The sequence below is a fragment of the Neofelis nebulosa genome, chromosome 6, assembly GCF_028018385.1.
Source record: "Neofelis nebulosa isolate mNeoNeb1 chromosome 6, mNeoNeb1.pri, whole genome shotgun sequence".
Taxonomy (NCBI): domain Eukaryota; kingdom Metazoa; phylum Chordata; class Mammalia; order Carnivora; family Felidae; genus Neofelis; species Neofelis nebulosa.
Window position 1 is genome coordinate 108,650,895 of NC_080787.1, and position 144,179 is coordinate 108,795,073.

At 38.8% G+C, this 144,179-nt stretch overlaps 4 protein-coding genes across 10 annotated transcripts; all 4 read left to right on the forward strand.

Moving 5' to 3' along the window:
- Nucleotides 1-982: 982 nt before the first annotated feature.
- CALHM4 (calcium homeostasis modulator family member 4) lies at nucleotides 983-8,245 on the forward strand. The gene is made up of 2 exons (XM_058735040.1): nucleotides 983-1,621; nucleotides 5,030-8,245. Exons 1-2 carry the CDS (start codon nucleotides 1,064-1,066, stop codon nucleotides 5,414-5,416), a joined length of 945 nt encoding a protein of 314 aa, XP_058591023.1. The 5' UTR covers nucleotides 983-1,063; the 3' UTR covers nucleotides 5,417-8,245.
- Nucleotides 8,246-17,852: 9,607 nt separating this feature from the next.
- Nucleotides 17,853-44,492, forward strand: RWDD1 (RWD domain containing 1). 6 transcript variants are annotated; one of them, XM_058735055.1, is made up of 9 exons: nucleotides 17,865-18,551; nucleotides 19,757-19,884; nucleotides 20,926-21,039; nucleotides 26,685-26,750; nucleotides 29,894-30,024; nucleotides 35,049-35,192; nucleotides 35,556-35,688; nucleotides 36,223-36,285; nucleotides 44,200-44,492. In XM_058735055.1, exons 6-9 carry the CDS (start codon nucleotides 35,067-35,069, stop codon nucleotides 44,319-44,321), a joined length of 444 nt encoding a protein of 147 aa, XP_058591038.1. In that variant the 5' UTR covers nucleotides 17,865-18,551; nucleotides 19,757-19,884; nucleotides 20,926-21,039; nucleotides 26,685-26,750; nucleotides 29,894-30,024; nucleotides 35,049-35,066; the 3' UTR covers nucleotides 44,322-44,492. The 6 variants fall into 6 exon arrangements, with proteins under 6 accessions (XP_058591035.1, XP_058591037.1, XP_058591036.1 ...); XM_058735052.1 differs by lacking the exon at nucleotides 29,894-30,024 and having other exon boundaries at nucleotides 17,853-18,551; XM_058735056.1 differs by lacking the exon at nucleotides 20,926-21,039.
- Nucleotides 44,493-46,006: 1,514 nt separating this feature from the next.
- On the forward strand, nucleotides 46,007-100,347 carry LOC131514740 (amine sulfotransferase-like). The gene is made up of 8 exons (XM_058735050.1): nucleotides 46,007-48,305; nucleotides 57,128-57,308; nucleotides 61,130-61,282; nucleotides 82,774-82,982; nucleotides 93,864-93,987; nucleotides 94,972-95,066; nucleotides 97,510-97,693; nucleotides 99,476-100,347. The coding sequence occupies exons 3-8, from the start codon at nucleotides 61,141-61,143 to the stop codon at nucleotides 99,595-99,597; spliced, it is 876 nt and encodes a 291-aa protein (XP_058591033.1). The 5' UTR covers nucleotides 46,007-48,305; nucleotides 57,128-57,308; nucleotides 61,130-61,140; the 3' UTR covers nucleotides 99,598-100,347.
- An 11,872-nt stretch (nucleotides 100,348-112,219) lies between these two features.
- On the forward strand, nucleotides 112,220-134,664 carry LOC131514738 (amine sulfotransferase-like). 2 transcript variants are annotated; one of them, XM_058735042.1, is made up of 7 exons: nucleotides 112,220-112,350; nucleotides 117,566-117,718; nucleotides 123,668-123,876; nucleotides 127,828-127,951; nucleotides 128,926-129,020; nucleotides 131,765-131,948; nucleotides 133,795-134,664. In XM_058735042.1, the coding sequence occupies exons 1-7, from the start codon at nucleotides 112,311-112,313 to the stop codon at nucleotides 133,914-133,916; spliced, it is 927 nt and encodes a 308-aa protein (XP_058591025.1). In that variant the 5' UTR covers nucleotides 112,220-112,310; the 3' UTR covers nucleotides 133,917-134,664. The 2 variants fall into 2 exon arrangements, with proteins under 2 accessions (XP_058591025.1, XP_058591026.1); XM_058735043.1 differs by having other exon boundaries at nucleotides 131,765-131,930.
- The last annotated feature ends 9,515 nt before the right edge of the window (nucleotides 134,665-144,179 follow it).

A 144,179-nucleotide genomic window follows, 5' to 3' on the forward strand; every position in this document is an offset into this window, starting at 1 on the left:
CATTTTTCCCTGCTGGAACTCCTATTATGGAGTTGCTTAATCTGTCCTCTGTTTCCTTTTCCTTGAATTGGATTTTAAAATATATTATTTTATTTCTTTATCTTTTAATACTGTACTTTGGGTGAATTCCTCAGCATTATGTTCCAATTCACTAATTATGTAATTAACCATATCCAGTTGAGAGTTTGAAAAAAGAAATTTATTTCTTATTCATTTTTTATTAGCCCAACCAAGCCTAGTCCAATGCCTTTTACATAGAAGTTATACAATAAATATTTGCTGATGAAATAAATATAGAAAACACCTTACATATTTGATCATTTAATTTCTTTTTATAGGTATATAATTTTATTAATACCTATCACATTTTCATGTAACAAAAAGATACCTTATAAACAGATTTGCAACTTAGCTTATAAAGCAACACATTATTATATTAGATTCTGTGCATAAATACAAACACATTTTTTATGCAAAGTTAGAAAGTTAGTTTTGTTGCAGTTTGACTTTAGGGGTACCCAAGACTTGTTCTTCTTTTGGGAAAAGCTTTTGGGATGTTCTGGAAGAACTCATAGGTTATGGATGTTCCAGACAGCCCTAAATTTTGGGTGTCTCTATTATTTGGTAAGTTCTGTTATGCCTTTTGTCATAATTTTATGGTAACTAACTCCTGGGCTAGTACAGGGTAAGAATGTTCTCCGTTTTGCTGCCACTGCCCTATTTGCTGGTGCTGATCAAGGCAGCACGTGGAAAGATGGCAGCAGTTGCCGTGCAAGCAGGCCATTCTCTTTTTAGTGGGAAGATACACTGAAGTAGTTTTCCCTGTCACTCGTACCAGAAGAATCTCTCTAGTTTCTTCCGGCTGTAATCTGAAGTACATTTATTAGCTCAGGATTCACAAAGTACATAAGGAAAGATGCCTGAATCCTTTAAACATGTTTGAGGATATTGGGTTGCTTGACGCAGCCAGTTAAACCAGTAAGGTCCCATAAAACGGTTATAGCTGGTGGAGTCTAATGATCAGAAAGGGCCGGAAGCTGATTCGTGTAAGAGCTTCCCGACGATGAGCCCGACTCTCAACAGTATTGTGTCTTCCCTGCAGAGAAGTGGAACATTTATCAATTCTTTAATTGCTGCTTCGACTATTGGTGGGCAACAGCTGTTCTCTTCTTTCACATTCAAATGTCCTTGCCAGGTTGGGAAAAATTTCTACTATGGTTCTGCTTTTCTACTCATTCCAGCCTTGCTCCTTCTGGTTGCTGGCTATGCCCTGAGAAGCCAGATGTGGACAATGAGCCGTGAATACTGCTGCAGCTGTGCTCCTCCACGCCGGAGAATCAGCCTCTTGGAGCGCAAGCTGGCTTGTCTTAGGTTCTTCAGCATCACTGGGAGGGCACTTGTTGCTCCGTTAACATGGCTGGCGGCAACCCTGCTGACAGGCACCTACTATGAATGTGCAGCAAGTGAATTCGCATCTGTGGACCATTACGCAGTATTTGACAATGTCAGTGCCAGCAGACGGGAACAGATCCTAGCTGGGTTTCCATGTTGCAAATCAACTCCATCTGACATGATCCAAGTGAGAGATGAAGTAGCTCTTCTGCACAGATACCAGTCACAAGTAAGTTCCTGATGCTATGCTATCCCATCTTAACTAGTCACTGGACACACTTCACATTCCTACCGCTTCTGATATTGTCTGAATATAAAATGCAAACTAGACGTTATTCATCGAAGTGATTTCTACTGAGTGGCTATTTGATATAGTTAGGATGTTGGGCTTTGGAGTCAGCAGATCTGTTTTTGAGTCTTGCTTTGCCATTTATCAACCTGCAGAACCTTAAGCAAGTTATCTAACTTACCCATGCCTCACTTTTCTCAGCTGTAAAACGGGGATACTGGTAGGATCTACCACATAAAGTTGGATTGAGTAATAAATGAGTGCATACATGTAAAGCGCTCAGTATGGTGTCCAGAATCGATATTAAATATAATAAATTTTAGACATTGTTATTAAAATTATTACTATATAGTGTATTATTTGATGCTTTCTGCATATACACGTTCTTAAATATTCATTCTACATATTAACAGTTTGCCTAAAACTATAGGAAGCTTAATTATGACTAAAATAAATTCCAGTGATAGTTCTAAATGTAATGTCCTTAGACAAATTTATGCGAGGGGTGGAGTGAGGTAGGGAAAAGGCCTAAATCCACGGCACTTATGGCTTAAATTTAAGAAGTGTAAGAGTGCATTCTGTCCGTACAGAAAGAGTAATTGGCATACATTACTCTCTGCAAGGGATTTGGGGGGAAAAAACACATTTTCAAACCACTGAACTAAAATTGAAATGAATTATTTTTAAACTACTTATTGCAAAGGCATACACATTTTTTGACCCATCACTTTTTAGTTATTGAAATTTAGGAAGTGATAATGCTATTTTGTTGAAAAAAATTACTATCGACACACAGAATACTCAAGTGTTGCCTATGTCCTGATTTAAGCAAAGTTAGATATCCCATTAAGGTATCTCTGTCTCAACCTTTTATGCTAGCCCTAAAGGTCAGCCAGAGGAACTGTGTGAAGACAGGTGAGAGGTCAAATAATCAATGGGGGAATTCTAACTTTAAAAAATGTTCTCGCTCAAGAAAAACTAAGATGTAATATACACTGGTAAGATCTTCTTAAAGTGATAATATCTTATTTAATGCATGCAAGGACTTCTGTGATAAGACACAGTTGTATAGTTCTGAGTGCCATCAGCCAGTGGATTTCTTGGACCAGCAGCAACAAAACTGATATTTATTGAGGCACTTCTCATATACTGTATAAATATTTCCTATTTAATTATAACCCTCATAATCTTAAGAGAAAGGTTTAATCAACCCCATTTTACAGACGAGGAAACCAATGCTCAAAGAATTCATGTAACTTTTGTAGGTTCACAGAGCTAATAAATGACTGATAGAGATATTCAAAGGTCATACCGTTTCCATTTCACCAGGTTGCCTTTCACAACTACCTTGAACTTCAGTCTCATTTGCGGAATATACACCATAAGTTTCATTATTCTGAGATTACCGACAAGATCATATTAACTTCAAACCCCTTCTCTGCCCATACTTTATTCTAAAATAGCTTCCTGACATTAGTTTTACCGAATTTCAGTTGATCTTCTACAACCATGTCAAAATTATCTTTCTAAATGCAAACTGAATGATGAGCCCCACCCCATCTGCCGTATAAAATTCTTCAATGATTTTCTACAAGCCCAATCACAAATCCAAATTCTTGTCATGAATACAAGGTCCTTCAATGTCTGGCTCCTGACCACTTTTCCACATGACTCCTATGACCCCGTGAGGACAAACTTCCTGAGGTTCTCCCAACTCTTCATGCTTTTACTTTTCTTCCTCTCTTCTTAGAGCTCTCCTCAACTTCTTGCATCTGGTGAACTCCTCGTTAATGTTTAAGTCTGAGCATCATCTCCTCTGGGAAGTATTCCCTGGTACTCCTCTTCCTTAAGTGAATTCACTTCTGTCCCATCATGCTTACCGATATCAAAAATGATCACATTTTACCATATTTCTTGGCTTGCTATTTTGTCTCCCTCTTTAGACTTAAAGACTGTGGAAAGGATGAACGTAACTTAAATTATTCACATCTGAGTCCCTATAACCAAGCACCATGTATAGAGAACATGGTGTGAGGTCAACCTGGGACTCAATAAATGATAGCTAATGAATTAATGGGCATCTCAGATGCCCTTTCCTCCACCATGCTGGCCTCTATTAAATTAAATTGCCCTAAGTGTCACTTTGTAGGTTTTAGCCTCCACTGAGCACAGCTATCCCGCTGTGCTCACACTGGTAATTCCAGGACTACCGGTGAATCACAAGCTGTGGGAGAGAACTTCACCTCAGAGACTGTGGCTGGGAAGCTGCCTACTGCTGGCTTCCCTACACATATGGAACTTGCCTCTCTCACTTTATATAATAATCACTAACTATTGAAAAAAGAATACTTAAAAAAAAAAGGGTTCTAAGACTAGAAAACAGGGGCTCCTGGGTGGCTCAGTCGGTTGAGCGTCCGACTTTGGCTCACGTCATGATCTTGCGGTCTGTGAGTTTGAGCCCCACATCGGGCTCTGTGCTGACAGCTCAGAGCCTGGAGCCTGCTTCAGATTCTGTGTCTCCCTCTCTCTCTCTGTCCCTCCCCCACTTATGCTCTGTCTCTCTGTCTCAGAAATAAACATTTAAAAAAAAGAAAATTAAAAAAAAATAAGACTAGAAAACAGCCATTTATGTCAGTCATTAAAAGAGGAAACTAAATAATTGCAGATGAGAAATATTGTTAATTTTCCTTTCAAAGTATATTTCAAAAATGAATCATAAAACTGGTCAGCAAATAACTATTTAAAGGAGGAGGGATATGAAAAGGGAAATAATAAGATGCTTTACATTTAGGGACATGAGTCTTCCTTGGTCACAAAAAAGAAAAGAAAAGAACAACTCAGGAAGAAATGTCAATGAATACATGTTAGCACGTTATTACGAAGGCACGTAGGAAGCTACTATTATTATCTATCATATCATCATTTTCATCACCATCATTATCAAATAGTTATTAAGCACCCAAAGATGTCGAGCCTGTTCCTAATGGTTGGGGGGGAAAAGTTCAGCTAAAGCCAAAAGATGTAGTTTAGGTACCTTCCACAAGAGTAATTGGTGGGTTATAGCAGCTGTCACTTCAAGAACAGTCGTTATAATCCATTCCAAGCTAACTGGTCAATATCCTTTGTGATCCAAAAACCAAATTGAAATGGTTGGGCTTATTCTCTCCATCGCACCTGTATCCATACCAAGTGATCAGCACCTTGTTCATATTTCAAAGACTAGGAAAACAAGCTTCTTACCCACAGTTTACTTCTTACCCCCAGTTTTGTAGAAATCCCCATTGCTATGATTGTCCCTCGAATATTCCCTATATTGATGCTGTTTTTCTTTTAAACGATTATGTGAAGATGCTGGGCTGGATTTTGATCACCTTGGCAACCGTCGCTATCCTAGTGTCCCGCTGCTTGGCGACGTGCTGCTCCCCCCTCCCCTCTCGGCAGCACTGGTACTGGACCAACCACCTCCGCAACGAGAGGGAGCTCTTTGAACAAGCTGCAGAACAGCATTCGCGGCTCCTCATCACGAAGCGCATACAGAAACTCTTTGGCTTCATTCCTGGAAAGGAAGACGTCAAACGCATCCGCATTCCTTCGTGTCAGGACTGGAAAGAGATTTCAGCACCCAGTCTTCTCTGCATGGGGGACGATTTGCAAGGTCACTACAGCTTCCTTAGAGACAGGCTGGATGAGGAGAGTGAGGAAAGCAAATCTGAAGGCATCGAATTACGACCTTGATTATAGCACCTCTCACAGGTCAGGTTGCTTAACAGATACTTTGATGGAGTTTCAGTGTGATCTCTTTAACTTTCTCTGTGTCTTTTGGTATTTGTTTAAATAAGCCCATTCAAGATGCTAGTTCCAAAGTCACTTTATCTGATCATTGTGCCAATCTTTCTTTTTGGGATTTCCTTGGTGGAAGTGGTAATGGTATAATATAGGTCTGGTGATGCCTCTATTGGCGTAAGTAAAACAATATGGAATTTGAAGTCGTATCAAAATTAGAATGTTGATTCTATGACTCAGTATCTCTGTAGAAACTAATATTTCTGAGCCCCATCTTGTTACCTGCACACAGTGGCTACTTCGCAGAGCCGTGGTGAGGGTTAAATGTGATAACATAAGCACAGTGCCTTTCCTAAAATAAGTGCCAATAAATGTTCCTTTCCCCCTTTCTCTTTGCATCCCATGTCTTTTATCACTATTTCCCTGACTCTAATTTCTGGTTTTATTTCTACCCCTATATAATATCTAGGAACTTTTCACTTGCTTCTACCCCTTCCTTTGATCTTAAATATCTGATCTTTGGGAGCCAGGACAAAATGCCCTTTCTAAACTGGTAACATGTAAGAGAGAAGCTCATGCAGAAAGGTCTTGAGTCATTCTGCCATAACCAGGGGAAGATGATGCATTATTCTATCATCATTAGTATCCTATGTTCTTTTGTAGCATACACATGTTCTTTTGTAGCACCTCCGTACCAGGAGCATTTTTATAGTCACAACATATAAAGTTTATTCCAGAAAGTTTCCCTTCTGTGCTCCACTGCAGAGATGCCATCTGTGCCTTTTCATTATCACTTTGTGCCCTTGTTCAAAATCCATTTGGGGAAGTACGACTGCTATACGTATTTATGTATCCACTATCTACAACTCCAAAAGCGGAGACCTGCCTGACTCTTCTCTGTGACTTTACACCTCTAAAATTTGACAGTTTTGTAATTGATCCTGGTTATTTCTGATATATATAGTGTCTTATGCCTCATGTTTGTCACATTCACCTAAGCAACTGGTTCGTTGGCCAAAATAAGCAAAATGAAGGCATTTGTGTATTTTTTAAGCCAAAACAATGGCCGCTTACTGGGTAATAATGGACCAATTCCCAATAGTCAAGCTAACTTTCAAGACTCACTTTCAAGGAAACCAGTTACTTGAGTACCTAAAATGCAGTCAAATACTTACTATTCTGTTACACAATCATGGAAGAAAGAGTCTATTCTGTATGCAATTATGGGTTCCACACACTTAACGGAAAGAAATAGAAAAATAATTTTAAGGAGACCATTACATTTTTTTAACATTTATTCATTTTTGAGAGACAGAGTATGAATGGGGGAGAGGAAGAGAGGAGGACACAGAATCCGAAGCAGGCTCCAGGCTCTGAGCTGTCAGCACAGAGCCCAGCACAGAGCCCGACACAGGGCTCGAACTCATGAACTGCAAGATCATACCTGAGCTGGAGTCGGACACTTAACCAACTGGCTTAGCCACCCAAGCACCCCGAAGACCATTTTTTAAAAAATCTAGAAGTGATGCACTTTGCTAAGACAGGAGACCTGTCCCTCCCTCATCATTACTTACTGGGCAAGTCAGTTAGTGTCTCTGGGACTCAACTGTTTTCATCTATAAAACATAGATGATACCTTACCTGTTGTAGGGCAAAGGAACTGAAGGAAATGTATTCTTGAGATTCTGTTTAAACCTGATAAGATTTTTGTGTTTATGCTCATACGTATACAGGTCCAGATGTATACAATCTTCTGGAATAGTAGTAGGCCCAGGTTGTCTCCATTACAAGGAAAGTATTACTGAGTTCAATTCTTCCTCTAAAGACATTTGCTGGCATTCCACTTTCAAAAGAGTGTTAATGTACTGATATTTTTCAAATGGCCAAGGGAAGCCATTCCACTCTGTCACCTAAATCCATATACAAAACTGACATGAAATCACGAGAGGGATCGTTAACAAAAAAGAAGTTGTGGAAGGTAACTAGAGTCCTCCTTTGGCTCTGATATAAATGAGCTGTGTAAATACGGAAGATCATGTCCACTTTGTCTCCTCCAGCACTAAAATTCTATCCCTCTATCTGGTAATTTTTGAAATTTCTCCATTTGGAACATAATAGTTAAATCAACACTTTACACCATGCTCAGAATTGTTTTACTAGTGTTTGGGGGAATATTCCACCGTAAATAATCTTTAATAAGTTTTCAGTTAACAGAAAAATCAAAGAGTATATAAAGTTAAAGTATTACATCATCAGAAAGAAGATAATAGGAGCGCCTGGGTGGCTCAGTTGGTTAAGCGTCCGACTCCGGCTCAGGTCATGATCTCACAGTTTGTGGTTCGAGCCCCGCGTCGGGCTCTGTGCTGACAGCTCAGAGCTTGGAGCCTGCTTCGGATTCGGTGTTTCCCTCTCTCTCTATGCCTCCCCCATTCATGCTCTCTCTGTCCCTCAAGAATGAATAAATGTTAAAAAAATTTTAAAAAAAGAAAAGAAGATAATAGTTGTTTATACACATTAAACACCAGGAAACTTTCTTTTCACTAGACCCTGGAAGCGCTTTCTACATCAAACTTCTGTATGACATGCACAGTTAATATTCTAAATCATGTAATTATGATCTTCCACCGTAGCTTTCTAGCAAAGGATTTTAAATATTCTTTGGCTCCTCCACATGGCTTCAAAGGGCTTTATGGCATCTGTGAACATTTGAAGGTTAGTACACATCTGTGGCATTTCATTGTATACTATCCATTTCCAATTAAATAAATCAAATTCCCATTTCTCGGTGTGTGTGCGTGCATGTGCACGTGCGTATGTTTGTCTGGAATATTCTTTTGTTCCACAGCAAGTGAGACAAGACTTTTCCATCAGGAACATTGTACTTCCTCCTCTTTATGCCTAATGGATTTATGTAGTTTTAAGACATATAATTAAAGTTAATTATGTGCTAATACTACGTTATATTTTGTTACCAAATGCTTTTGGCTACTACATCAAATGCTGTGGCATATATACAGACTTGCTCATTTCTTAACTTCAACTCTGCCAGCTCTCCCATTCCCCCACCACAATCTAAGCTGCCTCCTTTCTAGGAGACAATCTTAGATGTGTTTTACTCAACTTTATGTTTTCCAAAGCCGAATTGTGGAATCATACTTATATTCATCTTCTTTGTCTCCCTTCTCTGTTCTCAATCTTCAACTTTAACAGTCAAATGCAGGGGCGCCTGGGTGGCTCAGTCGGTTAAGCATCTGACTTCGGCTCAGGTCATGATCTCATGGTCCGTGAGTTCGAGCCCCATGTTGGGCTCTGAACTGACAGCCTGGAGCCTGGAGCCTGTTTCAGATTCTGTGTCTGTTTCTCTGACCCTCCCCCATTCATGCTCTGTCTCTCTCTGTCTCAAAAATAAATAAACATTTAAGAAAAAAAAAGTCAAATGCAGGGGCACCTGGGTGCCTCAGTCAGTTGAGTGTCCAGCTCTTGGTTTTGGCCCAGATCATGATCCCAGGGTCATGGGATTGAGCTCTGCATCAGGCTCCATGCTGACTGAACGTGGAGCCGACTTAAGATTCTCTCTCTCCTTCTGTCCCCCTCACATGCTCTCTCCCTTAAAAAAAAAATTCAAATGCAAGACTGTAATAAGAAACAACAATGTGAATTTCCAAACTACTTTTCTGCATTTTGCTTAACACCAAGGAAAATCACATTAACCTTAAAACTTTGAAAGATCACAGCCAACCAAAGGCCTTCCAAATGCAAGACTAAGTAGTTATTTGCTACCTCAAAATATATGGTGTGGAGACACGATGTTGGCTTCTACATAAATCTATGCAAATTTAGCCCCAGTCACTAAAGAACAGATATTGGCAGGCTACACAGCTACACACCTAGCTCTTTGGGTTGGGGGGCACACATCTCTAAATGTGACCTGTGGACCAAAGAGCAATAAATGGTGTTTCCGGAGAGGTAAATTACATCATTCCTGAAATGGAATTATTTTTTCTGTGCTAACCACTAAGTATGATTAAACTTCTCTAATCTCAGTACATCAGAACCTTACAAAGAAATGGATTTCGATTGTTGTTTACTCTGCTGCCCCCCAGCGGCCAGACAAGTATCTGCACCCATCTGTAGTGGTGATAGTAGTCGTAACAACAAAATGTAGTGCTTCGTGTATGCCAGCTACTTCAAACGAATTATCCCAAGTCCTCCTTGCAACAAACTGGGAAACATAATCACATATTCTGATATGACTTGCTGACATGGAGTTAAGCAACCCAGAGAATGTGAAGAAATTTTGTGTAAAGTTCTACACAGATGAAATGCTTTCTCACTGATATTTTATGAGATAACTGGGGAACCATGGGTCGTAATGGGAACCCAAGCCTATATTACTCCCATAAAATAAGTTCCCCCATTTTACTGATGAGGTAACTGAGGTAAAGAGAAGTCAAGCAACTTGCCAAAGGACCCATACTTACAGTGATAGAGCCAGTATCCAGCCCTGGTGGTTTCACTTCTGATACTACACTTCATAGCACTGTGCTGGAATACAGCAATGGGAGACAGCTCACCAACCTGCCAAGGCCTTGTAGGTGTCAGGAGGATTCTCCTCCTACATCTGACGATGAATAATGAAAACACCCTGAGCTCCAAAAGTAGGGTGCTATATCACATCTGAGTCCCTCTGTTTCCACTTCCACTCTCCTGGCATGTATAAGGGCTCAGCTTCAAGGCATCATGCTTTCTTTTTTCTTTTTAGTTTATTTTTACTATTTTGAGGGAGAGAAAGAGAAAGAGCGAGCATGGGAGGGGCAGAGAGAGAGGGAGAGAGAGAAAGAATCCCAAGCAGATTCTGCACTGCCAGCGCAGAGCCCGACCTGGGGCCTGAACTCATGAACAGTGAGATCATCACCTGAGTAGAAATAAAGAGTCAGATGCTCAGCTGAGCCCAGGTGCCCCAAGGCACTGTGCTTCTTAACAAAGTGATTTGTGCACTCTCGCTGGGGCATAACTTTGGATCTGAGGTACTCAACAGCCAGTGGCACTGAATCTGTAGCCACAGACTACCTGCCAGTTTACCCCAGAGGTTCAGGTATTCAATGTATGCAAAGAATGGGCAGGAAGCCACTATAATTTGCCAATTTGTTTTCAGCAGCCCATAGTTATAAAAAAGTCGGTCAAAAACAGGGGTCAGGGAAACGTCTCTCATCATCATAGGGTTTTTGTATAAGTCAATCTCTCTGGAACTTTAATGTTCCCTTACATGAGATAGGGGAGGGTGATAAAATTATGGGAGTGATTAAAGTATTTTAAGTCACAGAGCTCTTTGAAATGCCATTTTTGGGGAAAGGAAAGCTGTTTTGAAGAAATAGCCAGGAAAACTGTGCATACTCACATACCTCAGAGTTTACATACTGTGGCAGACTAAATAATGGCCTCCCCAAGGATGTTCACATTATAATCCCTGGAATTTGCGAATGTTCCTTTATACTTTATATGACAAAAGAGACATTGCAGGGGTGATCAAGGTAAAGATTTTGAAACAGGGATATTAACCAGGATTATCCAGGTGGGCCCCATGCAATCACAAGGTTCCTTGTAAGAGGGGCACAGGAGGAATCAGAGTCAGAAAGAAGGCAAAGTGGCAACCCCAAAGGAGTGTCAAGGAGTATCAGAGTGATGCCTGAGAAATCAGTCATTGCTGGCTTTGAAGATGGAAGGGATCATGAGCCAAGGAATGCAGACAGCCTCTAGAAGCTGCAAAAGGCAAGTAAATGGATTTCCCCCCTAGAGCCTCCAGAAGGAAAAGAGCCCTGATAACACCTTGACGTTAACCCACTGAGACCTGTGTCTAACGTGTGTCAGAACAGAATTATATACGGTTTTTATAGTTAACAGAACTATAATAAATCTGCACTGAGTAAAGTCCCAAAGTTGGTGGTAATTTGTTTCGGGGGCAGACACATTTCAGGATTTATGAGCCCACAGCTGGTCATGAGTGACAGGTCCTGGATCAGGGCCTCTTCAAGGTAATTGCTAGCACAAGCACCCTGTGATCCTACATGCATTGAAGCTCTGTCCTAGCAAGCCAAAACTTGCTCCTGGAGAATAAATATATCTATAATGTGATACTTTATAAATATGTATAATACAATGTGTTCTTATACTTGAAACTGCTCTAACGTGCAGAAAGAACAGCTGAATACACCTTTTATATGTATTGATAGACGTTTTAGCCTACAAATAAAAAACATTTAAATCTATTTTTCTTCTCTAGTTGCCCGTTAGTGACATCAACAGAACTATATACTATAAACTCTTTCATAACATGGACATATTCCAGCATCTGAAATATGAGGAAAACAATGCCAAAGGAAAGAAAAACTAATCTGGATCTATGTGGTGTTTTTCGATTATATAAATTTTACAAATCAAGTATTCTCTAGTTTATGCTTGCCATTCTTTCACTTTGAAATAGCTTGAATTTGAGACAGCTGCCTAATATAAATCTTTACCCCAATAATGATTTTATAGATCCTATGAGGTCCTATCAGATCAGAGAAAGGTCTGTAACTTGTGGGGAAGAGAAAGCCAAAAGCAAAACCATCCAAGTGGCAGAGCTAGAATATACTAAAATTCAGTATGCAATTCAGTACTACCTGCCATCAGGGCATCAGGGGCTTTGAGCTCCTTCTCAGAAATTTTCTGGAACCTACTTGCGTGGGGCGCTCAGACCCGAACCTTATCACGTGGACCCCCGTCTTGCCTTCCCCGAGCGTGGTGAGCCCGGGGGTATTTCCACCCATGTCTAGGGCGCCCAAAGGGTGGGGCGGTGGCGGGTCCTTTGCTCAGTGTGCCACATCGCCAGCACCTAGCGTGGACACCCACACTGCGTGTCTCGGATCAGGCAGTCCACTGGAGTGGCGCGTCAAGTCCTCCGAGGCTTATGACCGTCCCCTCACACCGCTTTCCTTCCTGGCCCCTGATCACGTGGCGACTTTGGGCTCTCCCACCCTAGTGGAGCGCATCCTCAACTCAGGAATGCGACCACTGGACTGGATCCGCCCGTCTGGAAGGTGGGGTGCAGCTGACATTGACAGAGATCGCATTCTAGGAATGCAGTGATCAGGACCTAAAGAAATCAGGAAAAGACATAGTTGGAAGTTGTGTAGTGAGTGTAGCGTGACTAGAAAGCAAACGATCATTCACATTTTCCTGCATACTCTGGGTAAGACTTGCACTTGCCGACATCATGAAGAGAGTACATTCTTTGAGAAAATTACTGAAAGCCAGCATTGAGGAGCAGCACGATGGGTGATGGAACTTAATGAGCAATGATGTGACCTTAATTGTATTAGGATACTGTAGAGGCAAGGAGAACTATATTGTTCCGGTAGAAGTTACAAAGAGTCATGGCATTGTGAGTAGTAACAGCACTGCCACTTTGTTTTTCATGGTGGGAAACAGGAAGTTAGGAATAATACATTTGATGATAAAGAACACGAAGAGACGGTTCATGGACACTGCAGAGAATCTTCATGCTCACTGATTAAACAATAAACAAATGCATGAAGTGCCTCTATTAATCTTTATCAGTAATCCACCGTATCTTACTTGGGCCCCTGAAGTTCTAAAATATATCCTTTAATAAAATTTCTTTTATAGATAGGCACCCCACAAAACATGTTTGCCCGGGGAATCTACATACCCTTAGGGGTATATCTGACTCAACCCTTCACTATATTGGCTCTCATGAAGCCAAAAAAATAATTTGACTTCAATGTTAATTTTTTGTTTTAACTCACAAGTTCCTTTTCCTTCTACATTTTAAGTAACTTACATTGTATTTCACGAATCCTATCTTCTTCCATACTTTTTTGCTCCTTCATTTTCTTTCCTCCTTCTCCACCCAGTCCCTTTCAAATCCAAAGCAAAGGTGTGGTGTGTGTGTGTGTGTGTGTGTGTGTGTGTGTGTGTGAAAGCGGGGGGGGGGGGGGAGAGAGAGAGGAGGGAGGAGGAAGAAGAGAAGGAAAAGTCAAAGAGAAGATTGAAATGACCAAAATGGTATTGCTGGGTGGGAGAAAAAGAACATGTACAAATGCTATTTCTTGTTTGCCCATCTCATACTTCATCCTTACATGTAAGGTAATGTTGAAAGCGTAGCCCACTTAAAAGTAGTGTTGTCCCTGCTTTGCTGTTGCCCAGAACGAAGGCCCCCATCTGTTATGTGGTTCAATAACATTAGCCTCTAAGCTGTTAGGAGAGTAAACAACTCCACCAACAGACACGACTCTTTTGGCCATGATACCTTGGGTCAGAGATGTTAACTGCTAACTTTGAAGTCTGGTTCCATGTAAGCAGCTCTAATATATGCACGATCTTGAGGAGACTCTTATACCTGGAAGGTATCATGGAGATAATTTTCCTCAACTCCTTAATTGTACAGATGGGAAGCTGAGACCAAGAGAGGATGTGGCTTGTCCAAACACATATGGTAAATCAATTGTAGAGAAGGGTTATAAACTAGCCTTATAATCCCTTGGTCCAGGCTTTTAGAACTGAACCATTCCATTGAATTCATTCATTCATTCATGGAATATATATTTTCTGAGCATCTATTCAGTATCAGGCACTGACCTATGTGCTAGAATAAAATACAGATACCTGTCCTTATAGAACTCATGTGCACGTGTGTGTGTATGCGTGTGTGTGTGAGAGAGGAGAGGATAATATTAATAAGTAATTCTAGTGCAATCTTAACATGCCATGAGGAAAATAAAATTAGGTAAAGAGGATAGGGCGTACTGAGAAGAGTACTAACAATTGTAAGCAGGGTACTCAGGGTAACCTGAGAAAGCTACATTTGAGGAAAGACTTGATGGGAGGTGAGGGAATGAGCCTCATAAGTATGGGAGGAAAAGCATGCCAGGCAGAGGGAAAGCATGTGCAAAGGCTTTAGGAAGAGAACCTGTACTACACGTTTGAGGAATGGTAAGGAGGCTAGTATGGCTGGAACAGAGAGTAGATGTCAGAACAGTAGGAGATAGGGTCAGAGAAGGAACAAGACATGCAGCTAAGGGTTGGGGAGCCAGATGGGACTTTAATTTGAGGAGGGTGTTGTCAGTTATGAGTAGAGTGACACAACCTGATTTATACTGTAACAGGCTCACTCTGACTGCTGTGTGGAGTCAGAGTAGATTGTAGGAAATGAGGGTGGGAGCAGGGAGGCAAGTTAGGCAAGCTGTGATGCTGAGAGGCACCACCCTTCAGGGGAACTCTTCAGAGTATACAAAATTAGAATTTCATATGGCTATTTGTATTTGTGACTTATGATGAGTTTTGAGACACCTGGCTAAATGAAACAGTAGCCACATGAACTAAGAATTCTCAATTCTGTGTATCTGAGAGTAGTGAGATTGCCTAGGGAAATCATAGGCACAGCTAAGTTAAAAATAAACTCGCAAACAATTTTGAAAGGTTGGTAATATTAGGAAATAGCAAGTAGGAGTTTGCATTACTTGCAAAGAAACTTAGATGAATACAAATGAGTAAGACAAGTATCTTAGGGACATTTTTCTTTAGCAATGAAGATGAACAGAGAATGGCAATAGAGAACAGAAGAGCTTCAGAAGACATCATATACACTTAAAATTATAAACAACACTAATATCCTATTTTTGGATTTGCAATGTGTTTTATATCATTATTTCATAGTCTCTGAATCATCTCATAAGCTTATAAATAGCTAAAGCTGGGCTTCTCACCTCTGACTCCAAATCCCATAATGTTCTCACTATACCATTTTCCTAACTGCCCTGTCCTTTAACATCTTTATAAAGTAAAAACAAAACACTAAAAGAAAGCCAATTTGCCTCATAACAGTTCTCCCCTCTCAGGGAGTTAACGGCATTCCCATGTCTGTGAAGGGTCTGTGTCATTGTCAAAATGAAATTAGAGAGCAACCCAAAAATTCTTAATGATGTCCATGTAGGTGTGACAAAGATTTAGGGGTGTTTGTTCTCTTGATTATATTAGCACTGGAACTCTCTTAGGGAGTTATCTCCAGTATTTAGAAACTAAACCAAATCACTATATGAGCATTTGGAAATATAAAGGCTTTATAGTGAAGATGTAACAGGTTTGAAAAGGGTATTTTACCAAAAATTCTGTTAATAAAATAGTGAAGTAAATATAAAGGAGCACTTCATTTATTAAAACTTGCAATCGACATTAATCTTTTTCTAATATAAACCTTAAGTTGGTTGTTTTGCTGTCTTATCTATCTTGATAGGTTGTTTTTACTATCAGTTAGGAAAAGTTTTAAAGTTTTACTTGACTTTTTTTTGCTTTGATCCATTATTTAAAGGTGTTACCAACTTCTGTGCCAAACTCATTCTGTCTTCACTATCTGTCATTTTGGTTAGTAGAACTTCATCTTTCCTGTTGTTCTGGCCAAAAACCATTTTTTACTTCTTTTTCTTTTTTTTTTAATTTTTTAAATTTTTAAATTTTTTTTTAAACGTTTTATTTATTTTTGAGACAGAGAGAGACAGAGCATGGACAGGGGAGGGTCAGCGAGAGGGAGACACAGAATCTGAAACAGGCTCCAGGCTCTGAGCTGTCAGCACAGAGCCCGACGCGGGGCTCGAACTCATGGACCGCGAGATCATGACCTGAACCGAAGTCGTCCGCTTAACCGACTGAGCCACCCAGGCGCCCCTTTACTTCTTTTTCTTACAACCCACATCAAATCTTGATCTTACATGATCTGCAAATTCCTTCTCATCCTCCTCATTTGCTGGGCATCAGCCACATTGGCTTCCAAAATACCAAGTGGGCTCTTACCTTAGAACCTTTGCACTGATTGTTCTTTCTATCCAGCTCTTCCCCCGACAACAATTCATTGCTTTCTGTGAACTCAGGATATCCAGAAAAATAAGCACTTTATATTTGCAAATTACATCATATATTTTATTTGATTCTCACCATCGTCAGTAGAGTTTCCAATTTTATCCTTAAAGTTTAAAACACTGCTCCAAATGAACGTTTTAAAAAAATGTTTATTTATTTTGAGAGTGTGCACTTGTGGGGGGAGGGGCAGTGAGGGGGGGCTGGGAGAGAGAGAGAGAGAGAGAGAGAGGGAAAGAGAGAAGGAGAGAGAGAATGAGAGGGAAGAGAGAATCCCAAGCAGGGTCTGTGCTGTCGGACCATGACCTCATGAACCATGAGACCATGACCTGGGCCAAAATCAAGAGTCAGATAGATGCTTAACTCACTGAGCCACCCAGGCGCCCCAACCCCAAACTAACCCTTAAGAGGCAGAATCAGTACTAGAGTGTACCTGATTATGCTTGTTTTAAGCATTCCTCTGCTCTAAGTAATACTTCCCAATAGAAGATCAAGATGCGGGGCGCCTGGGTGGCTCAGTTGGTTGAGTGGCCGACTTCGGCTCAGGTCATGATCTCACGGTCTGTGAGTTCGAGCCCCGCGTCGGGCTCTGTGCTGACAGCTCAGAGCCTGGAGCCTGGTTCGGATTCTGTGTCTCCCTCTCTCTCTCCCCCTCCCCTGCTCATGCTTTGTCTCGCTCTGTCTCAAAAATAAATAAAAACATTAAAAAATTTAAAGAAGTTCAAGATGCTTTCTGGTCCATAGTACATCATCATTTTAACAAGAGAAAACCTTCAACGGGTGCCTGGGTGGCTCAGATGGTTAAACAAGAGATAAACTTCAGAGGCTTTATCATTGGGGAACTTATTTAAAAACTGTTTCCCCCACTACACAGGTGAAATCAGCTTTAATGAAAATGGAGGAAAATACAAGAGTATGAAAAATGTTTTTACCATGTTGGAGTATTATCTTACATCCCCCCGTTCCTTTTTGATTTAACATATTCATGTTCCTTTATTACAAACAGAAATATAAATAGTTCATTAATATTCTTCTCCAAAAAGTACCATGTTTATTTAGCCATTCTCTTAGCTTCTACTATTATGGCACTCTGAAATTTTTCTTTAACTACTGTGATTAAACTTTAAGATGGCAGATGCATATATTTTAACTATGAATTCCTCAGTTTTATTCCCCTAAATCAAAGGTTCTGCACATTTTCCGGAGTATTGATACTTATTTTTACATTGCTTATCAAAACTGTTATATAATCTACAGTCCCTTCATCAATTGGCAGAAATAAATCACAGACATTTCAAAACTGTGTCCAGCCGCGTTCATTCTACAAATTCAAAAGTGAAGCCCAGAGATTTGAATCTAGAACCCAGCTCTCTGGACTTCCAGTCAATTTCTCCCCCTGGATTCACTGCAACTGGCTATTCAGCAGCGAGGCCGACTCCTCCGGAATCTCTGCCCACTGCAGTCTACCCTCGTCTCGGGCTGTCGCCCAACTCCCGTGGGATGCCAAGGAACTGGGAGGTTCGAAGACGGCACAAATCACCAGGACCTATTAGCTAACGTAGGGAGTACACCTGTCTGCCCCTCCGCGGCCACAGGGTCGCAAACCGGAAACCGGAAATGGCGAAGTTCGTGGACGCGCCCAGCCGGCAGCCACCTCCTCCCGCTTGCAGCGACTTCGTCCCGCCTCGACACGCGTGGCCAGCTTTCAGTCTAGACTCATCGAGCGAGGATGTCGCGCTGAGTGGCTTCTCAGGCTCAGGCCCTGAAAAGCCCAGGAACGGGCCCCTACGTGTCCGTAGCGAATGCCAGAGCGGGTGCCTTCACCATCCCAGCAAATCCCAAGCGGCAGTGGGACGGGCGGCTACTCATCGCTCCGCTGGCCAGGCCTAACGAGTCGAACGCGGAACTAGCGAGCAGGCGGAAGCCTCGTTCAGGGCTGTTGCTCAGCAGGCCGGGCCTGGCTTTGGGCCCCGGGCCTCCCAGCCTGGGACTCTGCGCCTGCGCCCGTGCGGCCGCGGCCTGCTCTCCCGGCGCGGCCGCGGTCCCTGCTGCAGCGCGCCGCCTGGGTGGCTGGGCGGTCCATGGGCAGCAGCGAGGGCCACGATGACAGATTACGGCGAGGAGCAGCGCAACGAGCTGGAGGCTCTGGAGTCCATCTACCCCGACTCCTTTACAGGTGACTTCCGCGGCTGCGGGCCGGGAGCGGCCCGGGGGTGGAGTGGGATGGGCCGGAGCCCTCGGCCTCCCGGGCCAGGGATGGAGAAGGAGACAGCGAGGCCGCGTGGCCACTTCGCCCGCTACTCTTCATGTTCTTCTCCCGACGTGTTCAGGCACTTAGGGGTAACTGCACAGCTTTTCCCTTTCTCCGCTTACTCCCTGAAATCTGAAAGTCCAGAAGAGGCTGGCGAGGTCCCTGGAGAGTGTCAGGCCTGGAATTGAGTCGAGTGCACTTTGGTTTCTGTGTAACTTAAGCAACCCGAAATTTAGTGAGAAACACGAAAACAGATACTCCCAAGTGGGCGTAGTTTTTCCAGAGCCGCATTGGTGTCAGTTTTCACATTTTCACCTTTACTCGGGTAGAAGCTGTTTTTCATACGATGGTGTTTTAAAGTTTATGGGATTCAGAGTGCTGTTCTCAAAGTTACCCAGAATCAGTTCTGAGAGTAGTATTGTCCCTGGAGTTTTCTCGTTTTCTTTATATTCTGGTATTCTGCAAATGCCCAGTGAATGATGTGGCACAAATTTTAGCTCCACTGCAGATTCACAGGTTTTTAGGAAGGAATATTAGACATCTAGCCTAGATGTCTCTTGCTACAAGCAAGGCATCTAGGAGGCGCAGGAAAAGTGGCTTGCTTTGCGTCTGGCTAGCAAGTTAGCGGCAGAGCTGGTACTAAGAGTTAGGTCTGAACCCCCTTTCCTGTTCCTTCGCGTTGCAGACATGTGGAACTTGGGATCTAGCTCCAGCTGAGATAAGGGGGAGCAGAAGATTACTTGATAGGTTGGGCTAATGTGAAATACTGAGAGGCTCATTAGGTGCATTTTACAGGGAGAGAATTTGTCTGCATTAAGCCTTGCTTCAGATGATTTTGAAAGTGCAGCAAGACGACCATATCGATACGGCTTTTCTCCCTTTACACTTAGTGTTTGAGAAGCGATCAAGTAAAATTAACATGTGTGACCTAGGTTTGTGGGATTTACATTCCCCGTCCCTTCCTTTGACTGTTGTCCATCACTGATGGTCAGAATTCAGAATGTAAGGGATGTTTAACTCCAATCCCTCTCCCTTTCTTGTTTAGCTTAGTTTTTTTTGTTTTTTTTTTTTTTTTTTAGCTCCACCTACTGCTTGCAACGGTAGCAAATTTTGTTCTGCTTTGCCAACAGGCAGATGTCTCTCAACTACCCCTGTATAGCTCCAGTCCTGTTCATGTTCTCTCTCTCCAGCAGTACAGCTGTGCTGTGAGGATGTTAAGGGGATGAGTGAAGAGGGGTTTGAGAGTGTCATTAACTGGGTGAGTGTGTATGGAGTCTGGCTCCCTTCTCTATCCTTGCTTATATGTCAATGTCTAAATAAAATAGAATGTAGGGTCAGTTGTCAGATATATTCTTAACTGTGACATTTGGTCATTTCTAGTACATTTGGAAATGTGATAGGCACTGTGTAGGCAGAGTTAAGAAAGTATAAAGATGTGCTATTCTTCTATGGACATAAGGTATCCCTTATTAAATACCGTGCATAGAAGCATTTTAAAAAGTGATCCATTTTTAATCCTAAACCAATCTTACGGTTCTTTCAAATTGTACTAAGCTCTGATGCAGTTCAGTGTGTGACATTCTTGTCAGATGCAAAAGCGTTTGAGGAATCTGAGCCAGGGTAATGAAAGACAGTTTACAAATCTTTGATGCCTTTAAGTATTCTGCAGCATCAGCTGAGCCCATCTGTCTCTAATTCCTACCAGCATTCCTATAAACTTTGCAATAAGATGTTTTGATTTGTAGTTCTGCAGAAACTTTCCCTTATTCATGATTGTGTTGTTTATGAAACCTCTCAGGGAAAAGGCAGAGGAATTTGGAGTACAGTGCTTTCATGTTTGATCTTTTGAAATCATGAGGATTTGCAAGGTTCACTGTTTTATAACCTTCTTTTGTGTTGATGATTTCATATTTTCCTACCAGGTTTAAGAAAGAGCTGGCTTGTGTCAGTTTGCCAAGGAACACTAATTGGCAGCTTTCTAATTTCATTTTGAATCACATTTAATGCTAGATTTGGTAAATGCTCAATGCTGTTGATTAAGGAAGTAGATATGCTTTTTTTTTCCCCCACTAGATCGCTTAGTGCTTGACAGAGAAGCCCTTGTTAAGCATGTCATGACCTCCTTGTGGATGCTTAAGAGGCACAATCTCAGCCAGCCTACAATCCTAGCCACATAGACCTAGCCTGGCCCCAGAATTTATTTGCTTGAATATTTGCAAAGAACTTTTGGTCCAGTGTTGCATTTGTTGTGAATTATAACAAATCGTAATACAGTTTCTTCTTTTTGCCTGTTCTGTAGCTTGATTGCACATTGATCCAATCCTCCTAACAACTAGTCTTCCAAAATATAAATGGACTCTTCTGATACCACATTCTCCTTCAGTAGTGCTTCACTTGACAAGGCCCTGCTAAGGTAGTAGAATTTGGTTATTTCCATTTCTGTATCAAAATCTGACTATGGGGAATTTTGTTGAAACACATTGGTTGGCTTCAGGCTAACCAAAAGTCAAGTTCCCTTGAATCTGTTTGGTCTTCAAAAAGGGGTACATAATTCTGTATTTGCTTATGTCAGTACCTCTAATAGTATCCATGAGCACATAACAGTTATAATTGCATCTTAGAGATGGGGCAGTCATCTCTAAAAGTCATCTTTTAAGAGTAGTTTTTCTAAGACAGACGCTCCCTAAGAACCAAAGGGACTTATTTTAATATGGGCTGTCTGGTTCTTTGTGAAAACCTTGATGTCATTTGTGTATCCCTTTAGTGAACCTTTCAGCTACCATCTCCATTATTTCTGTCCTTAATTCTTTCCAGTTTACCATCATCTGTCCCACTGTCACTTAACATTTGTACTGCTCCTCCACTGGTTCCTTCTACTATGTGCAACAGTCTTACTCTTTTTCTCAAAAATATTTTGATCCACTTACAGTAGTGGAAGTTGGTATTCTAGTGAAGGCTAATTTATATCCCAACTTACAGGAATGCACTGAAGTGGAATTATTCCTTCATGAGATCCTAGGTGCTGATGAATCATTCATCTTTGCAATCCAATTAAGTAACTTTCCCATCCCTTCATTAGTCTCCAGACTTGGGAATATCCATCCATCCTTCCTTCCTTCCTTCCTCCCTCCCTCCCTCCTTCCTTCCTTCCATCCTTTGGATTAGGTTCAGCTGTGACAGAAAACCTCAAATAACAGTGGTTTTAAAAAGGTGGAAGTTTTATTGCTCTTGCACATAAAAGATAGTTGTATAGCTCCAGTCCAGGAATTCCTCCGGTACCCAGGCTGCTTCTTAGTTCCCTGTAATTTCTAAGATGTAGTCTCTGCCTCATGGTGAAGATGCTCACATTCCTTTCCAGGCAGTAGGATAGATAAAGGAATGAAGGGGGGGAAAAAAAAAGACCGCAGTTTCTTAAGGAAATTTCTTGGAAGCTGTCAAAGAACTTATTTGCTTCCATCTCATTAGCTGGAACTTTAGTCAGATAGTCACTTGGTGAGACCTAACTGGAAGGGAGGCTGGGAAATGTAGTCTTTATTCTGGGTGGTTAATATGCTCAGTTAAAAATGGTATAACTAGAAGATGAGGTGAGTAGATATTGGGGGATGTTAGTAGCGTTCTCCAATATGTTTTGTTGCTCCTGGATCACATTTTTTTTTTTTTTTTTTTTTTTTTTTTCTGTAATGGCAGCTTCGTGTAGTGGATATTATTAGCTCTGTGTCTTTGGACAAATCATATAACCTCTCCAAGCTTTGGTTTCTTATGTGTTTAATGAGGAGTAATGTATGTGCAAATATTCTATAACTGTTACAACAAATATAAGATGCTCTTTACTAGAAATTTACCATCTTAGTTGCTGATTTTTTTAATGACGTAGCTTCATAATTCCTGGTCTTTTTTCTTTTTTTTTAATGTTTATTTATTTTTGAGAGAGAGAGAGAGAGAGAGAGACAGAGCATCAGTTGGGGGAGGAGCAGAGTGAGAGGGAGACACAGAATCGGAAGCAGGCTCCAGGCTCTTGAGCTGTCAGCACAGAGCCCGACGCAGGGCTCGAACTCACAAACCATGAGATCACGACCGCAGCCAAAGCCAGACACTCAACCGACTGAGCCACCCAGGCGCCCGAACAGTTTTGATTTCCATTTCCTTCAACTGCAGGGGAGCATGTAAATACCATCTTTAGACTGGCCTCAGAAATTCCTCTTTCTGTCCATAAACTTTGTACCCCTGCAGTTCTTCATTCCGGTTCTTTTACTGAACATGCCTCTCATCGTGATTTCTCATGGATTGAGAATTTTTCAGCTTCTTGTCTGTCTTGCCACCTTATTCTATATTTGTCCCAAGGTCAGGCAGTTCAGTGATGTTCTTGCTAGCATGCCCAAGTCCTCATTTACCAAATATTTATTGTATACATTGTTAGAATCTCAGTCTAATGGGAAAAGACATCAGATAAGTAATTTACAACATAGTGTGATGATTCTTTCCTGGAGGAATATATGGCATGCAGCCAGAGCATTAAGAAAAGGGGAGATTCTTGATTGTTTTGGAGAACTGATGGGTGATGAGGAGCTAACAAGTGAATGGAACTGGGGGACGGGGCACAGCATGTGCAGAAGCAGGACTCTGTGAAAGCAAATGCATTCAAAGCAAGAGTGGCTTTGTATTACTAGAACATAAATAAGAAGTGAGAGTCATGGAAAGTGAGAGCTGTCGGGTAAGCAGAGGCCAGATTACAGAGGGCCTTGTTAGGGATTTAGATCTGATCTTGTAGGGCCAGTGGGGTCCATCACCCATTTCCTCCTGACAGAGCTACACAGACACATAGGGTACACTTTGTAGACACTGCCATGCTAGGCCTGGATCTCAATAGTTGGAGTGGCTTCACAAATAAAATAGACTTACCTTGAGTTTGTCTTGACCTCTCATGGTTGCTGCTTTTCTTTTTCTTTCTAGCACTTATTCCTCTTGTGTTTCTCAAATTTAGGATTCCTTACAAAGCTGGTGTTGGCCCTGTTTCTCTATTTTCTCTCTGGTGATCTCATTTAGTCTAATGGCTTTAGCTATCACCTCTGTGTGTTTGACCCCAAATTAAATTCAAACTCAACTCTCTAGCTCCATTTGCCAATTTCTGATTGCATATTGCATACTCACTGTCTCCAGTTGAAAGTTCCCTGTGTCATTTAAATATATCACCTCTGATTTTTCCTTTGTATTTTTTGTTTTTATTAGTGGCACTACCCTCCTCTGACTGCAAATTTGGAATGTCATTTATCACCGTCTTAGAGTCCTCCCTGTTTCCTGCTATTCCCATGGCTGCTGACCTAGTTCTGAACCTCATTAACCTTGCTGGGATGATTTTAATAGCTCTCTACTTTCATCCTGCCTCTAGTCTTGTTTCTGTCCTTCCAATTTATGCTCTGTTGCTAGACTTATCTTCCTACATTTAGAAGTACAATTCTTTTTTTTTTTTTTTTTGCATTGGCTCAAACAAGGTAGAAGTTTATTTCACACTCATGTGACAGACCTCCTAGGTTGGGTAGCATCTGCTGCAGGTTTTACTTCAGGGACCTTCACCAGTTGGGCAGCTCTCTCATCTACAACATGAACCTAGAAGTACAATTCTGACCATACTGCTGCTGCAAGAAAAATTGTTATTGTCCACAATGAAACTTTCAACTGTATTTTTTTTAGTATATGTGCTGCCGAAGCGAGCACATCAACTGTATTTTTAACTAGTTTTCACCACGTATACGTTCACCAAATGGAATAATTTCTTGTTCCATATGTATTCCTTAAGCTTTGCCTCATTATGCCCTTGCTGCTGTGTTACTGTTGCCTACATTTTTCTCCATCTTTACTTACCAGTATGCCTTAATTCACAGCCTAGCTCAAATGACTTCTTTGGAATTTCTCAGCTGAAAAAAATATTTTCTTTTTACATGACACTCACTATTGTCTATTCAATTCTTCCAGTTGCTAGCTGAATAACCTTGGGCAGATTATTTAAAGGCTCTTTTATCTCAGTTTCCACATCTATACAATTGGGATGATGCTATATTTAATTGGCTGTAAGACGTTTTTATGTTTTAACATCTCTGAAATATGAATTTTGTCTTATAATCAATTACATATTGTAGTTTAATTGGCAGATCTTTTTTTTTTAGTACATAAAGTAGGGTGCATCTCATACTTGGTAGCATCTTAAATTTGGTGAAATACGGTAACATTATAGAATCATGGTCTTGGTGTAAGAATTAAAGGATCTTTATGTAAATGCGTAGTATAACAGGCACAAAGTAATGCTTAATAAATGTTAGCTGTTGTTACTAGGAAACCCTTAAATTATAGCCTAATAGAGTCCTAAAAATGGTAATAAGTTGGGATATCATTGGGTTGAACCCTTATTTCTATAGTTGTTATGTTTACATTTTATGACATGTAAATGCTAAAGTTGGTCATGGGAAGAAATAGGAATGAAATATATCTAATATGTTTTGCACACATTTGTCAAAAAAAAAAGTAGGGTCAATCCTATTATTAAAGCTTTATATTATAATTAACTTTCAGGGACTTTTTAGCATGGCCTGGACTATTCGAGGCCTATTAAAATAAATTTGAGTCCAGAAGGGCGCCTGGGTGGCTCAGTCGGTTGAATGTCCGACTTCGGCTCTGGTCACGATCTCACAGATTGTGAGTTTGAGCCCCGCATCGGACTCTGTGCTGACAGCCCAGAGCCTGGAGCCTGCTTCGGATTCTGTGTCTCCCTCGCTCTCTGCCCCTAACCCACTCACATTCTGTCTCTGTCTCTCTCAAAAATAAGTAAACATTAAAAAAAAAAATTTGAGTCCAGAGAGGCTTATCTTCTTGACAAATGCTATTATAGTAATCTTAGGTGTTCATCAGTGCTTCAAGTACAGTACTTTTAAACTTCAATTAAAATGAAGGCATATGTCTTGAAAGCTTTATTGATCATGAATAATTAGGAAGGCTTCAGAAGTTCTTGAGTAGGAAAAGCTGAGTAGTTTCCTTGGTGACTTCTTCAGAGATCTCCTTGGCCTTTCATTTCAGAAAGAGTTTGTTGAGCTGCTACCAGCCTTGACAGGGGCCAGTGCTTCTCAGGGCTGGAGTGAGGCACAGGCTTTTCTCAGGGGCTCAGCAGCAATCACAGGTGGCCTGGATTTTTCTTGTTTACTCTTCTAATGTTTCTGAATATAAATTTAATTTGATTTTGCTTTTCAACTTTCATTCCATTGGTTTAGCGCTGTTGTTTAGCCGGAATTTATTGAATTTCTGGATCTGCCAGGCACTGATCTAGGAGCTCTCATAGTATAGTATTCTAGTGGGGGAAGAGATGTAAACAGATACTGTAGTATCAAGTAGGCATCAGGCTATAAAATGGTATATAACACTTCCTTATTTATATAAATGTTGATTTGCATGTCTTGACTTGCTTAACAAATTGTAAACAATTTGATGTTGGATTCATGGCTCATTTTGTAATTCGGTGAAAGATGGTAGAGACTCAATAATTGGTGAATGAATAAAGTTTGGTTCTAGGGATGATGGGGAAGAAAGAGGTAGAAAACACAAACTTTAACAAATTAATATTTACTGTTTGTCATGGAGATTCTGAATTATATCTTAGAGTATATAAGTTTAAAAATTAGTGATAATACTGAATATCAGTGGGTAGTTTCTGATGAAAACATCAAACTTTTTTTGTCATTCCATTTTGGAAGTTTTTAGAATACAATTTTCTATGTATAGATGGAAATTTTGAAGTAAAAGGTAAACTACTTACTTTAATTGGTTTGATAAAACTCCAAGAGTGTATCTACTATAGGTATTTTTTTTTTTTCCAAATTAAAGGTAACCCTAGGTTTAAATAGAAAATTTATGAGTGTTTTATCATTTGAATGTTCTGTTTAGTCTGTATTTGTGGAAGTGGAATTACAGACTGGGGTGTTTCCAGAACCTGGTAGTGATATTTTGCTAATAAATAAAAACATTTGCCTTAGGAAGCATCTTAATAACTTAATCTCTGTGTATATTTTCTTACAGTATTATCAGAAAATCCACCCAGTTTCACCATTACTGTGACATCTGAGGCTGGAGAAAATGATGAAAGTAAGTCCAACCAAAAATACTTGTGGTTTTCCTAAGTCACTCTCAGGAATGTAGTCCTGGATTATATGTAGTCAGGATTATAGCCCTAAACAAGACTTCGAATGCACACATATTTCAGTGATTATGTGGTATTCCATTGAGCGACTTATTTTTCTATGATTGTTTCTCCTCTTTGGGCATTTAGATTGCTTATTGGACATTTGCTGTTATAAAATAGACTGAATAAATATCTCTCTTCATGTTTTTCTCTCTCTTTTTAGGATGGGTGTTGTACTGATGTTTAAATGTGTATATACATTGTGCTCGCTTCGGCAGCACATATACTAAATGTGTATATACATAAAGCCAGATAAAAGCCAACTGTAGAACTAAGACAAAGCAGCTATAAAACCAATAAATTAAAATTAAATAGATTGATTTAAACGTGGCAGATGTTGGGGGAGCATCTGAAGTTCATTTCCACTTTTAGTGCAGTTCAGTTAATATTGGAATTTGGTAAAAACTTCATGTAAGTTGGTGTTAACCCCAAGGATTTTTTTTTTTAACATTAAGTTAGTCAGTTAAAATTCTACCACTTCCATGAACAGTCAGTAATTTTAATGGTATCATTTGATACAACTACAATGATACCACTCAAATAGTGGTATCATTTGATAACTCTAAATCTGTCTTGTACAATTGAAAATGAGATTAGCACCGAGATATTACTAAAGTCTGAATTAAAAGGATGTTGGATATAGTCATTTACTTATATATGTATTTATATATATGGGTTTTATGTATAGAATCTCAAATACGACATGAGTATCCTTTTATGTTTTGTTTGAAATGTAAATAAATACATAGAAGATACTTTAACCTATCTTTTTAAAAATGCTTCTAAGGTGGGGTGCCTGGGTGGCTGTCAGTTGGGTCTCCGACTCTTGATTTCGGCTCAGGTCATGATTTCGCGGATGTGGGATCAAGCCCCATGTCGGACTCTGCTCTGGGCATGGAGCCTGCTTGAGATTCTCTCTCTGTCTCTCTCTCTGCCTCTCCCCTACCTCTAAATAAATGAACATTAAAAAAATACTTCTATGATACTTTAAATATCCCCAAAAGGAAACAGTGATCTCTTTCTGATGGTGGGATTATTATTGATTTTATTTTTCCCTTAATGTATTTCTAAATTTTCTATAATGAATATCTATTACATCATATAGTAAAATCAATAAATATTTTAAAAAGTTCTTATTCTAACAATAAAATTAGAAATATGGTAATTAAAAAAAAGAGAAAATGCCAAAAGACACCGTATCCTTACTGACCTGATAACGGTGTTTCTTATATCCATTGACTCATAAAATTCTTTTTTGACATCATACACAAAAATTAAAAGAAAATCTCAAACCTGCATATTTTAAGGTTTTTCTTTTTCCCTTTCATGGAGAGGAATCTGGATTTGAGTTAAAATTATCAAAATTAGGTTTTAATAATCAAAATGTGAGTTGTGGCGTATCTGGGTGGCTCAGATGGTTGGGTGTCCGACTTCAGCTCCGGTCATGATCTCACGGTTCATGAGTTTGAGCCCCACGTTGGGCTGTGTGCTGACAGCTCAGAGCCTGGAGCCTGCTTCAGATTCTGTGTCTCCCTCTGTCTCTGCCCCTCTGCCACTTGTGCTCTGCCTCTCTCTCTCTCAAAAATAAATAAACTTAAAAAAAAAATTAAAATGTAAGTTATAAGAAAGGCAAAGTATAGACAAAGGATCATTGTGATTAATAAGTTTTAACACAGAATGTTAAGCACTGCTGCTTAGTTGCAAATTGCCTGGTGGAATTGAGAATTCACCAGACTGGGCTGTAGAGAGATACGTTGCACTGATGTGCCTGTGAGAATCTCACTCCTATACAAGTATCAGATGTATGCATGACACAGGTGAAAAGAAGTGACAATGTATAGATGAGTCAGGTTATAAGTGTCTCAGACAACCTGTCAAACCATCCAGTTCAAAACCATGTCATCTAGCAGCAACCACTTAACAATGCCCTGCTAACATTGTGCAGATAGAAATAAAGACTCCAGGGCTAACACCAGATCTTCTGCCCTGGGAACTGGCTCTGATAGGGCCTGACAATGAGCCCAAGTTAGTACTTCTTCTTTTTTTCTGTTTGTTTTCGTTTTGTTTTAGATTCAAGTTAGTTAACATACAGTGTAGTGTTGGTTTCAGGAGTAGAATTTAGTGATTCGTCACTTACATATAACACCCAGTGCTCATCCCAACAGGTGCCCTCCTTAATGCCTATCACCCATTTAGCCCATCCCCCCCACCCACCTCCTCTCTATCAACCCCCAGTTTGTTATCTATATTTAAGAGTCTCTGATTGTTTGTCTCCCTCTCTGTTTTTATCTTATTTTTCCTTCCCTTCCACTATGTTCATCTATTTTTCTTAAATTCTACATATGAGTGAAATCATATGAGATTTGTCTTTCTCTGACTTATTTTGCTTAGCATAATATACTCTCGTTCCATCCACGTTGTTAGGTAGTACTTTTTCTGTGTGTTATATTCTGTGCCTTTTGTTTGTCTTAAGGAGGATTTATTTATTTATTTATTTATTTATTTATTTATTTAATATTTATTTTTGAGAGAGGGAGAGAGAGACAGAGTGTGAGTTGGAGTTGGGTGCAGAGAGAAAGGGAAACAGAGAATCCAAAGCAGGCTTCAGGCTCTGAGCTGTCAGCACAAAGCCCAACGCGGGGCTTGAACTCACAAACCACACGATCATGATCTGAGCCGAAGTTAGATGCTCAGTCGACTGAACCACCCAGGAGCCCCAAGGAGGATTTCAAAAAGAGAGGCTTTTATTCATTCTCTTTCTTAGACATGCAATATGGTAAAATACTCGTAAGTAATAAATGTATTTCATGTGTTAGAGGTGATTTTTTTTTATTCCCATGATTTATTTTCACTTATCTTTGTGGTATATGTTATTTATCCTAGATTATCTGTCTGATTTCATAGTAGCCTTGTTTTTCTTTGCAGGAAAATCTATTGTGCTACTTTTCATTGACACATTGTAAATTAATGATTGATTCAACAAAGATGGTGACTTCTCTGCACTTTACATTGTAAGATATTCATTTTCAAACTCTTATGTCTTTAGCTGTCCAGACTACCCTCAAGTTTACATACAGTGAAAAATACCCAGATGAAGCCCCTCTTTATGAAATATTCTCCCAGGAAAATCTAGAAGATAATGATGTCTCAGACATTTTAAAACTATTAGCATTACAGGTAAGGAAATAAGTTTTGTAATAGCATTTTTTTTAACTGGCATTAAAGAGTATACATTAATTTTAAGAGTTAGAAAATGCTATTAAATATGTATAACCAGTACACTGAACAGGGAGAATTTGTGATGTATCTGTTTCTCTCTCTCTGTCTCTCTCTCTCTCTCTGTCTCTCTCTCTCTCTCTCTCTCTCTATATATATATATATACATATATATATATATTCATACATATATATATATTCACAAACATTTTTAGTTTTTGTGTCTCATTATACATTTAAAATTTGAGTAAGAAAAGTTGTGCCTATATCCTGGTTTGAAACCCAGTCAGCCTCATGACTTATAAAGTATATTTTTAAATGTTTCTTTATTTTTGAGGCAGAGAGCAAGTGAATGCATGTGGGGGGGAGGGGCAGAGAGAGAGGGGGACAGAGGATCTGAAAACTGGCTCTGCACTGACAGCAGTGAGCCTTATGTGGGCTCGAACTCACAAACCAAGAAACCATGACCTGAGCTGAAGTGGGACGTTTAACTGACTGAGCCACCCAGGTGTCCCCTCATGACTTTTAGTTAATAAAATATCTAATAGGTACTTTAAGTTTAAATGCAGTTTTGATGTGGTTCTCAGAATTTCCAGTCCCATGTGTGGTTAAAAATTCTGACTTTAAAAAAAACTAAAATTCCCAACGCCTCTGACCTGTTGCAGGCTAGTTGCTTGTAATCTGGGGTGAGGACTGGTGGTTGTTTTGTTTTGTTTTCTTCTTATCTTTCCTTCTCCCCAAGCTTACAAGCAGCAACAAGGATTTATGATCCCTCTGAGGTGGGGGGTGGGGGGCGCGGGTGTATGGAAGAAAAAATGGGTACTGGAAAGTTCTTGGCTAGTTCTATGGTGGGATAGGCTACCTGCAGTCTGGTTTTAACCAGTATTTAAAGCTCTCTCTTGCTTGGGTCAAGAGTTTTCATGGGTTCTTCAAAGTAGGAAGTAGGGAGGACACGTAAAATCTTAACTCCACCATGTTATAAACAGAAGTCCTAGTACTGTTTGTTTCTTCTAACAAGAGTTGACAGAAGCCCTGTCTATACCTTAAATGTGACTGCTATATTTCAAGGACTGTTTGCCCTCTGAATGCTGATATTTGAAAAATATCTGGAGCTATTAGAGAATGAAGAGTAAAAGAAGATATATTAAACATGAATTTATGCTTATCCTGGGCTGTGTTCACTCTGCCACTCAGTATGAAATTATACTAATTCTAATATTTGGCTTAAAATGCTTCATTTTAAGACATTGCAGAGAACCTGGGATATATGCTTGCTTATATTCAGTCATATACTAATGTAAGTTATTTGATCTGAGTGATTGCTTTCTGTGTGTTTTATATTTTTATACTCCAGCTCCTTCCTTTCAGAAAAGTTTTGATCTCTTTCTCCTACTTAGCTGAGATCAGATGTATTGAGGGAATATTTGTACTTTTTCTCTCAAAATAGTATTGATTTTTAGTTATCAAAATAATAAATTCATATTATTAAAGCTCCAGAAAATACAGAAACTCATGAAGAAGAAAATTAAAAATACTCTTCATCTTCCCAGTGAGGTAGAACTACCTATTAACATTTTGGTGTGATATAGTTCCAGACTTTTTTTCTTATGCTTCTATTCATAATACCCCTCTTCTACCCCAATTTAAATCATTCTATACATAATGTATCATAATATCCTTTTTTTCACATAACAATATATGTGGGTATCTTTCCATTTAAGTAAACATGTATATGAATCATTTTTGATAACCGCATAGAATTTCACTATATGTGTAATTACACACATCTTTTTTGAAACAACTTAATTACTTCTCATTTTTGCCTGATTTAATATTTAAGTCTTTGAACATTCTTTTTAAAAAATTTTTTGTTGTTGTTAATTTTTTTTAATGTTTATTTATCTTTGAGAGAGAGAGAGAGGAGAGCATGAGTGAGGGAGGGGAAGATAGAAAGGGAAACACAGAATTTGAAGCAGGCTCCAGGCTCCGAGCTGTTAGTAAAGTGCCTGACGTGGGGCTTGAACCCACGAGCTTTGAGATCATGACCTGACTTAAGTCGGATGCTTAACTGACTGAGCCACCCAGGCACCCCTTAAATTTTTTTTTTAACATTTATTCATTTTTTGAGAGACAGAGACAGAGCGTGAGTGGGGAGGGACAGAGAGAGAGGGAGCCACAGAATCCAAAGTAGACTCTAGGCTCTGAGCTGTCACCACAGAGCCCGACATGGGGCTTGAACTCACAAACCGTGAGATCATGACTTGAGCCAAAGTCGGACACTTAACCGACTGAGCCACCCAGGTGCTTAAATCCTTAGAGCAGAGTCTCCATTGAGTCCTTAGTGCCTGGCACATAGTAGACACTTAGATATTTTTTGAATAGATGAAAAGAGTATATTATTGATGAGTATACTAGCTCAGTGTTTTCTATAAGTAAGATTACTGGATTAAAGGTTATGCCTACTTAATTTTATACACACTGCCAAATTGACCTTCAAAATGATTGTACCATGTTATGATCTCATTGTAGCCCTTGAGGTATCTGCCTCCATCTGCTAACATTAGATTTTTTCATTTGGAAAGAAAAAATGATGACAAGATGGAAGATAGTGTAGAATCATAATTTGAAATTCTTTAGTTAGTAGTGATAGGGAAATCTGTTGTGTGACTTCTAGTTTTCTAGTTCCATGAATGATTCTTTTTTTGCTTTTCTTTTTTTTTTTTAATGTTTATTTTTGAGAGAGAGAGCATGAATGGGAGAGGGGCGGGGGTGGGGGGGGAACAGAGGGTCTGAAGTAGGCTCTGTGCTGACAGCTGTGAACCCCATGCAAGACTTGAACTCACGAACTGTGGCATCATGACCTGAGCTAAAGTCGGACGCTCAACCAACTGAGCCACCCACATGCCCCTTTTTTTTTGCTTTTCTATTGGAATACTTAGGTTGTTAAAAAAGAGATCCTACTGGGATTTGTTTTTGAAATGTATTAAGCATTAGATTAAGTGACTTAAGGCAAACACAGTCTTCCCTATAATAGATTTTATGTTCTGGTGAGGAATGTGGACTAGCACATTGGAAATTATTATTCTGTGTGAAAAGTGCTGTGATGGGTGAAGTATAAGATTGTAAGAGTGGACATAGGCTTGAGGCACTGGAGAAGCTTTCAAGAGGAAGAGTTTGCCAGGCAATAAAGAGTAGAGTTTTAAGGTAGAGGAGCAAGCTTGTTAAGTGTCATGTAAGTGAGAGAGAAGAGCTCATTATTTCCTTCCAGAACTTCAGTCATACTAAATTTCTTGAGCTTAGAAATTTGGGGTTATTGATACTATATGATGGAACTAAAGCGATTAATTCCCTAAGGGTCTTTTGAACTATTTTAAAACTATGGTCTTGCTGCCAGTGGGTTTGGGAAACTATTGAGGGGTTTTAACGAAGAGACTGACAAGATCACTTTTGGGTGTGTACTGAGTGGCCAGAGAAGTTGATGTCAGGGGTGACAAGACCACAGGTTTTAAGAAAACCTGTTAGGATTTTCTTGTAATATTCGAAGTTGAAGTTGATGGTGTCCTGGGTTAGGGTAATAACCGTGCTGATCGAGAACAGTAGGCAGGCTTAAATGATATTTAAGAATAGATTAGAGGTGGTGATAGAATTTATGATGTGACGTGAGTGTTCATGCCGGGTGGATGGTTGGTTCTCTGAGTTAGAGAACCCAAACAGGTTTTTTGGAGAAGATGATGGTTTCAGTGTTGACATGCCTTTGGGATGTCATATTGCTGTCCACTGGGTAGTTTTAATATGGATTTGGTCTTTGGGAGAGAGGTTTGTTTAGTGTCAGGTTTAGGATAGTTAGCATGGACAGACACACCGTAAGAAAAGCTCCAGGGAAGAGAAGCTGGCTTGAAGCCTTGTATTCACAGAGGGCCCAGGAGATGAAATACCTACTCAGATGCTGCTGAGTCCAGCCTGTCAAAGGAATGTTTGGAAATCTCTTCTGCTTCTAGGATTAAGGTTCTGGCTTGTATATTTTGGATTTTTTTTTTTTTTTTGCATGTGTGTTTTGTTTCTGTGGATAAGCAAGGTATCTTGTTTTATTTTATTCTGCTTTGAAATGACCACCTTCCGGATAGCTTTTGAATTGCAGTTGACCCTTGAACAACACAGAGGGTTAGGGTCACTGACACAGTCGAAAATCTGCATGTAACTTAGGACTCCCCCAAAACTATTAACAGACAGGAAGCTTTAACTATAACATAAATAGTCAATTAATGCATATTTTGTATGACATATGTACTACATGCATACTATATTCTTACAATAAGCTATAGAAAATTTTATTAAGAAAGTTATAAGGAAGACAAAATACATTTACAGTACTATACTGTATTTATTGAAAACAAAAATTGCATGTAAGTGGACCCATGCGATTCAAACCTGTATTGTTTAAGGGCAACTATAGACCCCTTTCATGAGTTGGAGAGCCTTTATATTTGATTTTAAGCCATGTCAAACTGAAGAAAAAAAAGGTAGGTAAAGATAAATCACAAAAGTACCTACATTCTTTATTATTGTATATTAGAAAATCACTTTGGCCTCAAAGTTCAGTTTATTCCCATAGCTCTTAAAGTACCTCAAAAGATCTAAAATCATGAAAATATGCTAGAAAACTCATATTACTAGCTGCTGTAGGAAAATGTTTTCTGAATTCCACCTACATTTATGATTATTTAACAGTTTTAGGTTGTAGCAAATTACATATCTTTTAAAATTTAATATATAATTATTCATCTACATGTATATCTGTGCTCACTTCTTAAATGATCATTTATCCAAGTGTCTGGACTTATGGTGCAACTGAATTAGTAATCATATTATAAATGTATGGGATTTAGTGATAACAATGAAATATTTTTCATTTTTTAATTTTTTTAATTTTTCTGAAAAGCATGTTTCTCACTACAACCTTTGTTTTGTTTCTTTTGGTTACATAGGCAGAAGAAAATCTTGGTATGGTGATGATCTTTACTTTAGTGACAGCTGTGCAAGAAAAATTAAATGAAATAGTAGATCAGATAAAAACTAGAAGAGAAGAAGAAAAGAAACAAAAAGAAAAAGAAGCGGAGGAAGCTGAAAAGGTATATTATAAAGCTGGATTTTCTTTCATTATTCTTTTAATCTGTTTTTTTTGTTTTGTTTTGTTTTGTTTTGTTTTGGTTAGTCGGTGGGTTTGGTTTTGTTTTTGTTTTTGGAAATTTCAGTACATGTTTTGGCAATCACAAAATAAAAGTAAATTTTATTTAGGCTTTGCTAAGTAAAATGTTAGAAGTCCCTCACTGCATTGGTTACATAGCATGAGTAATTAATTAATAATCAGTTATTAAAGGTTAGTAGAGCTCATGCAGGTAAAATTGAGAACTGTACATTATTTTTTATAAGTTACAATTCTGTTATAAATTATAAATGTCTCATCTGGCCGCATGTCTTTTTTATTTTCTAAGCAATTATTTCATGGCACTCCTGTTACAATTGAGAATTTCTTAAGTTGGAAGGCCAAGTTTGATGCAGAACTCTTGGAAATTAAAAAGAAACGAATGAAAGAAGAAGAGCAAGCAGGAAAAAATAAATTAAGTGGTATGAGACTCCCTCCCCCAGACTTTCCCTCCAGTTATCTAATTCTTACACAGCAAGATGATCACATAGACAAATTTCTTTAAGAAAAGAATGTACTTAGGGATCTAGGACAAAAAGAAAGCATTCTGTCTGCATGATGATATTTCTTTGTTTATAATTATAATTAATTTTTATGGCTTATCTTTGATCTAAATATTACAATGGATAGATCATGAGATACAGCTGCTATATGACCTTCAGAATCTGACAGGCATTAGGAGTGGTAGAGTCCAATGCATTTGTTTTTCTAGGACTCTAAAGCAGACTGGGTTTTCACTTCTTCCATTTTAATGCAAATACATATCACATGCTTCTTAGCTACTTACTGAGTTGATACATTTATTAGAAGTTACAAAAATAAGTTTTCAGACTTGTTTTCTTGGATTATTATACTTTTTAAAGGGTTTGGGAAGATGGAGGAAAATTTGGAAACATGGGAAACTATGGAACATAGAGGAAAGGCATGTTTAAATTAAACATACTTATTTCTTTTAGGGAAACAGCTATTTGAAACAGACCATAATCTTGACACATCTGATATCCAGTTTTTGGAGGATGGTAAGATAATACTAAAATTCCATGTGTGTGTAATCCACTATTTTTAATATTAAACCATGAAAATCAAAGTTCTAACTTAGTGTAAAATTTTTCTCCAAAGACTATAGTCAAATACATTTTGAAGAATAAATTGTAATGTTTTATCAATTTATACACTAACCTATAGCAATGTATTTTTTAAAGTTTTCTGGTAAGTTAAACAACATCAAAGATAGCCGTAAATAGCTATGGTTACATTCACCTCTAATAACTAGTAAACCAGGCCTCTGTAACACCTGATTTACTCAAATTTCTAGTATCAGAAATCTGTGGAAACTGTATTTCATGGTCATGGGACTTTATAAAAACCTCAAATCTGAAACTCCTCATGCCTTCTAACCAAAAATCTTAAATTTCGTACAATTCTTACTATCTGGAACATTTAGTTCCTTGTGCTTTCCTTCTTCTTTTTATCTTAGACTTTACTCCTTTTCATTTTTCTGTCCATCCGTTATTCATCCATACACAGATATTTATTGCACCCCTAGTATAAGCTAAGCATTGTCCTGGCTGCTGAGGATATAGCAATATCGACAAATTTCCCTGCCCTCCTAGAGCTTATGACCTTTGTGTGTTTCTTAAATTGGGCTCAATACACAGTCACACTTCTGATAGCATCCTAGAGTTCTTCACTTCATTAGCCTTCTTCGTGCCTGTCTTGCCAGTTGGGTACTACAGCTTCTGGTCTTTCAACCTTGTTCCTGGACTAGCTCCTGGAAAAGGTTAAGAAGCAATGTTGAGGTACCCCTGGGGTGGCTCAGTCAGGTAAACATCTGACTTCGGGTCGGATCATGATCTCAGGTCATGATCTCATGGTTTGTGAGTTCCAGCTCCACAGTGGACTCCATGCTGACAGTCTGGAGCCTGCTTGGGATTCTATCTCTGTCCCTCCCCTATTCGTACTTTCTCTCTCTCTCTCTCAAAAAATAAATAAACTTCTAAAAAAATAAAAAAAAATTTTGTTGTGGCCTCCCTGCTAAATCATGTTTCTTTTTATTTTATTTATTTTTAATTTAAATCCAAGTTCGTTAACATACAGTATCATAATAATTTCAGGAGTAGAATTTAGTGATTCATCACTTGCATATAACACCCAGTGCTCATCGCAACAAGTGTCCTCCGTATTGTCCCTCACCCCTTTAGCCCTTCCCCCCACTCAACGCCCCTTCAGAAACCCTCAGTTCTCTGTATCTAAGAGTCTCTTATGGTTTGTCTCACTCTCTGTTTTTATATTATTTTTGCTTCCCTGTGTTCATCTGTTTTGTATCTTAAATTCTACATATGAGTGAAATCATACAATATTTGTCTTTCTCTGACTGACTTATTTTGCTTAGCATAATACAGTCTAGTACCATCTACATTGTTGCAAATGGCAAGATTTCATTCTTTTTGATCACCAAGTAATATTCCAGTGTGTGTGTGTGTGTGTGTGTGTGTGTGCGCCACATCTTCTTTATCCATTCATCAGTTGATGGACAGTTGGGTTCTTTGCATACTTGGGCTGTTGTTGATTATACTGCTGTAAACATGTGCCTTTTCGAAACACCACTCCTGTATCCTTTGGATAAATACCTAGTAGTACAATTGCTGGGTCGTAGGGTAGTTCTATTTTTAATTTTTTGAGGAACCTCCATACTGTTTTTCAGAGTGGCTGCACCAGTTTGCATTCCCACCAGCAGTGCAAAAGAGTTCCTCTTCCTTGGCATCCTTGCCAAGATCTGTTGCCTGAGTTGTTAATTTTAGCCATTCTGACAGCCGTGAGGTGATATCTTGTGGTTTTGATTTGTATTTTCCTGATGATGAGTGATGTTGAGCATCTTTTCATGAGCATCTTTTCATCTTTTCATGTGTCTGTTAGCCATCTGGATGTCTTCTTTGGAAAAAGTGTTCATGTCTTTTGCCTGTTTCTTCACTGGATTATTTGTTTTTTGGGTGTTGAGTTTGATCAGTTCTTTATAGATTTTGGATACTAACCCTTTACCTGCTTTGTCATTTGCAAATATCTTCTCCCATTCCATCAATTGCCTTTTAGTTTTGCTGATGGTTTCCTTTACTGTGCAGAAGCTTTTTATCTTGATGAGGTCCCAATAGTTCATTTTTGCTTTTGTTTCCCTTCCCTCTGGAGACGTGTAAGTTGCTGTGGCCAAGGTCAAAGAGGTTGTTGCCTGCTTTCTTCTTTACATTTTGATGGCTTCCTGTCTTACATTTAGATCTTTCATCCATTTTGAGTTTATTTTTGTGTATAGTGTAAGAAAGTGGTCCTGGTTCATTCTTCTGCATGTCGCTGTCCAGTTTTCCCAACACCATTTGCTGAAGAGACTGTCTTTTTTTCCATTGGGTATTCTTTCCTGCTTTGTCAAAGATTAGTTGGCCATATGTTTGTGGGTCCATTTCTGGGTTCTCTATTCTATTCCATTGATCCATGTGTCTATTTTTGTGTTAGTACCATACTGTCTTGGTGATTACAGTTTTGTAATACATCTTGAAGTCTGGAATTGTGATGCTTCCAACTTTGGTTTTCTTTTTCAGCATTACTTTGGGGTCTTTTTCTGGTTCCATACAAATTTAAGGATTGTTTGTTCTAGCTCTGTGAAGAATGCTGGTGTTATTTTGATAGGATTGTATTGAATATGTAGATTATTTGGGTAGTAGCAACATTTTAACAATATTCTTCCAATCCATGAGCATGGAATGTTTTTTCCATCTCTTTGTGTCTTCAATTTCTTTCATAAGCTTTCTATAGTTTTCAATGTATAGATTTTTCATCTCTTTGGTTAGGTTTATTCCTAGGTATTTGATGCTTTTTGGTGCAATTGTAAATGAGATTGATTCCTTGATTTCTCTTTCTGCTGCTTCATTATTGGTGTATAGAAATGCAACCAATTTCTGTACATTGATTTTATATCCTGTGACTTGGCTGAATTCATGTGTCAGTTCTAGCATTTTTTTTTTTTTTTTGTGAAGTCTTGGGTTTTCCACATAGAGTATCATGTTGTCTATAAAGAGTGAAAGTTTGACTTCCTCCTTGCCAATCTGGATGCCTTTTATTTCTTTGTGTTGACCGATTGCTGAGGCTAGGACTTCCAACACTATGTTGAATAACAGTGGTGAGAGTGGACATCCTTGTCGTGTTCCTGACCTTAGCGTGAAAGCTCGTGGTTTTTCCCTGTTGAGGATGATATTAGCGGTGGGTCTTTTTCTATATGGCTTTTGTGATCTTAAGGTATGATCCTTCTATCCCTATTTTATTGAGGGTTTTTATCAAGAAAGGATGCTGTATTTTGTTGAATGCTTTTTCAGCATCTCTTGAGAGGATCATGTGGTTTTTATACTTTCTTTTATTAATGTGATGTATCATATTGATTGATTTATAGATATTGATATGTCTGCATCCCAGGAATAAATCTCACGTGATCGTGGTGAATAATTCTTTTAATGTATTATTGGGTGCAGTTGGCTAGTATATTGTTGAGAATTTTTGCATCCGTGTTCATCAGGGAAATTGGTCTGTGGTTCTCTTTTGTAGTGGGGTCTTTGGTTTTGGAATCAAGGTAATGGTGGACTTGTGGAGTGAGTTTGGAAGTTTTCCTTCCATTTCTATGTTTTGGGACAGCTTCAAAAGAATAGGTATTAACTCTTCTTTAAATGTTTGGTAAAATTCCCTAGAAAGCCATCTGGCCCTGGACTCTTGTTTGTTGGGAGATTTTTGATTACTAATTCTATTTCATTACTGGTTATGGGTCTGTTCAAATTTTCTATTTCTTCCTGTTTCAGTTTTGGTAGTTTATATGTTTCTAGGAAATTGTCCATTTCTTCCAGATTGCCCAATTTGTTGGCATATAAATTGCTCATGATAGTCTCTTGTCTATATTTATGCAGTGTTGGTTGTAATCGCTTCTCTTTCATTCTTCATTTTATTTATTTGGGTCCTTTCCTTTTTCTTTTGATCACTCTGGCTACGGGCATATTAATTTTGTTAATTCTTTCAAAGAACCAGCTCCAGGTTTCATTGATCCGTTATACTGTTTTTTTGATTTCGATATCATTGATTTCTGCTCTAACATATATGTGTTAAGTCCCTGGCTGCTATTTCTTCCTGTTCTTTCTTTTGGGGTGAATTCCTTTGTTTTGTCATTTTGGAGGAAGAAGAAAAATTAATAAAATAAAAAAATTAAAACAAGAAAAAACAAAGGAAGTTAGATCCGAGGTGTGTTTTGGTCTGCTTGTTGAAAGAGGCTTGATAGAATAGGGACAAAAGGGAAAGAAAAAAAAAGTTAGAAATTTAAAAATGAAAAATAATTTGTGTAATAAAATAGAATAAAATAAGATAAAATGAAACATAATAAAAATTTAAATTTAAAAAATTAAAAAAAATTTAAATTTAAAAAAATTTTAAAAATTAAAAAAAATAAAAACAAAGTAAAATAAATTTTTCTCTTTCCGCATCTAAGAGAAAGAAAAGTAAGAAAAAAGAGAACTATTTAAGTAAAAACAGAAACAAAACGAACAAATAAATTATAACCATCCAACAATGAAACGCTAATGAAACTCTAACCAGCCAACAATGAAACTTGTGCTTTTCTAGGGGATGTGCTTGGAGGGCATTTGGCGGGGCTTGATGTAATGGCTCCGTTCTCCGCTAGGTGGTGCTGCTTAGGTTACTGGGGTGGATCTGCGTGGGTGCTCCTGGGAAGTGGAATTGGCTTCAGCCAGCTCACTAGTCTCTGGCGCGGGAACTTTGCATTCTCACCGACCTGCCATCAAAAACTCCTCCTGTATCTCAGGCCTCCGTCCACTTCCTGCCTCTACCCTGGCTGTTTGCCTGCCAGGTGGCAGGCACTTCCCTCCAGAGTTTTATCTCAGATTAGACTGTGTTTCAAAACCGCACGCTTGAGAGACTCCTGTGGCTTGGACCTGCACTAACTCTGGAGGAGGGTCTCACTGAGCAATGGCTGGGTGCCTGCTTACCCCCAGAAGATGTTCGTGCGATTGCACGGCTGCAGAGGTTCAGAGATTAAGGCAAATGCAACACGCAGCTAGGGCCAGTTTTCACTGCAGTCTGGTGTCTTTGTCCAGTATCAGTGACTGTGACTGCTCTCCAGGGTCTGCTGGGATCTTTTGCTTATGGGGAGGCGATATGGCTGCTACCAAATGTTCTCCAAGCAGGAGAAACACTTCTCCCTGTGTGGGACACAGGCCCCTCAGACTGTGCTGCCTGCTCCTGGGGATTCGCCCTGCTTCCTCACCAGAACAATGCCAGGCACGGAGCTCTGGAACTTGAGATTCTGCGCTGCACTGTTAACAGAATCCTGGTGATATTGACACCCTCTCCTTTCTCCCCATCAAGGGTTTAGGTGAACAGATTTCTTATTCAGTCCCCTGCGAGTATTTTCACTCTTTTTCTCTCTAGCTACTTTCGGGGGAGTGCTTTTCTTGCACAATCCTGATGTGCTGCACTCACCCCCTTTCTTTTTCTCTTCTCTCTCTGCGAAAATAGCTCCCTACCTTGCGTGGCTTTTCTCTCCCCCTGTTCACCTCTCCTGTACCACATACCTGCCGATTTCTGTGGGTTACTTTCTGCAGATTGTTGCATTAATCCTCAGATAAATTTCCTAGGTGTTCAAAATGATTTGGTGCTGATCTAGCTGTGTTTCAAGGACTGAGACAAGCTCAGGGTCTTCATGCTGCTCTGCTGTCTTAACCCTTCCACCCTAAATCATAGTTTTTAACCTGAGCTGGACCCTTAGGACACTCAGCATTTTGTTTTGTGTATTTATTGCATTCTGGTTCCAAGATATTTGTTAGTCTCAAACAAACAACTCCCCCCCACCCCCCAAACAAACAAACAGACCCAGCAAGGATATCCTCATCTATCCCCCTCGCATGTTACTAGCTTGTTTTTCTCCTCTGTTATTGAGAAATTCTGGAACCAAAAAGCTGTGTGTGTCTCAGTCTCTCTTACACTTTAGAAGTTTTACTGTCTTCACTCATTCTTGACTCCTTACTGTGTCTAACAGACCAAGTATCTCTTCATATCCAATCACTCACCAAAAGCTGTTTCCTCCTGATGTGGAGGTTTTATCATTTTTTACCTGGGTGTGTGTTGTGGTTTCTTACATTGTCTCCCTGCTTCAGTGTCTTTCTCTTTTACTGCCTTTAGTCACTGCCCGAGCTGACATTCCTAAAACTGATGTGTAATCATGATACTTCTCTCCTTAAAATCCTTTGAGGATTCTCTGTTGCTTAGAGGAAAAGGTTGACCTATACAATCCTTCTGTTTGGCCTTCATTTATGATATCTCTAGATATTTTTCCTCAAGAATCTTTTGTTCTGGTTAGAAGTATTCAAAGTCTTATTTTTCTTTCTGCCTTTGCATATACTTCTACCTATAGTTGCTTTATCTGGTCCCTTTTCTTCTTAGTGAGTTCAAATTTATTGTAAAGATATTTCAGATGTCATCTGTTCTGGGAAGCCTTCCCTGCCTCTCCCCGAGAGAGTGAGTTATTCTTTGGCCTGTACTTAACAAAAGTAGATTTTCTTAAAAAAAATTTTTTTTTAACATTTATTCATTTTTGAGAGACAGAGAGCATGAGTGGGGGAAGGGCAGAGAGAGAGAGAGAGAGGGAGGGAGGGAGACACAGAATCCGAAGCAGGCTCCAGGCTCTGAGCTGTCAGCACAGAGCCCAGCATGGGGCTGAAACCCACGGACCGTGAGATCATGACCTGAGCTGAAGTTGGACGCTTAACAGAATGAGCCACCCAGGCACCCCTACAAAAGTGTATTTTATTACTCAGTTGCTCATAGGCATGAAACAAGACTCAATGTCAGTGGACTAGAGTCTCATAGGAAAGGAAGATGAAGAATTTTTGGTGATTTAAGTACTGTAATATCTGACCTTTATGTACTTCAAACTGAAAAGTAAAGATGTTTAATGCAAGGCCTATGTATTGCTTCCTGTAGGACTCAGACATTTGGAATTTGAGAAAGGCATACTATTAGTTATAATGGGAACTGAGTGAGAGTGAAGATCAAGTTATACCTATCAATTAAATAGCAAGTAGAGTTGAGTTTGGTGATGTATGTATCTGCCACTGTTGGAAGAGATAAACTGGTACAGGCACCATTGTCAGTAATAATCAACCTTGTAAATCCAAGACATATCATCATCTCCAACTTATAAAATGCCACATCATAAATAACTCATTCTAGGAAGGCTTTTTTTATAATGGGGTTTTTTAGAATTTGAACTGGAAGCAGGAAGTTGTTTTTAAAATGTGTCTCTTCTGAGGCGCCTGAGTAGCTCAGTCAGTTATGTCCGCCTCTTGATTTTGGCTCAGGTCATGATCTCATGGATTGTGAGATTGAGCCCCGCATCGGGCTCTGCGCTGACCATGCGGAGCCAGCTTAGGGTTCTTTCTCTCCCTCTCTCTCTGCCCCTCCTCCGCTCATGCGCATGCTTTTGCTGTCTCTCTCTAAATAAATAAACATTTAAAAAAAGGGGGTGCCTGAGTGGCTCAGTCTGTTAAGCGTTCGGCTTCGGCTCAGGTCATGATCTCGTTCGTGGTCCATGAGTTAGATCCCCGCATCAGGCTCTGTGTTGACAGCTCAGAGGCTGGAGCCTGCTTCGGATTCTGTGTTTCACTCTCTGCCCCTCCCCCGCTCGCACTCTGTTTCTCTCAAAAATAAATAAACATTAAAAAAAAATTAAAACTGTGTCTCTGCTGCTTAGATCATTGTAACTATGATTTGCAGTAGTAGTTTCAGATTTCATCACTGGCATCTCACTGGCACGTTTAGAAGTTTTCTATCGCCAGTGCGTTACATCTTTTACTCCTGAGCATAGGACTGAAGGTGAAATGTTTTGTCTTTTACAGCTGGAAACAATGTGGAGGTAGATGAATCTCTGTTCCAGGAAATGGATGACTTGGAGCTAGAGGATGATGAGGATGATCCGGACTACAATCCTGCTGACCCAGAGAGCGATTTGACTGACTAATGGACTATCCGCATCCGCAGAGAGGCGTGACTGCCACAGCATCTGTGGCTGTGCTGAGGTGTTGATTTTTCTTTCTTTTTTTCTAAGAAAAAATAATTCTCAGGAGAATATTCTTCTGATAGCTTTCATCATTGAACTTAATAAACTGACCTTAAAATTTCAAATATAAAATGTTGAGTCCCTCTTATTGTTAGGAGTAAGGTCATATATATATAAAATCATGTAGCGTTAGAGATCCAGCCTATAACACTAAGACTAGAAGACAGTCTGCTACTGTGTACAGGTGTGGGCTCATATACAAGGAGTTGTAATAACTTGGAATTTTTATGTGGGAGACAGTGATGGCTTTTGGATTCTAAGTGTTGTCATTAATATAAAATGTCAGAGAACAGAGGTGAAGAGAACATTAAGCCTTCTGAATTCTAGCCTTTGGGCATGATATATTTAAGTCTTTGCAAAACCAGAAACCTGAATATAGTCAGAATGACAAAGGCCTTTAGTCTTATGGTAGTGTTTGAATCAGAATCCTTTGTGGTTATTCCAAGGTGTGCACTTGTAGGCCCTCCGCAGGTGAGGTTATTAAACACTGACCTTAATCTGAATTTTAAAACAGTGAAATCTCATGCCGGTGACACAGGTGATTCTGTTGCATACTCCTTATTCAGAACCGTAGTCCTGTAGTTGTGAAATAGATACATTATGATGTTCCTCCACTCTTCGGATTTAACCAGTCTGGAAAGGTCTGGATTTTGGGGGTTGTACAGTGTCTGCAAGAGAACACGCATCCACATTCATGTACTTGTGAGACCTTCTTCATCATAGCTTGGAATGATTGATTTGGGGACCCCAGGTAGGAGAGCCAGGCTTCATGCAGGTTATCTAGGCACTGCAACTTTGGAAAATTGAATCTTAATCCTAATAGGGAATTACTTGTGCTATTACAAATAGCTGCCTCCTTTCAAAAATACACATATTACACATCCACAGATAAGCAGTATCAATCCCATGTTTATTTTTGGATTTAGGTTTATGGTTAAAATCAAATTATTTAAGACAAAATTGAGGAATATGATACTATCATTGAGGAATGTAATACTTTTTCACCAGCTTTGGTTCTGACCAATAGAAGGGAATACCAGTAGTGTTTGTCATTTCTCTACAGAGAGAAGTCCAAAAATTTGTGTTGTGTGAGAATTTACTTTTTCTAAGAAGAGATCCTTTCTGAAGCTGATCAGTAGATGCATTAAGAACTTGAGAGCCGTTAGGGCGCCTGAGTGGCTCAGTTGGTTGAGTGTCTGACTTCGGTTCAGGTCATGATCTCACGGTTTGTGGGTTTGAACCCTGTGTCGGGCTCTGTGCTGACTGCTCAGAGCCTGGAGCCTCCTTCAGACTCTGTGTCTCCCTCTCTCTCTCTGCCCATCCACTGCTCACACTCTGTCTCTTTTTGTCTTTCAAAAATGAATAAATGTTTAAAAAAAAAAAAGAACTTGAGAGTAGTTTAATTAAGGGTAAGAAAAGCAATGATGAACAATGTAGTTCTGAGGTCAGTGAGGACTTGACCTTAAAGTGTCAAGAATGATTCTACCTCCCTCTCACACAAGACTTTTTTTAAAGTATATGGTTGGTTTGGTTTTTTTTTTTAGTTTATTTATTTATTTTGAGAAGGGGTGGGGAGGGGCAGGGAGAGAGGGAGAGAGAATCCCAAGCAGGCTCTGCACTGTCTAGTATAGAGCTTGACGTGGGGCTCAAACTCAGGAACCATGAGATCATGACCTGAGCCAAAATCAAGAGTTGGATGCTTAACCGACTGAGCCACCCAGGCGCCCCTAAAGTGTAAGTTTTATATGTTTTCTCTAAGTATTGAAGTGGATTCCATCTTTGTCATTTCAGAATGTAGGCAGAACCTGATGATATGGAAATGAAGACTCAGAGTTTGTTGTAATGATACTCCCAAGTATTTTCATCCAAAGTAAATATTAACTTTAATATTGCTTTTAACCAAAGACTCTACTTCTCAAACTGGAGCACACATAATCCCAGGATGTGCAAAAGCATGACTGATGGTATTTGAAGCAGTAATTGGCCATCTTGGATTCTCAGTTTTGCTTTTGGATTTGGGAAAATTTTTGCTTTTGTTTTTCTACTTATGCTAAGTTGTATGGAGTATTATAAGATTAAAAACGAATACTACTATGTGTATTCATTGCTGTATGCCTGTGACAATGTCTGGCACCGAATAGGCATCTATTATTTGTTGAATTGAGTGAATTATACAAAGTTCTCCTGCATTTTAAAGGTAAACCATGGCAGTTCAAGGAAGTGTTTTATTTGCCATATGTAGCTTTGAGTAATGCCTGCAGATTCTGCATTACTTCATATTCTTCTGCCAGGAGAGGTGCCTTAGGAAAAGAGTGCACTGATCTAAGGCAAACACCTCTAAAAGGTTACATGAACATTTCCTATTTGAGGTAAAACCAGAAAGAGTGATTAGTAACATTTCTTATGGATGAAAGGATGAGTTCATTGATTGTACTGTCACAAACTCCAAAGGTATATGTGTCAAGCGGCAAAGAGATACATTCTTGGATTCTAGGAGAAAGGAGAGTGTGAGTTTTCAGTATGTATGTGCTAGCCCATTGTTTGTGTTATGGAGGTGCAAACAGAAAGCAGGTAAACTATCTCAAGTAGCTCATAGTGTTTTGTTTGTCTTTCAGAGAACATAAATGTCCAGCAACAAAGGTAAACATCATATGATTATATATAAAAATGAGTCACACACTTCCAGAACTGTAGGGAGTAATTTTAGAGAGTCCATTGAGTTCTAAAGTGATAGGGAATGTTTTTTCACCAATGCATATGGAGTAGGAGTCCATATAAAGACGTAAATGGGAATGACATTAGCTTGTTTGCTGCCTTAGGACCTATGTCAGAGTAACAGAGATGCAGAATACTGCCATAAGGTTTATCATGAAGTTTATAGCTTTCAGTTTATTTTCCCCTTTGTTGGGCAAAGGACTTGGAAAGAAAAGGGGTGAGGTGGGGTGGTAATGCACGACTTAGTGTACCTTCCATTAATAGAAAAATGGGAATATGTTGGAAAACATTTATGACTATTATAAAGGAACACCAAATCAAAATTTTAATTAACAGTGCTGTGTAGAGCCATTTTGGCACCTGAAGTAAAAGGAAAAATCAGTAATTACTTAAAATTTGGATATTTTATTTATCATGGATTTTACATTAAGTCTTTATTTTTTAAAATACTGCATTAAAATGTTGATCTTAATAACTGAGTTTTTGGTGCTTTTTAAAATTTTGCACCCAAGATCAGTGCCTCACTCACATTATCGTAGTCCTTGGTAGGTCGAAAAGGCTTTCAGGGTTTCCTGGTCTCCATCCTAAGAATATTAGGGAGAAAGGCCTGGAGTTGGAACCTGGTGAAGATTTAGGTAAAGGGTGCTTCTTCGTGTAAATGAAGATGCTCGGAAGACAAGCAGAATGAGCCGTACTGTTACCAACTTCAAGCAGATAGTTAAACTGAAGTAATTAAGGGCCTGGAAATTATTAGATTATGGGCTACTGCACATGCTTGAGATACCAACTGGTAGGTTATGGCTTTGACCATAAGAGTCCAAGCCTATGTAGATGTGATATAATCATTAAAGAAAAATGAATTACATCCGGATTTGTTGGTCTCTTGAACAAATTGATTCTTGTAGAATTCAGACTGTCTAGAAAGTATGGATCTACAAAATTTTCCACCTATACTTTTGGGATAATGTTTTAAAAGAACTTCTTGATATTAATTTCGATGTATCTTTTGACATTTAAATTTTGTTTTTAAAGGTCAGACTGTTTCTATTATTTGGAAAGGCCCTTAACACTTGAGGATCTGTTACTAAGGATGTTTTCTAAAAAGATAAATATTGATGCTATGGCCCTTGAAAATGACATTAAAGGAGAGTGTTAGGCACATTCTCAAAGGTATGCATTTAGTGTCTTTTTTTTTTTTTTTTTGCAATCATCAACTAATTTTTGAAAAATGTTTATTTATTTTGAGTGCAAGCAGGGGAGGGGCAGAGAGAGAGAATCCCAGCAGGCTTTGTGCCTAGAGCGCTGAGAGCGCAGACAGCACACAACCAGATGAGGGGCTCAAATTCAAAAACTGTGAGATCATGACTGAGCTGAATTCAAGAGTTGCATGCTTAACTGATTGAGCCACCCAGGTGCCCCTATTAGCAACTAATCTTAGTGGATTCTGTCTGAGATAGGAAGTTCTCTGTGTCCATGTATTTTATGGAAGGAGGTTGTATTTCTCTCTCTTAGACATAGATGCACAATTGAAAATGTGCCAGCACACGTTGAGCCAGCCCCAGAGAGTTTGAACACAAGGGGAAAATGTGAATATTTAATATTTAATACTTCATATTTTAGTTCACCACTGAAGGTTAATGCCTTGTCTAGTATGAAAATCTAAGAGATGGTTCTGGCAGAGGGGTGAGAACTGGAATAGGCCCTCCTACTAACTGGGAGCTTCCGATCATTCATTTAATCTCTGATCCTCAACTTCCTCACCTGTAAGATGGGGATCGCAATACTTCTAGAACACGACAATTTTATTCAAAAAGGACAGTTAATAAACATGGTCAAAACTTGGTGAATTTTTCATGGGACTTTGTCTACAAATCTTCTCATGTTTCCCACACCACCTTTCCCCCCTGCCTCACACAATGAAATTATAGGGAATAAGTGTACTGCCTTGGACCGAATGTTTGTGTCCCCCCAGAAATTCGTATGATGAAATCCTAACTCCCAAGGCGATAATGCTAGGAGGTGAGCTTGGGGGAGGTGATGATTGGGATTAGGGCTCTTATAAAAATGAAAGCAGACTTGAGCTCCCTTGCTGCTTCTGCCATGTGAGGTCACAGCGAGAAGACTATGAAGGAAGGGGATTCTCTCTAGGTATGAATCTGCTGGTGATATGATCTAGGACTTCCCAGCCTCAGAACTGTGAGAAATCAGTGTCTTCATAAGCCACCCGGTGTATGCTGTCTTGTGATAGCAGCCTGATTGGACTACGACAAATACTGCTCCACTTCCTTTTGCCAATATTTCCTTAACATATTGAATCCGGGAGAAAACCAAACATTTAGTAGTGCAGATGGCACCTCCTTCAGCTGCAGTTACACAAATGTTACCTGCCTTCACATCTGTAGCAGCCAAACTGCCTCAGGTTAAAACAATTTGAAGGGCAGCCCAACTCCTTAGCTCCTTGTGTGATCACTTGTGGGTTTTGTTGCTAGTGCATTGCAGTCCAACTTCTCCCTCTGCCCAGAGCACCTGCCTTCACTCCCTCACAGGTGTTGTTCCTGAGGGCAGTTCCCAGTCCTCATGCAAATCTCAGTGTGTGTCCTGGGAGAACGCAAACTAAAACATCTTATGATTTCAGTTACAGCATCGTGGTGACCTATGGCACAGCAGCACTAGAGCAGAACTGGCTGAGGGCAGAGTTTGGTGGGATGGCTGTTGACTAGGGCCCCTGGCTACCCACACACCCCAAGTGGTGCTAGGGAAGTGGTTCTGGGTGGGGTTTGGAAATGTATGGGAGCATTTTTCTTTGTCATATCAGGTTGGGAAGAAGCCAGGGATCCTAACAGTTTCTGCTGTGAGGACAGTCCCACAAGAGGAAAAACTATTGCAGAAACAAAAGGCTCAAAAGTTAAAAAAAGTTATAGTTATTCCCTATACTGCACTTGTTCATGTTATGTCTCCCATGCATTCCTTGTTACTTTTACCTCGTTGTGGGGTGTTTTGTACTTCTCCAGAATTTATAGATAGTGAAAGATGGGCTGAAGGGGATTTAGGCCACCATACCAGACCTGGAGTGATAATTTTGATTCTAGGATATTAAATGGAGTTTGGACAACTATGATGTGTTTTAAGCACATCTAGAATGGACTGATTTCAAAATAAAGTCAGAGCCTTCCCAGTAGCGTTCTCCCTGTTCCAGGAGGAATAATATTTTCGTAGAGATAAAACAAGCTACCTATCGTTGTTCCTTGGACCCTTGGTCTTTCTTAGGTTCTTTGCCTAATCTTTCTTATATGGCTCTTCTTCCACGTAACAATTGTACTGCATTAAAACCCCATCTCAGTCTGCATTTAGATAAAATTCCAGACAGGAGATTCTTCATTCAGCCTTACTAAAAGGAGTAATAGGTGACATCAGCATCTTGGCAGTGTAAGTTGTTCATTTTTCTCTCCCCTCAATTTACGTGTAATTGGACATCCATGACTGAATAAAAGTGCCTCTACAGAGCATACGGGGACATTAGAGATCATCCATGTGCATCCAAAGTGGGTGGATTGAGAACCAGAGAGGCTATGGGGCCAAAGGGCCAAGGGAGGTGCAGCAGCCAGAGCGGCAGTGCTGGAACCAGCAGAGGAGGCAGAGGAGGTGGAAAGCACAGGTGGTAAGTGAAGTCCTCCCGACTGCTCAGGTGCAGCTGGAGGGGCCTGTTGCTCTTCAGCAGCACCTGGGTGAAGAGAACTCTGCGACTGGGACAAAGGACGGAAAGGGAAGAAGGCAGAGAAAGAATTGACAGAAGATGTGTTCTGCTGTCTGCCTTGGTATTTCAGGAAGAGGTCTGGGACCTCTGAGATACCTTCCACCCATCCCAGTGTCCTTGGGCACACCCAAAGACCCAAGGGCTAAGCCCACAACTCTCCTGCCACTTTTTAAAAAATGCCAGATCCTTTAGGTATGCTCCTAATTTAATGGTGAGTCAGATCCAGTAAGAGAAAATAAAATAATTGTGCTATATCATGAACTGAGAAGCAAAGGTAAGTTTCGGATTGCCAATCTGTTTAACTGTTAGAGTCAAAGCCTTTTCTACACAAGAAAGGTATTCAGGCCTTCAAGTGAGATGACAAAGGCACATTTCATCCACTATGAAGAATCATAGTAATTCAGTATCACACAGGATAAAGGGCAATCCTTCAGAGCCAAATTCAAAGACAAAATATTGTGATCTGATGTATAATTCAAGACAGCTTTTATGAAGAAATTCAATAAGCTACAAGAAAATTTAGAAGGCAGTTCCAGGAACTGAAGCATAAAACTAATGAACAGAAGGAGTACTTACCAAAGAGATTGGAATTATAAAAAAAAGACTCAAGCAAATTCTGGAGCTGAGAGACTCAGATGAAAAAATGCAGTAAGAAGCATTAGAAATATAGCAGGTCACATGGAAGAGAGATTAAGTTACCTGGAGGATAGGAATTTAGAAACAATTCAAGTAGAAAAGGAGAGAGAGCTAGGATTTCAAACAAGTGACGGAACCCTATGTGAGTTATCAGACTATTAGAAAAGCCAATATAAGATTAAGGAGTGTATCAGGAGAACAGAGGAAGGGGTCAGAGAAACCTGGGAAAGGAATTTAACACACAAGTCAACAGAGCTCATAGAACATTTTATTATCTCAATGGGAAAACAATGACACATTATGATGAGTGTCCAAACTCAATGATAGAATTCTTAAGGCAAGGGAAAGAAGAGTTAGCCCACAAAGAACCCCCTACCCTTTACCCCCTATGCCTTAGGCTATCAGCAGATTTCTCAGCAGGAACTCTACAGCCAGGAGACAATTGAGTGACGTATTCTAAGTATTGAAAGATAAAGATGCCAGTCATGAATATTCTATCCACCAAAGATGTTCAGATATGAAGGAAAAAAAAGTGCATTCCCAGACAAACAGAGCTGAGGGAGTTTACCACTAGACCTGCCTTGCAAGAAATGCAGAAAGAACTCTTCCAGCTGAAATTAAAGACACTAATAAATGAAATCACATAAAACTCTGATAAAGGTGATACAGTCAAAATTAGAACATTAACTCTGTTTAAGAATAGTTTCTCAAAAAATTACAGAATAGGGTAAAGGAAGAGAGCATTAAAAATAATGATAGGCACTATAATTGGTTAACAAATTCATAGCATAATAAGAGGTAATTTGTGACATCAAAAACATAAAAGAGGGTAACATAGACAAGTTAATTTGAGCTGCTAGTGGCAGAAAAAGGGCTAGCATTTTTTATTTAAGCCTCAAGGTAACTGTAAAGCAAAAATGTAGAGCAGATACAAATAAATATGAGTTGCTAGCAAAAGAAAAAGGCCCACATGTTTTATGTAAGCCTCAAGGAAACACTGAAGCAAAAATCTAGAGCAGACACAAAACATGGAAAAAAAGAAAAGCCACATATCACGACAAAACCCACCAATTAACAAGGGAGGCAGAAACAATGAAAAAGAAACAATACAGATGGGAAATAGCAAATGAACACTAGCAAGTTCTACATATTAATAATCCCCCTAAAAATAAATGGATACATTTACCAATCATAAAGCACACAGTGGTTGTATGGTTAAAGAAACAAGACCCAACTATATGTCACCCACTATATGTCACAGGAGACCTTTCAGCTCTAAAGACATACATAAGTTCAAAGTGAAGTGATGGCAGATGATTTTCCAAGCAAGTGAAAACCAAAAGACAATAGCTGCAGCCTACTATATATCAAACAAACTGAATTTCAAGTCAAAATCAGAAGTGGTAACAAAAGACAAGAAGGTCATTACGTAATGATAAAAGGATCAATACAGCAAGTAGATGTAAAAACCACAAGTATTTGTACTCCTAACATTCAAGCACTGAAGTCTATTAAGCAAATACCAACAGATCTTAAGGGAGAAACATATAGCAATCCATTAATAGTAGGGGACTTCATTACCTGACTGTCAGCAGTAGATATGTTATCCAGACAGAAAATCAACAAGGAAACATTGCAATGGAACAGTACCTTAGAAGAAATGGGCTTTAGAGACTTCTTTTAAAAAAGAATTTTTTTTTAAATTTTAATTTTATCTTATTTTTTGAGAGAGAGACAGAGAGCAAGTTGGGGAGAGGCAGAGAGAGAGAGAGAGAGAGTGAGGGAGACACAGAATCCGAAGCAGGCTCCAGGCTCTGAGCTAAGCACAGAGCCCGATACGGGGCTCAAACTCATGAACTGTGAGATCATGACCTGAGTCGAAGTCAGACGCTTAACCAACTGAGTCACCCAGGTGCCCGTAAGAGACATCTATAGGACATGCCCTCCAATATTTGCCAAGTACACACTCATTTCTTTATTCTGCAGGATAGATTATATGATGGGACACAAAACAAATCTCAAATTTCAGACTATCTTTCCTATTTATGGAACTGACAATAAGAAAGTGAGAAGATTCACAAATATGTGGAAACTGAACAAAATACTTCTGAATAACCAAAAAGTCAAAAGTAAATCAAAAGGAAAATAAAACATTATCTCAAAACAAATGAAATGGAAAGACAACATATCAAATCTTATGGGCTAGAGAAAAAAACTATTCTGGATAGAAGTTTAATAATCAAAAAATCAAAGAATTAGGAAGACATCAAATAAACTACCTAATTTTACAGCATAAGGAACTGGAGAAGGACAAGATAAGTCCAAACTTATTAGAAGGAAGGAAATAATAGAGATGAAAGATCAGAGCAGAAATGAAATGAAGACCCAAACAACAACAAAACAACAAAAAGAAACAACAAAACTAAAATCTGGTTCTTTGAAAAGATCGACCAAATTGAAAAAATTTTAGCTAGACTAAGAACAAAAGAGAGATAACTCAAATAAAATTAGAAACAGAAGAGGAGACATTGCAAGTGATACTACAGCAATACATAGGAGCATAAGACGCTACTATGAACAATTGTATGCCAGCAAATTACATAACCTAGAAGATAGGATGCATTTCTAGAAACACAGCCTTAGCAAGACTGAATCCAGAAGAAAGAGAAAAATAGACAAATGAGTAAATTGGGAGATTTATCAATAATCAGCCCAACACAAACCCACAGGAACTGATGGCTTTACAGGTGAATTCTACCAAACATTTAAAGAAACATCATTCCTCCACAAACTCTTCCATAATACCAAAGTGAAGGGCATGCTTCTAAACTTGTTCTGTGGGGCCATTGTTACCCTCATACCCAAACCAGATAAGAATACAAGAAGAGAAAACTATAGGCCTACATCCCTGATGCAAAAATTCTCAACAAAATAGCAAATTAAATTCAAGAACACCTGGACCAAATTAGATTTCTCTCTAGGATGCAAGTTTCCTTTAACACACACACTTCAATAAATGTAATATATCAATAAAATAAAAGATAATACCATAATTATGTCACTAGACACAGAAAAATGCAACTCATACAGCATCCTTCATGTTATAAAGCCTTAATAGATTCAGTATAGAAGGAATACACCTCAACATAGTATGGGCTATATATGACAAGCCACAGCTAATATTATATTCAATAGTGAAAAGTTGAAAGCTTTTTCTCTAAGATCAGGATCAAGACATGAATGCCCACTCTCACCATTACTGTGGTACTAGAAGTCCTGGCTAGAACCATTAGGCAAGACAAAGAAAGAAAAGGCATCCAAATCAGAAAGGCAAAAGTAAAATGGTCACTATGTGCAACTGATATGATTTTATGTATAGAAAATCCTGAAGAGTCAATCATAAAACTGTTCAAATTAATCAGAGTAAAGTTTCAGGATACAAAATCTATATACAGAAATCAGTTTCATTATTTTACAGTAATAATGAAACATCTGAAAAAAATAAAAATATCTTGTTCAGAGTAGCATCAAAAATAAAAACATAAAATCTAGATAATTTAGCCAGCGAAGTGAAAGACCTATATGATGAAAAGCACAAGACTTTGCTGAAAGAAATCAAAGAAGGCACAAACAAATGGAAGTCACCTCATGATTGTGGATTGGAAAAATTAATATCACAAAATGCTCATACCGCCCAAAGCAATCAAGAGATTGAACTCAATACTCATTAAAATACCAAAATCATTCACAAAAGAAACAAAAGCAACAATCCTAAAATGTATGGTTCAGTAGTTTAACTGTGATATGTGTAGCTTTTGTCCTATTCACGTTTATCCTACTTGTCCGTCAAGCTTTATGGATGTGTAAATTAATATTTTTCCTCAAATATGGGAAATTCTTGACCATACTTTCTTCAAAGATTTTTTTCTGTCCTTTCCTTCTGTATATGTTCCTCTGTTTGATATGTTCTACAGGTCTCTGAGGTTATGTTCAGTTTTCTTCATTCTTTGTGTTTCTGTTCTTTTTATTTCTCTTCACTACTGATCTGTCTTCATGTTCCATGATTCTTTCTTCTGTCGGGTCAAACTTGTTGAGATCTAAGGACTCAATAAATGAACATTGTTTTATAGCTGTTATTTTATTTTTTTGCTGAGTCCAGCATCTGGGTCCATTCAGAGAGAGTTTTTACTAATTGCCCTTTTTTCCCCTGAATATGTGTTACACTTTCTTGTTTTTTGACATATGGTACTTTTGTCAGAAACTGGATATTTTAGGTAATATACATTCTCTAGATTCCAATCTTGTCCTGCCTTTTTTTTTTTTCACTTTCTTTTTAGTGATTTACTAGAACTAATTATGGAGTCTATCCCCAACAGCATACACACTTTCATATCACTACTCAAATTTTTTAAATTTTTGTGTTATAGTTAAGACAAGGCCAATAGAGCTTAGTAGTCAGGCAATATTAGGTCAGAGGTTGTGCTTAAACTCAAAACTGGGTAATTTTCCCACTTTTCAGCCTTACAAGTTTGGCAAATAACTAAAACTTTTGAGAATCATAAGAATCAGGGGCCCCTGGGTGGCTGAGTTGCCTAAGTGTCTGACTTCGGCTCAGGTCATGATCTCACAGTCTGTGAGTTGGAGCCCGCGTTGGGCTCTGTGCTGACAGCTCAGAGCCTGGAGCCTGCTTCGGATTCTGTGTCTGCCTCTCTCTCTGCCCCTCCTCTGCTCACACTCTGTCTCTCTCTCAAAAGTAAAATAAAAACATAAAAAAATTAAAAAAAAAGAATCGTAAGGATCAGTTTGCTTTTCTCAAGTTTTTTATTTTAGTGAATCACAATTATTCCTTTCTAGCAATTAACAACTTTGGCTTCAGGAATGTGTTATGTTTTAATTTAGGAAATACTGTGAGAAAAAGTTTGTTTTCATAATTACAGGGTCCAATTTCTGTCACATTAAAGACTTCTTTGTTTTTAATTTAAATTTTAGCTAGTTAACATAAATTGCAATATTGGTTTCAGGAGTAGAATTCAGCGATTCGTCCCCTTACATACAACACCCAGTGCTCATCATAACAAGTGCCCTCCTTAATACCCATCATTCATATATCCCATCTCCCACCCTTCTCCCTCCATCCATCTCAGTTTCTTCTCTATTGTTGAATCTCTATGGTTTAAGCATTTTCTTAACAGTAATGATTACTCCAATAAAAGGGATTAAATCATTTCTTTGGATCAAATTTTTATTTAATGAAAGGTGACAATAGGACAGATGAAACCATGAATTCCAAAGTTACTGAGAGTAGTTCTAAATAAGAAACACAATCTACTTTTCCCAAATAAGGGTGAGAGGATATGTATTAGGAAGGACTTGAGTCCAGTTCCAAATCAGATAGTGTGCATGCAGTAACATCAACAGATGCCAAAGTTTGGTGATTTATCTTAGTATAAATGAGGAAATGTTTGTTATTCAGGAAGCACTAACAACAGAAGAGAAGCAGCATCTAAGGTCAACAACCCAAGTATATATAGAGGGAGTTTGAGTAAATCTTAGGTGTTTATCCAGAGACAGTTTGAATAAACCTTAGATGTTTATCGTTTAGGACCATTCTGTTCAGAAGACAAACTGGATAGAGTGTGGAACCCCTGAAAAAGAGGACACAAAACAGTACCTGAACAGCCAACCCCAGGACCTGTCATTCCCTCTGTGATACCACATCCCTATGTGGTATGAAGACCTCACCACTCACTCAACAGTGACAAAACTGAGGGGAATAATGGCAGGTAAATGGTGATTGGTAGTTACATGAGTATTACATTTGTGTCAAGCAAATTGTAGAATTATGGAAAGTCCCTAATCCTTCAAAATAAATGTATTTACTTCTTGCAGATGTGGATTTCTTGTCTCAACTTCTCAATTGTTCACACTACTCATATTCTCAATTTTGTTTCATAAGAAACAACACAAAGACTTAAAGACACCAATAGTAGTGCTGTTGAAGTAGAGGCAACTCAATCCATTGTACTCCGGACTATGGCCATTAGAGTATCATGAATGGGACAGCAAGCAAATACATCTTTATTTTCTGGTATCACTCGAAAGCAGAGATTTTGAACCATGCCCAGCAGCTCTGAGTAGCACTGACGTGCTTGAACCATTTACCGTCCATTATTTGTAGTAAATGCATCAGGGCTTTCCCCCAGTCATTTGGGTGATCTGCTGGTTAGCATCAGCCTAATCCTTCCTTCTTAATGGGTTATTGATTCTGGGAGTTCTGCTAATGGGTGAATCCTTAAATCTCTTTGTGGAAATTTTAGTCTTTGTGTCTTTATCAGCAGCAACACAATTAATCTTCTCACTGGCATTTATATTAGAATTTAACACTTAATTTGAATGAACAAACTATTGGTGAGTAGTTTCATTCTTGATGGGGGTGAAAATCTTTTCACTTTTCCTTTCTAGGTTCTTTGACTGTTATAATAATTTAATTGACATAAGGCAGATTAATAGGAGAAAAATGTAATGACATATGTATGGGAGACCCACAAGGCATGAAGAGTCAAAGACAGTATCACAAGTGAGGTTTATTTGCCATCCTGAGCTAAGGAGAAGCAGGTGAAAGGGTTGAGAAAGGGAATTCACAGGAAATGCAAAGAACACATGTTGGATAAACAGAAGTGTGTCCTGCCATGTGGTTGGGGTCTTTCAGAAATAAAAAGTTATATGTGGTAGTAACTCTCTTTGTGGTACAGGCCGGCATCTAAATTCTTTTAGGCAGTTAAGGAAAATGTAAAAAGCTTTTGTGAGTCTGGGGGGCCTTAATTGCTTTCAGCAAAATAAAAAATTCCACCCGCCAAATTGGTGTTTTTAGGGGTGACTTCCTCTGCCCCCCCCTCACTTCTCTGAACTGTACTAGTTATGCTGTTTTAGGTGTTTGGTGATTATATCAAACAGTAGGCCAAGTTATCAGCTCTTATATATGGAACAAAAATATACTATAACTCTTTGCTCTGATTTTCAACAAATTGAGCCAATACATTTTTCCAAGTACTTATTTAGATATTTAAGCACATATATGAAAGAAAGGTACAATTCACCATGATAGTAGTAAAAATATACTAGGATCTAATATGAGTAGAGTATGATGGTAGAATTATGTTTACTTCATGAAAAGATCAAGATGTTACAAGCTCATTGTTATTGTTTTGATCCCAAGACGTGGAATTGACTACTCTTAGGGAGCCACTGCTTCTTTATAATGGAAGTTAACATTAGAGCCCAATGGGTATGGATGTGTAAATTAGGTTGTTTCTTTGAACACAGGATGACAAAGAAGAGATACCTTAAATAACTCTAGTGACATAATAACTTACCTCCTCTCTCTTCCTCCACCCTTCCCTCTCTGGTCCCCCACTTCCTTCCCTGGATGTGAATTCTTATTGATGCTTACAACTAATTTGCAGCTTTTATGAATCTCCTTTGTAGAATTCCCCTGGAAAGCCATCTGGCCCTGGACTCTTGTGTTTTGTGGAGTTTTGATTACTATTTCTTTACTGGTTATGGGTCTTTTCAAATTTTCTATGTCTTCCTGTTTCAGTTTTGGTAGTTAATATGTTTTTAGTAATTTGTCCATTTCTTCCAGATTGCCAATTTTATTGGCGTATAATTGCTCATAATATTCTCTTATTTGTATTTTTGCTGTGTTGATTGTGATCCCTCCTCTTTCATTCTTGATTTTATTTATTTGGGTCCTTTTCTTTTTCTTTTTGATCAAACTGGCTAGGGGATTTATCAATTTTGTTAATTCTTTCAAAGAACCAGCTTCGGGTTTCATTGATCTGTTCTCATGTTTTTGTTTTTTGTTTGTTTTTGTTTTTTGTTTCTTTTGTTGTTTTGGTTTTGGTTTTGGTTTTGGTTTCAATAGCATTGATTTCTGCTCTAATCTTTATTATTTCCTGTCTTCTGCTGGTTTGGAGTTTTATTTGCTGTTCTCTTTCCAGTTCTTTAAGGTGTAATGTTAGATTTTGTATCTGAGACCTTTCTTCCTTTTTAGGAAGGCTGGAATGCTACATACTTCCCTGTTAACACTGCCTTTGCCGCATCCCAGAGGTTTTGGGTTGTGGTGTTATCATTTACGTTGGTTTCCATATACTTTTTAATTTCCTGTTTAATTTCTTGGTTAACCCATTCATTCTTTAGTAGGATGTCCTTTAGTCTCCAAGTATTTGTTATCTTTCCTTATTTTTTCTTGTGGTTGATTTCAAGTTTCATAGCATTGTGGTCTGAAAATATGCATGTAGTATCTCAATCTTTTTGTACTTGTTGAAGGTGATGAATCTCCTTTGTAAAGAGAGGCTGTCATTCCTAGTTTTTCTAGTGATAGTGTGACTGCAAAAATATTTTTTTAAGTTACCCTCTTCCCTGTTTCTTAAAATGAGCCTTGGCCCAGGCTTCCTGGAATTGCTTTGAAAATTGTGTGATTCTGAAGGTCTTATTTTTTCAACTCTTCCTATGACTAACTATTTTGTGGAAATGGAAATAAAGGACACTTCAGAGTCATCTGGAAGAACCCCCAAGTCAAATAAAACTTCAGAGTTCATAGTATCAAAATAGATTTTTTCATAAGGCTACCTACAGATAATAATGAAAGGCAAAGTATACCCATCAATGATGACTCACAAAGTTTGGTTTGCACTTTCAGCATATGACCCATAATTTGAATGTTTTCTTCCATACTTACTTTGTGCCATTGTCCATTGGTCATTATGGACAATTTAATTGCTCACATGCAATTTCTCAGGCATTCTGGAATATATTCATGTCTATTAGTTCATGCCTGTTCCACCCCAATTACTCTAAGCAAGTCGCAAGTTAGGAAATAAAGCAAAGTTCAAATTAAAAGTTACCAAAAACCTTATGAATACATAACTCCCACCCAGAAAGTATATAAATAAAACTTGTACAAGCCTGCTAGAAGCTAAAATATTATACTACAGTTCCAGAGGGATAAAAACTCAGCTGCTGAAGGAGTAGTGGGAGACAAATGTTTCTGAAGCCCATTCAAATCCACTTTGTATATTCAATCTCTCTCTCTTCCGTTATCTTTCTATGATTATCTATCTATCTATCTATCTATCTATCTATCTATCTATCTAATGTATATATGATTTCTGCTTTAGAGATATCTATCTATATGTGATTCTATCTATCTATCTATCTATCTATCTATCTAATCTATCATCTATTATCTATCTATGATTTCTGATTAAGAGCATTTTTTTTTGCAATTACATAATTATTTTTTCACTATTTCCCCTGTACCTACATAAACAGAGCGCACACCCATAAAACTAAGACCTAGCCCATAAACACCTGGCTCCTGGGCATCAGACCAAACTCTACAGGTCTGGAATCTAGGATAGTAGCTTCCAGAGCCAGTAAGTTGTCAGTGTTTGTGAAGAAAACAAGAGATAAGCTTCTTCTCTCAGCATATATATATATATATATATATATATATATATAGCCACCAACTGAAAATATGGAAAGGAAGACTGCATAAAATTTTACTGCATTTATTCCAAATAATTTTGTCTGTTTTTTGTAGGTAACTGAAATATGGAAGATGCAGACTCATTTTTATTCAAATTTAAAGGATATCATTTTGGTCGTGAAGAACTTGATATTGGATTTATAGAAAATTTAGATGATTTTGTAATCAGAGAAAGTGATGTCTTCATTATTACATACCCCAAATCTGGTGAGTTCTGTATTCTAATAGCTAATCAAATAAATGAAATGATACTTTTATAATATTGGAATTCTGTCTTTTTACTAGTAGTATATACAGAGATAAACACTTGATGCATTAGATATTATAGTGTAAACTGAATTGAACATTCTATGAATTGAGATCTTTTACAACATAGCTGTAAGTTATTTTTTATTTGTACAAGAAAATGGAGAAAATATTGAAGTAGATAGATTGAAGACACCCTATCAAACACTAAATTGCTGAAGTGGCTGGGAAAGGACTCAGGAATATGTACCATTTAGGCAGCTACTTCAGACATATAGTTGAGCTGCATTTAATAGCCAAGTGCATGAGAAGGAAAATTAACTTATACTAATTACCATAGTGTGTAATAATCCCAAAGTATATGGGTCTTATTTTGTTATAGCACTCATATCAGGCTAATATATATGTGTGTGTATATATATGCATATATACCTATTTATGTGTGTATATACTTTCACAGCTATTCAAATTCTTTGCCAATGTTTTAAATGGATTTTTGTTATTTTTGTTATTTTCTTGTATGAGTTCTTGATATATTTTGGATATTGACCCTTTATTTGATAAACGATTTACAAATATTTCCCCTTTTAATAGGTTGCCTTTCCATTTTGTTGATAGTTTGCTGTACAGAAGCTTGTTAGTTTGATATTCTCCCACTTGCCTACTTTTGTTTTTGTTGCATTTGTTTTTGGTGTCATATCCCCCCTCCCATAACAAAACCATTGCTAAGACCAATGTCTTATACCTCTGCTTTCTTCTAAGAGTTTTATGCTTCCAGGTCTTACATTCATATCTTTAAACTGTTCTGAGTTAACTTTTGTGTATGGTATAAGAGAGTGGTCCAGTTTCATTCTTTTGCATGTGGCTCTCCAGTTTTCCCAACACCATTTATTGAAGAGTCTATCCTATCCCCATAATATATTCTCATCTCCTTTGCCATAAATTAATTGACCATATAGATGTTGGTTAACATCTGTAATCTCTATTTTGTTCCATTGGTCAACCTGTCTTTTTTTCCTTTAATACCAGTATCATAGCGTTTTGGTTAGTATAACTTGGTAATATTATTTGAAACCAAGAAGTCTGATGCCTCAGGCTTTGTTCTATTTTCTCAAAATTGCTTTAGCTATTTGGGGTCTTGTATGCTTACAAACAAATTTTAGGACTGTTTGTTCTATTTCTGTGACAAATGACATTGTAACATTGATAGGGATTGCACTGAATCTGTAGATCGCTTTGTGTAGTATGGACAATTTAACAATGTTGTTTCTTCTTATCCATGAGCATGGAATATTTTTTCATTTATTTGTGATTTCTAACATTTCTTCTAGTAGTGTCTTCTAGTTTTCAATGTACAAGTCTTTTACCTCCTTGGATAAATTTATTCCTACATATTTTTTTTCGTTTTGATGCTATCATAAATGAGATGTTTCTTAATTTCTCTGATAGTTTGTTGTTAGTATATAGAAAGACAACTTACAGGGCTCCTGGGCAGCATCCAACTCTTGATTTTGGCCTAGGTCATTATCTCACCGTTTGTGGGTTCCAGCCCTGCATTGGGCTGTGTGCTGAAAGTGCAGAGCCTGCTTGGGATTTTCTCTCCCTCTCTCTCTGCCCCTCCCCACTCACACATGTGCATGTGCTCTCTCTCTTTAAAAAAATGGAAATAAACTTAACAAATTTAAAGGAAAAGAAATGCAACTTATATTTGCATTCTTATTTCATATCCTGCAATTTAACAACTTAATTGAATTTTTATTAGTTCTAACAGTGTTTTTGGTAGACTCTTTAGGTCTTCCTGTATATAGTATCATGATCATCTGCAAATAGAGAGTTTTATTCTTCCTTTCTGTCTTGAATCCCTTTTATTTCTTTTCCTAGCCTAATTGCTGTTGCTATGATTTCCAATAAAATGAGTGAGAATGGGCATTCTAATCCTGGTTGTGATCTTAGATGAAGAGCTTTCGGTTGTTTATCATTGGGTATGATCCTGTGAACTTGTCATAATGGCACTTTGTAAGCTGAGATATGTTTCTTCCATACCCGTTTTGTTGAGACTTTATATCATGAATGGATGTTCACTTTTGTCAAATGCTTTTTCTGCATTTATTGCAATGACAATAAGGTTTTGATGCTTCACATTTTGTTAATGTGGCACATCACACCGATTTGTGGATGTTGAACCATCCTTGTATCCCTGGAATAAATAGTACTTGATAACTTTGTATTTTAGTGTATTTTTTTAGCTTCATTTTTTTTAAAACTAGTTTTATTTAAATTCTAGTTGGTTAACATATAGTATAAGTTTCAGGATTTAGTGATTCATCACTTAGACATAACAACTAGTGCTCATCACAAGTGCCCTCCCTAGTAACATCACCCATTGAACCCATCCCCTACCCACCTCCCTCCATCAATCCTGTTTGTTCTCTATAGTTAAGAGTCTCTTATTATTTGATTCCTTTTTTTTCCCTTCTCGTATATTCATCTGTTTTGCGTCCTATATTCCACATATGAGTGAAATCATATGGTATTTGTGTTTCTTTCTCTCACTGACTTATTTTGCTTAGCATAATGCACTCTAGCTCCATTCACATCATTGCAAATGGCAAGATTTCCTTCTTTTTGATGGCTGAGTAATAATCCATTGTGTGTGTGGGGAGAGGGTATATATACACACACATATATATGTATATATATACACACACACACACACACACATTCATACACCACATCTTCTTTATTTATTCAGAGGTTAATGGATACTTGAACTCTTTATGTAATTTTGCTATTGTTTGTAATGCTGCTATAAACATTGGGATGTGTGTACACCTTCGATTCTGTATTTCTGTATGCTAGTAGTACAATTGCTGGAACTTAGAGTAGTGCTATTTTTAACTTTCTGAGGAGCCTTCATACTGTTTTCCAGAGTGGCTTCCCCAGTTTGTATTCCCACCAAGGATATAAGAGAGTTCTCATTTTTCTGTATTCTCACAAACATCTGTGTTTCCTGTGTTGTGCATTTTAGCCATTCTGACAGGTATGATGTGATATTTCATTGTGGTTTTGATTTTTATTATCCTGATGGTGAGTGATGTTGAGCATCTTTTCATGTGTTTCTTAGCCATCTGGATGTCTTCTTTGGGAAAATGTCTATTCATGTCTTCTGCCGATTTCTTAACTGGATTATTTGTTTTTTGGGTGTTGAGTTTGGAAAATTCTTTATAAACTTTGGATACTAACGCTTTATCCTATGTCATTTACACATATCTTCTCCTATTCCAAAGGTTGCCTTTTACTTTTGTTGATTGTTTCCTCCACTGTGCAGAAATTTTATCTTGATGAAGTCCCAATAGTTGAATTTTGATTTTGTTTCCCTTGACTCTCAGAGACATATCTAGTAAATAGTTGCTGCAGCTGTGTCAAAGATATTGCTGATTGTGTTCTTCTCTAGGATTTTCTTTCTTTCTTTTTTTTTTTTTTGTTCTCAGATTTAGGTCTTTTGTCCATTTCAAGCTTATTTTTGTGTATGGTGTATGAAAGAGGTCCAATTTCATTCTTCTGTTTGTTGATTTCCAGTTTTCTGAATACCAATTGTTGAAGAGACTGTCTTTTCTTCCCCAGTGGATATTCTTTCCTGCTTTGTTGAAGATTAGTTGACAATAAAGTTGTGAGTCCATTTCTGGGTTTTCTATTCCATTCCATTGATATGTGTATCTGTTTTTGTGCCAATATGATACTTTTGTGCTCACTACAGCTTTGTAATACCACTTGAAGACTGGAATAATGATGCCTCCAACTCTGTTTTCTTTTTCATTACTGCTTCAGCTATTCAGGGACTTTTGTCATTCCATTCAAAATTTTGGTTCATTTGTTGTACCTCTGTGGAAACTGCTCATGGTATTTTGATAAGGATTGCATTTATGTATAGATTGCTTTGGGTAGTATAGACATTTCATCAATTTTTGTTCTTCCAGTCCATGAGCATAGAATGCTTAGATATTTCTTCCTATCATCTTCAATTTCTTTCATAAGTGTTCTATATTTTTAGATCCTTTACCTCTTTGATTAGGTTTATTTCTTGGTATCTTATAGGTCTTGGTGCCATTGTAAAGGGATAAATCCTTGGTTTCTCTTTTTGCTGCTTCATTATTGGGATATAGAGATGCAATCGATTTCTGTACATGGATTTTATATCCTGTGACTTTGCAGAATTCATGTATCAGCTCTAGCAGTTGTTCGCTGGAGTCTTTTGAGTTTTCCTTATAGAGAATCATGTCATGTGCAAATAATAAAAGTTTGACTTCTTCCTTGCCAAATAAGATATATTTTATTTCTTTCTATTGTCATTGCTGAGGCTAGGACTTCTAGTATTATGTTAAAAAACAATGGTGAGTGTGGATCTCTTTCTTGTTCCTGACCTTACAGGAAAAACTCTCAGTTTTTCACCATTGAGGATTATATTAGCTTTGGGTCTTTCATATATGCCTTTATAATGTTGAGCTATGTTCCCTCTATCCCTACTTTGTTGAGGGGTTTTATCATGAAGGATGTTGTACTTGATCAGATGCTTTTTTCTGGATCTATTGTGGGGATCATATGATTCTTGTCTTTCTTTTAGTAATGTAATATATCACATTGATTGATTTGCAAATATTGAACCACCTTTGCAGCCCTGGTTAAATCCCACTTGATTGTGGTGAGTGGTTCTTCTAATGTACTGTTGGCTTCAATTTGCTAGTATCTTGTAGAAAATTTTTGCAACCATGATCATTAGGGATATTGGCCTGTAATTCTCTTTTTTAGTGGGGTCTTTATCTGGTTTTGTACATGTGCTGCTGAAGTGAGCACTGTCTGATTTTGGAATCAAGGTAAATCTGGCCTCATAGAATGAGTTTGGAAGTTTTCCATCCATTTTTATTTTGGGGGACAGTTTAATAAGAACAAGTATTGACTGCTTGGAGAGGCTTCTGGGAAGATGGCGGCATAAGAGGACGCTGGGCTCACCGCGTCCGGCGGATCACTTGGATTCCACCCACACCTGCCTAAATAACCCAGAAAATCACCAGAGACTAGCACAATGGATTCTCCAGAGCCAAACGTAGACAAGAGGCCCATGGAAGAGGGTAGGAAGAGTGGAGAGGTGGTGCATGGTACATGGACTGGCGGGAGGGAGCCAGGGCGGAGGGGCAGCCCACCGGCAAAGCAGAGCCCCCAAGTCTGGCTTGCAAAAGCGGAGGGGCCAGATGGAGTGTGTTTGGACAGCAAACGGGACTTAACATCTGGAAGGTTATAAGTTAACAAATCTGCTTGGAGAGCGGGAGGGCTGGAGGACAACGGAGGGAGAGTTGTTGAGCCCCAGACGACAGAGTGCAGCTTGGCGGGGAACAAAGGTGCTCACTAGCACCATCTCCCTCGCCCATCCCCCAGCCAAAATCCCAAAGGGAACCAGTTCCCCTCATGAAACTTGCTTGCACCACGCAAACACCCAATGCTGTGCTTCTGCAGATCCATCCCTCCAGCAGGTCTGACTCACTCCCAGTGCTGCAGGGCCCCTCCCAAAGCGGATCTCCAAAGGATAAGCGAGCTGAGCCTGCCCCTCCCGCCAATGTGCACCTTGCTGATCTACCCCAGCTAATACGCCAGATCCCCAGCACCACAAGCCTGGCAGTGTGCAAGTAGCCCAGATGAGCCATGCCACCCCACAGTGAATTCCGCCCTTAGGAGAGGGGAAGAGAAGGTGCACACCAGTCTGACTGTAGACCCAGCAGTGGGCTGGGAGCAGACATCAGGTCTGACTGCGGCTCCATCCACCAACGCAAGTTATTCAAGACAGCACAGGGGAAGTGCCCTGCAGTTCTGACCACTCCAGGGACTATCCAAAATGACGAAACAGAAGAATTCCCCTCAAAAAAATCTCCAGGAAATAACGACAGCTAACGAACTGATCAAAAACGATTTAAACAATATAACAGAAAGTGAATTTAGAATAATAGTCATAAAATTAATCGCTGGGCTTGAAAACAGTATAGAAGACAGCAGAGAATCTCTTGCTACAGAGATCAAGGGACTAAGGAACAGCCAGGAGGAGCTAAAAAATGCTATTAATGAGCTGCAAAATAAAATAGAGATGACCACAGCTCAGATTGAAGAGGCAGAGGAGAGAATAGGTGAACTAGAAGATAAAATTATGGAAAAAGAAGAAGCTGAGAAACAGAGAGATAAAAAAAATCCAGGAGTATGAGGGGAAAATTAGAGAACTAAGTGATGCACTAAAGAGAAATAATATACACATAATGGTATTCCAGAGGAGGAAGAGAGAGGGAAAGGGGCTGAAGGTACACTTGAAGAAATAATAGCTGAGAACTTCCCTGATCTGGGGAAGGAAAAAGGCATTGAAATCCAAGAGGCACAGACAACACCCTTCAGACATAACTTGAATCGATCTGCACGACATATCATAGTGAAACGGACAAAATACAAGGATAAAGAGAAAATTCGGAAAGCAGCTAGGGATAAACGTGCTCTCTATATAAAAGGAAACCTATAAGACTCGTGACAGATCTCTCTACTGAAACTTGGCAGGCCGGAAAGGAATGGCAGGAAATCTTCAATGTGATGAACAGAAAAAAAAATATGCAGCCGAGAATCCTCTATCCAGCAAATCTGTCATTTAGAATAGAAGGAGAGATAAAGGTCTTCCCAAACAAAAACTGAAGGAATTCATCACCACTAAACCAGCCCTACAAGAGATCCTAAGGGGGATCCTGTGAGACAAAGTACCAGAGACATCGCTACAAGCATAAAACATACAGACATCACAATGACTCTAAACCCATATCTCTCTATAATAACACTGAATGTAAATGGATTAAATGCGCCAACCAAAAGACATAGGGTATCAGAATGGATAAAAAAACAAGACCCATCTATTTGCTGTCTACAAGAGACTCATTTTAGACCTGAGGACACTTTCAGATTGAAAGTGAGGGGATGGAGAACTATTTATCATGCTACTGGAAGTCAAAAGAGAGCTGGAGTAGCCATACTTATATCAGACAAACTAGACTTTAAATTAAAGGCTATAACAAGAGATAAAGAAGGGCATTATATAATAATTACAGGGTCTATCCATCAAGAAGAACTAACAATTATAAATGTTTATGTGCCGAATACGGGAGCCCCCAAATATATAAAACAATTACTCACAAACGTAAGCAACCTTATTGACAAGAATGTGGTAATTGCAGGGGACTTTATTTTTTTATTTAAAAAAAAATTTTTTTTTCAACGTTTTTTATTTATTTTTGGGACAGAGAGAGACAGAGCATGAACGGGGGAGGGGCAGAGAGAGAGGGAGACACAGAATCGGAAACAGGCTCCAGGCTCCGAGACAGGGGACTTTAATATCCCACTTACAACAATGGATAGATCATCTAGACACATGGTCAATAAAGACACAAGGGCCCTGACTGGTACATTGGATCAGATGGACTTGACAGATACATTTAGAACTCTGCATCCCAAAGCAACAGAATATACTTTTTTCTCGAGTGCACATGGAACATTCTCCAAGATAGATCACATACTGGGTCACAAAACAGCCTTTCATAAGTATACAAGAATTGAGATCATACCATGCATACTTTCAGACCACAATGCGATGAAGCTTGAAATCAACCACAGGAAAAAGTCTGGAAAACCTCCAAAAGCATGGAGGTTAAAGAACACCCTACTAACGAATGAGTAGTAGTCAACCAGGCAATTAGAGAAGAAATTAAAAAATATATGGAAACAAACGAAAATGAAAATACAACAATCCAAATGCTTTGGGATGCAGCAAAGGCAGTCCTGAGAGGAAAATACATCGCGATCCAGGCCTATCTCAAGAAACAAGAAAAATCCCAAATACAAAATCTAACAGCACACCTAAAGGAAATAGAAGCAGAACAGCAAAGGCAGCCTAAACCCAGCAGAAGAAGAGAAATAATAAAGATCAGAGCAGAAATAAACAATATAGAATCTAAAAAAACTGTAGAGCAGATCAATGAAACCAAGAGTTGGTTTTTTGAAAAAATTAACAAAATTGACAAACCTCTAGCCAGGCTTCTCAAAAAGAAAAGGGAGATGACCCAAATAGATAAAATCATGAATGAAAATGGAATGATTACAACCAATCCCTCAGATATACAAACAATTATCAGGGAATACTATGAAAAATTATATGCCAACAAATTGGACAACCTGGAAGAAATGGACAAATTCCTAAACACCCACATGCTTCCAAAACTCAATCAGGAGGAAATAGAAAGCTTGAACAGACCCATAACCAGCGAAGAAATTGAATCGGTTATCAAAACTCTCCCAACAAATAAGAGTCCAGGACCAGATGGCTTCCCGGGGGAGTTCTACCAGACATTTAAAGCAGAGATAATACCTATTCTTCTCAAGCTATTCCAAGAAATAGAAAGGGAAGGAAAACTTCCAGACTCATTCTATGAAGCCAGTATTACTTTGATTCCTAAACCAGACAGAGACCCGGTAAAAAAAAAAAAAGAGAACTACAGGCCAATATCCCTGATGAATATGGATGCAAAAATTCTCAATAAGATACTAGCAAATCGAATTCAACAGCATATAAAAAGAATTATTCACCATGACCAAGTGGGATTCATTCCTGGGATGCAGAGCTGGTTCAACATTCGCAAATCAATCAACGTGATACATCACATTAATAAAAGAAAGTATAAAAACCATATGATCCTGTCAATCGATGCAGAAAAAACATTTGACAAAATTCAGCATCCTTTCTTAATAAAAACCCTTGAGAAAGTCGGGATAGAAGGAACATACTTAAACATCATAAAAGCCATTTATGAAAAGCCCACAGCTAACATCATCCTCAATGGGGAAAAACTGAGAGCTTTTTCCCTGAGATCAGGAACACGACAGGGATGCCCACTCTCACCGCTGTTGTTTAACATAGTGCTGGAAGTGCTAGCATCAGCAATCAGACAACAAAAGGAAATCAAAGGCATCCAAATTGGCAAAGATGAAGTCAAGCTTTCGCTTTTTGCAGATGACATGATATTATACATGGAAAATCCAATAGACTCCACCAAAAGTCTGCTAGAACTGATACATGAATTCCGCAAAGTTGCAGGATACAAAATCAATGTACAGAAATCAGTTGCATTCTTATACACTAATAATGAAGCAACGGAAAGACAAATAAAGAAACTGATCCCATTCACAATTGCACCAAGAAGCATAAAATACCTAGGAATAACTCTAACCAAAGATGTACAAGATCTGTATGCTGAAAACTATAGAAAGCTTATGAAGGAAATTGAAGAAGATATAAAGAAATGGAAAGACATTCCCTGCTCATGGATTGGAAGAATAAATATTGTCAAAATGTCAATACTACCCAAAGCTATCTACACATTCAATGCAATCCCAATCAAAATTGCGCCAGCATTCTTCTCGAAACTAGAACAAGCAATCCTAAAATTCATATGGAACCACAAAAGGCCCAGAATAGCCAAAGTAATTTTGAAGAAGACCAAACCAGGAGGCATCACAATCCCAGACTTTAGCCTCTACTACAAAGCTGTAATCATCAAGACAGCATGGTATTGGCACAAAAACAGACACATAGACCAATGGAATAGAATAGAAACCCCAGAACTAGACCCACAAATGTATGGCCAACTCATCCTTGACAAAGCAGGAAAGAATATCCAATGGAAAAAAGACAGTCTCTTTAACAAATGGTGCTGGGAGAACTGGACAGCCACATGCAGAAGGTTGAAACTAGACCACTTTCTCACACCATTCACAAAAATAAACTCAAAATGGATAAAGGACCTGAATGTGAGACAGGAAACCATCAAAACCCTAGAGCAGAAAGCAGGAAAAGACCTGACCTCAGCCATAGCAATTTCTTACTTGACACATCCCCAAAAGCAAGGGAATGAAAAGTAAAAATGAACTATTGGGACCTCATGAAGATAAGAAGCTTCTGCACTGTAAAGGAAACAACCAACAAAACTAAAAGGCAACCAACGGAATGGGAAAAGATATTTGCAAATGACATAGCGGACAAAGGGCTAGTATCCAAAATCTATAAAGAGCTCACCAAGCTCCACACCCAAAAAACAAATAATCCAGTGAAGAAATGGGCAGAAAACATGAATAGACACTTCTCTAAAGAAGACATCCGGGGGGCGCCTGGGTGGCGCAGTCGGTTAAGCGTCCGACTTCAGCCAGGTCACGATCTCGCGGTCCGTGAGTTCGAGCCCCGCATCAGGCTCTGGGCTGATGGCTCGGAGCCTGGAGCCTGTTTCCGATTCTGTGTCTCCCTCTCTCTCTGCCCCTCCCCCGTTCATGCTCTGTCTCTCTCTGTCCCAAAAATAAATAAAAAACGTTGAAAAAAAAATTAAAAAAAAAAAAAGAAGACATCCGGATGGCCAACAGGCACATGAAAAGATGCTCAACGTCACTCCTCATCAGGGAAATACAAATCAAAACCACACTCAGATATCACCTCACGCCAGTCAGAGTGGCCAAAATGAACAAATCAGGAGACTATAGATGCTGGAGAGGATGTGGAGAAACGGGAACCCTCTTGCACTGTTGGTGGGAATGCAAACTGGTGCAGCCCCTCTGGAAAACAGTGTGGAGGTTCCTCAAAAAATTAAATTAAAAATAGACCTACCCTATGACCCAGCAGTAGCACTGCTAGGAATTTACCCAAGGGATACAGGAGTACTGATGTATAGGGGCACTTGTACCCCAATGTTTATAGCAGCATTCTCAACAATAGCCAAATTGTGGAAAAAGCCTAAATGTCCATCAACTGATGAATGGATAAAGAAATTGTGGTTTATATACACAATGGAGTACTACATGGCAATGAGAAAGAACGAAATATGGCCCTTTGTAGCAACGTGGATGGAACTGGAGAGTGTGATGCTAAGTGAAATAAGCCATACAGAGAAAGACAGATACCATATGTTTTCACTCTTATGTGGATCCTGAGAAACTTAACAGAAACCCATGGGGGAGGGGAAGGAAAAAAAAATGAGGTTAGAGTGGGAGAGAGCCAAAGCATAAGAGACTCTTAAAAACTGAGAACAAACTGAGGGTTTTTGGTGGGGTGGAGGGAGGAAAGTGTAGGTGATGGGCATTGAAGAGGGCATCTTTTGGGATGAGCACTGGGTGTTGTATGGAAACCAATTTGACAGTAAATTTCATATATTAAAAAAAAAAGAAAGAAGAACAAGTATTAACTCTTCTATAAATGTTTGGTAGAAATCCCCTGCGAAGCCATCTGACCCTGGACTTTTGTTTGTTGGGAGATTTTTGGTTACTGTTTCAATTTCATTGTTGGTAATGAGTATGTTCAAGTTTTCTATTTCTGATTCAGTTTTGGTAGTTTGTGAGTTTCTAGGAACTTACCCATTTCTTCCAGATTGCCCAATTTGCTGGCTTATGATTTTTCATAATATTCTCTTATAATTGTTTTTATTTTTGAGGTGTTGGTTGTGATCTTTGTCATTCCTGATTTTATTTATTTGATTCCTTTGTCTTTTCTTTCTGATAAGTCTGGCTGGACTTATCTGGGTTTATCAATTTTATTAACTTTCAAAGAATCAGGTGTTATTATCAGTTCTACTGTTTTTTATTGTTTCTTTGTTTGTTTCTATATAATTTATTTCTGCTCTAATCTTTATTATTTACTTTCTTCTGCTTGCTTTAGGCTTTATTTGTTGTTCTTTTTCTAGATTCTTTAGGCATAAACTTAGGCTGCATATGTGAGATTTTTCTTGCTTCTTGAAGTAGACCTGTGCATATACTTACATCATATGTCTGCTTGTGCTGCATCCCAAAGTTTTGGGGCCATGATGCTTTCATTTTCATTTGTTTCTATGTATTTGTAGAATTCCTTTTTTGGGGTGTCTTTGTGGCTCAGTCAGTTAATCGTCCAACTCTTGATTTTAGCTTAGGTCATTTTCTCATGGGTCATGAGATCGAGCCCTGCATTAGACTGTGTGCTGACAGTGCAGAGCCTGCTTGGGATTTTCTCTTTCCCTCTCTCTTTGCTCTTCCTCCACTTGGTCACACACATACACATGCATTAGCCTTCTGTCTCTCAAAATAAATGAATAAACTTACTCAAATTTTTGTCCTTAATTTCCTGGTTGACCCATTGATTCTTTAGCAAGATGTTCTTTGACCTCCATGTATTTGTGGTCTTTCAAAATTTTTTCTTATGGTTGACTTCAAGTTTCATAGCATTGTGGTCTGAAAATATGAATGGTATGATCTCAATCTTTTTGTACTTGTAGAGGTCTGATTTGTGACCTAGTATGTCATCTATATTGGAGAATGTCCAATGTGTGCTCAAAAAGAATGTGAATTCTGCTGCTTTTTGATAAAATGTTCTGAATGCATCTGTTTAAGTCCATATGTTCCAGTGTGTCACTGAAAGTTATTGTTTCCTTGTTGATTTTTTGCTTGGATGATCTGTCCATTGATCTAAGTGAGGTATTAAAGTCCTCTAGTATTATTGTATTATAATCAATGTGTTATTTATGTCTGTTATTGTTTTATATATTTTGGAGTTCCCAACTTGGGGGCATAAATATTTATAATTGTTAGATCTTTTGTTGGATAGACCCCTTTGTTATGGTATAGAGCCCTTCTTCATCTCTTCTTACAGTCTTTGTTTTTCTGATATAAGTATTGCTACTCTGGCTTTCTTGTAACTTCTGTTTGCATAATGGATGGTTTTCAATCTGCAGGTTTCTTTAGGTCTAAAATGAGTCTCTTATAGGCAGCATAAAGATGGGTTTGTTTTTGCTGTTGTTGTTTTTAATTCAGTGTGACACCCTATTTCTTTTGACTGGAGCATTTAGTCAATTTACATTCAGAGTGATTACTGATAGATATAAATTTAGTGCCATTTTGCTACATGCTACACTGTTGTATCTGAAAATTTTCTCTGGTCCTTACTAGTATTTGTTGCCTTTTGTCTTTCTTTCCCACTCAAAGAATCCCCCATTAATATATCTTGCAGCTCTGGTTTAGTGGTCAGAAACTCGTTTACTTTCTGTTTGGGAAATTCTTTATCTCTCCTTTTGTTCTGAATACTGGATAGAGTATTCGTGGATGCATATTTTTTCCATTCAACACATTGAATATATCATGCCATTCCCTTCTGGGGTGCCAAGTTTTTATGGAGAGCTGTGCTACTAATTTTCTTTGTCTTCTCTTGTAAGATAAGGAATTCTTTTGTCTTGCTGCTTTTAGGATTTTTTCTTTATATTTTCCAAGTTTGACTATGATATTTGTTTTTAATTTTTTAAATATTTATTTCCTTTGAGAGAGAAAGATAGAGATAGAGAGAGAGAGAGCAAGCACAAGCTCTGGGGAGGGGCAGAGAGAGAGAGGGAGAGAGAAACCCAAGCAGGCTCTGGGCTGTCAGTGCAGAGTCCCATGTGGGTTTGATCTCACAAACTGTGAGGTCATCACTTGAACTGAAGTAAAGGAGTTGGATGCTTAACCAACTGAGCCACCCAGGCACCCCAACTATGATATGTCTTGGTGTTGGCCTGCTCTTGCTGATTTTTATGGAAGTTCTCTGTGCTTCCTAGATTTGGATATCTCTTTCCTTCCCCAGGTTAAGGAAGTTTTCAGCTATAATTTCCTCAAATAAACCTTTTGTTCCCCTTTCCTTCTCTTCTTCCTCTGAGGCTGCTATGATATGAATATTATTATAATTTATGGAGTTACTGAATTCCCTAAGTCTACATTCATGATCTAATATTTTTCTTTCCCTCTTCTTTTCAGCTTCAGTATTTTCCATAATTTTATGTTCTCTATCACTTATTCATTCATCTGCTTCTTCCATCCTTATAGTCATTACAATCAGTTTGTTTCGAATCTTGGTTATGCATTTTTCATTTTTGCTTGACAAATTTTTAGGTCTTTAATCTCTGTGGTAAGGAATTCCCTGCTGTCTTCTATGTTTTTCTCATGCCCAGCTGGTATCATTGTAATTACTGCTTTAAATTCTGGAACAGGAATATTATATCTGTCTCAATGAGATCAGTGGCCATTAACTTTTCTTGTTCTATCTTTTAGGATGAATTCTCCTGTCTTGGCATTTTAAAATTTATTTTATTAACGTTGATTTATTTTTTTTGGGGGGGGTGGGGAGAGAGAGAATGAGAGAGAGAGAGAGAAAGAAAGAAAGAAAGAAAGAAAGAAAGAAAGAAAGAAAGAAAAAGCAGGAAAGAAAGAGGGAGTGGATAAAGAGAAGCTGAACACAGGTATTTGAACTTTTGAATCTCTGCAGAAATGTGGCATGATTGGTACCCATCCCAAAGCTGTGATACCACCTGAAGACACAGTGTCTGTCAACTAGGAAAGGTGGAAGTATGTAAGCAACCTTTTTAGAGCTTCCTAACAGTGGATTTTCATTGAGTTTGAGCTCCAGCTGTGGTAATACGTAGGCACATGTGGTCGTGGTCCTCCCTGGGCAACACTGGAGGACTACAACCACCAATATGAAGGTAGTGGGAGGACCAGATGAGGTGCATACTACCTGCCCCTGCCAGCAAAGCATGTGTGCCAAAGAGTGATCTTGCTCACCATGTGCTGCTGATTAGCATGGATTATTATTTTTTTTAAATATAATTTATTGTCAAATTGTCTTCCATACAACACCCAGTGTTGTTGGCTCATCCCAGCAAGTGCCCTCCTAAATGCCCATCACCCACTTTCCCCTATCCCCCATCCCCCATCAACCCTCATTTTTTTCTCTGTATTTAAGAGTCTCTTATGGCTTGCTTCCCTCCCTCTCTGTAATTTTTTTCCCCATTCCCCTCTCCCATGGTCTTCTGTTATGTTTCTCAAGATCGACATATGAATGAAAACATATGATATCTGTCTTTCTCTGACTGACTTATTTCGCTTAGCCTAGTACCCTCCAGTTCCATCCACGTTGCTGCAAATGGCCAGATTTCATTCTTTCTCATTGCCAAGTAGTATCATGTTGTATATACATAAACCACATCTTCATTATCCATTCATCAGTTGATGAGCATTTAGGCTCTTTCCATAATTTGGCTATTGGTGAAAGTGCTTCTATAAACATTGGGGTACATGTGCCCCTATGCATCAGCACTCCTGTATCCCTTCGGTACATTCCTAGTATTGCTATTTCTGGGTCATACAGTAGTTGATTTTTGCTTTTTTTAGGAACCTCCACACTGTTTTCCAGAGTGGCTGCACCAGTTTGCATTCCTACCAGCAGTACAAGAAGGTTCCCGTTTCTCCACATCCTCGCCAGCATCTATAGTCTTCAATTTGATCATTTTAGCCGGTGTGAGGTGTATCTCAATGTGGCTTTGATTTGTATTTCCCTATGATGAGTGATGTTGAGCTTTGTTTCATGTCTCTGTTGGCCACTTCTTTGGAAAATTGTCTATTCATGTTTTCTGCCCATTTCTTCACTGGAGTATTTGTTTTTTTGAATGATGATTTTGTTAAATTTTTTATAGATTTTGGATACTAACACTTTATCCTATATGTCATTTCCAAATATCTTTTCCCATTCTGTCAGTTGCCTTTTAGTTTTGTTGATTGTTTCCTTTGCAGTGCAGAAGACTTTTATCTTGATGAGGTCCCAATAGTTCATTTTTGCTTTTAACTCCCTTGCCTTTGGAGATGTGTCAAGTAAAAAATTGTTGTGGCTGAGGTCAAGGAGGTTGTTGCCTGCTTTCTCCTCTAGGGTTTTGATGGTTTCCTATATCACATTTAGGTATTTCATCCATTCTAAGTTTATTTTTGTGTATGGTGTAAGAAAGTGGTCTAGTTTCATTTTTCTGCATGTTGCTGTCTAGTTCTCCCAGCACCATTTGTTAAAGAGTCTTTTTTTCCATTGGATGCTCTTTCCTGCTTTGTCAAAGATGAGTTGTCCATACATTTGTGGGTTCAATTCTGGAGTCTCTATTCTACTCCATTGGTCTATGTGTCTGTTTTTGTGCCTATACCATACTGTCTTGATGATTGCAGCTTAGTAGTAGAGGCTAAGTCTAGAATTGTGATGCCTCCCACTTTGGTTTTCTTCTTCAATATTACTTTGGTTATTCGGGTTCTTTTGTGGTTCTATACAAATTTTAGGATTGTTTGTTCTAACTTTGAGAAGAATGCTGGTACAATTTTTATTGGGATTGCATTGAATGTGAAGATTGTTTTGGGTCATATTGACATTTTAACAATATTTATTCTTTCAATCCATGAGCATAGAATGTTTTTCCATTTCTTTGTGTCTTCTTCAACTTCCTTCATAAGCTTTCTATAGTTTTTAGCATATAAATCTTTTACATCTTTGGTTAGATTTATTCCTAGGTATTTTATGGCTTGTGGTGCAATGTAAATGAGATCAGTTTCTGTATTTCTCTTTCTGCTGCTTCATTATTGGTGTATAAAAATGCAACTGATTTCTGTACAATGATTTTATACCCTCCGACTTTGCTGAATTCATGTATCAGTTCTACCAGATGGAGAACTTGTGGAGTCTGTCAGGTTTTCCATATACAGTATCATGTTGTCTGCACAAAGTGAATGTTTGACTTCTTCTTTGTCAATTTTGATGCCTTTTATTTCTCTTTGTTGTCTGATTGCTGATGCTAAAACTTCCAACACTATGTTAAACAGCAGTGGTGAGAATGGACATGCCTGTCATGTTTCTGATCTCAGGCGGAAAGCTCTCAGTTTTTCCCCATTGAGGATGATATTAGCTGTGGGCTTTTCATAAATGGCTTTTATGATGTTTAAGTATGTTTATTTTATCCTGAATTTCTTGAGGTTTTTATTAAGAAAGGATGCTATATTTTGTCAAATGCTTTTTCTGCATCGATTGAGAGGATCATATGGTTCTTATCTTTTCTTTTATTAATGTGATGTATCACATTGATTGATTTGTGACTACTGAACCAGCCCTGCAGCCCAGGAATGAATCCCACTCAATCACAGTGAATAATTCTTTTAATATGCTGTTGAATTCAATTTGCTAGTATCTTATTGAGAATTTTTGCATCCATGTTGATCAGGGATATTGGTCTGTGATCCTCCTTTTTTGTTGGGTCTCTGGTTTGGGAATCAAAGTAATGCTGGCTTCATAGCATGAATCTAGAAGTTTTCCTTTCATTTCTATTTTTTGAAACAGCTTGAAAAGGATAGGTATTAACTCTGATTTAAATGTCTGGTAGAGGGGCGCCTGGGTGGCGCAGTCGGTTAAGCGTCCGACTTCAGCCAGGTCATGATCTCGCGGTCCATGAGTTCGAGCCCCGCGTCAGGCTCTGGGCTGATGGCTCGGAGCCTGGAGCCTGTTTCCGATTCTGTGTCTCCCTCTCTCTCTGCCCCTCCCCCGTTCATGCTCTGTCTCTCTCTGTCCCAAAAATAAATAAAAAACGTTGAAAAAAAATTAAAAAAAAAATAAATGTCTGGTAGAATTCTCCAGGGAAGCCACCTGGTCCAAGACTTTTATTTTTGGGGAGATTTTTGATAACTGATTCAATTTCTTCACTAGTTATGGTTCTGTTTAAATTTTCTATTTCTTCCCGTTTGAGTTTTGGAAGTGTGTGGGTATTAGGAATTTGTCCATTTCTTCCATGTTGTCCAGTTTGTTGGCATATAATTTTTCATAGTATTCTCTGATAATTGCTTGTATTCCTGAGGGATTGGTTATAATAAATCCATTTTCATTTGTGGTTTTATCTATTTGGGTCCTCTCTCTTTTCTTTTTGAGAACCCTGGCTAGAGATTTATCAATTTTGTTTATGTTTTCAAATAACCAACTCTTAGTTTCATTGATCTGTTCTACTTTTTTTCTGAATTCTATATTGTTTATTTCTCCTTTGATCTTTATTATTTGACTTTGTATGCTGGGTTTGGGATGTCTTTGTTCTTCTGCTTCTAGTTCCTTTAGGTGTGCTGTTAGATTTTGTATTTGGGGTCTTTCTTGTTTCTTGAGATAGGCCTGGGCTGCAATGTATTTTCCTCTTAGGACTGCCTTTGCTGCATCCCAAAGGGTTTGGATTGTTTTGTTTTCATTTTCATTTGTTTCCTTATATTTTTAAATTTCTTCTCTAATTGCCTGGTTGACCCATTCATTCTTTAGTAGGATGTTCTTTAACCTCCATGCTTTTGGAGGTTTTCCATACTTTTTCCTGTCGTTGATTTCAAATTTCATAGCACTGTGATCTGAAAGTGTGCATGGTATGATCTCAATTCTTTTATATTTATTGAGGGCTGTTTTGTGACCCAGTATGTGATGTATCCTGGAAGATGTTCTATGTGCACTCAAGAAGAATGTGTATTTTGATGCTTTGGGCTGAAAAGCTCTGTATATATCTGTCAAGTCCATCTGGCCCAGTGTATCATTCAGGGCCATTGCTTCTTTACTGATTTCCTGCCTAGATGATCTGTCCATTCATGTAAGTGGAGTATTAAAGTCCCCTGCAATTACCACATTCTTACCAATAAGACTGACTATGCTTCTGAGTAATTGGTTTATATATTTGGGTGTTTTCAAATTTGGTGCATAGACAGTTATGATTATTAGCTCTTCCTCATGGATAGGCCTTGTAGTTATTATATAATGCCCTTCTTCATCTCTTGGTACAGACTTTAATTTAAAGTCTAGTTTGTCTGATATAAGTATGGTTATTCCAGCTTTCTTTTGACTTCCAATAGCATGATAGATAGTTCTCCATCCCCTCACTTTCAATCTGGTGTCCTCAGGTCTAAAATGGGTCTCTTGTAGACAGCAAATAGATGGGTCTTGTTTTTTTTAATCCATTCTGATACCCTATGTCTTTTGATTGGAGCATTTATTCCATTTACATTCAGTGTTATTATTGAAAAATACGGATTTAAAGTCATTGTGTTATCTGTAGGTTTCATGCTTGTAGTGATATCTCTGGTCCTTTGTGGTCTTTGCGACATTTCACTCACAGAGGACCCATAGGGTCTCTTGTAGGGTTGGTTTAGTGGTGATGAATTCCTTCAGTTTTTGTTTGTTTGGGAAAACCTTTTTCTCTCCTTCTACTCTGACTGATAGGCTTGGTGGATAAAGGATTCTTGGCTGCATATTTTTCCTGTTTATCACATTGAAGATTTCCTGCCATTCCTTTCTGGCCTGCCAAGTTTCAGTAGATAGGTCTGCTACTACCCTTATGTGTCTATCTTTGTATGTTAAAGCCCCGTTCATCCCTTGTTGCTTTCAGAATTCTCTCTTTATCCTTGTATTTTGCCAGTTTCACTATATGTCATGCAGAAGGTCAACCCAAGCTATGTCTAAAGGGAGTTCTCTGTGCCTCTTGATTTCAATGTCTGTTCCTTCCCCAGATTGGGAAAGTTCTCAGCTATGATTTGTTCAAATACACCTTCAGCCCCTTTCTCTGTCTTTTTTTCTTCTGGAATTCCAATGATACAGGTATTGTTACGTTTGACTGAATCACTTACTTCTGTAATTCTCCTCTTGTGATCCTGGATTTTTTAAATCTCTCTTCTCACCTACCTCTTTTTCCATAATTTTATCTTCTAATTCACCAATTCCCCCCTTTGCCTCTTCAACCCGTGCTGTGGCCACCTCTGTTTTATTTTGTACCTCATTTATAGCATTTTTAAAAATTTATCATGACTATTTTTTAGTTCTTGGTCTCTGCAGCAATATATTCTCTGCTGTCTTCTGTGCTTTTTTCAAGCCCAGCGATTAATCTTATGACTATTATTCTAAATTCTTGTTCAGTTATATTGTTTATATCTGTTTTGGTCAATTTTTTAGCTGTCAGTTTTCCCTGGGAATTCTTTTGAGGAGAGTTCCTCCATTTCATTATTTTGGCTAATTATCTGTCCCTTATGAGTTTGAAAATCTTGTTATGTGCTCAGCATCTGTGAGCACTGCTATATTAAAGGGGGGTCATACACTGTCTAGGACTTGGCCCTTCAGGAGGTGTTTTTTGGAGAGTGTTACTTGCACTCTGTTATTGTGACTTTGGTTATTTCATTTCCCTCCTCACAGTGATGTTTCGACCCTCCACCAGATGTGCTTTGATTTTTTCCTTGAAGTAGCCCTGGAAAGGAAAGCAAACAAACAAACAGAAAACAAAAACACACAAAGACACAAACACATCAAACAAACAAACAAATAAACAAAAACAATCCAAAAGCAAGAAAACAGAAACACCAGCTACAAGAACAGGGTATAGGTGGTGCTGATGGAAGAGCACATACAAGGAGAAAAATGACTGGGATGGGGAAAAAGAAAAAAATAAACATTGACCAGGAAGAGAAACTAAAAGTCTTAATCCAGAGAGAGAGAGAGAGAAAGGAAAATATAGAAGCAGTGAGGAAAAAGAAATGAAGATAAAGTTACCCAGACAGAAATTATGCAGGTGATTATTCCAGAGAAAGGGAAAGAAAAGTAAGAAGGAGGTGTAGAACAAGTATCAAGAGAATGGATTAAATGTCTGCTTGAACAAACCAACAACCAGAGTAACCAGCCTAGTGGAGGGAAGAGATAAGAAGGAGAAAAGGAAGGAAGAATATATCTATATAACAAGAATTGTCCTAGAATTAATCCAGGCAATGAGCAACACTGGTCTGGAGGAGGGGGCCATCGGGTTCCTCAGTGTCTATCCTTGCTCCAGTAGAATGCAGTGACCTATTGTGGAAGGCTGTGGTTTGGTATAGGCAGGTCCTGCTTCTACTGTGGGCCCAGGAGAGCTATCCCAGAGGCCCCACCTTGGGATGACACCCACTTATTCTGTGACAAACATCCACTCTAATAGGAATTAAGAGAAACAATCATCATAAGAATTTTTTACGTCCCACTTACAGTGAAAGGTCCAAATTGAGGCATCATCTTTTCCTTTCTGTCTCCATGTGGGTCACAGGGCCTCCTTTAGGGATTTATAATGAACACTATTTACTTAAGTGGACATCATGGACACAGTAGGAAACATGGTGATGGTGAAAAACATGGGAGGTGACTCCTTCAGTAAAATTCCTATTTCTTTGCTTCTATTACCTGATGTACTAGGAGTGGGGTTGTGGAAGGAAATGTAGAGGCAGGCATAGAAGATAGTTCAAAAGTCCCATATATGAAGCAGAAGAAAGCACAGAAGAGTCAAAAAATAAATTTGTGGGACAAATGCCCACAGAGTTTCAAATGGAGCATCTTCTTTAAAGGAAAAATAAAAGCAATATTTGTTTTCTTTCATCTATTCTGCATTTTTTATATGAAAATTCTGTTCAGATGAAATTATCAGTATACTTATTATAATACTAAGCTCTGATAAAAACCTGATGGCACATCTATGCATTTTAGAGAAATTTGTGCATCATTGAAAATGAAATTATTTTTTTTACAGGAACCAGCTGGTTTCAGCAGTTATTAAGCTTGATTTATTTTGAAGAACATCGCAAAGGCATTGGGAATCTGGAAACAGTTGATCGAGTCCCCTTCTTCGAGTACAACTTTCGAAAAATGGATTTTGTTGAAAGACCATCTCCTCGTCTCTTCGCTACCCACCTCCCATACTACTTGGTTCCAAGGGGGCTGAAGAACAAAAAAGCAAAGGTAGGAAATAGACCATGGCTGCTGAAAAATAACTGCTCTTTTTTTATTGTTTCATTTCATTTCATTACACGGATACTGCACTCATCTAGCTGTTGGCAAATGTGGCATTTCACATACTTAAAGTTTCAATAGCCATTTGTGTTCTTATCTTACAGTATGAGATTTTTATCTTGCACCCTTTGTTTTCTGATTATATAAGTAATACATCCATTAAAAGATAAAAGAGTATATTTGTGTGTATTTAATGTAATGTAGAGAATGTATTATAATATCATGTACATTATATATCCTTTAATTTTTTAATTAGCTGTATTACCAAGTATATATAAACTGCTAACAATTCCTTTTTCTTTTCTCTGTGTGCCCTCCTTGCTTCCTTTAGACACTTCCAAACTATTTTGCCCACTTTCTCTTCAAATGTACCTAGTTCATTGGAAGTCCTAGGAAAGTTCAGAGCAAATCATTTGTCTCTACTGAGTGATCAGTCACCTCCATCTATTGATAATTTCAGCTCTTGGCTCATTTTCTTCCTTTCTACCTCTTCTCCTGTCACTCATGGGATTATTTCAAAGTTGATGTGCATTGTCTCTGGCTGGCCAGACAGGAGTGAAGCCAAATTGCACCCAAAGGGTCAACATGAAGGAGGCACTCCTTGTCAGGGCCACACAAGTGCAGGATTTCCTCCTTCATGTTGACCCATCAGGCTCTGCACTGTCCTCCCATACCCCTAGCCCTGCCATGTCTCTCAGGGTTGACTTCAACTCCAGCTACTTTTTCTTCCACCAACTTCAGTAACCCTCTAAGACAACATATGTGTTATAAACTGCCTTTTTTAAATGACACTATTTGCTGTCTGATGGAATACATACTTACCTGTGTATTTATTGTCTGTGTTTCTGGCCAAAATGGAAATTCTTGAGAGAGATGGAGTTCACAATGCATATGTACATTGAATAAATTATAAAAACGATCATCAGTAATTGCCCTAACATGAATCTTGACTTTAAGCACCTTGTTTTCTGAGTGCTGTATCCTTTTCCTCCTACTCCCTTCAGGTGTCCCTTGCAGGGGTGTGTCGGCACCTTCAGGTCTCCAGTTCCCCTCTCCCTCCACTTCTTCCCTCTCACTCAACATTTGTCCATACAAGATATGTCCAGACATATCTTTAATTTCTCCTAACCCACCAATGACTCTATATTTCACATTCAAATCCCATTTGTCAAAATCTCTTCCTCCATTCAACTCTGTTATGATCAGCTGCCAACACCTAACTCTGATGAAACAAAGTTGTTGTATATTAGGACCTATGTTCATGAAAGTCCTAGTGTGATATGAAAAAACCAAAACACTTAAAAAGTGTGTCTTGTCTTTACATTTGTGGTCACAATTCTCACATTTTACTTTTTAAAAACTATTTTGCTTCCACCCTTCCCAAAATGACTCTTTGATGCTTTTTTCTGTTCTCAAAGCTCGACAGCATTCTGCTCACCTATCCCGGAAAAGGCTATCCAATAAACCATTCCCAGTAGATGCCCTCCATATCCAAAGCCTCCGCTCACTGCCTTCCCTCCTTAAGAAGAAAAGGTGGAGTGTGTAGACACTTTCTATTCTTATTACATATCTGCCCCTCCACTCATGGTTTGAATCCCTTTTTGGATCAGCTTTCTCTATCCCACTGTTTCACAAATGGGAGATATTTTCGTTGCCAGAATATTGGCAATATTTGTAAGCATTTGTGGTTAGAGTGGTGATGGTGTTATTGTTAGTGGTTGAGGCCCAGGATGCTGATGTATGCCTTATGATGCTCAAGGTAGCCCCAACAACAAAGAGTTTTCTGAGAGTAATGTCCATGGTGCCACTGTTGAGAGACTTGCTCTATTCTCAAAGATTTTGCTTGAACAATGTAACATTCATTTTTTCATTCATCACCGATTTCCTTTTGTTTAACTGGATCATTCTGTTTGACCCCAAATCAAGTTTTCATGTAGCACATTTTAACAATAAAACAAAACTTGTCTTTCTCCATTTCACTTTCAGCTACTTTCCTTCGTTTACTGTTTGAGGTCAACTTAAAAGTATTTAGCCTCACTCTCCACTCTTTCATTGAATCCTGAATGTTAATGTCACTTTTTTTTTTAACGTTTATTTTTGAGAGACAAAGAGACAGAGCACAAGCAGGGAGAGGCAGACAGAGAGAGGGAGACACAAAATTCAAAACAGGCTCCAGGCTCTGAGCTATCAACACAGTTCCCAATGTTGGGCTCCAACTCATGAACCGTGAGATCACGACTGGATGCTTAACTGACTGAGCCACCCAGGCACCCCTCAATGTCACTTATTTTTTATAATTTTCAAAAAGCAGGGATTATTTCTTGATCATTTTACTTGGCCTATTACTGACATCTGACATAATTGATCACTTTCTACTTCTTTAAACATTTTCTTTTCCTGCTGTTCCAGATAGGACATTTCTGGTATCAGCCTGTCTCAGTAGACACTTAGAGCATACTCTATCCAGCAACCAATTCCTCTCCTCATATTTCATGGCAACGGAACTCTCATTTTGTTTGGGTTTGTATCCTCTGTGTGCTTTTGGCCTGATAGTTTAATCCCCGGCTGGGGAGAGGGTACAATTTAGTTGGTCCAAAGCCTGGTTTTGGTACCAGGAATCTTGCAGTGATTTATTCAGATACAGGTAAGTGACAAGCTTATGAGCAATGACACAGGTAAAGAAGTTTCTTCTTCTTTCAGAAGTTTCATGTCTTCTCGGAGAAGGTTTCTTCACTCTTTAAAGAGACCATGGGGATGAAAAGTAGTGGCCATCTGGGACATGGAGGAGATTCAACAAGTCAGAGTAGAAAAGTGGGAGACTCTAAGTCCATGATAGCATCAAGATGATGAGTTAACCCAACCTGCTGTACTCACATCTTGGCCTTGGTGTTCTGTGAGAAAAGTTGATAACTTTACTATTTAGGAAATGTTATTTGAGGTTTTTTTTTCAATATATGAAATTTATTGTCAAATTGATTTCCATACAACACCCAGTGCTCATCCCAAAAGGTGCCCACCTCAATACCCATCACCCACCCTCCCCTCCCTCCCACCCCCCATCAACCCTCAGTTTGTTCTCAGTTTTTAACAGTCTCTTATGCTTTGGCTCTCTCCCACTCTAACCTCTTTTTTTTTTTTCCTTCCCCTCCTCCTTGGGTTTCTGTTAAGTTTCTCAGGATCCACATAAGAGTGAAAACATATGGTATCTGTCTTTCTCTGTATGGCTTATTTCACTTAGCATCACACTCTCCAGTTCCATCCACGTTGCTACAAAGGGCCATATTTCGTTCTTTCTCATTGCCCTGTAGTACTCCATTGTGTATATAAACCACAATTTCTTTATCCATTCATCAGTTGATGGACATTTAGGCTCTTTCCATAATTTGGCTAGTGTTGAGAATGCTGCTATAAACATTGGGGTACAAGTGCCCCTATGCGTCAGTACTCCTGTATCCCTTGGGGAAATTCCTAGCGGTGCTATTGCTGGGTCATAGGGTAGGTCTATTTTTAATTTTCTGAGGAACCTCCACACTGTTTTCCAGAGTGGCTGCACCAATTTGCATTCCCACCAACAGTGCAAGAGGGTTCCTGTTTCTCCACATCCTCTCCAGCATCTATAGTCTCCTGATTTGTTCATTTTAGCTACTCTGACTGGAGTGAGGTGATATCTGAGTGTGGTTTTGATTTGTATTTCCCTGATGAAGAGTGATGTTGAGCATCTTTTCATGTGCCTGTTGGCCATCCGGATGTCTTCTTTAGAAAAGTGTCTATTCATGTTTTCTGCCCATTTCTTCACTGGGTTATTTGTTTTTCAGGTGTGGAGTTTGGTGAGCTCTTTATAGATTTTGGATACTAGCCCTTTGTCCGCTATGTCATTTGCAAATATCTTTTCCCATTCCGTTGGTTGCCTTTTAGTTTTGTTGGTTGTTTCCTTTACAGTGCAGAAGCTTTTTATCTTCATAAGGTCCCAGTAGTTCATTTTTGCTTTTAATTCCCTTGCCTTTGGGGATGTGTCGAGTAAGAGATTGCTATGGCTGAGGTCAGAGAGGTCTTTTCCTGCTTTCTGCTCTAGGGTTTTGATGGTTTCCTGTCTCACATTCAGGTCCTTTATCCATTTTGAGTTTATTTTTGTGAATGGTGTGAGAAAGTGGTCTAGTTTCAACCTTCTGCATGTGGCTGTCCAGTTCTCCCAGCACCATTTGTTAAAGAGACTGTCTTTTTTCCATTGGATATTCTTTCCTGCTTTGTCAAGGATGAGTTGGCCATACATTTGTGGGTCTAGTTCTGGGGTTTCTATTCTATTCCATTGGTCTATGTGTCTGTTTTTGTGCCAATACCATGCTGTCTTGATGATTACAGCTTTGTAGTAGAGGCTAAAGTCTGGGATTGTGATGCCTCCTGGTTTGGTCTTCTTCAAAATTACTTTGGCTATTCTGGGCCTTTTGTGGTTCCATATGAATTTTAGGATTGCTTGTTCTAGTTTCGAGAAGAATGCTGGCGCAATTTTGATTGGGATTGCATTGAATGTGTAGATAGCTTTGGGTAGTATTGACATTTTGACAATATTTATTCTTCCAATCCATGAGCAGGGAATGTCTTTCCATTTCTTTATATCTTCTTCAATTTCCTTCATAAGCTTTCTATAGTTTTCAGCATACAGATCTTGTACATCTTTGGTTAGAGTTATTCCTAGGTATTTTATGCTTCTTGGTGCAATTGTGAATGGGATCAGTTTCTTTATTTGTCTTTCTGTTGCTTCATTGTTAGTGTATAAGAATGCAACTGATTTCTGTACATTGATTTTGTATCCTGCAACTTTGCGGAATTCATGTATCAGTTCTAGCAGACTTTTGGTGGAGTCTATTGGATTTTCCATGTATAATATCATGTCATCTGCAAAAAGCGAAAGCTTGACTTCATCTTTGCCAATTTGGATGCCTTTGATTTCCTTTTGTTGTCTGATTGCTGATGCTAGCACTTCCAACACTATGTTAAACAACAGCGGTGAGAGTGGGCATCCCTGTCGTGTTCCTGATCTCAGGGAAAAAGCTCTCAGTTTTTCCCCATTGAGGATGATGTTAGCTGTGGGCTTTTCATAAATGGCTTTTATGATGTTTAAGTATGTTCCTTCTATCCCGACTTTCTCAAGGGTTTTTATTAAGAAAGGATGCTGAATTTTGTCAAAGGCCTTTTCTGCGTCGATTGACAGGATCATATGGTTCTTATCTTTTCTTTTATTAATGTGATGTATCACGTTGATTTATTTGCGAATGTTGAACCAGCCCTGCATCCCAGGAATGAATCCCACTTGGTCATGGTGAATAATTCTTTTTATATGCTGTTTAATTCGATTTGCTAGTATCTTATTGAGAATTTTTGCATCCATATTCATCAGGGATATTGGCCTGTAGTTCTCTTTTTTTACTGGGTCTCTGTCTGGTTTAGGAATCAAAGTAATACTGGCTTCATAGAATGAGTCTGGAAGTTTTCCTTCCCTTTCTATTTCTTGGAATAGCTTGAGAAGGATAGGTATGATCTCTGCTTTAAATGTCTGGTAGAACTCCCCTGGGAAGCCATCTGGTCCTGGACTCTTATTTGTTGGGAGAGTTTTGATAACCGATTCAATTTCTTCGCTGGTTATGGGTCTGTTCAAGCTTTCTATTTCCTCCTGATTGAGTTTTGGAAGCGTGTGGGTGTTTAGGAATTTGTCCATTTCTTCCAGGTTGTCCAATTTGTTGGCATATAATTTTTCATAGTATTCCCTGATAATTGTTTGTATATCTGAGGGATTGGTTGTAATCATTCCATTTTCATTCATGCTTTTATCTATTTGGGTCATCTCCCTTTTGTTTTTGAAAAGCCTGGCTAGAGGTTTGTCAATTTTGTTAATTTTTTCAAAAAACCAACTCTTGGTTTCATTGATCTGCTCTACAGTTTTTTTAGATCCTATATTGTTTATTTCTGCTCTGATCTTTATTATTTCTCTTCTTCTGCTGGGTTTAGGCTGCCTTTGCTGTTCTGCTTCTATTTCCTTTAGGTGTGCTGTTAGATTTTGTATTTGGGATTTTTCTTGTTTCTTGAGATAGGCCTGGATCGCGATGTATTTTCCTCTCAGGACTGCCTTTGCTGCATCCCAAAGCATTTGGATTGTTGTATTTTCATTTTCGTTTGTTTCCATATATTTTTTAATTTCTTCTCTAATTGCCTGGTTGACCCACTCATTCGTTAGTAGGGTGTTCTTTAACCTCCATGCTTTTGGAGGTTTTCCAGACTTTTTCCTGTGGTTGATTTCAAGCTTCATCGCATTGTGGTCTGAAAGTATGCATGGTATAATTTCAATTCTTGTAAACTTATGAAGGGTTGTTTTGTGACCCAGTATGTGATCTATCTTGGAGAATGTTCCATGTGCACTCGAGAAGAAAGTATATTCTGTTGCTTTGGGATGCAGAGTTCTAAATGTATCTGTCAAGTCCATCTGATCCAATGTGTCATTCAGGGCCCTTGTTTCTTTATTGACCATGTGTCTAGATGATCTATCCATTTCTGTAAGTGGAGTGTTAAAGTCCCCTGCAATGACCACATTCTTATCAATAAGGTTGCTTATGTTTATGAGTAATTGTTTTATATATCTGGGGGCTCTGGTATTCGGCGCATAGACATTTATAATTGTTAGCTCTTCCTGATGGATAGACCCTGTAATTATTCTATAATGCCCTTCTTCATCTCTTGTTACAGCCTTTAATTTAAAGTCTAGTTTGTCTGATATAAGTATGGCTACTCCAGCTTTCTTTTGGCTTCCAGTAGCATTATAAATAGTTCTCCATCCCCTCACTCTCAATCTAAAGGTGTCCTCAGATCTAAAATGAGTCTCTTGTAGACAGCAAATAGATGGGTCTTGTTTTTTTTATCCATTCTGATACCCTATGTCTTTTGGTTGGCGCATTTAATCCATTTACTTTCAGTGTTATTATAGAAAGATACGGGTTTATAGTCATTGTGATGTCTGTATGATTTATGCTTGTAGTGATGTCTCTGGTACTTTGTCTCACAGGATCCCCCTTAGGATCTCTTGTAGGGCTGGTTTAGTGGTGACGAATTCCTTCAGTTTTTGTTTGTTTGGGAAGACCTTTATCTCTCCTTCTATTCTAAATGACAGCCTTGCTGGATACAGGATTCTCGGCTGCATATTTTTCCTGTTCAGCACATTAAAGATCTCGTGCCAATACTTTCTGGCCTGCCAAGTTTCAAAAGAGAGATCAGTCACGAGTCTTATAGGTCTCCCTTTATATGTGAGGGCACGTTTACCCCTTGCTGCTTTCAGAATTTTCTCTTTATCCTTGTATTTTGCCCGTTTCACTATGATATGTCGTGCAGAAGATCGATTCAAGTTACGTCTGAAGGGAGTTCTCTGTGCCTCTTGGATTTCAATGCCTTTTTCCTTCCCCAGTTCAGGAAAGTTCTCAGCTATTATTTCTTCAAGTACCCCTTCAGCACCTTTCCCTCTCTCTTCCTCCTCTGGGATACCAATTATGCGTATATTATTTCTTTTTAGTGTATCACTTAGTTCTCTAATTTTCCCCTCATACTCCTGGATTTTTTTATCTCTCTTTCTCTCAGCTTCCTCTTTTTCCATAACTTTATCTTCTAGTTCACCTATTCTCTCCTCTGCCTCTTCAATCCGAGCTGTTGTCGTTTCCATTTTGTTTTGCATTTCGTTTAAAGCGTTTTTCAGCTCCTCCTAACTGTTCCTTAGTCCCTTGATCTCTGTAGCAAGAGATTCTCTGCTGTCCTGTATACTGTTTTCAAGCCCAGCGATTAGTTTTATGGCTATTATTCTAAATTCACTTTCTGTTATATTATTTAAATCCTTTTTGATCAGTTCATTAGCTGTTGTTATTTCCTGGAGATTCTTCTGAGGGGAATTCTTCCGTTTGGTCATTTTGGATAGTCACTGGAGTGGTGCGGGCCTGCAGGGCACTTCCCCCGTGCTGTGGTGTATAACTGGAGTTGGTGGGCGGAGCCCCCGTCAGCACTGATGTCTGCCCCCAGCCCACCGCTGGGGCCACAGTCAGACTGGTGTGTGCCTTCTCTTCCCCTCTCCTAGGGGCGGGATTCACTGTGGGGTGGCGTGGCCCGTCTGGGCTACTTGCACACTGCCAGGCTTGTGGTGCTGGGGATCTGGCATATTAGCTGGGGTGGGTAGGCAAGGTGCACGGGGGCAGGAGGGGCAGGCTTAGCTCGCTTCTCCTTAGGTGATCCACTTCAGGAGGGGCCCAGTGGCAGCGGTAGGGAGTCAGACCCGCTGCCGGAGGGGTGGCTCCGCAGAAGCAGAGTGTTGGGTATTTGCGCAGAGCAAGCAAGTTCCCTGGAAGGGACCTGTTCCCTTTGGGATTTTGGCTGGGGATGGGCGAGGGAGATGGTGCTGGCGAGTGCCTTTGTTCCCCACCAAATAGCTCTGTCGTCTCGGGGCTCAGCAGCTCTCCCTCCCTTTGTCCTCCAGCCCTCCCGCTTTCCGAGCAGAGCTGTTAACTTATGACCTCCCAGACGCTAAGTCGCGCTTGCTGTCGGAACACACTCTGTCTGTCCCCTCCGCTTTTGCAAGCCAGACTCGGGGGCTCTGCTTGGCCGGCGAGCCGCCCCTCCGCTCCGGCTCCCTCCCACCAGTCCGTGCAGCGCGCACAGCCTCTCCGCCCTTCCTACCCTCTTCCGTGGGCCTCTCGTCTGCGCTTGGCTCTGGAGACTCCGTTCTGCTAATCCTCTGGTGGTTTTCTGGGTTATTTACGCAGGTGTAGGTGGAATCTAAGTGATCAGCAGGACTCGCGGTGAGCCCAGCGTCCTCCTACGCCTCCTACGTCCTCCTACGTCCTCCTACGTCCTCCTACGCCATCTTCCTCTCTACTTAGTCTTTTTTAATCTATTTGAGTTTTTTTTAAACATATACAATAACATTCTGAGATACTGTTCCTTCCTTCTTCCTTTCTTCCTCTAACCTTTGAGAAGTGAGGATTCCCGTGTATTCTCCCTCTGTAATTAATACCCCAGTTATAGTATCTAATCACATAACTTTAAATACAACGTATGTACAGTTGATTTCTCCCTTTAATTCTAGACTCATGTAAACTATTTACTATTTCCTATATTATATCCATAGAGATTTCAAATATCTCTATGGACTTTATTATCCAAATATGGAACTCAAATATCCAAATGGAATTTTGATTTTATCTTCAAAACACTCCTCTATTAATAACTTGTATCATTATCTGCTTAACAGGGGTATGATCAAGTATGTGGCATAAGTTACTCAGCTATCCCATTGTGTAGATGTCACTTTTACATAAGTATATGGATTAATGAGAAGAAGCCATTCCCCAATCCAAAGCCAGAGACATGAAGAATCATAGCAAGGGAGTGAAAAGAACTTCTTCCTTCACATTTAGGAGGATTTCTTATTTCTTTATGGAAATATCAACGGCTGTTGATATTTATTTGATGTTATCCACCACTTTGTTAACATCAAGTAAATCCCCTGAGTGAAAGACTCTATTTCCAGTGCAGTGGGATCACTCAGGGGTGACATCTATTAGGTCATCTCCTAGCTTAAGCAGGCAATGTGCAGGGAGGTGGAAAATGAATAAAAGCTTTCCTATAATGAACCTGGAAGCTTCCTCTCTCAGGAACTAACAAACTATACACATGCCATTTCACAATGAAGATACAAGCCTTAGGTTTTATACAGAGCCCCTGAATATTCTGTACACATGCTGAATAAGCCATTTAATTGTGGGTTGGACAGATATTGATTATATTTTGTATTCTAACATCATTGGGTTGCTTAATTGTTTTATGAAATTATACCTTCTGATTGGTTATAATAAACAATTTTTAAAATGAATCCCATATTCTTTTGATGCAGAAAATACTGAACTGGTGACTTCTGTCTGCCCAGTATTTGTGCTTTACACTGTGAAGGTATATAAATAAGAACTATGTAGACCATACACTGGGGCATCAGAAAAAACACACTCTAGGTGCACCAGGGTGGTTCAGTCAGTTGAGCATCTGACTCTTGATTTTGGCTCAGATCATGATCCCAGCATCCTGGCATAGAGCCTCACGTTGGACTCTGCACTGAGTATGGAGGCTTCTTAAGATTCTCTCTCTCTTGGGGTTCCTGGGTGGTTCTGTTGGTTATGTGTCTGACTTTGGCTCAGGTCTTGATCTTGTGGTTTGTGGGTTGGGACCCTGAGTCGGGCTCTGTGTTGACAGCTCAGAGTCTGGAACCTGTTTTGGATTCTGTGTCTCCCTCTCTCTCTGCCTCCCCCTGCTCATGCTCTGTCTCTCTCAAAAATAAATAAACATTAAAAAATTAAAAATAACAGTTCTATTTTCCCCTCTCTCCTGCTTGTTGTCTCTCTCTCTCTCAAAACCAAATTAAAAACAAGAAAAACACACTAAAGTTTCTAAGATGATTGAAAACATTTTAGTAGGTTTTTCCTATTGCCATGATTTATAGCTAAAAGGCATTTTCACATATATTTGATTGTTGATGTAAGAACAAGAGAATATTGTCGCTCTCTGGGGGAGTTAAGAAGAGGTACCATGTGAGGTATGTCTTGAGGAGTAATTGATAGTCACTAGGCCAATTGTGAAGAGAGAGGCATTGCAGGGAATAAGGCAAAATACAAAAGAGAGCTGAATATATGCATGATATGATATGGTTAGGAGACTGAAGTTCAACTAACAGGCTTCATCCAATTGTAAGGTATTAGGGTAAAAATATAACAGAATGAAAGCTTCAGAAATATTGAATACTTCCTTTCTTTGCAGATTATTTACATATACAGAAACCCTAAGGACGTTATGTGCTCATATTTCCACTTTTCAAAGAATGTGACATTACAAGTTACAAGTTCCTTTGAGGAATTTATGGAACAATTTCTAGAAGGAAAAGGTAACTAAAATTTTATAAACTAAGTAATAAGTCTGGTGTCTTGTGGTGTTTTTAGACTCAGTGAATGGCAGAGGGAAAGAGGATGCTGAACAAGAGTTGCATGGGTCAGTAATCAACATATGAAGCTAGTTGGTAGGGTCACTTGGGTAACCAAGTTCAGCCACTGTTGCAAACACTGATCATTCTCTCTCCCTCTCAGGAGAGTGTCAAGATTTCAGTCATACCACCAGAAAATATGTGCATCTAATATGAAAAGAATATTTCACTAGCACACAGATTTCTGTTCTAGCTAAGGGAGAAGCATCTCAGTTTAGATACCGGTTGGGAACTTTGCATAGCGTATTGCAGGGGGCACCTCCCAGCTTTTTGACAAAGTTCCGTTCTACATTCTTTTCTTTAAAAAGTACTTTTAAAAATATTTTTATTTGTTTTTTAATGAATCTCTACACCCAACTTTGGGTTTGAACTCACAACCCCGAGATCAAGTGTTGTATGCTCTATTCACCGGGCCAGCCAGGCAACCTCACATCGTTAGGATTGATTCTGAGGATGATGATCTGGAACAGCAGAGTTAACAGATTAGTCTGTAATGCACTGTGCCCAGCTGCAGTGAGTCATCAGCAAGTCCTCATGTTCCACGCAGCAGGGAAATAGCTCCATGCGCCTTTGGAATCAGCGAGAGGAAGGAGAAGCAGAGGATTCCTTCTTCTGTTCCCTTTTGGTTTTTCTTACCCCATGTTAAGGTGATTTCCTGTCTATATGAAATGCGCTTTTAAGAGACCAATTTCTCCTTGAGTCATGTAATTGTTTCGTGGTGGAAGCTGGATGGTTTTTTCACAACCAGGCGCGAGTGGAAATCTGAAATCTAGCAGCACATTTCCTTTTCCTTCTTTGTTACTGAGGCATCCTGCATCTTCTAATACTGTATCTTATTTTCAACGGGTTCAGCATATTTACCTAATTATGTATCTGTTCTCCCCACAGTGTTGGGAAGCCTTTGGTTTGACCACATCAAAGGTTGGTATGAGCACAAAAGCCTCTTCAACATTCAGTTCTTGATGTATGAGGAGATGAAGAAGGTGAGAAATGTGACATTAGTGATTTCTCTGAAGCTGTAAGTCATCCTGGCCGAATGAATATTAAGGTTCATGCTCAGAACATCCAAAGGACGATATCAAATTTGAGATCCCAGATACAGTGTACCAGGAGACGTTCTTCCAGTATCACTTCTAAGCTTTCTTTACCAGGTGTTCATTTCCAAAGCATACTGGAGCTTTCTTTTCAAAGATTGTCTCTGTGTGAGGAATTGTCTGTTGATGTATGTGGGCATGCATATCTTTGATTATTTTGAGCCAGGTTATTGGTCTCTCTTTCATGGATTGTTAAGTCTGTTTTCTGCACTATGTAATCTAGTAACATTCTACATGTTATGTTGCACCTCTTGGGAAATTTTAATCTTGTCTGCATTGTATATGGTTAAGCATTGCAAGAAAAATTAAATGAAAATGGCTGTGTATGATTAGAAAGAATTCAGCTCCTGGACAGTCAAGTCCAAGTGGCTTAAAACAGAAGAAGTTCTACTGCTTATTGGCTGAATTCCAGAGGTAGGACATCCTGATGCTGGGTGTGGCAGCTCAGACATGTAGAGAATGTCCCTGCATTTTCTGTCTTTCCTTCATATCATATTTGGTGTGGTTATGATGTCTCCCCTCATACTAGAAGAATGGTTGTTGTAGCTCCAAAGTCATGTCCTTAGGTGATAGCATGCATGGGAGAAATAAAGGGAAATGGGAGAAAAAGGGCTTTCTGGCCTTGCACTGTTTGCACCTTTTCTCCATGAGGAAAATCCCTCTCAGAAGTTTCTGTTTCATTTCCTCTTTCTGTTTCAATGCCAAAATGGTGTCATGTGACCACCCCAGACTAATGTCTTGTAGAGGACAATTGGATTGCCATGAGGGTCTTAGATTGATCAGGATCATTACTAGAATGGGCCTGGGCACTGCTGCCAGGACACTCCCTCCAGGGATCTCTTAGCAAGAAAGAAGACAAAGAGTTCAAAGGCAGGCAAGATGAAGGGCCGATGAATAGTTTTCACTAGTTTGGGTTCCAGCTGCCCCAATATCATGATAGCAAGACTAGACTGTCTTGTTGAGACCATATCTCCTACCAAATAAGAGATTCAAGTATCTGGCCAGCCTTGCAACCTTCCTCACAATATGGGCCATCCATTGCCTCCAACCTCATCTCCCATCTTTCTCACCCAAAGCCTGTCAGATATAGCTCCAGGGAAACTCAACTTCTAATACCCTATGACCTGATATTTCATACCTTCCATGCAACCACAGTGTTGCAGATATTCTTTCTTTTGTCTAGATTCCATACCTTTAGTTTGTCTACCTAGAAAACTCCTGTTTTTGCTTTAATCCCCAGAACAAATTTCTCATCTTTGTTGAAACTTTCTCTGAAATCTGTTACACAATTACTCTCGGCCCACAGGTCCTACTACTGAATTCCCAGCACTGATCCCCAGTTGTGCCTCTGATCACCGGCACCATCATGCAGTGCAGTGTTTGACACAATAGCTACTCCCCAAATACTTGCCAAGTTACCACAGATAAAATGAAATATGAGCGTTCCTAAAATTAACCCAAATGCGTTCTAAAACGGTGGACAAGTCAAAGTTTAATTTACCAAGAAAGATAAGCAAGTCACTGCTTATGGTCAGCTCTAGTTCTTTTTTTCTTTTCTTCTAAAATTGTTTTATTTTTTCATTCAACATTATGTATGTTACCAAGTTTTGTACTGGCTTTTTCTTTTCTTTTCTTTTTAAATTTCCATCCTAGTTAGTTAGCATATTGTGCAATAATGATTTCAGGAGTAGATTCCAGTGATTCATCCCCTATGTATAACACCCAGTGCTCATCTCAACTAGCACTTTCCTTAATGACCTTTGCCCATTTAGTCCATCCTCCACCAACACCCCTTACAGCAACCCTCTATTTACTCTCTATATTTAAGAGTCTCTTATGTTTTGTCACTTTCCTTGTTTTTATACTATCGTTGCTTTCCTTCCCTTGTGTTCGTCTGTTTTGTATCTTAAATTCCACATATGACTGAAGTCATACGATATTTGTCTTTCTCTGACTGACTAATTTTGCTTAGCATAATACCCTCTAGTCCGATCCACGTTGTTGCAAATGGCCAGATTTCATTCTTCTTGATTGCTGAGTAATGGTCTACTGTATATATATACCACATCTTCTTTATCCATTCATCTGCCAGTGGACATTTTGGCTCTTTCCATACTTTGGCTATTGTCAATAGCGCTGCTATAAACATTGGGGTACATGTGCCCCTTCGAAACAGCACACCTGTATCCCTTGGATAAATACCTAGTCAACTCCATTTATCAAACCAGCCTTAGTACCTATGATTTACACTCCCATAATGATATTTAGTTGTGACTCATGTGTAAGTCTTTCTTATAATGTGAATAATTTATCATACTGTGATTTATTATAGGATCTCAAAGGTTCTCTGTCAAAAGTCTGCAAGTTTTTGGGGAAAGAGCTGAGTGAGGAGGAAATGGATGCCATTGTGAGACAGGCCACATTTCAGAACATGAAGTATGACCCACGGGCAAATTACAAGAATATAATAAAGACCCGATATGGGTTAGAAGCTAAAGGTCATTTCCTTCGCAAAGGTGAGGTTGAACAGTGAATGGCTGTCCTACACGATGGTATGAGTGGATTAAAATGTAGTTTCTCAGCTTCTTGGGTCACTTTCATAACATGGAGCTCTCATGGCCCAGTGCCCTTCTGTAGACAGATGATTTTCCATGATTTCTTCTTGGTGCTCTTCAAGAGACTATATATCATATGGTCCCCGAATGTCTCTGATTAATAATCTAAAATCATAAGGCCTTCTCCATGGCCCCTAGAATTCCACCAAAGACTAGTACAATGTCTGCCACAAAAGGGATGTTCATTTACTGTTAGACTCTTTCACCCCATTAACATGGGATCAGCACATGTGATGATGAGTTTAATGGTGGGTCTGTTGGTCGTCACTGGCTGCTCTTCCATCTCTGTTTTTTCCCAAACCTCCGCCAGGACTGAATTAACAACACACTTTTGCTGTTCTCTTGTTATTGTGCATGACTATCATGTGTCCTCTACTACCAGAAACTTACGTCATAAAAATGTATGGAAATGTCTCCATTAGGTCAATATCTCTTACGTCATCCTGAGTGAGTTTTTAAATGAATTGACTTTCATAAACTGATAAATTTGAACATGTTAGAATATTTTTATTATTTTATACAATCATTCTACTTCATACTTTGTGATATTCTAACAGTACATGGGACATCTATAATACAGAATTTTAGACATAAATTTTCTACTTAATCACAGGGTTCTATGCTTGCATGTATAGTAACAGTAAATATTTGGTTTGATTTCTCTACATGAGTATTTCCTTCACTAAATCTATTTATAGATCTTTATCCATTCAGCTCAACAATGTGAATCACTGGTAACTCGAAGCCAAACTGAGTCCCTTTCCTGTTACTCTCGGCATACCCTGTCATGTTGTAGATGTTATGACCCCTCTCAGCTGCCATTATCATTGTACTTGCAATTTTTTTCTTTGAAAAAAGAAAATTTTCTGTTTAGACATCTTTAACCCACCTGCAAATGAGAGACTGAAATGGCCAAGAAGACAAATAGCAGGAGCCAAATTTCCTTGTGGAAGCGAGGAACATTTTCTTATGTTTCTTCTGCCCAGATACGTACTTTTCTTTTACATCTTATGTAATGGAATGTCATTTGCCCTAGCTTTACCATTCCTGCACTATTTGTATTTTCAGTTTCATTAGTATTTCAGTCTGTTTCAGTTATTGGTTTACACTTCCATGTGCTTTTACAATCAGTGTTTCTTTTCTTGCTTCTTCTTCTATCAGCGTCTTTTGTCATCACAACTCTGTGTCTATAAGTTTAAGTAAGACTTTTGTAAACCTACAGTGAGTACAGATGGAATAATTATACGTGAGCCATTCCAAACGGTATGAGCTTGGCTATATTTAAAAATGTCTCTGAGCATCCATGTCCTCATCAGTAAATATTTGTCCAAGGAAATCTGATTTGGGGAATTTTTAAAGGACCTCTGTAAACTAACACTAGCCCATGCTAACCTGGAACAAAATAGTAAACAAGCTGCAGGAGTTTTCTCCTTTTCCCTGTGGCTGACAGCTGAGGAGTTGGGCTAATTACTTAAATTATAACCTAATTGCCATAATGAGTTTGTGTCCCCCTCGCTGGCCATAAGGTGGGAGAGGCAGGGCATGGTCATATGCAGGAGCAACTGGGGCTTCAGTGGGGAGGAAAATAAAAAACCAAAAACTGATGTTCCTCCCAACTCTAGGGCATCATGTTCCCTCATCCCAGAGTCTTCACTGAGGCAATTTCTTTGCTTTTCCTCCCAGGTACCATTGGAGACTGGAAAAATCACATGACTGTTGAGCAGAATGAAAGGTTTGACAAGATTTTCCAAAGGAAAATGAAAGATTTTCCCTTGAAGTTCATCTGGGATATGAATGAAGAATAGAATTTTAAGCAATGCAAACTATTTTAAGAAAGCACTTTCAGAAATAAATATATTGAAGTGTATAATTTCATCTTTGACTACCATTGGCTCATTATTGACAAACCTCAGTGATTAATAAATATATATATGTGCCTTTATATCATTTTCCATCTGTGCCCTGTTTTCCATTTGCTGGAATTCCTCAGTTACTGATCAGGAGAGTATTTCTTTCTTTGATTTGGCATATGATTATGAAGTGGTTTTTGTTTTATATTCAGAAATTCCAAAGCTCTTGAGCAAAAAGCAGGTCATAACAGGTGGTTGATTTGACATCTTAAAATAGATGATTCCTAATGTATGAAAAACTACTTATGGGCTTTCTTGATATTTAAGATTTTAATTTTTAGGTAATCAAAGAAGTCAACCTTTAATTTTATGGTTTCTAGGTTTTGTGTCTAACTTAGAATATTGCTACGACAAGTATTTTCATGTATTCATAAAGCTTATCCTTATTTAATCTGAATACTTAATATATGCTGTAAGACCAGTATCCTGTACTTTTCTAACAGCCAATTGGCCCAAGGTCATTTATTTAATAGCCACCATTTTCCTAGTGATTGAAAGAGACATAATCTTGTTTTATACAAGTGTATGTACATGAGTTGACTTATGCAAAATAACATATTTTCTGATGATATACTTTTCTTTTTCATTACCATGTCATAATTTCTAACATAAGTTAATAAACTGTCATAAAGAGTTGTGTTGGAATTTTGCTAAGTATTACCCTACTCTTTTTGTTTTTAATAAAATTTATTGTCAAATTGGCTAACATACAGCGTGTACCGTGTGCTCTTGGTTTTCGGAGTAGAATCCTGTGGTTCATTGCTCATACAACACCCAGTGCTCATCCCAACAAGTGCCCTCCTCAATGCCCATCACCCATTTTCCCCTCTTCCCCACCCCCCCACCCATCAACCCTCAGTTTGTTCTCTGTATTTAAGAGTCTCTGATGGTTTGCCTCCCTCCCTCTCTGTTTGTAACTATTTTTTCCCCTTCCCTTCCCCCACAGTCTTCTGTTACATTTCTCAAGTTCCACATATGAGTGAAAACATATGATATCTGTCTTTCTTGACTGACTTATTTCACTTAGTATAATACCTTCCAGTTCCATCCACATTGTGGCAAATGGCATGATTTCATTCTTTCTCATTGGCAAGTAGTATTCCATTGTATACATAAACCACATCTTCTTTATCCATTCATCAGTTGATGGACATTTAGGCTCTTTCCATAATTTGGCTATTATTGAAAGCACTGCTATAAACAGTGGGGTGCATATGCCCCTATGCATCAGCACTCCTGTATCTTTTGGATAAATTCCTAGTAGTGCTATTGCTGGGTCGTAGGGTAGTTCTATTTTTAATTTTTTGAGGAATCTCCACACTGTTTTCCAAACTGGCTGCACCAGTTTGCATTCCCACCAACAGTGCAAGAGTGTTTCCGTTTCTTCTCATCCTCACCCGCATCTGTTGTTTCCTGAGTATTTTTTAATTTTCATTTATTTTTGAGACAGTGTGAGAGACAGAGTGCAAGCAGCGGAGGGGAAGGAGACACAGAATCTGAAATGGGCTCCAGGCTCTGAGCTGTCAGCCCAGAGCTGGACGCAGGCTCGAACTCACAAACCGTGAGATCATGACCTGAACCCAAGTCAGATGCTTAACTGACTGAGCTGCTCAGGTGCCCTCCTGAGTTGTTAATTTTAGCCACTCTGTCCAGTGTGAGGTGATATCTCAGTGTGGCTTTTATTTGTATTTCCCTGATGAGTGATGTTGAGCATCTTTTCATGTGGCCATTGGGCATCTGGATGTCTTCTTTGGAAAAATGTCTATTCATGTCTTCTGCCCATTTCTTCACTGGAGTATTTGTTTCTCAGGTGTTGACTTTGCTAAATTCTTTATAGATTTTGGATACTAACCCTTTGTCCTATATGTCATTTGTGAATATCTTCTCCCATTCTGTCGGTTGCCTTTTAGTTTTGTTGATTGTTTCCTTTGCAGTGCAGAAGACTTTTATCTTGATGAGGTCCCAATAGTTCATTTTTGCTTTTAACTCCCTTGCCTTTGGAGATGTGTCAAGTAAGAAATTGCTGTGGCTGAGGTCAAGGAGGTTGTTGCCTGCTTTCTCCTCTAGGGTTTTGATGGTTTCCTGCCTCACATTCAGGTCTTTCGTCCATTTTGAGTTTATTTTTGTGAATGGTGTAAGAAAGTGGTCTAGTTTCATTCTTCTGCATGTTGCTGTCCAGTTCTCCCAGCACCATTTGTTAAAGAGACTGTCTTTTTTCCATTGGATGCTCTTTCCTGCTTTGTCAAAATGAGTTGTCCATACAGTTGTGGGTTCAATTCTGGAGTCTCTATTCTATTCCATTGGTCTATGTGTCTGTTTTTGTGCCAATACCACACTGTGTTGATGATTACAGCTTTGTAGTAGAGGCTAAAGTCTGGGATTGTGATGCTTCCCTCTTTAATTTTCTTTTTCAATATTGTTTTGTCTATTTGGGGGTCTTTTGTGATTCCATACACAAGCATGGAATGTTTTACCATTTCTTTGTGTCTTCTTCAATTTTGTTCATAAGTTTTCTATAATTTTAAGCATACAGATCTTTTACATCTTTGGTTCGGTTTATTCTTAGCTATTTTATGGCTCTTGGTGCAATTGTAAATGGGATTAATTTCTTGATTTCTCTTTCTGTTGCTTCATTATTGGTGTATAGAAATGCTACCGATTTCTGTACATTGATTTTGTACCCTGCGACTTTGCTGAATTCATGTATTAGTTTTCGCACCTTTGGTGGAGTCTTTTGGGTTTTCTATGTAGAGGATCATGTCATCTGTGAAACTTGAAAGTTTGAATTCTTCTTTGCCAATTTTTATGCCTTTTATTTTGTTTTGTTGTCTGATTGCTGAGGCTAGGACTTCCAACACTATGTTAAACAACAGTGGTGAGAGTGGACATCCCTGCTGTGTTCCTGATGTCAGGGGGAAAGCTCTCAGTTTTTCCCCATTGCAGATGATATTAGCTGTGGGCTTTTCATATGGGGGTTTTATGATGTTAAAGTATGTTGTTTGTATCCCGACTTTCTTGAGAGTTTTTATTAAGACAGGATGCTGTATTTTGTCAAATGCTTTTTCTGCATCTGTTGGCAGGATCATATGATTCTTATCCTTTCTTTTATTAATGTGATGTATCACATGGTTTGATTTGCAACTATTGAACCAGCCCTGCTGCCCAGGAATGAATCCCACTTGGTCATGGTGAATAATTCTTTTGATATGCTGTTGAATTAAATTTGCTAGAATCTTTTTGAGAATTTTTGCATACATGTTCATCAGGGATATTGGTCTGCAATTCTCCTTTGTTGTGGGGTCTCCGTCTGTTTTGGGAATCAAGGTAATGCTGGCCTCATAGAATGAGTCTGGAAGCTCTCCTTCTATTTGTATTTTTTGGGAACATCTTGAAAAGGATAGGTATTAACTCTGCTTTAAATGTCTTAGAATTTCCTTGGGAAGCCATCTGGCCCAGGACTCCTATTTGTTGGGAGATTTTTAATAACTAATTCAATTTCTTCACTAGTTATGGGTCTGTTCAAATTTTCTATTTCTTCCTGTTTGAGTTTTGGTAGTGTGTGGGTGTCTATGAATTTTTCCATTTCTTCCAGGTGGTCAAGTTGTTGATGTATAAGTTTTCATGACATTCCCTGATAATTGTTTGTATTTCTGAGGGATTGGATGTGATAAGTCCATTTTCATTCATGATTTTATATATTTGGGTTGTCTCTCTTTTCTTTTTGAGAAGTCTTGTTAGGGGTTTATGAATTTTGCTTATTTTCTCAAAAAAAAAACACGCAGCTCTTAGTTTCATTGGTCTCATGCTTTAAAAAATTTTTTTTAAAATAAAAAATTTTTTTTGCATTCTATATTGTTTATTTCTGCTCTGGTCTTTATTATTTCTCTTCTTCTGTTGGCCTCTGGATTTCTTTTCTGTTCTGTTTCTAGTTCCTTTAGGTGTGCTGTTAGATTTTGTATTTGGAATTTTTCTTGTTTCTTGAGATAGGTCTGGACTGCAATGTATTGTCCTTTTAGGACTGCCTTTGCTGCATCCCAAAGGGTTTGAATTGTTGTATTTTCATTTTCATTTGTTCCCATATATTTTAAAATTTATTCTCTAATTGCCTGGTTGACCCATTCATGTTCTTTAGGATGTTCTTTAACCTCCATGCTTTTGGAGGTGTTCCAGACTTTTTTCCTGTGGTTGACTTCAAGTTTCACAGCATTGTGATCTGAAAGTGTGCATGGTATAATCTCAATTCTTTTGTATTTATTGAGGGATGTTTTGTGACCCAGTATGTGATCTATCTTGGAGAATATTCCCTGTGCACTTGTGAAGAATGTGTATTCTGCTGCTTTAGGCTGAAAAGCTCTGTATATATCTGTCAAGTCCATCTGGCCCAGTGTATCATTCAGGGCTATTGCTTCTTTACTGATTTTCTGCCCATATGATCTGTCCATTGGTGTAAGTGGAGTATTAAACTCCCCTGCAATTACCACATTCTTACCAATAAGATTAAGTATGTTTGTGATTGTTTTATACATTTGGTGCTCCCAATTTGGGTGAATAAATGTTTATAATTGATAGCTCTTCTTGATGGATAGACCTCATAATTATGATATAATGCCCTTCTTCATCGTTGTTACAGCCTTTAATTTAAAATCTATTTTGCCTGTAATAAGTATGGACACTCCAGCTTTCTTTTGACTTCTAGTAGCATGATAGATGGTTCTCCATCCCCTCACTTTAAATCTAAAGATGTCCTCAGGTCTAAAATGGGTCTCTCGTAGACAGCAAATAGATGGGTCTTGTTTTTTTTTTAATCCTTTCTGATACACTATGTCTTTTGATTTGAGCCTTTAGTCCATTTACATTCAGTGTTAGTATTGAAAGATACGGATTTAGAGTCATTGTGTTATCTGTACGTTTCATGCTTGTAGTGATGTCTCTGGTCCTTTGTGGTCTTTGCAACATTTCACTCAGAGTCTCCCTTAGGATCTCTTGTTGGGCTGGTTTAGTGATGATGAACTCCTTCAGTTTTTGTTTGTCTGGGAGAACCTTTATCTCTGCTATTCTGAACGACAGGTTTGCTGGATACAGGATTCTTTGTTGCATATTTTTACTCTTCAGCACATTGAATATTTCTTGCAATTCTTTTCTGGCATGCCAAGTTTCAGTAGATAGGTTTGCTACTATCCTCATGTGTCTACCCTTGTAGGTTAAGCCTGTTTATCCCTAGCTGCTCTCAGAATTCTCTCTTAATCTTTGTATATTGCCAGTTCCACTATGATATGTCATGCAGAAGATCAATTCCTGTTATGTCTGAAGGGAGTTCTCTGTGCCTCCTGGATATCAATGTCCATTTCCTTCCCCAGATTGGGGAAGTTCTCAGCTATTATTTGTTCAAGTACACCTTTTGCCCCTTTCTCTCTCTCTTCTTCTGGAACTCTTATGATATGGATAATATTATGTTTCTTTGAATCACTTTGAACCCTTGATTCTCTAATTCTCCCTTCATGGTCGAGAATTTTTTATCTCTCTTTTTCTCAGCTCTATCTTTTTCCATAATTTTACCTTCTATTTCACTTATTCTACCCTCTGCCTCTTCAATCCTCATTGTCACTGCCTCTAGTTTATTTTTCACCTCATTTACAGCATTTTGTAATTCATCATGACTATTTTTTAGTTCCTTGGTCTCTGTAGCAGTAGATTCTCTGCTGTCTTCTATGCGTTTTCAAGCCCAGTGATTAATCTTATGACTATTATCCTAAATTCTTGTTCAATTATATTGTTTATATGTGTTTTGAGGAATTCTTTAGCTGTAATTTCTTCCTGAAATTTTTTTTGAGGAGAATTCTTCTGTTTCATCATTTTGGCTGGTTTTCTGTCTGTTATGTGTTTCAAAACTTGTTATGGGTCTTGCACCTGTGAGCACTACTATCTTAAAGAGGGCTCATACACTTTCCAGAGCCTTGCCCTTCAGGAGATCTTTATTGGAGTGTGTTTCCTGCTCTCAGTTGTTGTGACTTTGTTTGCTTTATCTCCCTACTTGTAGTGATGTTTTGTACCCTCCACTAGGTGTGCTTTGATTTGTTTGTTGAAGTAGCACTGGGAAAGCAAGCAAACAAACAAAATGCAAAAAAAACAAAAACATACAAACAAAAACAAAAAACCAAAGACACAAATAAAAAAAAAAAACCCAGAACACCAGCTACAACAAAACAATGGGGTGGAGTGGAGTTGGTGTTGATGGAAGAGGCTTCATCCCATAGAAAGAGATAAATGACAGGATTGGGGAAAATAAAATAAAATAAAATTGACCAGGCAGAGAAACTGTACAGCTTAATCCAGAAAGAGAGAGGAAAATAAAGAAGGAGTTTTAGAACAGGAGTAAAGGAGATAGATTAAATATATCTGCTTAACAAGCCAACAACCAGAATAACTAGACTGGAGGAGGGAAGAAATAAGAAGGAGAAAAGGAAGAAAAAAATATATATAATAAAAATTGTCCAAGAATTAAATCAGGAAATACAAAACCACTGGGTGCCTTGGAACCGATGGCAGCACTCATCTGGCAGAGGGGCTGTCCGGTCGCTGTCAATCCCACTCTAGTAGATATGCAGTTACCAGGCGTGGAGAGGCGTTGTTTGCTGTAGGCTGGTCCTGCCTCCTTTGTGGGCTCACTATCCATTCCCTGAAGCCCCACTTTGTTGGTGATGGGGAGAGAAATGGTGACACCCTAGTCTCTCCTCTACAGACTGGGTGTCCCAAACCACTCTGTTCAGGCCATCCTCACAGTGCTGCAGGCACTCATGAGGTGGTGTGTTCCATTCTGCCAACTCCCGTGCCTCCCTGGTGCTCGACTGGGATTTAAACCCCAATGTCTTAAAGGGTCCTGCTCTGTGCGCCAACCCCTCCCCCCTCCCCCGCCCCCCCCCCCCCCCCGGGGGAAGTGCCGCTCTGCGCCTCTCATATCTGGTCTCTGACTGGCAGGTGCAGTCTTTTTCCTGTCAATGGTTATATACCTTCTTCCCACAGCACTCCAGGGAGGGGATTGCTTTCTCCCACTGTGGACTGTGCCTCTGAACTAGTTACTGAGCCCGGGGCTGGCTCCCCTCCTCCTCAGGTGCATGAAGAGAGCAGCTGACCCCAGTCCAGAGAAAGCCCTGCAGTTAGAGATCGGATCTTTCTCCATCCTGGTCTGTGGTTTTTCTCTTGTCCAGATACAGTCCTACACTTCCTCAGCCTGTCTTTCTCTTCCCTTTGTCTCTCTGCAGAAGGGGATTCCTCCCATCCATGCCTCGTGACCTGTTTTATCTCTCCCAGTTTGCAATCATGCACCTCTGGCCCACCAGGTTGTCCCCTTGGTCCCTGGAGATATCTCTGTCACTCTGCAGCCCGGACTCTTGGAATTCAAAGTCCTTTGGTCTCAACACTGCTGTGTCTGAGGGACAAGGGAACTTTGGGTCCCCCTACTTCTCCGCCATTTCCCAAACAGGTTCAGTACTGCTTTACTCTTAAAACGTCATTTAAAAATGACATCAGCACTCAGGGAGTCTACCCATTCAGAAATAATGTACACTCACCATTTATTTGTGTTTTCTTTTGGATCGTTTGGTTAAGATACATGGTCCTCCCCTGATGAGGAGTGCTATAGCGCTGCTATAAACATTGGGGTGCATGTGCCCCTTCGAGACAGCACACCTGTATCATTTGGATAGATACCTAGTAGTGCAATTGCTGGGTCATAGGGTAGTTCTAAGAGATTCTACTGACAAGAAGAGACATGGGGTGACAATATGGAGGCTCCTGGGTAACAGGAATCTGAGACCTTGGGTAGAGGAAGATCTGTGGTCACCAGCATGAGTGGCTGATGTCATATGACAGACACCTGTGCCGGACACCATGACGGAATGATAGAAGTGTCAGTGGAGGCCTGCAATGTGCAAGAAGGCAGAATATGGGCCAGACGAGGAGAGCCTCCCTCCACCAACATGTGGACACCTGGCTTCTTCTGTGTCACATGCCCTTTTGGGAAGGAGGAATAAAAGGGAAGATCTATTGGGAGGGAAAAAACAGTCCTAACAGGGAGTTTAGACTTACCTCAAGTTAATGTTTTCATGCTGGAGAAGATATGTGATCTTTAATCTATATGCTTATTTATTTAGGTATTTTGATAGTGAGAAGGAGGATTGGAGGATAAAAAGAAGAGATTGGTTATCGAAAACAGAAGATAATCTTTTTTTTTTTTTTTTTGGCACATACTGCAGGGTCATGGAGTATAACTCATTGACTGGGTCATAGGAGAATTAAACGAAATGAGGTAATTAAAGGCTTATTCTGCAGTTATACTTTAAGAATATTCAGTGTTAGCGATATCCAAAGAACACAGTGCGTGTGATGGAGTGAGATCGATGCAGGCAGGGTCAGAGAGCCCAGGAGAGGATTCTGCAGGACCAGTCAAGAGGGTCCTTGGCTTCATGTAGGACTGAATTTCAATATGAGCTGGAGAATGTAGAAACAGAGTTTACCAAATGGTGTGAGTTACAGATAAAGAATAGTGGATGGAGCGCCTGGGCCACTGGGAAGGGGGCTTGGAGTTTATATTGGAAAGGGGTGTAGGGTCCGTGTTCCTTCAGGAATTCAGTGTAGGGTCCGATCAAAGGCAAATGTCAGGTGAACCGTAGGTATTGTTCCATGAGGTACCAAAGGCAGGGGGTGTTGATGCCAGCATCAGCTGAAGTTTGTTTGAAGTTGATGTGCTGGACGTGTTCAGGATCTGGCTGTTCTCGGAGGTTACTAGGTGTTAGGGGCCTAGGACAAAACTCAGAGAATGATAAACTTTGTTTCCCCTTGGAAGTGGGAACATAGTTTGTCTGGCTTATCCAGAGGAAAAATACAGAACATGAGTAAATGAGACCTAACAGAAAAACAGCAGAGATGGAGCCTTTCTAGAATGAAGTGTCTTCAGTTTCCCTACTTCATCTCCCTGCTATGGGATTTTTATCCTCCTCATTCTTATAGGGGGTGTTGGAGGGTGAAGGCCTCATCTTCTGTAACTTCTTCAAGCTGAAAGGGGTTGTAGACTCTGTCTATTGGGAGGCATAAAAATCCCGACCCATCTGATTAAATGAAGGGCTCCCCATTATAAGTTGTCTGGCTTGGAAGAATATATGAGGCCTCCTCACATGAATTAGGATATTTAGATTTGGAAGCCGCGCAGCAACAATTGCATCCACAGAAAAGGAAGATTCCTGTTGTAATTATTATTATTTGTAAAAAATACCAATGTGAAGTGGGAACAGAACAAAGGGAACAATATTTACAGAAGGCTGTAAGGGCATGGAGTTTTAAGAAACCATATTTAAAACATTTTTTTTAATGTTTATTTATTTTTGACAGAGAGAGAGAGAGACAGAGCATGAGCAGGGGAGGGGCAGAGAGAGGGGGAGACACAGAATCCAAAGCAGGCTCCAAGCTCTAAGCTGTCAGCACAGAGCCCATGCGGGGCTCGAACCCACAAACCGCGAGATCGTGATCTGAACCAAACTCAGAGGCTCAACAGACTGAGCCACCCAGGCACCCCCAAGAAACCATATTTAGAATCAGTATATATATTGAATGTTAACTGCCTAATTGTAGTGCTTAAATTAAAGCAGTTAGTTTAGCCTCTTGTCCTAAAATATGAGGAGGTGGTTTGCCCTTGATTACATCCTGCACAATGATAAATTTTATATCAAGCTTTCCTTATTCCTGTATGCATACAACTGCTTCTATCTATAAACCAGTCAGCCTCTGGATTAGACAGAGATTTATTCTTTAAGACAGGCCTACTTGACTATACTTGTATACTGTTCTTACAAGAGTGGATTAGAAGTTCTTTATTGTCTTTGTCAGGCAATAGAGTATCTGGGTTGAAGTCTTGACACACCTTGAGGGTTATATCAGGGGTGCCAAGAAGAAGGGCTTGTTATTTTATTAATCTCCTTCCACTTAGCCACTGATGTCCTTAGGCCTCTAAAACTCCTTGAACTTGATGTGGGGTCATAACATCCAGATGCCGTCCCAGAGTAAGTTTATTAGCTTCTTCAACTAGCAAGGCAGTTGCAACTATTACTCGAAAACATCCTGGCCACCCTCTGCTACTGGGTCTATCTGTTTGGAGAGGGAGATTGCCTGTGTGAGAACAGGCCACAGTTTTTGGGTTAGGACACCCAAAGTGATCCCTCTTCTTTCCCCTACGTATAGGATAAAAGGCTCTTGTAAATGACATTGACTGTAGCAACTTCTTATTAGATATGTTGTCTGAGGCAAGGGAAAGAAAAGCAAAAATAAACTATTGGGACTTCATCAAGATAAAAAGCTTCTGAACATCCAAGGAAACAATCAACAAAATTTAAAGGTAACCTTTAGAATGGGAGAAAATATTTGGAAATGACATATGGGGTAAAGGGTTATATCCAAAATAAGTAAAGAATTTATGAAGCAAAACATCCCAAAACCAAATAATCTGTTAAAAAATGGGCAGAAAGCATGAGTAGACTTTCTTTCTGATCCTATAAATGACTATAGGACACATGAAAAGATGTTCAACATCACTCATCATCGGGGACTACAAATCAAAACTACGATGAGATATCACCTCACACCCTTCAGAATGGCTAAAATTCGGAAAGAACACGAGGAGAAGGTGGAGAAAGGGGAAAGGGAATTTCTAGGGCAGGGGGATTACTTAATTTTTCTTTTAGTTCTTTAACATCCTGGTGGTAACAGTTACCCCATTCCAATCCACCCAAATTGTTCCTCTGAATGGCTCCAGAAAGAGGTCTGGATGTGAGGCTAAACGCAGGGATCCAGATGCAGTGATAGCCTACCATGCCCCAAATGGGGATGGTTCTTTGCTCATGATGGAGTCTTTCTAAACGAGTCCCTTCGGCTTCCTCACCACTTCAAGAGGAATTTCTTTTTTTTAAAATTGTTCCATATTTTTTATGATGACAAATAGGGGAAAAGAAGCACATGCCGAGGCTTATCTGAAAGGGTTGTGAGAAGGAGGAGTGAGATTGATGTGAATTTCATTCTGAATTACCATATGATGCAAATATATTATTACCATTTCATGCGAATTTTTTGTTTATAATGGAGTCCCCTTTGCTAAGCACATGGTATATTCCTCAGACTGCCTGTTCTGGTGAATATGTAAATTTTGTTAAATTTAAATACGTCTTTTGATCATGAAAGGACACCATGGCCATCTTCCAGCCAAATGGAGTAAATTATGCTGAAAATGCTGTGTTTACCAGTACCATCTGGGGATGAAAGAATCCACTTCATTTTGAGCCACCTGTACTGTTCTGCAATTGTGGCCATTTCCAGGGACGAAGGGGGCAAAAACAACAAACAAAACCCAGAAAAATTTATCCCCACTCTGCCTGGCCACTTCTTCAAATTTTGTCTCTCCTCCACAAAATGCTTGCCTTTGCTTACTCTCTAGTATCCTCAGCTAGTTTTGAGGCTTTTCTTTTTTTTCATCCAGTGTTGTTTATAGATGCTTCAAAGATGGCGAAAGGTGGTTAATACCACCATACTGAAACTGGAACTCTAATGACAGTTGATTTTTTTAATTTTTTCAACGTTTAGTTATGTTTACATTTTTAAGTTTTTGTTGTAATTCAAGTTTCCAGTTTACAATTCAGTGATTCAACACTTCCATACATGTCCCGGTGCTGAATGACAGTGTAGACTCTATGGTTTTATGGAACTTGGAACAACCATGTCTGTTATTGAGGAAGCATTATCAGTAGAGAGTAACAGCATTTAAGGTCCATAACCCAAGTACGTATAGAGGGATTTTGAATAGGCCTTAGAATCCTTTATGGCCATTCTATTTGGACCACAAACCGATTGAATAGAGTGTGAAAAAGAAGACATAAAACGCTACCCGAAGAGCCAATCCCATAACTTATCTCTCCTTCTGTGGTATCACTAGCATGGAAAAGTTTGCAAATGGTGGCCCTTTGAAGGGAATAATGACAGGAAATGTTGATTGGTAGTTGGACGTGTATTAGATTTGTGTCAAGCATACGATAGTCGGATTTGGGAAGGCACTTTATCCTTCAAAGTATTTGCTGCTTACAGATGTGGATTTCTTCCCTCCACTTCTTAATTGTTCACACTACACCTATTCTCAATACCATTTCATAAGAGACAACACAAAGATTTAAAGACACTAAGAGTAGTACTAGGGAAATAGAAGCAACTGAAACCATGGTATTAGTAACCTACAGCCTTAAGAGTATCGTGGAGTGGGACAACAAACAAATCCATCCTTGTTTTTTAATGTTACTCCAAAGCATACTTTGAACCCTGCCCAGGAACACTGAGTGCCAGTGAGCTAGCTGAATTATTTGACATTCACTTTTTTGTGTGGTAAAGTTATCAAGGCTCTTCACCAGTCTGTTAGATGATTTACCATCACTATCAGCCTAATCCCACCTCGTGATTAAGCTGTTGATTCTGGGAGATCTGCTAATTGGTGAATCATTAAATCTCTTCATAGAAAACATAGTCTTGAGCTAAGTCTTTTTCAACCAGTGGCAGCATGATTATTCTTCCCATTGGCATTGATGTCAGAAGTTCAGTCTTCATTTCAACAAGCTCTTATTGGTGAGTAGTTGCATTTTTGATCGAGGGTGAAAACCTTTTCCATTTCCTATGTTCTTTGGCTGATATAGTAATTAAGTTGAAATAAGACAGATTAACAGGAGAAAAAAACAAATGTAATTACCTACATATGGCAGCCCCATATAACAGGAAGAGTCAAATACAGTCCCACAACTGAGGTTTATATATTATCCTGAGCTAAAGAGAAGAGGGTGAAAGCATTGGGAATTCAAAGAAGACAAAGACGATTGACAGGAACATGTGAAGAGCACATATTCTGTGTGTTTACTCAACCTCAACCATGTGATTGAGTCTTTATGATGTACAAAGTTATCTCTGGTATAAGTTTTCTTCCTGGTACAGGCCACCTGTGGAAATTCTTTTAGGAAGTTAAGGAAAAGTAAAAAGCTATTTGGGTCTGCTGGATCTGTATTGCTTCTGTCGCAAAAAAAATCCACCTGCTAATGCAGTATATTTCTGGGCACAAACTCTGCTCCCCTTAACTTGTCTGAACTGTACTAATTATACAGTCTCAGGTGAGACTTTTTTCCTTCTTTTTTAAAAAAATTTTTTAAGTTTATTTATTTTGAGAGACGGAGAGAGCAGAAGAGGGGCAGAGAAAGAGGGAAAGAGGGAAAGAGAGAATCTCAGGCAGGGGCTGGGCTGTCAGTGCAGAGCCCTGGTGGGGGGCTTGAAACCACGAACCATGAGATCATGACCTGACCCGAAACCAAGACTGAACCACCCAGGAGCCCCTCAGGTGATCTTTCTAAACACTGGGCTAGATAAATATAAGATATCAGCTCATATATTTGAAGCAAAAATATTATGTAATTGTTTTGCATTGATTTTCAATCAACTTAGCTGTTTTGGTTCCAAAATATTTATATAGAGATTCAAGAACATTTTACACTAAAACAAAGATATAATGGACCATAACAGTAGTGTTTTATACTAGATTCTAATACACGGAGAATATAAGAGGGTAGAATGTATAGTATGTATGATAGCAGAATACCAGATTCATTCTAGTTTATCTTCTTTTTTACCCCCTTTTCGGATCACACTAAGTTTTTTCATATGTTTTCAAATAGTTTACTTCCCTAGAAAAGGAGTCCATCGATGATATGTCCCCTTTTGTCTACTTATCTTGTTACTTTATTTCCTGTTAACACAGCCAATTCGAGGAAAAGGCATGTGTCCTATGTGTCCTATGGCCTTTTCCTTGAGCTCCCTCAGAAGCAATATCTTTTGGCCACAAAAGATATTTTTGCGGGGCGCCTGGGTGGCGCAGTCGGTTAAGCGTCCGACTTCAGCCAGGTCACGATCTCGCGGTCCGTGAGTTCGAGCCCCGCGTCAGGCTCTGGGCTGATGGCTCAGAGCCTGGAGCCTGTTTCCGCTTCTGTGCCTCCCTCTCTCTCTGCCCCTCCCCCGTTCATGCTCTGTCTCTCTCTGTCCCAAAAATAAAAATAAAAAACGTTGAAAAAAAAAATTTTTTTTAAAGATATTTTTTGCTCTGTTTTCCCCACTTTTAAAGGTATATTCACATCCTCCCTGCCACTTCCCAAGGATTTTAATTGCTACACCACTTCCTTTAGGTATGAACGTTTCTTGCTGTTTGGCCACCGGTGCTAAAGGCAAATCCCTTACTTTCAGTGCATTGCCTGGTGCTCCTGAACATCAAAAATTAGATATTGACAGGTGTTCCAACTAACCTCAACTGACTGTGAATCACCTTCATTCTAATTATAATTCCACATGTATTGTACAAGAGCTTCAACTTTCTACCCTGGGTAATATTACATATGTCACATGCCAGGTTTTCTTCCCATCCAATTTGCAATCACGTTGGGCTCAGATGGGGGCATATGCCTTCCCCTAAAGCCTACTCTACACATTTGGACCCTGAGGAACATATAAGCCCCTTGATATAGGGGACCCGTTGGATAGCCAGACCATGTCAATCTCTGACACAGATGCATTGTTTACAATGTCCCTGCCGAGGCTCCAGTATTATAAGATACCATTATTCTACTTTTGTGAAAAGATAAAAGGGACCAATTTTCACTCCCCAACATTCCTGTATCTTTTACGTAAGTTTTTCTAACTTTTTATCTCACTGTTAGAAGTCACTCTGTATTTTCCATATTCTTGTTAGTAAATTCTCATTATTCCCCCATGTTAATTTACAAACCAGGCATATTTAAAAAAAATTTTTTTTACGTGTATTTATTTTTGAGACAGAGACAGACAGAGCATGAACGGGGGAGGGGCAGAGAGAGAGGGAGACACAGAATCTGAAACAGGCTCCAGGCTCTGAGCCGTCAGCACAGAGCCCGATGCGGGGCTCAAACTTACGGACTGTGAGATCATGACCTGAGCTGAAGTCGGACGCCCAACCTACTGAGCCACCCAGGCGCCCCTGTATTTTTTTTTTTTTTTTATCTTTGTGATTCTATGCTGGTTTAATGTTTTTTAAAACATAATTTATTGTCAAATTGGCTTCCAGACAACACCCAGTGCTCATCCCAACAAGTGCCTTCCTCAATGTCCATCACCCAGTTTCCCCTCTGCCTCACCCCCATCAACCCTCAGTTTGTTCTCTGTATTTAAGAGTCTCTTGGGGCACCTGGATGGCTCAGTCGGTTAAGCAGCCGACTTTGGCTCGGGTCATGATTTCATGGTCCGTGAGTTTGAGCCTCGCGTCGGGCTCTGTGCTGACAGCTCAGAGCCTGGAGCCTGTTTCAGATTGTGTCTCCCTCTCTCTGACCCTCCCCCATTCATGCTCTGTCTCTGTCTCAAAAATAAATAAACGTTAAAAAAAATTAAAAAAAAAGAGTCTCTTATGGTCAGGCATATATATTTTTAAATGTTCTCTAAACACGACCTTCCTACTTTTACTAACAATGGATAATTCTTACCTGGTTGCTTATTAGATTTTCATGATTTAATCTTATGAATCCTGTTAAGGCTTTAAAAATTTGTTGCCGGTTTGTGTGGCCACATTTTAATAGCATCATCATGAAGTCACGTTTGTACAAAACTTGTTTACTTGTTCTGACCTTTGCCCTGGCAGTCCTCATGTTGGTCCTTTTGAGCCCTGAGTACCACCTCTGATAGCAACAAAATCTTGTTTGCTTTATGAAAAGATCAAAATGTTACAGGCTTATTGTTATTTTTTTAATCCCAAGACGTGGAACTGGCTGCACTAAGGAGCCACTGCTTCTTTATAATGCAAGTTACTATTACAGCCCAATGTGGGGATCGAGATGTAAATTATGTTTTTCATCTTGGACACTGCAGATGGCAAAGAGACTCTTTAAATATCTCCAGTGACCGAAAACTCATCTTTCCTGTCTTTCTCCATCCTTTGCTGTCTGGTCCCCCACTTTCTTTCTTGCCTATGAATTCATGTTGATGATTCCAAGTAATTTGGTTTTTTTCGTAAATCTCTTTTGTAAAGAGAGGCTACCAATCCTAGGTTTTCCAGTAACAGTGTGACTGTGAAAATATATTTAAAAGTTGTTTATTTGGGGGCATCTGGGTGATTCAGTTGGTTAAGCATCAGACTTCAGCTCAGGTCATGACCTCACAGTTCCCAAGTTGAGCCCCGCATTGGCTCTGTGCGGACATATCATAGCCTGGAGCCTGCTTTGGATACTGTGTCTCCGTCTTTCTCTGCCCCTTCTGTGCTCGCGCTCTCTCTTTCTCTCTCTCTCCAAAATAAATAAACATTAACAAAATAAAAAACATGCTTATTTCCATTTTTCTATAATGACCCTTGGCTCTGGCTTTCTGGAATTGTTTTCAAATTATGCCATTCTAAGCTCTTAGTTTGTCAGCTACTGCTATGATCAACTATTTTGAGAACTAGGACTAGGACACTTCAGAGTCATCTGGAAGTACCTCTGTAAGGGTTAAATTGTAGTGTAGAGCTAATGCTTAGCTTGAAAAATAACAGCTTTGTGTTGACACTGAAAGTTAAGAGATAACAGCCTTGCTTTGCTCTGGTAAACTATGCCTCATACCCTTGTAAATTAAGCTTCACCAATTAAGGAAACAAAAGTTCAAAGAAAAGAGCATCAGAGGCAGGGTCAAGGAGATCCACTGGTTGCAACTTAGAGGCAGAAAGTCTAAAGTAAACACCTCATTAGACAACTGTTTCTAACTCCTCTGGAACCTGTTTCTTTGTTCTGTTCCCAGGTGATGACAAAACGATGTGATCGGTTATAAAAACTCTGTACCCCGGCTGTTCGGGGCCGCACTCTTATCAAGAGTGTTGGTCCCGATCAGTCGGCCTTTCCTCTCATTGTAATAAACTTTGTTGTGACTGTCACTGGTGCCCGTAGCATTCTGTTTCAGGAGTCGTGTGGATGCAACACTTCCAAGAAAACTGAAACCCAGAGTTCTCATATCAAAATGCGTTTTTCCATATAGTTAGGGACAGATAATAATGAAAGGCAAAATATGTACCTAAATGACGACTCACAAGTCTTGGTTTGTACTTTCTACATGCGATCCATTATTTAAATGTTTTCTTTCATGCTTTTCCTTTGTGCCATTGTCCATATTATCATTATGGACAATTTAATTGCTCACACGCAATGTCTCAGGCTTCCCGGAATAGACTCATGTCTGTGACCATTCATGCTGGTACTACCCCAATGACTTTAAAGATGTCACAAGTTAAAAAAAAGAAAAAAAAGAAAGTTAAATTCAAAGGTACCAAGATTACTATAAACAGATAATGCCTACCGAGAAATTATATAAAAGAAATCTTTTATGAATCTACTAAAACCTAAGCAAGTGAATGTAGTTCATTTACGGGGGGAAAAAAGGCCAGCTGATAAAGGACTATGTGGTTGGTCTGATAGCCAAGTGTTTTTGAAGCCCACTTAAATCCTATTTGTATATACATTTTCTGTTCAAATACACATAAGATTTCTGATTAAGAGCATCAGTTTTTAGAAATATTACAATAATTACTCGTAAGCTACTTTCCCCATACCTACATGAATGGAGCACGCACAAATAAAACCAAGAGCTAGCCCATAAATAGAAGTCTCTTGGGCATTCCCCAAATCCCACACATCCAGAATCCAGGCTTTCAGAGCCAACAGGTTTTCAGTGTTTGTGTTTGTTAAAAAGGAAAGATACAGAAAGGAAGACTATAACATTCTACTAAATTTCTCTCAAATAATTTATCTGTATTTTGCAGGCAACAGAAATATGGAAGATACAAACAAATTTTTAACCAAATTTAAAGGATGTTATTTTGCAAATACTCAACTTAATCTTGAATTTTTAGAAAATTTAGATGATTTTGAAATCAGAGATGATGATGTCTTCATAATCACATACCCCAAATCTGGTGAGTCCTGTATTCCAACAGCTAATATAATTAATAAAATGATATTTCTGTAATATGGGAGCACTGTTTTTTTAGGAGCATATTCTATTTGCATATATAGTCAATCTACTGGATATAAGTAATTTCTCATGTGGGCAAGGAAAATGGGCATAATGAAGAAGGAGAGAGATTGACGAAACCCTATCAAACACTGAGTTGCTGAAGTGGGCTGGGAAAGGACACAGGAATATTTGCCATTTAGGCAGCTTCTTGGGACATACTTGAAGCTGTATTTAATGACCAAGTACCTGAGAAAGAGGAAATTGAACTTATACTAATTATGATCATTCCCCAAATACTTTGGGTCTTATTTTTGATACCACTCATATATATGTGTAGAATATACATACATTTTGTGTGTGTTGGCCTACACATACATCTATTTACATTCTCTACCTGTGTTTTATTTTTTTATTTTTATTTTTTGAAAAATAAGGATGTTTATTAAGGACATTTCTAGCCCACAGCTAGGGCTCATACTCAGCTCTATGAACCACTGTCCGGCCTCATCCCCATTCAATGTGAATGACATTAGGGAGGCCGAGCCACAGGTATATCCCATTGATCCCACAGTAGGGGGGGTCCCTTCCATAGCCAGGTATAGATAGAAGATATACTGCTGAGAATGAAGAGGGAAATCACTGGATTAAGTTTCTCTACACCTTGCCTGGACCCTTTCATTCTCACCTTCAAAGAGCATGGGTTGAAGGTGCCTAGTACCATGATGTGGGGTATTCTCTACCTGTGTTTTAATGGGATTGGGGGGAATGTTTTTTGCTGCTGTGTTGTATGAGTTCTCTATATGGTTTGATATTACCTATTATGAGAAATATGATTTCCAAATATTTTATTCCATTCAATATGCCTTTTCATTTTGTTTGGGCTCTTTGCTGTACAGAAACTTTTCAGTCTGATATACTCCCACTTATTTTGTTTTTGCTGCATTTGCTTTTGGTGTCATGTCCCAAAATATCATTGCCAGCATGAATTTTGGGGCACTACTGCCCTTGTTTTCTTGTAGGAGTTTTGTTGTTTCAGGTCTTACATTCAGGGTTTAATCCATTTTGAGTTAACTTTGTGTATGGTTTAAGGGAGTGGTTCATATTCTTCTTTTGCCTATGCCAGTCCAGTTTTCCCAATACCATTTATTGAAGAGTCCACCCTATATTTTTTGCTCCTTTGTCAGAAATTAGTTGATTATACATGTTTAATTTGGGGCTCACTCTCTTGCTCTGCTGATCTATGCATCTGTTTTTATGCCAATACCATAATGTTTTGATTACTATAAATTTTTAATATTATTTGAAACTAATAAATGTGATGCCTTTAGCTCAGTTGTATTTTCTAAAGATTGCTTTGGCTACACAGGGTCTTATATGGTGCAAAAAAATTTTATGGTTATTTGTTTTATTTCTGTGAAAAATGTCATGATAATTTTGATAAAGGTTGCATTGAATCTGCTGACTGCTTTGTGTAGTATGGGATTTTAACAATAGTAGTTCTTCCAACCCATGAACAGGAATGTCTTTCTATATATTTGTATTTTTTTTTCAGTTCCTTCTATCAGTACTTTACAATATCCAATGTGTAAGTCTTCTACCTCCATAGGTAAATTTATTCCTATATATTTTCTCCTTTTTGATGCTATCATAAATGGGATTGTTTTCTTTTTTTTTTTTTTTTTTTTTTTTTTTTTTTTTTTTTTTTTCAACATTTTTTATTTATTTTTGGGACAGAGAGAGACAGAGCATGAACGGGGGAGGGGCAGAGAGAGAGGGAGACACAGAATCAGAAACAGGCTCCAGGCTCCGAGCCATCAGCCCAGAGCCTGACGCGGGGCTCGAACTCACGGACCGCGAGATCGTGACCTGGCTGAAGTCGGACGCTTAACCGACTGCGCCACCCAGGCGCCCCTGGGATTGTTTTCTTAATTTCTCTTTCTGATAGTTTATTGTTAGCTTATAGAAATGCAAGTTATATTTGTATGCTGATTCCTATCTTGCAAGTTCACTGAATTCAAATGGTTAGTTCTAACAGAATTTTTGGTGAAATGTTTAGGGTTTTTGATATATAATATCATCTACGAATAAAGACACTTTTACTTCTTCCTCTGCAACTTAGATGCCTTTTGTTTCTCTTTCTTGTCTAAGTGCTCTGGCTAGGATTTCCAGGAAAACTAGTGAGAAGCGTCTGATCTTGGTCATTACTTTAGATGCCCTGGTTATGATCTTAGATGGAAAACTGAAATTCTTACTATTGAGAAAGATGTCAGTTATGATCTTGTCATAAATGGCATTTAATATATTGAGTTATGTTCCTTCTACATTTTGTTGAGAATTTTTATGATGAACAATATTCAATTCTGTTGAATTTTTTCTGTATTTATGGAGATGATAATATGGTTTTTATGCTTCATTTTTTAATGCATTATCAAACTATTCTATTTGTGGATGTTGAACCATCCTTGCATCCCTGGAATGAATTGTATTTGATCATGGTGTATGATCCTTTTAATGTGTTGTTGAATTCAGTTTGCTAATATTTTATTGGGGATTTTTTGCATCTATATTCATCAAGACTGATGGCCTGTGACATTCTTTTCTTCTAGTGCCTTTTCTGGTACTTAGCTGGGTAATGTTAGCCTTGTAAAATGAATTGGGAAGTGTCCCTACTTTTTTTATTTTTGGAAGAGTCTGTGAAGAATTGTTACTAATTCTTAAAATATTTGTTAGAAAAAAATGTTTTTAATATTTTTTTTCCCCCAGAAAACACTGATTCTCTTGCTCTACCTCAATTTAACAGACATGTTCCTATCTCTGGCTCTTTGCACTCACAGAATCTTTTTCCCTTGATGCTCTTCTACCTGATATGTGCATGGTTTACTCCCTTCCTTTGGGTCCTTATTTTAAACTTATATTATCATTAAGGCATTCTGGATGGTCATATTTAAAAATGCAGCCTCACTCAAAATTCTCACACTCTTCTTTGCTGCTTTATTTTCCCTCCATAATATAACACATATCACCTTATACTATACCATATATCTACACACTTAATTTGTTCATTCTTTACAAAGCCATCCTTAGGAAGCACATCATAGCATTTAGACAAGAACAAATAACCCAGAAGAACAGGAAAGACCTAAAAAACAATTCCATGTGTATAACAGAACTCAATATAAATTTAAGTAAGGTGCATTTATTAATGGGGAAAAGATAGTATATTTGGTCCCAGGAAATCTGTGTCACTATATGCAGGAAGTTCACCTGGAATCGAACAGCACATAAAAGAGTAAACTCTAAGTGTATTCAAGACACTAATATTAAAGGTAAAATTATACAACTATTTCTATTAAAAATATTGTAGAAAAATCATTGTAACTAAGGAGTGGTCAAGAGCTTCTACACAAATGTCCAAAGAAAAATATACAGGTAAAAGTTTGATAAATTCAGTTACATCAAAATTAAGATGTTTGGGCTTTGCTTAACAGTGAGTTCCCTAGGCAAAGTTAATAGGGTCTGAAAGAGAGGAACTACTGGCAATGACTATAATTAAAAATAATTAATACCTAGAATATATTAGGTATATATACAGATCAACTGGAAGAGAACAGTGATCTACTTATAAAAAGAGCCAAAGAGATGAGCTGAAAATTTACCGAAGGAAACCACTCTCCACCAATGCCAACAAAAAACCACAAAGCTGGTACACAATAGTCACTTGCTTTATATCTAGTACACTGACAGCAATTAGAAAGGTCAGAAACCCTGAATGCTGACAAGGAGTACACACACATCTGCATGCTTTAGCATGATACTGCTGGGAGAGTAGACTGAAGCAGCCATTCTCTGGGGAGCAGTCTGGCACTATCTGATCAACCGAAATACAGACATACCAGGCAATTTTGCTCCTGAGTATATGTCTCCAAGAATATCTCATATGGGTTCATAGGCAACATGAGTGAGGGTGTATGTGGCAGTGTTGTTTGGGGTGTGCTGTCCATTGGGGGAAATTAGACAGGTCAGTGCATGAATGCACACCCTGAAACACAGACAGCATCTGTTAGGTGCAATGGATCAGCAGTAGCATGTAAAGGAATGTTAAACCACAGCTCACAGTGACAAACAGTAAGAAATGACGTGCATGGATTAAAAATCAAGCACATACAACAATACATATTTCAAAAGAACACCTTCCAAGAAAGAATATACTTTAAACCCTAAAGTCTTCTTGTCTGTGGTGGAAGTAGGGGTAGGAATGGAAGCAGGAAATGTGAATATAAGGAATTAATAGATCTTGGAGTGCCTGCAGTGAATCAGTGATGTTAGTATAGCATGACTGCAGAAAATGATAAATATCAACTTACATTAACCTCTGACATCCAAAAAGGCAAGAAGGAGAAAGAAAGAAAGAAAGAAAGAAAGAAAGAAAGAAAGAAAGAAAGAAGAAAGAATGGAAGAAAGAAAGAAAGAAAGAAGAAAGAATGGAAGAAAGAAAGAAAGAAAGAAAGAAGAAAGAAAGGAGGGAAGGAAGGAGGGAAGGAAGGAGGAAGGGAGGGAAGGAAGGAAGGAGGAAAGAAAGAAAGAAAGGAAGAAAGAAAAGAGAAAACGAGAAAGATAGGTTGTGATAGGGGAGTGGGTATGGAAGCAGAAGCAGGAGAGAGGACAAAGACAGGAAAAATGCAGCCTATTTTGCCTGGGGAACACGTTCTTCCAGTCCTCATAGTCTTAAATTTCTGCAGATTTGTAACCCATTAAGGTCATGTTTGGTAATTCCTCGGCACCCCTGAAGCTGTGATACCTGATGCAGAAGCAGTACTTCTTATCTGGGAAAGGTTGGAGAATGTAAGAAACCCTTTTAGAGCTTCATAACAATGAATTTTCTTTGTGTTTGAACATCAGCTGTGGTAACATGTAAGCACACATGATCTTGGTCTTCCCTGGGCAACACTGGAGGATTTATACCCATCATGCTCCAGACAAGGTGCATACCACCTGACAGCAAGGCATGTATTCTTAACAATGATCTTGCTTACCAGGTGCTGCTGCTTCACAGGCAGGGTGATAGGGTGGTCTCAGGAAGGAATTATAGGATGGGAAGTGATGAGGGGCCAATGTACTTTCTCATTTAAGATGTTGATTTGAACCTTTCTGGGACATGTGACTTCTTGTTGGGGTAGGTTTTTGAAGCATTGCCTGTATATATGAGAAGCATGACCTTACAGAAGGTGTGTTTTAAGTCTTAATATTCCCATATATGAAGCATGCAAAATGAAGTGGAAGGAATCTAGAGTAGGCAGTACACCCGTGTATTCTGTGACATATGTCCACTCTAATTGGAATTGGGAGAAATAGTCATCCTTAGAATTTGTCACATCCCACTTACAGCAAAAGGTCTGATCTTTTCCTTCCTGTCTCCATGTGGATCACAGGGCCTCCTTTAGGGATTTATAATGAACACTATTTCCCGAAGTGACATCATGGGCACAGTAAGAAACATAGGGAACGGGGGAAAGATGGAAAGTGACTCTATCAGTAAAATGCCAATTTTTTTTCTCTATATTAGCTAACGTCCTAGGAGTGGGGTTGGGGAAGGAAATCTTGAGGCAGGCATAGAAGATAGTTTAAAATTCCCATATATGAAGCAGAAGAAAGTACAGAAGACTCAAGAAAAATTTGTGGGACAAATGCCCATGGAGTTTCACACGTAGAATCTCCTTATAACGAAAAGCAAAGGCAACGTATGTTTGTCTTTACCCACACTGCACCCTTTATATATTAAAAATTCCATTGAGACAAAATTACCTTTGTACGTATTATAAGAACAACCTCTGATTAAAAAACTGATGACACATCTATATACTTTTTGGATAAATTTTCGCATCATTAAAACAAAATTATTCCTTTACAGGTACTGTCTGGTCTCAGCAGATATTATGCTTGATTTATTTTGAAGAACATCGCAAAGGCATTGGGAATCTGGAAACAGTTGAACGCATCCCCTTCATTGAGTACGCCCCTCGAGAAGTGGATTTTGCTGAAAGACCATCTCCTCGTCTCTTCACTACCCACATCCCATACTACTTGGTTCCCAGGGGGCTAAAGAACAAAAAAGCCAAAGTAGGAAAATAGACTATGGCTGCTGAAAGACAACTGCTTTTTCATTATTTCATTTCTATTCATTACATTGATGCTGCACTCGTCCAGGGGTTAGCAAATGTGGTATTTGTCATGCATTAATTTTCAACAGACTTTTGTGTTCTTATCTTCCAGTATCTGATTTTATCTTTCACCCTTTGTTTTCTGGTCACATATGGAACACAACCATTGGAAAATGAGACTATATAGGAGTGTATTTAATTTACTTCATAGAGTATATTATAATATCATATACATTATATGTTATATACCCTCTCATTTGTTAGCTATATTACCATGTGCATATAAACTGCCAACAATTCCTTTTTCTTTTTTCTGTATGCTCTCCTCGCTTCCTTCTGACGCTTCCAACCTGTTTTGCCCGCTTTCTCTGTGAATGTACCGAGTTCATTGGAAATCTGAGGGAAGCTCAGAGAGAATCATTTGTATCTACTGAGTGATTTTTCTGTCTCTCCCAGTATCAGTCACCTCCACCCACTGATAATTTCAACTCTTGACTCATTTTCTCCCTCTCTACCTCCACTCCTCTGACTCACGGGATTATTTCAAGGTTGATGTACATTGTCTCTGGCTGGCCAGATAGGAGTGAGGCCAACTGCGCTCAAAGGATCAACATGAAGGAGGCACTTCCTGTCAGGGCCACACAAGTGTGGGATTGCCTCCTTCAGGTTGACCCATCAGGCTCTGCACTGGCCTCCCAGACCCTAGCCCTGCCAGGCCTCTCCGGTTGATTTAAAGTCCAGCCACTTTTCCTCCACCAACCTCAGTAACCCTCTTCTGCAACCCACGTGTTATGCGCCTGCCTTTGTCTATGACTGTTTTTGCTTTCTGATGTAATACATACTTACCTGTTTATTTATTGTCTATGTTTCTGGCCACAGTGTAAAACCCTTGAGACAGATGGAGTTTGCAGTGCATAGAACCCTGTCCAGAAGGCATTAGAGTTGAATGAATGACAAAAGGGATCACCAGTAATTGCCCTAATGCGGATCTTTGCTTCAAGCACCTTATTATCTGAGTGCTGTCTCCTTTTCCTTTTCCTCCTGCTCTTTTCAGGTGTTCCGTTCAATGATGTGTCAGCACATTCATTTCTCCAGCCCCCTCCCCACTCCTATTCCCCACACTCACTCTCATATATATGCGTGTCCTCAATTGCTTCTTGCCCACCAATGACTCTACATTTTAAATTCAAATCCTTTTTGTCTAAATTCTTTTGCTAATTCAACTGTTATGATTTGTTGCCAACCCTTAATTCTGCGGAAACACAATTGTGTTATATTAGTACCTATATTCATGACTCTGGTAGTGTGGTCAGAAAAAATCAAAACAGTTAAAAATTGTGTCTTTCTTTACATTTATGGCCACAATTCTCACACTTTACTTTTTAAAAATGTTTTGCTTCCCCCCCTTTCCATACTGACTTTTCATACTTTCTTTGTCTTCTCAAACCTCAGCAGCATTCTGCTCTACCTATCCCAGTAAAAGACTCCAAGTAAACCATTAATAGTAGATGCCCTCCACATGCAAAACCTCCCCTCACTGCTGTCCCTCCTTAAGAGGAAAAGGTGGGATGTGTACACAGTTTTGTTCTTATTACATATCTGCCCCTCCATTCATGGTCTGGATCCCTTTTTGGATCCCTTTTGTCTGTACCACTGTTTCGCAAATGGGAGTCAGGCCAGGCCAACATCTGGGAATCATCAGTTCTCAGCTCTGCGTATTCCCCACAGGATATTTAGCATATTTGAAGCATTTTTGGTTATGGTGGTGGTGCTGCTAGTTATAGTGGGTTGAGGCCTGGGATGCTGTTAAATGTCCCATGATGCTTACGGTAGTCCCAACCACAGACTGTTATCTGGGGGAAATGTCCATGGTGCTACTGTTGAGAAACTTGTTCTACTCTCAAAGACTTTCCTTAAGCAATATAACTTGCTTTTTTTCATTCATTACCAATTTCCTTATGCTGATTGGATCATTCTGTTTGGCCCATAATGAAGTTTTCATGCGGCATTTTTTAACAGTAAAATAAAACTTGTCTTGCTCCATTTCAATTTTCATTTTCTGCCTTTCATTTTCTGTTTGAGATAAACTTCTTAAAAGCGCTTAGCCTCATTCTCCACGCTTTCACTGAATCCTGAATGTCAACGTCCCTTATTATTATAGTTTTTGAAAAGGGGGGATCATTTCTTGATCACTTTACTTGGCCTATCACTGGCATCTGACATAGTTGATCACTTTCTATGTCTTTAAACATTTTCTTTTCCTGCTGTTCCAGACACCACATTCGTGGTATCATATTGTCTCGGTGGACACTTAGAGGAGATTCTACCCAAAAACCTTTCCCTCTCTTCATATTTCATTTCAGCAGAGCTCTCATTTTGTTTGGACTTGTATCCTGTATATGCTTCTGGTCTGATGGTTACAGTGGTAAAATTTGGTTGGTGCAAAACCAGGGCTTGGTACCAGGCATCTTGCCATTAATTTTTAAGGCACAGGTAAGTGACAAGCTTATGAACAACAACACAAGTAAAGAAGAAGTTTCTTTCGTGTCCTCTGAAAGAAGGTTTCTTCATTATTTTAATTGACCATGGGGATGAAAAGTGGCAGCTGTGTGGGACATAAAGAAGGGTTAGCATGTCATAGTGGAAAAGTAGTATGACTACACCGAGGTGATGAGTTAACCTAACCTGTTGTACTCTCACCTTGGGCTTTGGCTTTTTGTGAGAAAAGTTGATACTTTTACTATTTAGGAAATGTTATGTGAGATCTTTTCTAACTTATACAATTACATTTTGAGACACTGCTCCTCCCTCTTTACTGGCTTCTCCTTCTCTGTCTAACCTCTGAGAGCTGATGATTCCCAGATTTTCGGCCTGGCCTTCTCCTATTCTCCCTCTATAGTTAATCCCTCAGTTAGATTATCTAATCACGTAAGTTAAATACAATGTATGTATAGTTGATTTCTCCCTTTAATTCTAGATTGATGTAAAGTATTTAATAACTCGATATCTATAGAGATGTCAAATATATCTCTATATAGGTATTATCCAAATATGGGCTCCAATACCAAAAGGAGTTTTGATTTCATCTTCAAACCACTCCTTTTCCCAGTTTCCTTATATATTTTGTTCTATTTATTATGTATAGAGAGAGCATAGTCAGGGGAGGGGCAGAGAGAGAGGGAGTCACAGAATCCAAAGCAGACTCCAGGCTTTAAGCTGTCAGCACAGAGCCTGATGCAGGGCTCAAACCCATGGACCATGAGATCATACCTAAGCTGAAGTTGGACGCTTAACCCACCGAGCCACCCAGGCACCCCAATACTTTGTATTTTTAATGTCTTTGGGTTGCTTCACTGCTTTATGAAATTATGGCTTCTGATTGGTTACAATATACATTTTTAAAGTTAAATCTCATAGTCCTTCAATGCAAAAAATATTGAAGAAGTAACTACTACGGGTCAAGTACTTGTGCTTTATACCGGGAAGATATATAAGAATTATGTGAACCATACACTGAAGGATGAGAGAAATACAATCTAAACTTTCACAGATGATTTGAAAATATCTTAGTAAGTTTTTCCTATTGCCATAATTGTATAGCTATGAGATATTTTCACATATGTTAGCTTGTTGAGGTAGGGACAGGAGAATATTGTTGGGTTCTGTCTAGGGGAGTAAGAAGAGGTACCATGTGAGGTAATTGATAGTCACCAATAATTAAGTCTCCCAATCATTAAGGGAGAGCCATTGCAGAGGAGAAATGCAAAATACAAAGAGGGCTGAATATATACAAGACATGGTTAGAAACTGTAAAGTTAAGCTAACAGGCTTCATTCAGTTGGAGGGCATTAGGGTACAAATATGACATTATGAAAGCATCAGATATAATGAATACTTCCTTTCTTTCCAGGTTATTTACATATACAGAAACCCTAAGGATGTTATGTGCTCATATTTTCACTTTTCAAAGAAACTGACAGCATCCGCTACAGATAACTTTGTGGAATTCATGAAACTATTTCTAGAAGGAGAAGGTAACTAAAATTTCATAAAATACTAAGTTTGGTGTCCTGTGGTGAGTTTTTAAGCCCTAGCAGAGAGAAAGAGTTTGCTTAAATAGAGTAGAATGGGGATCAGTAATCAACGTATCAAGCCAGTTGGTAGTGTTGTCTTAGGTGACCATGTCCAGCCATTGTACAAATATTGCTAACTCACCCTCCTTCTCAACAGATTGTCAAGATTACAGTCATACCAACAGAGAATAATTACATCTAACCACGGAGAGATTATTTCACTGGCACACAGATTTCTGTCCTAGCTTAGTGAGAAGTAGCTCAGTGAGAGCGTACGTTTGGAGCTTTGCACTTCATATTTCAAGGGGCTCCTCCCAAGAGTCCTTTAAAAAATATTTTAGTAAATTTTTATTCATTGTTTAAGTAATTTATACACCCAGAATGGGGCTCACAACTCTGAGGTCAAGAGTTGCATGTTCTATCCATTGAGCAAAACAGGTGCTCACCACATTCTTATCTGAGGAGCCAGTGCAGCTATTTGACCAGGAACAAAGCTTGCAGAAGTAAACGTGATGATCTGGAACAGACTTACGATTGTCTCCAATGCATTGTGGCAGAGCTGAAGTGACTCTTCAGAGACCTCTCGTGCTCCTTGCAGAGTGGAAATACCTCCATGTGCCTTTGGGGATAGTCGAGAAGTAAGGAGAGGATTCATTCCTCCTTTCCCTTTTCAGTTTTTCTTACCCCATGGCAAGATTATTTTCTATTTATATGAAATGCATTTTTAAGAGACTAATTTCTCCTTGACTGTATGTTTGTTTCCTGGTGGAAGTTGGATGGTTCTCCCACAACCAGATGCTAGGGGAAATCTGGAATCTAGCAGCACACTTCCTTTTCCTCCTTTGTTACTAAAGGTTCCTGCATCTCCTAGGACTGTAGATTCTTTTCAATGTGTTCAACATATTTACTTAATGATGTATCTGTTCTCCCCACAGTGGTAGGAAGTCTTTGGTTTGACCACATCAAAGGTTGGTATGAGCACAAAAACCTGTTCAACATTCAGTTCTTGATGTATGAGGAGATGAAGAAGGTGAGAAATGTGACATTACTGACTTCACTGAAGCTGTAAGCCAGCCTGGCTGAATGAATTGATTGTTTATGCCCAGAACACCCAAAGGATGATATCAAATTTGAGAACCCAGATTGTGTACCAGGAGACATTTTTCCTATATCACTTATATGCTTTCTTTACCAGGTTTCCATTTAGAACTACCACTGGAGGTTTCTTTTCAAAATTTATCTGTGTGTCAATAGATGTCTGTTTATGTATGTTGGTGTGAATGATTTGATTATTTTGAGTCAGATTATTGGTTTCTCTTTTGTGAATTGTTATATCTATTTCCTTCAATTTTTAATTACACTAACGTTGTAGATGTGTGTTCCTCACTTGCAGGTACATTTCTTGGGAACTTTAATCTTGTCTGTATTGTGTATGATTAAACCATGCAGGAAAAATTAAATGAAAATACCTGTGTATGATTAGAAAGAATTCAGCTCCCAGTACAGTCAACTATATGTGCCTGAAAAGAAAACTTTTATTGCTTACTGACTAAAACCCAGAGCCAGGCTACCCTGATGCTGGGTGTTTGGCTCATGCATGTCAAGAATATCCCAGGGTTTTCTGTGTTTCTTTTGTACCATATTTGGTGTGATGACGATGTTTCCCTCATGGTAGCAGGACAGTTGTAGCTCCAAAGTCATGTCCTCACATGATAGCTTACATGGCAGACAGAGTGTTAACGGGGAGAAAAGTGGCATTCTTGCCTTGCTTTGTTCCCACTTTTGCTCCGTGAGGAAACTCACTCTCAGAAACTTCTGTTTGACTTCCTCTTTCAGACCCAATACCCAGATTGGGCCATGTGACCACCCTAAACTAATCTCTTGTAGCAGACAGTGGGATTGCCACGAGGAATTTGGATTAATAATGATCATTATGGAATGTGGCTGGGCACTGCTGCCAGGACACCACCAGGATCTCTTAGCAGGAAAGAAGAGAAAGAGCTGAAAGGCTGGCGACCCTAAAGGCTGCCACCTGCTGAGTGTTTGTCACTAGCTTCTGTTACCCCTGCCATAGGGCATATACCAAATCTAGACTCTCTGGCTGAGTGCATATCACCTACGAAATAGAGATTCAAGTGTCTGGCTGGCCTTGTAATCTTCTTCACAATATGGCCCTTCTTTTTTTCTTTTTATATGAAATTTATGGGCAAATTGGTTTCCATACAACACCCAGTGCTCATCCCAACAGGTGCCCTCCTCAATGCCCATCACCCACTTTCCCCTCCCTCCCATCCCCCATCAGTTTATTCTCAGTTTTTAAGAGTCTCTTATGGTTTGCCTCCTTCCCTCTCTGTAATTTTCCCCCCCTCCCCTCCCCCATGGTCTTCTGTTAAGTTTCTCAGGATCCACATAAGAGTGAAAACCTATGGTATCTGGCTTTCTCTGTATGATTTATTTCACTTAGCGTAACACTCGCCAGTTCCATCCACGTGGCTACAAAAGGCCAGATTTCATTCTTTCTCATTGCCAAGTATTCCATTGTATATATAAACCACATCTTCTTTATCCATTAGTCAGTTGATGGACATTTAGGCTCTTTCCATAATTTGGCTATTGTTGAAACTGCTGCTATAAACATTGGGGTACGTGTGGCCCTATGTATCAGCACTCCTGTATCCCTTGGGTAAATTCCTAGCAGTGCTATTGTTGGGTCATAGGGTAGATCTATTTTTAGTCTTTCGTGGAGCCTCCACACTGTTTTCCAGAGCGGCTGCACCAGTTTTCATTCCCACCAACAGTGAAAGAGGGTTTCTGTTTCTCTACATCCTCTCTAGCATCTATAGTCTCCTGATTTGTTCATTTTAGCCACTCTGACTGGCGTGAGGTGATATCTGAGTGTGGTTTTGATTTGTATTTCCCTGATGAGGAGTGGTATTGAGCATCTTTTCATGTGCCTGTTGGCCATCTGGATGTCTTCTTTAGAGAAGTGTCTATTCATGTCTTCTGCCCATTTCTTCACTGGATTATTTGTTTTTTGGGTGTGGAGTTTGGTGAATTCTTTATAGATTTTGGATACTAGCCCTTTGTCTGATATGTCATTTGCAAATACCTTTTCCCATTCTGTTGGTTGCCTTTTAGTTTTGTTGATTGTCCTTCTATTGCTTACAGGCTCACCTCCCATCTTTGTCATCCCAGACCTGTTCCCATATAGCCCCAGAGAAACTCAAATTCTCATACTCCTGTGACCTGAGATCCCACACCTTCCATGCAACCACAATTTTGCAGATATTCTTTTTTTGATTTAAACACTGTATCTTCAGTTTGTCTATCAAAAAAGTCCTGGTTTTGGTTTAATTCCCAGAACAAATTTCTCATCTTTGAGGAACTTTCTCTGAATTCTGTTACATAATTACTCTTTGCCAGTAAGTCCTTGTACTGAATTCCCAGAACTGATTCCCTGTTGTGCCTCTGTTCACTTGCACCATCACTTAGGGCAGCATCTGACATATAGTAGCTATTCACCAAATACTTGCCCACTTAACACAAATAAAATGAAATATGAGTGTTCCTAATATGCACTCTAAAACAGTGGACAAGGGAGGAATTAATTTATCAAGAAGGAATAAGCAAGAACCTTCTCATGGTCCTGCTCCACTTTTCTAAGTATCCTAAGCACCTACATTTTTCACTCCCATAATGATATTTAGCTGTGACTTTTGTGTGTGTCTTCTTTCTTATAATGTGCATCATTTATCATATTATGATTTATTTCAGGATCTCAGAGGCTCTGTGTTAAAAATATGCAAATTTTTGGGGAAAGAATTGAGTGAAGAGGACGTGGATGCCGTTGTGAGACAGGCCACGTTTGAAAACATGAAGAATGACCCACGAGCCAATTATGACAATAAACTCAAGGCCCATTTTGGGATACAAAAAAAAGGTCATTTCCTTCGCAAAGGTGATGTTGAACAATAAATGCTTGGCTATCTTGCACTGTGATACAAACATAACGAAGTGTAGCTTCTAAGCTGTCCCGATGTGGAGCTGCTATGGCCCTGTTCCCTTCCCTACACAGTTGATTTTCCATGATTTCTTCTTGGTGCTCTTCAAGAGACTATATTATTTGGTCCCAGAATGTGTCTGGATGAATAGCCTAAAGTTGCAAGGCCTTCTCCTTGGCCCCTGGAAATCTACCAATGCCTATCACCATGTCTACCACAAAAGGGATGTTCATTTAGTGTTAGACTATTTTCCCCCAGTACAATGGGCTAGGCACATGATGATGAATTAATGGTGGCACAGTTGGCCATCACTGGCTGTTCTTCCATCTCTGTGATTTAGTCTGAACCTCGTCCAGGACTGAATTAACAACACATATTCACTATTCTTTTGTTACTGGGGAGGACTATTATGTATACATATAATAGTATACACACACACGCACACACACACACACACACACACACACAATAGTATAGTATACATAATAGTCCTTCCCAGTAACAAAATAATCTTCCATCATAAAAATGTATAGGAATATCTCCTTTATCTCAATATGATACCTCTGGTGAGTGCATTTTTAAATGAATGATTCCTTCATATAAATGATAAATGTGAACATGTCAGAAATTTTTATTATTTTATAAATTATTCTAAGTTAAAATGTATGATCTTCTTAGTACCTGGAAAATCGATAATACAGAATTATTGACATAAATTTTACACTTAATCAGAATGTTTTCTGCCTCTACGCCAATCGCAATAAATAGTGGCTTAAATACATTAGTATTTCCTTCACTTAACTACTTTGTACATCTTCACCCATTCAATTAAAAAGTGTGAAACACTGGTAACTTGGAGCCAACCTGAAGTGGGGACATGCCCTTCCCTTTACCCTCAGCGCATCCTGTCATGTTGTAGATGCTACAATCCTTCTCCAATGCCATCATCATGACACTTGCATTTTTTTTCTTTGAAAAAAGAAGTTTTTCTGTGGTTACACATCTTTAACACACCTGAAAAACGAGAGACTGAAATGGCCAAGACAACAAATAGGAGAAGCCAAATTTCCTTACGGAAATGATGCACATTCCCTTGTTTCTTCTGCACATACTTTTCTCTTAGATGTTATGAAGTGTAATGTCATTTGTACTGGCTTTACCACTCCTGCACAAATTGTGTTTGTGTTTTCAGTTTCATTAGCACTGAAGCTGGTTTATTTATTTGTTTACACTTTAGCGTGATTTTACATTCAGTGTTTCTTGCCTCTCCTTCTATCGACCTCTACTTGCCGTCCCAACTCTGTGTCTGTAAGTTTAAAGTAAGATTGTTGTAAACCTACACTGGGTACAGATGGAATAATTACAGGTGGGCCATTCCAAACTGTATGAGCTTGGGCTATATTTTAAAAATCTCTCTGAGCATCCATGTCCTCATCGGTAAATATTTGTCTAATGATATCTGATTTTTGGAATTTTTAAGGACTTCTGTAAACTACAATAGCCCATGTTAGCCTGAAACAAAATAGTCAACAAGTTGCAAGAGTTTTCTCCTTTGTCAGGTAGCTGACAGCTCAGGGCTTGAGCTAATTACCTTAAATTACCTCATAATTGTGATGATGAGTTTTCTTTTCCCCTTGCCATAAAGTGGGAGAGAAAAGGGCCATTGCCATGTGCAGGAGCAACAGGGGCCTTACTAGGGAGGAAAATGAATGTCCAAAAAATAGTGTTTCTCCCAGCACTAAGGCATCATGCCCCCTCCTCCCAGAATCTGCCTTGAAGCAATTTCTTTGCTGTTCCTCCCAGGTATGATTGGAGACTGGAAAAATCACATGACTGCTGAGCAGAATGAAAAGTTTGACATGATTTTCCAAAGGAAGATGAAAGATATTCCCTTGAAGTTCATCTGGGATATGAATGAAGAATAGATTTCTTAACAATGCACAAATATTTTTACGAAACTTCTTTCAGAAGGAAATATATTGAATTGTACACTTTCATCTTTGATTGTCATTGGCTTATTATCGAAAAAACTCATTGATGAATAAATATTAATATGCCTACACTACATCATTTGCCATCTGTGACCTGTTTCAGTTTGCTAGGATTCCTCACTTTCTGATCAGAAGAGGTTTCCTCTCTTTGTGTTGCAGTATAATTATGGAATAGTTTTTACCTTAAGTTCAGAAATTCCAAAGCCTTGAACCACAAAGGAGACCATAACATGTGATTGATTTGACATCTTAAAATAGAAGCCTTGTCATTTATAAAAAACTACTTATGGTCTTTTTTCCTATCTAAGATTTTAATTCTTAGGTAATCAAATGAGTCAGCCTTTCATTTTATGGCTTCTAGGATTTGTGTCCAACTAGGAGTGTTGCTATCACAAGTATTTCCATGTATTCATAAATCATTTCTTTATTTAAGCTTAATATCTATCTTTTGTTGTTAGATACCTGTCAATTTTTTTTTCCTAACAGATAGCCAAATGGCCCAAAATCATTTATTGAATTCACATCATTTTCCTACTGATTAAAACAGACATTATCTTGTTCTACAATATTGTATGTACATAAATTTTCTTATGTAAAATGACATATTTTCTGTCGATATAATTTTCTTTTTTATAACTATGCCCTAATTTCTAACATAGATTAATAAACCAATAAATCATGATGTATTGTGTTGGAATTCTGCTAAGTGTTGCTTTACTCCTAAAATGTCACATAAAAATTGACATCACCACTAGTTGAGTGTTCCCATTCAGAGGTATTTATACTCACACTTATTTGTGTTTTCTTTCCAGTCATTTTGTAAGGACACCTGGTCCTTACAGTAACCTTGCTCATTTCCTGTGAAGATTATCCTATGCCAGCATAGAAGGTATCTGTAGATATTGGGAGGAGAATATTTTTGGGTCAAGTGTTCTAACTGCTCTCCTTTTCTCATGGACTTTTGCCTGCTCAGGCATACACTGGGTTTCTTGTGGTCAGGCTGGCTCATTGCAAATAGTACGGTCAGTCTAGGCCTGTATGGGTGTGGATGCTGCCGTCCATCAGGTTCTGTAGACCCACTTGTATCTTTGTGTGTCTGTGCCCAACTCGGGGTTGCTGGCTGCATCAGTGCCTTTATTTCCATTTGCTCATTGCTCTGTTCATCTTTCTTAAGTAACATACATAATTTCTTTCTTATGCTGCACTTTTAAGAAAAGTTATAAAGGTCCCTGATCCTTCTGTTAGGAAAGGATTTCACATCCCCAGGAGCCCACTACTGCTACATTGTCTCCTGCTTTTCTGAACTCCTTTCTTCCAAGAGTTCGTAAATTCCACAGCTGTGGCTTAGGTGATGTATGCCTTTAGAGAAACATATCTTTTCTGCTCCCTTCTTTTATCTTCTCAAAAAAGGTTTATGTGTGGTAGCAGAAAGGAAATATTGTTTAAAAAATATTTTTGTATATAGGCACCTTCTGTGAACAAGATACCAACTTTAGAATTACATATGCATTATTTCCTTTATTTAAAAAAATGCTTATGGGGTAGGTGGTGTTGCATAACAGAAAACAAGAGGTGAAGAGAGGAAATGAAATTTACCTTGAGAAAATATATAGTGTTAGTACTCTCATTCAAACTTGCTCTGTCTTACTCTAGAAATAAAAAATCCTTAATATTCTTCTTTTAGCATTCAGTGTCCAATTATGGATTGAGTTGGGTGAAATGAGTTTTCAATGTAACAAGATTCAAATCTGTCTGATTCATCCCCATTCCGCTGAGAGACCAGGGGGTGTGTTTCTCCTTAGCCCTTAGAAATGAGAGTATTTACCTCTTCTCTTTAGCTCTTCTCTTCAGTGGTGTGGATTTTAGTTCTTTATTCTCCTGTTCTAGTTTCAAAATGTGACCTGAGCCCATACTTGGCAAATGCTCTGAGGAAAGGACACGAGGATACCTAAAAAAGGCTCTTCCCACTCTGGAATTTTAGTTGAGCTAGTTCTTTCTGTTTCCAGAGATCTGTGGTCTTTAACAATAAAACTTATGTATTTTAGTTGTGTTTTTTAACTAATTTTAGCCATTGTGCATTGGCCTCTCCTAACCTGCTCCATTCCGCCTACTCAGGAGAATTCTTAGGAGAAGAATTCACAATGATTTGACCAGTTTTGCCGACCTCCTGACAGTTACGATGAGTTCAGGTTTTCTAGTCTTTCAGTGTTAGCAGAAAAGTCAGTTGACACTTTGTGGTAGGAATTTCACTGTTTGTACTCTACCCTCAAATGCAGCTAAGAGGACACAAGGGTCTGAAGCAAATTGAGTTGTTCTACTATAAATCCTCATTCATGGCACAAGTTTTGTACCAATGATTCCTGATGCCGGGATGTACTATGGCTTATAAACCTTTCCTCTGAACCAATTCTCCTGAGTATGTTCAGTTCTCTTGTTAACATAAAACCTCTTTACACATCTTGTTATTGAACTATCATGTACTAGGGAGAGGATGAATGTACCAACCTCAATTCATCAGCGGGAAAACTTAGATTTCTGATAGGTAATCTGCAAACAATGATCATTAATAGGGTTGATAATTTCAAAATATACATACATGCTTCTGCCTACATGAATAACACATTTATACTGCTTTTTACATAGACCCATCTCATTTTACCTTCCCCAAATGAGGTAAGGCAAAGGATTTACTTGAAAAAGAACACACACTCCCTGTGACAGTGGTTTCCGATCATCAGTAGATAGACATATTCTGGTTTGTGTGTGAAAATAAAAATTTCAAGTCCTCACTGCATTGAAATTCAGATTTTGAGGATTTTCAGGAAGGTCCAGAAGTCTGAGATTTGTAGGTGGTCTGTAACCAAACTTTAAGTGATGTCCAATGATGGCTTCCATGTATTGATCCTGGTACTAATGTGGTGTGCGTTTGTGTGTACGTGTGTCTGTGTGTGTCGCTTGTCTCTATCTTTCTATTAAATCATTGTTACAGTTAACTTTTAAAAACTTAACCAATGATCTGTCAACAGCTTTTCAAATTAACTTCACTAGAATTTTCTGATCTTTTTATCTTGGATAATCTGAAATCATTTTTGATAGCTCCAATAATGGAAGACTGTTACTAGGTTTAATTTAACAGTGGGTTGTTTCTATGGCATATGTGTTCTGTATATTTATACTGATTTCCAGAATCTGATTAGATTTCTGGCCATAAAAAATTTGTGTTTAAATATAATGTGCATCTTAGTATCTGAACAGTAGCTAAATATATAGTTTTGAAAGAAATCAGTGGGATTCTCTAGGTGAAATAAACCAACATTGAAAATCCAGAGTGCCAAAAATTATTGTTGTCAAATATTAATGGTTGCAAGGGCAACTGCCTTATAGATTAATTGTGATGTACATATATTGCTCATGAACATGGATAATTTATTTCACTTGAAAATAATCAAATTAATTTTAAAGACAAGAGAGACCATGTAGAGGGACAAAGGTGGATTTTTCTCATATACTGGAGGTTCAGCAGTAAATCCTGAAACTCTCTGTCCATCTCTGCTGCCAGGGTCTGTGGCATTTCTGCACCAGGGTTTTCTGCCTGCCTTTCAGGAAACGGAGCAAGCCCATTCTCCACTGTTCGCTTTCATGAGTTCCTGAGTGAGACAAGCTGTACTTGGGATTCGAGACATTCTGGTGGGAAACTAAACATCACATTGGGTTAAATAAGATCCAGAGAATGCTCCAGTGCCCAGGTTGTTCTTACACATTGGGAAAAAAGAAATGAACAAAAGATTCAATTCTTACCTACTGACAAGATCAGATCATCTGAGGATATTGCAGTAACTGGCCAATTAGTCGCTACTGCCATCCTTGTGTTCTGCCCAGTTTTTCCTCATTTATTGAGAGTGGTTTTTCTTTGAACAAAGGAAATTTTCTGTGTTTATGCATTTTTTTACATACCTGAAAATGAGAGATGAAATGGCTAAGGAGACACAGAGGAGTAGTCAAATTTCCTTGTGAAAGTGAAGCACGTTCCCATATGTTTCTTCTGCACATAAACACACTTTTTTCTTAGAGATGTTATGAGGTGGAAAATAATTTACACTGGCTTTACCATTCCTGCAGTTTGTGTTTGCGTTTTCAGTTTCATTAGTATTTCATTAGTATTTCATAGTATTTCATTAGTATTTCAGTATTTCATTAGTATTTCAGTATTTCATTATACTTCAGAGTGATTTTACAATCAGGGTTCTTTGCTTTTCCTTCTACCAATATCTATTTGTCATCCCAACTCTGCATCTATAATTTTAAAATAAGACTTGTAAACCTAAAGAGGCTAAAGATTGAATCATTACACGTATGCCGTTCCAAACTGTATGAAAACATGCCATATTTAAAAAAATCTCTCTGAGCAGCCATGTCCTCATCAGTAAATATTTGCCCAATGATATCTGATTTGGGGAATTTTTAAAGGACTTCTGTAAACTACAATAGCCCATGCTAGCCTACAACAGGACAGTACACAAGTTGCAGGAGTTTTCTTCTTTTCCAGGTGGCTGACAGCTGAGTTGTAGGGCTAATTACTTAAATTACATCATAATTGCTATGATAAGTTTGTTTTCCCCCCTTGCTATAAAGTGGGAGAGTTAAGGTTCATGGTCATGTGCAGGAGCAACCCAGTCTTAGAGGGGAGGAAAATAAAAGTCCAAAAACTGGTGCTTCTCCCAACACTAGAGCTTGACGCCCCCACTTTCTTGAATATTCAGTGAAGCAATTTCTCTACTGTTCCTCCCAGGTACCACTGGAGACTGGAAAAAAATCATACGACTGCTGAACAGAATGAAGGCTTTGACAAGATTTTCCAAAGGCAGATGAAAGATTTTCCCTTGAAGTTCATCTGGGATATGAATGAAGAATAGAATTATCAGCAACGCAAGCTATTTTATGAAAGCACTTTCAGAAGAAAATATACTAAATTGTACACTTTCATCTTTCATTGTCATTAGCTCATTATTGAAAAACCTCAGTGATTAATAAATATTAATATGCCCCCTTTACATCATTTGCCACGTCTCCTGTTTTCCATTTGCTGGAATTCCTCAGTTTCTTAGCAAAAGAGGATTCCTTTTTTGTTTTGCAATATAATTATGGAATAGTTTTTATTTTACCTTCAGAAATTCGAAAGTCTTGAGCAACAGAGGAGGTCTTAAGATGTGATTAATTTTGCATCTTAAAATAGAAACTTGTGGCTCAGTTGGTGAGGTGTCCGACTTTGGTTCAGGTCATGATAGTGTGTTTGAACCCTGCATGAGGCTGCTGCTGTCAGCACAGAGCCTGCTTTGGAATGTCTGTCCCTTCTCTCTCTGCCCCTCCCCCCCATCTCTCTCTCAAATATAAATGAACATTAAAAAAATTAGAAGCCTGGTAATTATAAAAAACTACATGAGTTTTGTCTTCACATTTAAGATTTTAATTTTTAGGTAATCAAATGAGTCAAACTTTCACTTTTTAAATTCCATATGTAATTATTAATTTTTTAATTTACATCCAAGTTAGTTAGCATATAGTGCAACAATGATTTCAGGAGTAAATTCCCTCATGCCCCTTACCCATTTAGCCCATCCCGCACTCCCACAACCCCTCCGGCCACCCTCTGCTTGTTTTCCATATTTAAGAGTCTCTTATGTTTTGTCCCCCTCCCTGTTTTTATATTATTTTTGCTTCCCTTCCCTTAAGTTCATCTCTTTTGTATCTTAAATTCCTCATATGAGTGAAGTCATATGATATTTGTCTTTCTCTAACTTCACCTAACGTACTAACCTCTAGTTCCACCCACATAGTTGCAAATGGCCAGATTTCATTCTTTTTGATTACCGAGAAATACTCCATTGTATGTATATATATATATATATACACCACATCTTCTTTATCCATTCATCTGTTGGTGGACACTTGGGCTCTTTCCACACTTTGGCTATTGCTAATAGCGCTGCTATAAACATTGGGGTGCGTGTGCCCCTTCAAAACAGCACACCTGTATCGTTTGGATAGATACCTAGTAGTGCAATTGCTGGGTCATAGGGTAGTTCTATTTTTTGTTTTTTGAGGAACCTCCATACTGTTTTCCAGTGTGGCTGCACCAGTTTGCATTCCCACCAGCAGTGCCAAAGAGATCCTCTTTCTCCACATCCTCGCCAACATCTGTTGTTGCTTGAGTTGTTAACGTTAGCCATTCTGACTGGTGTGAGGTGGAATCTCATTGTGGTTTTGATCTGTATTTCCCTGATGATGAGTGAAGTTGAGCATTTTTCATGTGTCGGTTGGCCATCTGGATGTCTTCTTTGGAGAAGTGTCTATTCATGTCTTTTTCCCATCTCTTCACTGGATTATTTATCTTTTGGGTGCTGAGTTTGGCAAGTTCTTTATAGATCTTGGATACTAACCCTTTATCTGATATGTCGTTTGCAAAGATCCTCTCCCATTCTGTCGGTTGCCTTTTAGTTTTGCTGATTGTTTCCTTCGCTGTGCAGAAGCGTTTTATTTTGATGAGGTCCTAGTAGTTCATTTTGCTTTTGCTTCCCTTGCCTCCAGAGACGTGTTGAGTAAGAAGTTGCTGTGGGCAAGATCAAAGAGGTTTTTGCCTGCTTTCTCCTCGAGGATTTGGATGGCTTCTTGTCTTACATTGAGGTCTTTCATCCATTTTGAGTTTATTTTTGTGTCTGGTGTAGGAAAGTGGTCCAGGTTCATTCTTCTGCATGTCGCTGTCCAGTTTTCCCAGCACCACTTGCTGGAGAGACTGTTTTTATTCCATTGGATATTCTTTCCTGTGTTGTCAAAGATTGGTTGGCCATACGTCTGTGGGTCCATTTCTGGGTTCTCTATTCTGTTCCATTGAGCTAAGTGTCTGTTTTTGTGCCAGCATCATACTGCCTTGATGACTACAGCTTTGTAATACAACTTGAAGTCTGGGATTGTGATGCCTCCAGCTTTGGTTTTGTTTTTCAAGATTGCTTTGGCTATTCGGGGTCTTTTCTGGTTCCGTAGAAATTCTAGGATTGCTTGTTCTAGTTCTGTGAAGAATGCTGGTGTTATTTTGATAGGGATTGCATCGAACCCCTGGGGATGGGGGTGGATGGAAGTAAATGATGGAAGTAAAATAGAATTTGAAAAAATTTACACAAAAGTAAAAAATATAGTAAAAAAGTTAAAGAAAAATATTTTTAATAAAAATTGAAAATAAAACTGAATTTTTTCTCTTTCTGTATTCAAGAAAAAAAAAAGAAGTGGAAAAGAGAAAAAAGAAAATTGAATAGATGGATCTGCTAACAGATTGAAATATGACTGAAATTACTTCATTTCCCCTAGAAGTCAGACTATGAAGCGCTTTATAGTCCATAAAGTAAGCAGGCGGTGAGACTTGTGTTCTTGAAGAGCCAGGTTGGCCCAGTTGGGTGGAGCTTAGTGTAACGGCTCAGTTCTCCACTAGATGGCGCCGCTAGTCTACTGGGGTGGATTGTTGTGGCGCTCGTAGGTGCATATGCGCATTCAAGGGAGTGGTGAAAATGGCGTCACCCAGGTACCCAGTCTCTAGTATCAGAACTCTGTTCTCCCCAATCAACAATCATGCACTGGTCCTCTGTCTTCAGCTTTTGTCCACTCCCCGCCTTTTCACTGTCCGTGACCAAGCCCCAGGTAGTACCTCTCTCCTGAGTTTTGTTTCAGATGTGGCTGTTTTCCCTGGCCCCTTACTTCTGAAGGACTGTGGCTTTGACCCATTTCTCCCCTCTGCGGGAGGGTCTTACTGAGCAATGGCCAAATGTTGGCTGCACCCAGGAACACTTGCTGGACCCTGCTGCTGCGGGTGCCCTGCACTGCAGCCAGGTGTCAGCTCACCCCAGAAAAAGTTCACGAGACAGTGTAGCAGCAGCGTTTCAGGGATTACAGAAAATCACAACACACATCTGGCACCCTATAGTCCTGGAAGTGTGTGATTGATTCATTTTCATATATAATCTTACGATGTTTACCTTTGCTGCCTGATGTTATGTTTCTGAAGGACAAATACTGTGAACTGCCTGAGGTAGTATACTCGCTATCTGTTGTAACATAAATAATGGGCTAACACGTGAATATTGAAACCCATGTTCTCTGTTCTCCTGGAATCTAAGAATGCATCTCTTTGCTTCTGGCACATAGATCTTTGGAGTTTGTGACAGTACAATCAATGAACTTATTCTTGCATCTGTAATGATATTTTTGATCACTTTTCCTGGTTATACCTCAACTAGGAAATGTTCATGTAATGCTTTAATTGAGTTTGCCTTATATTGTGTTTATCCATGTGTTTTCTAAAGCATCCTTATGGAACAAAAATATGAAGTAATGCAAAATCCAGAGATATGGGTAAAAGATGCAGGTAACAAAAATATAATTTAATTATTATATCAGCCAAAGAACCTAAAAAGAGAATAGAAAAAACTTTCACCCCCAATCAAGATTGAAACTACTCATCAGTAGGAGTTCATTCAAATGAAGAGTTAATTTCTGATATCAATATCAGTGGGAAGAATAATTGTGTTGTTGTTCATGGAGAAAACACAGTTCAAGACTAAGTTTTCCATGAAGAGATTTAATGATTCACCAATTAGCAGAGTGGCCAGAATCCATAACTCATTAAGAGGGAGGGATTAGTCTGATGCTGACCAGTATATCATCTAACAGACCGGTGAAAAGCCTTGATGATTTTACCACACAAAAAAATGGATGCTAAGTGCTTCAATCAGATCAGTGTTACTCAGTGTTGTTGAGTATGGTTTAAAGTCTCTTTTTCTGAATAACGTCAGAAAACAAAGATGGTTTTGCTTGCTGTCCACTCATGATACTCTTAAGGCTGTAAATCGCTAATACAAAGACCAGAGTTGCTTCTATTTCACTGGCACTAGTTTTGGAGTCTTTTAGATATTTGCGTTGTTTCTTATAAAATGGATTTATAATAGTTGTGGTGTGAACAATGATAAGGGGAGGGAAGACATCCATATCTGTAAGTAGTGAATAGATTTACATAGAAGGATTAGACACTTTCCCAAATTCAATTATCATATGCTTGACACAAATATAATACACATTCAACTACCAATCAATGTATCTTGTCATTATTCCCCTCATATGGGCCACTACTTGCAAGTTTTTCATACCACTATATCACAGAGAGATAGGTGGTGGGGTTGGCTCTTCAGATACTATTTGGTGTCCTCTCTTTCAGGGATCCACATTCCATCCAGTCAGTTTGTCACCTAAATAGAATGACCATAAAGGATAAATATTCTATGGTCTGTTTAAATTCCCTCTATATATACTCATGTTATTTATCTTAAAAGCTGCTACCCTTCTATTAATGCATTACACATTAATACTTACACAAGAACAGACATGTTTTTTTCAGTTTCATACCATCCTAGAGTCTAAACTCATTCAGCCCTGGGTGATACACAGAAATGTTGAATGACTATGTTGTATGCCTGAAATTAATTAGCATTATGCTCTCGAGCTCCATTTACATCCTTGCAAATGGAAAGATTTCATTCTTTTTTATGGCTGCATAATATTCCATTTTATGTATATACCACATCTTCTTTACCCATCATCAGTCAATGGACATTAGGGATCTTTCCATAGATTGGCTATTGTTGGTAATGTTGCATTAGGGGGGTGCATGTATCCTTCAAATCAATATTTTTGTCTCCTTTGAGTAAATACCTAGTATTGCAATAGCTGGATCATATGGTAGTTCTATTTTTAACTTTCTCATGAACCTCCATACTGTTGTCCACAGTAAAAAGTGTCCACACTTTTTATTCCAACCAACAGTGAAAGAGTGCTCTCCTTTCTCCACATCCTTGCCAATATGTGTTGCTTCCTGTGATGCTAATTTTAGTCATTCTGACTGGTGTAGTTTTGATTTCTATTTCCGTGATAATGAGTGATGTTGAGCATCTTATCATGTGTCCCTTAGTCATCTGTAGAGTTTAGAAAAAAAATCTATTCATGTCTATCGCCCATTTTTTAACTGGATTATTTGTTTTTTGGGTGTTTTGTTTTATAAATTCTTTACATAGTTTGGACACTAACCCTTAACAGACATGTCGTTTTCAAATATCTTCTCCCATTTCAAAGGTCTGGGACAGCATCTGGATGTTATGACTC

Excerpts from the sequence above, each read along its gene's own strand:
- CALHM4 (XM_058735040.1), top strand. The coding sequence starts at position 1,064 with ATGAGCCCGACTCTCAACAGTATTGTGTCTTCCCTGCAGAGAAGTGGA. Across the intron at positions 1,622-5,029 it reads TGCACAGATACCAGTCACAA|ATGCTGGGCTGGATTTTGAT; the intron begins GTAAGTTCCTGA and ends GATTATGTGAAG.
- RWDD1 (XM_058735051.1), top strand. The coding sequence starts at position 18,479 with ATGACAGATTACGGCGAGGAGCAGCGCAACGAGCTGGAGGCTCTGGAG. Across the intron at positions 26,751-29,893 it reads GGCTGGAGAAAATGATGAAA|CTGTCCAGACTACCCTCAAG; the intron begins GTAAGTCCAACC and ends TTATGTCTTTAG. Across the intron at positions 30,025-35,048 it reads TAAAACTATTAGCATTACAG|GCAGAAGAAAATCTTGGTAT; the intron begins GTAAGGAAATAA and ends TTGGTTACATAG.
- LOC131514740 (XM_058735050.1), top strand. The coding sequence starts at position 61,141 with ATGGAAGATGCAGACTCATTTTTATTCAAATTTAAAGGATATCATTTT. Across the intron at positions 61,283-82,773 it reads TATTACATACCCCAAATCTG|GAACCAGCTGGTTTCAGCAG; the intron begins GTGAGTTCTGTA and ends TTTTTTTTACAG. Across the intron at positions 97,694-99,475 it reads AGGTCATTTCCTTCGCAAAG|GTACCATTGGAGACTGGAAA; the intron begins GTGAGGTTGAAC and ends TTTTCCTCCCAG.
- LOC131514738 (XM_058735042.1), top strand. The coding sequence starts at position 112,311 with ATGTCAGAAGTTCAGTCTTCATTTCAACAAGCTCTTATTG. Across the intron at positions 112,351-117,565 it reads ATTTCAACAAGCTCTTATTG|GCAACAGAAATATGGAAGAT; the intron begins GTGAGTAGTTGC and ends TGTATTTTGCAG. Across the intron at positions 123,877-127,827 it reads TAAAGAACAAAAAAGCCAAA|GTTATTTACATATACAGAAA; the intron begins GTAGGAAAATAG and ends CTTTCTTTCCAG.